The sequence below is a fragment of the Pongo pygmaeus genome, chromosome 11, assembly GCF_028885625.2.
Source record: "Pongo pygmaeus isolate AG05252 chromosome 11, NHGRI_mPonPyg2-v2.0_pri, whole genome shotgun sequence".
NCBI lineage: Eukaryota > Metazoa > Chordata > Mammalia > Primates > Hominidae > Pongo > Pongo pygmaeus.
Genome location: NC_072384.2, coordinates 135,368,260 through 135,512,438, shown reverse-complemented (window position 1 = coordinate 135,512,438; position 144,179 = coordinate 135,368,260).

Here is a 144,179-nt window from a genome sequence, read left to right as displayed (position 1 = left end):
TTGTTTGAGTCAATGCAATATATAAATTATGTAAAAAATTGAAAATAATGTAGTGATTTTTACTGAAGTGAAGGCAAGAAAATAATTTTTTTTTTGAAACAGAGTCTTGCTCTGTTGTCCAGGCTGGAGTGCAATGTCGCCATCTCGGCTCACTGCAACCTCCACCTCCCAGGTTCAAACGATTCTCCTGCCTCAGCCTCCCGAGTAGCCGGGACTACAGGTTAGTGCCACCACACCCAGCTAATTTTTTGTATTTTTAGTAGAGGCGGGATTTCACCATGTTAGCCAGGATGGTCTCCATCTCCTGACCTCGTGGTCCATCTACCTCAGCCTCCCAAAGTGCTGGGATTACAGGCATGAGCCACCGCACCCAGAAAAGTAATTTTTATGAATGAAATATAATATTTTATTCATTATTTATACTTGTTTTATGACTTGCCCACATATTGATGGCTCAGCAACAGAATACCCAAACACAACACAATCATTATGACATGCAGTCTTTGATATTTTGCTAACTTCTAATCTTAAAAAGCATAGCTTTCTATGAATTTCATGTTTTTGTTTTATGACAGTATAGAGAAGGATAAAACATCTTTAATTTAACAATCTGTTAGCTTGATTTATAATTTCAGATCCTTACACACGTGTTATATGAGCTACCGTTTCCACCCTACGTTGCTGGCCTTGTCCATGTCTGGCTGCCCCGGTTGAAACCATCCTGTTGACATGCGTGTCTTTTGTGTTGTACTTAGAAGTCCCTATTTGGCCTTGATTTAATATAAATCTTTCTGTTGTTTTTTTTCCTATTATTTTTATGACTTTGTTTTATATATTAAAATCATTAATCCATCTGGAACCCATTTTCATTCAAGATTTAAAAAAACAAACTTAACTCTGTGTCTGAAACTCAGCCAATTATGCAAACATGATTTGCTGGAAAATCTCTCATTTTCTAACTAGTTTGTAATCTTGCCTTTATAACATGTTACATTTATTTATCACATTGTGTGTGTTTCTGTGTAGTTTTAATTTTGTTTGTTTCAGGGCCAATTATACTGTTTTTATTGCTGTTGTTTTTTCAGTCGTTGTTTTGTTTTGCTTTATAATAACCCTTAGGGTATGTCTCACCTCATTATCTTTATTTTTAAAAAATTGATTAGGTATTCTTGAGAATATACTGCCCAGATATACTTTAGAATGTCTGGCAAGGTAAATAAAATTTTCTTCTTTGTTAAATGAGCACAAAATGTCTATGAAACTTTGGAGAAAAAAGAGAATGTCATGGAACAACTCACCTGCCTAGTGTACCATCATTTTCAAAAAATGTCTTCTTTCGGGCTTTGGAGATTATGAAAATACTTTCTTTGCATATTCACGAGTTCCGTTCGGCTTTGCTTTCTAAGGAGAACCTGCTCAGGCATGCTGGGAATCCATGTCCAGGATCTGGCCCTGCCCACGAGGCTGAGGGACTCTAATCAGGCAGTGGGGCTGGCCCTAGCAATGCGGCTGGGCTTCGAAGTCCCGAGGTTCAGTGGGGAGAAATCCAGGCAAGAAGGGTGCTGGGAAGTGTGCCAGGCCCAGCTGAGCAAGGAGAGATTCTTTGAGGAAACCACTAATGGGAATGTGATGATGCCGTGTTTCCGAGGATGGCTGCTGCTAGGGAGGGAAGCAGGCTCCTACCTGTAGGGTCAAGGTGGGCCTCAGTCCTGGGAGGGAGATCGGGTGGGAAGGAAGTCAGAGTGAACTGTAGACTGGTGATTGAGGCCAAGATGGGGTCTATGGGTGGAGCTGGGGGGAAAACACTGCAGAACTGGGGTACACAGGGAGCTCGAGCCTGCTGCAGGTGCTGGGATCCCAAGTTCGGGGCTTACTAAGGCCTGTAGACCTTTCTTTCTTCTTCCTTTCTCTTCCTTCCTTTGTTTATTTTTCTTTCTTTCTCTCTCACTCCCTCCCTCCATTCCTCCCTTCTTCCTTTCTCTTTTCCTTTTCCCTCCCTCCCTCCCTTCCTTTTCTCTTTTCTTTCCTTCTTTCCTTCCTTCCTTCCTTCCTTCCTTCCTTCCTTCCTTCCTTCCTTCCTCCCTCCCTTCCTTCCTTCCTTCCTCCTCCCTCCTTCTCTCCCTTCTTTCTCTTCTTTTCTCCCTTCCTTCCTTCCTTCCCTCCCTCCCTCCCTTCCTTCCCCACTTCCTTTCTCTCTCTCTTCCTCTTCCTTCCTTTCTTCCTTTCTTTTTTCTTTTTTTCTTTCTTTTGAGAGGGTCTCACTCTGTCACCCAGGCTGGAGTGCAATGGTGTAATCATAGCCCACTGTAGCCTCAACCTCCTGGTCTCAAGTGATCCTCCCACCTCAGCCTCCCTGGTAGCTAGTACAACAGGCATGCTCTGCCACACCTGGCTAATTTTTTATTTTTTGTGGAGATGGGGTTTCACTATGTTGCCCAGCTGGCCTTGAACTCCTGACCTCAAGTGATTCTCTTGCCTCAGCCTCCCAAAGTGCTGAGATTACAGGTGTGAGCCACTATGTCCAGCCCTTATTGGATCTTTCTGAGTCCCCAGTGAGAGCTGAAATGTCATCCAGCAACCATAAACCTATCACAGAATTATTTTCTTTTTCCAACCCTCTCTTTTAGGTATTGGAGATTATAAAAGTACATTTTTGCAAATTGATGCATTCCAGCCCTACTAGAAACATACTACTTTTGAGGTAGGCTGGCTAGAAAGGCTTTCAAGAGCCTGGCTGCAGAGCCTCTCCTCAGCTTCTGTCCATGGAGACTGGCTGGAGTTCGGGGACATCCTGCCTGAGCCTTGCACAATGGTCCTTTCTTGGTGGACTTGCTCACGTAGAGCGCAAAGTTTGTGCGACTTCTCAGCATCTGGTGGTTAAAGACATGAGAGGAGGGATTTTTCAAAATGCTGAACAGAACCAGTTACGTAATTTGCAGGGCCTAATGCAGAAGCTGTTAAGGAGTTTGAGACGGTGAGAGCAGAACATTAAACCTGACCCAGGCTGTCTGAGCCAATGCTCATGAGGCAGCTCAGTGACCCAATGGTGTATGATGTACAAAATAGATGTTCCAATAGTCAAATGTTTAACCCATACCTGAGGAATCATAATGGTCTTCGGAGAAACTATTTGGCTTGGCAGTCTCAAGATAAACACGTGGAGGATTTTTAGAGATCAGCATTGAGGGAGACAGGAGATTCACTGGAGGAAATTGGAGGTGGAGAGAAAGGAAAAAGAGACCGAATACTCTGGGTGCTTGTGGGGTGCACACTGCGAAGGCCTCACTTCTTTTTTTATTTTTCTTTTTATTTTTTGAGACAGAGTCTTGCTTTGTTGACCAGGCTGGAGTGCAGTGGCACGATCTCGGCTCACTGCAACTTTTGCCTCCTGGGTTCAAGCAATTCTCCTGCCTTCGCCTCCTGAGTAGCTGGGATTACAGACGTGCACCACCACGCCCGGCTAATTTTTGTATTTTTAGTAGAGATGGCATTTCACCATGTTGGCCAGGCTGGTCTTGAACTCCTGACCTCATGATCCGCCTGCCTCAGCTTCCCAAAGTGCTGGGATTACAGGCGTGAGCCACCGTGCCTGGCCCACTTCTTCCCTGTAACCCAAGCCCCAGCAAGAGGAGAGGCGATGATATTGACAAACACAACCTGGTAAACTATTGAGAGGACCAGAGGCAAAATATGCTACATGGTACAAAGAATAAAATAAAATCAAGGGAGCAAGAGAAATAAAGTTTGAAAATAATGAAAGAAAAGATTCAAATATTCACAGAGATAAAAGTAGACTTTAAAAAATAGAAATGAAGTAGGAATGACAAAACTGAAATATAAGGAGCAAAAGAAAGTAAAAAGTGAAAGAACAACATAAGTGATTTTTAAATGATTGTGTCAGTTTTCTAGGGCACCCTTGATAAAGAACCACAAGCTGGGGGCTTCAACACAGAAACTTATTCTCTCACAGTTCTGGAAGCTGGAAGTCCAAGATCAATGTGTCAGGGGGCTCCTTTCTTCCCAGGGTTCTGAGGGCTCCCTCCCAGCGTCTGGTGGATTGCCTGCAATGTTCGGGGTTCTCTGACTTGTAGAAGCGTCACCCCAACCTCGGCCTTCATGTTCACATGGCATTCTACTTGTGTGTCTCTGAGTCAAAATGTTCCCTTTTACAAGGACACCAGTCATATTGAATCAGATGCCCACCCTACTCCAGGAGGACTTCATGTTAACGAATTGTGTTGGCAACGACCCTGTTTTCAAACCAGGCCACATTCTGAGATATTGAGGATAAGGACTTTAATAGATAAACTTGGCTGGGAGGGCACAATTCAATCTATAGCAATGATGAACAAGAGAAAGGTAAAACCAGGACAGTAAAGAGATAATTTAAAAGAAAACATTGAGAGCTATATTCCATAAATATCACTACGCCATAACAGGCAATTACAAAATTTAAAAAATTAGGTACTCGGGAGGCTGAAGCAGGAAAATGGCATGAGCCTGGGAGGTGGAGCTTGCAGGGAGCTGAGATTGCGCCACTACACTTCTGCCTGGGCGACAGAGCGAGACTCCCTCTCAAAAAAAAAAAAAAAAAAAAAAAAAAAGGATATTAAACAGAAATCTTTTACGTGAACAAAATAACAAGAACCAAAATCTTATGGAAAATGTAACCAGAGCAATACAAACAAATGATTAAGACAGTGGGTGTCTTTGACACGGTGTGGCAGCTTCTTTGGGCTGAGACCCCAGGGAGTTTCATCCTCAGGGCAGAAAATCAGGAGGGGGTGGGTCAACCTAGACACCTGGGGCCTCCTCCCTCCTCCCTCTCCAGGTCAGAGGCTGACTTCTCAAGACTGACTGGCACATACCTGACAGTCCAGCATCACCTGCCAGGCATGGGGCCCTCTCCTTGTTTCTTTTTAGATTGTGTGCCAGAGACAAAATAACATAATCGAGCCCCATGATGGCATACCGTCCACAATCTGTCCCCCGTCATTCTGCCTGGGAAATTCTTGCCAACTCTGCTGGTTCTCTCTTTCCAACTTGGCTAGTGTGTGTGTGTGTGAGTGCGTGTGTGTGTGCATGTGTCTGTGTTCCTGTGTGCATGCATGCCTGGTGCGTATGTGTGTTTTCACAAACTGGCACAAATACAAAGTAGTCAAGATACACCCTGAAAGAGAATGCCTGCTTGCCTCTGCAGGAGAGGATTTACGAGATCTGCTAGACTTGCAGGGAGGAGAAGAGAAGGCCAGGAGTTTTTCTGGGGAATTTTCTTTTCTTTTCTTTTCTTTTCTTTCTTTTCTTTTCCTTTCCTTTCCTTACCTTTCGTTTCTTTTCTTTCTTTCTTCTTTCTTTCTTTCCTTCCTTCCTCCTTCCTTCCTTTCTTTATTTCTTTCTCTCTTTCTTTCTTTCTTTCTTTTTCTTTTTCTTTCTTTCTTTCTTTCTTTCTTTTTCCTTCCTTCCTTCCTTCTTTCCTCCTTCCTTCCTTCCTTTTTTCTTTCTTTCTTTTTTTTTTTTTTGATGTAGTCTTCCTCTGTCACCCAGGCTAGAGTGCAATGGGGCCATCTTAGCTCACTGCAACCTCTGCCTCCCGGGTTCAAGTGATTCTCCCGCCTCAGCCTCCCGAGTAGCTGGGACTACAGGCGCCCACCACCACGCCTGGCTAGTTTTTGTATTTTTAGTTGAGACAGGGTTTCACCATGTTGTCCAGGATGGTCTCAAACTCCCAAGCTCAGGTGACCTGCCCAGCTCAGCCTCCCTAAATGCTGGGATTACAGGTGTGAGCCACTGCCCCTGGCCTGATGAGGTTTCTTTTTAAGGGGCTTATATGGAGGGGAGAATGGTGCTGTGAGAAGCAGTGGTTGGTTTTAGAGAGATACTAAGAAAGAGAAGGGAAAAGAGGTTATTAAAGCTTGCTTCTCTGTGCTTGTCTATTTTCTCTGTGGCATTTTTTGAGACACTGAAGTAAAGATCTGAATTCCTTTCACCTTTTAGTTTCCTTGGGAGTGACTCAAGCACTTGGACCAAGTTAGGTGCTTAAAAAAAATACCGATTGCAATTTTCTCAGTATTATCGATTAATGTAAGTAGTGAACACCCACCAGGCGCAGAGGCTGGTTGAGGCAGTGAATGTGCGGGGAGAGGCTGAGTCCACATTCCAGCTGCTGCTCTTCCGGCCTCTGAACCATTTCCTACAACACTTTTGACACCAAATGTTGAGGGGCGTTTTCCCACACCAACCACTTCTCCAACACCGGCCGGTGCCCTTCAATTCAGTTCAATTCACTTCAGTTCTAGCACGCAGCTCGCACAAGTTAACAGACCCTCTTCACTTCAGACGCCAATCAGTCGCAGATCTCAGCCTCTTGCGCTTCTGCAGCTCGCACAAGTTAACAGACCCTCTTCACTTCAGACGCCAATCAGTCGCAGATCTCAGCCTGTTGCGCTTCTGCAGCTCGCACAAGTTAACAGACCCTCTTCACTTCAGACGCCAATTAGTCGCAGATCTCAGCCTCTTGCACTTCTGGCCCGTCAGCTCTAAATCAGGGATTCCCAAGGCCCCCTCCTTAGTTTGATAATTTGTTAGAAGCGCTTATAGAACTCTGGAAAGTGCTTTCCTTACCATTACTGGTTCATTATAAAGGATACAGCTCATAAATGGTCAACGGAAGAGCTGCCCAGGGCAAGAATGCGGAGGGGCGTGGAGCTTCTATTCTCTCTCCAGGTGCCGTGTGCTGTCTTCCCAGCCCTGAAGCAATTCAACAACCCAGAAGCTCTCAGAACCCCAGGGTTTAGGGTTTCTATGGAGGTTCCATTATGTACTCATGAGTGATTAAATCATTGGCCACTGGCGATTAGCTCAATCCCCAGCCTCTCTTCCCTCCCTGGAGGGTGGGGAGTGGAACCCCAGGTACCTAGCTTCTAATTGCATGGGTGGTTCCTCTGGTCTTGAAGCTATCTAGGGGGCATCAGTGTAACTTCAGTAGCGTAAACCCAGGTAAGGTTGAAAGAGCTCATTTTTTTTTTTTTTCCTTTGTGATAGAGTCTTGCTCTGTCACCCAGGCTGGAGTGCAATGGCCTGATCCCAGCTCACTGAAACCTCTGCGTCCTGGGTTCAAGTGATCCTCGTGTCTCAGCCCCGTGAGTAGCCGGGATTACAGGCTCCCACCACAATGCCTGGCTAATTTTTGTATTTTTAGTAGAGATGGAGTTTCGCCATGCTGGCCAGGCTGGTCTCGAAGTGATCCGCCTGCCTTGGCCTCCCAAAGTGCTGGGATTACAGGCATGAGCCACCGCACCCAGCGGAAAGGGCTGATTCTGATAACAAAAGATACTCCTGTAACCCCCAGCACTTAGGAAATTCCCGACGGTTTTAGGAGCTCCATACCAGAAACTGGGGACAAAGACCAAAATATATGTTTCTTAGTATATCATAATATCACATACCTAAGTGACTTCTTTCCAGGAAGTTCCCAAACCTTCTCACTTCTTTTTCTCATTTGTGCTATGGGGACAATTAATAATAATATAATGTTATTAATATAATATTGATATTATTATATTATTATTTTAGTAATATTCCTTATTAAAAATAATCTTTTTTTTTTTTTTGAGACAGAGTCTTCCTCTGTCACCAGACTGGAGTGCAGTGGTGAGATCTTGGCTCACTGCAACCTCCACCTCCCAGGTTCAAGCAGTTCTCCTGCCTCAGCCTCCCGAGTAGCTGGGACTACAGGTGCCCGCCACCACAACCAGCTAATTTTTGTATGTTTAGTAGAGAGTAGGTTTCACCATGTTGGCCAGGATGGTCTCCATCTCTTGACCTTGTGATCCACCCGCCTCGGCCTCCAAAGTGTTGGGATTACAGGTGTAAGCCACGCGCCTGGCCAATAATTACTTTCTAATGGACTTCTCACCAACACATCACAGGTTCTCAACTGAAACATCGGTCGTTTCTAGGAGCAGTTAAAATGATGTCAAATGCACCGATTATTTATAGCAGCCCCAGTCTATTCCTGACCTCACCTGGTGTGAATGACAGCTCTTCCCTGCACAGCAGGGGCCGTTTCCTTGTGACCACTGTGATACGTTCCACCTGAGTGGCTTCAACTAGGGAACCTCCAAACATTTAGTCTTGGTTAATTATTCTTCATCTCACCATCTCAAACTTCCAAATATTAGAGATGCTGTACCAAAGGTGGCTCAAGGACAAGTGTGGTGCAGGACAGAGGGTGGGACCTCGTGTTACAAAGGCCCTGTGGGTGGCTGGAGACCCAGCATACTGGTGCAACAGTACTTGCAGAGAAGTACATTGGCTTGTGGTTGAGACTGAAGGAACTCTTGTTAATGGCAGAGAAGACGTTGGCTTGTGGTTGAGACTGAAGGAACTCTTGTTAACGCAGACATGGGAAGGCAATTAGAGGGAGCTATGGTTTTGAGAGAAGAGAGAGGGAGGACAGAGTGGGAACAGGGTGAGAAATGATGGATTTCTGACATTTCTGGGCCATGGAACCTGGTGAATCCATAGCCCTTCTAGACCTCTTTGATCTCTCTGGTCCCTTCTCCTCTACACCGTCTCCAATTTCAGGCTCTCACTGGGTCCTTTCAGAAGGAGAAGTAAGGAGTGAGCTAGCACAGAAGAAGTAAGAAATTCATTATCAAACAAAAGGACTAGAATACATTTGAATGAATAAAGAGGAAAGCGTATCCCTTTTTGTCCTGCTAGAATATTTGAAATTCAAAATAACTGGTGTTTATACAAATTTACAGCATCTATTGTACGTCTTAGTCACCTATACCATTTGGAAATCTGTGTGTTCTCTAACTAGAGGCAGGTCCGGAAGTAATTTATGATGAATCTGGCGTGCACTTCTCCCTCCATTCCCACACCCCCTGCTGAAATTGGGGAGAGAGTGACTGCACCTGCCTTCGAATCCTTCCCTCACCCTGCCCATCTGCCCGCTGGAAACCGCTCTTGGGCTTGACCACACTTTTACAGGGTGGCCAGGGAAAGTCCTCGGGGATAACAGGCTGCAAAGACCCCTAGGTGACGTCAGTTGGGGGTGGGCTGGGTGTGGATCTGTGAAAGTTGTCAGAATCAATATAGAGTCACTTATGTCAAATCCTAATAAAATGAAGTCAGGAGGCCGTGAAGGGAAAGCCCTCATGCATATTTGCCTTATAAGAAGAACTATCACAAGAGACTCTCCCAAGCCACAACCCTGAAGTTAAGCCCACTTCTATGAGGACAGCTTTCCAATAACAGCCAGTCCTAACTGCAACCTTGCAAGTAGCCTTACGAAACCGCAAGCTTGCAGTCAGGGCCACTTCTGTGAAGATCCTCTCCTAGTGCTGGCCAGTGCACACTTTGCCACCTGTGATAAGCCCTGTAACCAATAAACTTTTGTTTCAAAACCTGCACATACTTCTCCTTTTTGCCTTTAAAGGTTTCCCTTTGCCTCAGCCTCCCCAGATATGCCTATGAGTAGTCATAGCATGCACATCTGGATTATAACCCTTCTGTCTGATCCTGAATAAACTCATTTCTTTGGAGGGCCACTCTCTGTTATTTTAGATTGACATATCTGTTAAGCAATCAGGATTTTCCTTCTAACTCATATTTTTTATCCTTAAAAGCAAATTTATTTCTGTTATGATGGTGCCAAAATTTTTTGTGGCTTCTTGTGGCAGCCACTGAAAGAAAATTTATTTTGAGTGTACTTGTCCTGGTTGGGAAATATATAAAAGTAAGATAATTTTCCCCTAGTGAATTTATCTAATTTTCTCCAATACCCAAATGTTTCCAACTCATAGATGATTTCCAAAGATACCTGATGGTGTCCATCTTATTGCACACTGGAGACAGGAAGAAGATATTCAGAAAATAATTATATTCGAAATAACGTTTCCTCAGTCAATAACTGTCTAGTCGTTGTCATCTCTTTTCCATATCACCTCTGGCCCCATCAGCTCCCCTCTCCTTTCCATCTCATTGCTGGGGCTGCCTGCAGAGCCTGTCAATGCCCATGCTGTGTGGATGCCCAAAGAATGCCCACGTGGGGCTGCCCCCAAGAGTCAAGTCCACAAATGGCATTCGGAGTCATAGGGATAAGAAATGGTTTGAAAACTTTGGCATAAGAACAGTTAAGAGATATGGCATTTCCCTAAGAACGCTTTTAGTTATAAAAGATTAGAAATGTTTCTAGGTAAATGATTAGTTGAAATCACCTTGAAAAGAAGCAATCAGGTGTGAAAGTCAAAGTCACGTGCTCTGGAGATAGACAGGACTTGGTCAAAGCCTGGCATTCCCATTGCTCAGCTGAGTGACCCTTAGCAGGTCACACTCCTGCACCATACCTGTTTTTCATCTTCAGAAACAAAGGTAACGATTATCAACCTATTGCATATTGGCTGATGTGAGGATGAAATGAGAATACATCGGGCTTCTGTGCCTGATACACAGGAAGCACTCCATAGAAGGGAGGTGCAATTGTTGTTTCTTGGCTTTAAGGAAATTCAAGCATGTTCTTTATTCCCCTGGTGAGACACGTGTCACCGAGATTCTCCTCCCATCCATTTGTGGTCTGGTGGAGGTGGACAACAGAAAGGCCAATATCATACATACACCCTGCAAGAGCCTCCTCAGCCACCACCTCCTGATCAGATGGAACCTGTGGGCAACTTGCTCCTCAGCCCCTCATAGGTCAGGCCTGGATGTCCAAGGCTGAGCAAGCGAAGCTGCCTTCGGGCTAATGTGTCTACCACCATAAAGATGCTCTCATGGGTTAAAGTGTTGTGAACCCCTGTCCAGGTGATCTTGGCCTGGACAGGGGATGGGCAATTCCTAACTCTCTTCAGGTTGCCATTATGCATATAAATATATGCATATTTAGTTCAAAATTAAATGCATTCCTAGCTAATATACATATGTTGTCTTAGTTCAGGCTGTTACAACAATCAGGCTGGGCAATTTATAAATAATAGAAATTTATTTCTCACAGTTCTGGAGGCTGGGAAGTCCAAAGATCAAGGCACTGGCAGATTCCACCCTTCCAGGTGGCAGGCTGGGCATCTCACCTGGACTTTCAGACCCACTCCTTTGGCTTCCAGGTGCATCTGCTTGTCTCTGGTGACCATGTCTCCAAGATGTCCCAGGGAGAGGTCCTTCTAGCACCCACCTAGTCATGTCCTCCTGCCATCCCACTTTCTACAACCTTGCTGGCTCCCCATTAAGCTTAGGGTGAGACATACCTGACATTCATGACTCAGCTCTGCCATTTCTTTCCATCTTCACTGCTGGCCTCTCCCACCATGGGCCACCTTGTGCTGCCACAGAATGCCGTGACCACATGTTAACCCTGGGGAGCCTCAGGCCTCTCTGCCTCTCTCCCAGGTCTGCTCTGCCTGGGTTGGACTGTCCTTCTCTTGCTGAGGCAGCTGGGGTTAGACACCTTTCTCTGTGAAACCTTCCTCAGCCTGCCCCACTCACCTTCTTGTATCTACACGGCTCTGTTCAAGTTGCCATTATGCATACAAATACATGCACATTTAGTTCAAAACTAAATGCCTTCCTTGCTAAAATACCCACGTTGACTCAGGTCAGGCTGTTACAACAATTAGGTTGGGCAACTTATAAATAATGGAAATTTATTTCTCACAGTTCTGGAATCTGGGAAATCCAAGATCAGGGCACTGGCAGATTCCATGTCTGGTGAGGGCTGCTCTCTACTTTAAAGATGGTGCCTCGTTGCTGCTTCCTCACATGGTGGAAAGTGGAAAGGCAAAAAGGATGAACTTACTCCTTGAGCCCTTTTAGAAGGCCCTAATCTCATCCATGAAGGCAGTGACTAATTGGTATGGTTTGGCTGTGTCCCCACCCAAATATCATCTTGAATTGTAGTTCCCATAATCCTCATGTATTGTGGGAGAAACCCAGTGCGAGGTCATTGAGTCATGGGGACAGGTCTTTCCAGTGCTGTTCTCGTGATAGTGAATAGGTCTCATGAGATTTGATGGTTTTATAAAGGGCAGTTCCCTGCACAAGGTCTCTTGCCTGCTGCCATGTAAGATGTGCCTTTGCTCCTCCTTCACCTTCTGCCATGATTTCGAGGCCTCCCCAGCCATGTGGAACTGTGAGTCCATTAAATCTCTTTCCTTTATAAATTACCTAGTCTCAGGTATGTCTTTATAGCAGCATGAGAATGGACTAATACACTAATCATCTTCCAATTGTCCCACTTCTTAATACCATCATCCTGGGCTTTAAGATCCAACATATGAATTTTGGAGGGACACATACATCTAAATCATGGCACACATCTATACAAAATGTGTATTTACATACATATCTAAGCAAATATATACACATACGCATGCATGTATATATGACTACATTTATATATACGTACTGTGAGCTCCAGGCAGGTGAAAATGTTGTTTTGTTCACCTTATTTAGTCTGGTAGGATTTATCTATATGGAATATATAAACAAATATTAATTACATATTTTTCAAGTAAAAATGTATGAAAATATAAGCATATTAAGATAAACATGTAATTTTGCCTAATGATATAAACATGGAAGTAGGATACAAACATAGATATATTGGTAAATAAGCATATTGACATATAAATACATATATGTAAGTATATTTTTTCCACATAGAAAACTGAACTTGTCCCAAATCAGAAAGGGAAAGGTTTGAAATGCTAGCTCTCTCTATATAGTATATATAATCCAGATTTTCATATATACATCTATCTACCTCTGAAATCTCTATTTAATTCTATTAATACATGTCCTTTCTTGTTCCAATTTTATAGTATTTCAATTATTACTTTATACTATGTTTTGATACTTGATAAGGTAATTTCCTTCTCATTATTTTTGTTTTTAAAATTTCATTGCTATTTTTGCATATTTTCTTTTCCGTATGAACTTGAGAATCAACTAATCAGTTACAATAAATTATTTTTAACTTATTTTTATTATTTTAAATTATTTTTAATTTATTTATTTTTGTTATTTATGTATTTATTTACTTTTTCATAGAACCACCAAGTCCAATACAATACATTTTGGCAGGAGTTTTCATTGGGATTACATTGAGTTTATAGATTAAGGTAAAATCAATGTTTTCCTGGTTAAAAAAAACTCCTATCCCAAAATATCCTGTTTTTCTCTTTAGGTTTTTAGCTTTGGGCTAGGTGTTACAGAAGATTTCTTTATATATGCATAGCGCATTACTTGGTAGATATAATTTAATGTGTTTTATAATTCTTGTTAATGTGAATGGGATAGTTTTTCGAAAATAAAACTTCTTATAGTGGAAAGTTTCAAAAGCAAATGCAACTTGTGGGAGGGGAATGAGGAATCCTTGTGTTCCCCAAACCAAGCTGAGTCATGCCCACTCTTCCTTTCTCCCTACTCCACATAATCCTTTCTACCTCCCCAGTTATTTTGAAGCAAATCCTGGGTTTAACATTATTTCCACCATTGGCTCTTTCATGTTAATTTTGGGCCTGAAAACTTACTTAGCTTTCTTATTCGTTTTAATAACATATTGTTAATTTACTTTGCTTTTTCAGGTAGAGACACTTTTGACTTGATCTCTGCAGTCCTCAACATGGTATGTAACACAAGGTAGGTCCTTAATATTTGCATTTGGTTGGTTCGAAACTAAACGTGTGACCGTCACGATGACATCTCTCAGCTTGCTGTCATGTGGCACCACTGGGTCATCCTTCCCATCCCACAAGTTCAGGTTTAGTTAGTCTATGCTAGCCCCCTGTGTTGTTTACCATTCCACAGACAATGCATTTCTTGGCTACTGGGGAAAAACATCCTGTAGTGTGAACCAATCTCCCCCTCTCCCTGCCTAACCCTGGGTCTCAGTTTGCAGAGGCTCTGCCTTGGGCTCATTCTCACAGAGCAGCAGCAGCCGCAGATGAAAGTGGGGCAAGGTTCACCTGAGCACAAAGCAGAGCCCGGCCTGGCTAATAAATTATGTAGAGTTTCTATTGCTCAGAACCTGAATCCATTATTCAGCTTTAAAACAGTAATAAAATATGCAAATGCGGCAGGCAGAAGTGCACACACAGCACACACCGTGCTTCAGCCTTGGCAATGGCTGGGCTCACTGGAGTTTCAGAGACAGACACTTCATTTCCTCTGCCTGTGAGTGTGTAGAAAGAGACAGAAACCTCAGCCATGGCAAAAAAGCACCGGGCCACTGTTTATCTTTAGACCTGGCCTTGGGAGACATCTTTAGTGGCCCCTCGCAGCACAGAAGTCAAGACCAGCCTCTGGGGAGAGGCTTGGGTCAACCTATCCTTGTCTTTCCCCTGAAAGAGGGAAACTCTTCGATGGCAGTTTCAATGCAAAGTTGTGCCTTAACCAATCCCATTCTCCTGTAAAATAACCTATTATTGGTGGCATCCATATATTAACATAAATCCCCTTTGACAATTTTTGTTTGATATTTTGGGTTAGCACATTCTGCTACTTATTGGGTAAAGTAGCCATGTTTTCTTTACTCTGATGTTGACCTCTTTCTATCAAGTAAGTTGCTGAGACAAGGCTGGGCGCGGTGGGTCATACCTGTAATCCCAGCACTTCTGGAGGCCAAAGTGGGCCTATCACTTGAGGTCAGGAGTTCGAGACCAGCCTGGCCAACATAGTGAAACCCCATCTCTACTAAAAATACAAAAATTAGCCAGGTGTGGTGGCGGGTGCCTATACTCCCAACTACTCAGGAGGCTGAGGCAGGAGAATCTCTTGAACCTGGTAGGCAGAGGTGGCAGTGAGCCAAGATCTCACCACTGCACTCCAGCCTGGGCGAATGAGTGAGACACCATCTAAAAAAAAAAAAGAGGTCTACATTCAGCTTGTCTACTCCTCAGTCACAATTTTAAGGTTCTCATCCACAAGAGAGGCTTGAGGCTTCTCAGTTTTAAAAATGTATCCTCATGGCAACTCCCATGCCATCCTTGACTCTGATCCTCCCTGCTTCTTCTCTGGCTTTGGTATGGCTTTCTTTGGTTCTCTCATCCAAAATGGAACTGGCTTGGTTGTATGCCTAGGCTGGAAAGATTTAATCTCATTTAAAAAGTAGCTGCTATTTAATGAAAAGAGGGCTGGATTTGAAATCTGAAAATATGGGCTCAGGGCCTGCAAGTACAACTTACTGCTGGGGCCACCCTGGTGGAGTCATTTCGCGTCCTGGAGCCTTCAGTGTCATGGATAACACTGAACCCAGTGAACTCAGACCTTTGGTACAAGAGTCAGACAGGATGATGGGTGTAAAAGTGTTGGGTAGAATGTGTTGTTTATAATCATATCACTAGAAGTGTATCTGGCTGACATGGACCAGAACACATTAATGGTTGTTAAAATGTTGAAGTGTTTCTGTGCCAAGTAAAAAATAGCTGTTTTTCCAAGAAGCCCCACACCCCCAATGTCCCAGGTCTCCTCAGTGCTCTGACCACCTCGACCTCTCATTTACTGCCCCTGCATTCCCACTGTCCTACAACGAAAGAGTTAACGCCTGGTACTATTCCCGAGACTCACAATTTTCCGCCTTTGGCTCCAGGCAACACACATTTATTTTCAGCATTGACTGGAGCTTAACCCCAATGTTAAAAATTAGAATCTGCAGAAGTTAAAATTGGCCACTTAAGGCAAATTCTCTCTCCCTCTCTCTGAAAGTATGAATTACTGCTTCTACTGTCTGGGTAAGATGAACTTGATATAATAGCCCCAATCTTGTTTGTTCCAATAGAATATTTCATACGGTAGAAGAAGGCTAAATTATGTGTTTTGAAATTCCCTGAAGCTGCAATTCAAGAAGCGTATAATTAAGCCCTGGCATTATTAAGGAGTAGAAAATATTTTTCTTCCAACTTTCCTATGGTTTAAAAACTATTCAGGCTTTGGATTTTTGTGATAGCAGACTAGGTGACACATTCTAAGAACTACTGTTGAATGGTGAACGAAAGTCAATGAATGCGGCCCTCCTTCTGGGAATAAAAAGACTTTCTCTCAGCTTCGCATTGGCAGCAGGCATAGGTATTCCCTTCTTGGAGGCGGCCCTTAGAATCTGTGACAGGTGCAACACTTTTCAGCCACAGTGTCTGGAAAAGATATGGTTCAGCCTTCAGATCCCTTCCTGGCAGGGGTGATGAGAGTGGGACGTGGCAATCATTAAGTTCATTGTTTCAGTGAGATCCATACCTCCTTGAGAACGGCTTATGTTTCTCTAAAGAGATAACTTCACTAAAAGGTGAAGCCTTTTAAGGATAAAATCACACAAAAAAGCATATATTCTTGCATTGCTTAGATGTTGTTTTCCGTCCCTGGGGCTGTTATAACAAATTGCCAAAAACACAATGGCTTAAAGACAACAGAGTTTTATTCTTTCACAATTCTGTAGGTTGAAGTCTGAAATCAAGTGTGAGCAGGGCCACGTGGGCCCCTTCTGAAGGCCCGAAGGAGAGTCCCCCTTTCCCTCTTCCAGCGTCTGGCAGTCCTAGGCCTTCTTTGGTTTATGGCAGCCTCACTTCCATCTGTGCTGGTGACTCACATAGCCCTCTTCTCTGTGTGTCTGACTTTCTCTTCTCTTAAAAGAACACCTCGGCTGGGTGTGGTGGCACACGCCTGTAATTCCAGCACTTTGGGAGCCCCAGGCAGGTGGATCACCTGAGGTCAGGAGTTCGAGACCAGCCTGACTAACATGGTGAAACCCCGTTTCTACTAAATACAAAAAAATTAGCTAGGCATGGTGGCACATGCCTGTAATCCAAGCTACTTGGGAGGCCAGGACAGGAGAATTGCTTGTGCCTGGGAAGGCAGAGGTTGCAGTGAGCCGAGATTGTGCCATTGCACTCCAGCCTGGTCAACAAGAGTGAAACTCCATCTCAAAAAAAAAAAAAAAACAAAACACAAAAGAATCCCCAAAAAAACCCACACCTGCTGTTGGGTTTAGGGCCTCTCCTCAATGCAGAGTGCTCTCATCTTGAGATAACTTAATGATATCTGCTGATAAAGATCCTTTTTCCCATAAGGTCACATTCATCAATACTGAAGATTAGGACATGAATATATTTTGGAGTCACAATTTAACAGACTTTAGATGTATATTTTAAAAATTCAGAAGATAACTAAGGGATTGATAACAATAGTTATCCATCTGGGGAGAGGGCGGAAAGAGAGGATAAGGCAGCAGAGAAGGAAGGGAGAATTTTGCTTCTATTTCATTCTTAAACAATTTAAAGTTTTGAGTCTGGTAAATCTGTCAATTAGTAAATAATTAAACAAGTAAATCTAATTTAAAATGATACATTTTTGTTTTGTTTTGTTTTGTTTTTTTTGGGGACAGAGTCTTGCTCTGTTGCCCAGGCTGGGGTGCAGTGGCGCAATCTCGGTTCACTGCAAACTCAGCCTCCCCAGTTCAAGCGATTCTCCTGCCTCAGCCTCCCGAGTAGCTGGGATTACAGGCGTGCACCACCACGCCTGGCTAATTTCTGTATTTTTAGTAGAGATGGGGTTTCACTCTTGGCCAGGCTGGTCTCGAACTCCTGACCTCAAGTGATCCGCCCGTCTTGGTCTCCCAAAGTGCTGGGATTACACGGGTGAGCCACCATGCCTGGCAGTCAGTTTCAATCTTTTTTTATTTTTGGAGACGAAATTTTGCTCTCATTGGCCAGGCTGGAATGCAATGGTGCGATCTTGGCTCACTGCAACCTCTACCTCCTGGGTTCAATCAATTCTTCTGCCTCAGCCTCCCGAGTAGCTGGGATTACAGGCGCCCACCACCAGGCCCGGCTAATTTTTTTGTATTTTTAGTAGAGACGGGGTTTCACCATGTTGGCCAGGCTGGTCTTGAACTCCTGACCTCAGGTGATCCGCCTGCCTTGGCCTCCCAAAGTGCTAGGATTATAGGCATGAGCCACGGCACGGGGCCCAGTTTCAATCTTTAACCAATGAAAATCTAAACACAAAACAATAATTCTTAAAGAATCACGATGAAACGCAGTAACTTTTTTTTTTTAATAAAAGGAAGGAGAAAGTGTTGGAAATTGACATCTATGTTTACATATCACAGCAACACAAAGTGCCAGCAAAAAAAAAAAAGTGGAAAAATGAAAGTATTTTGGCCCCATGAGTTTTGCTCTGCTTGCCACTGTCATTTATTCAGTACGTATGTCACTAGGTCCAGGACTTGCTCTAGAAGTTGGAGGAAGTCAATGGCACTGTGAGAAACATGAATTACCAAGGGACTCTGTCAAGTCCTTTGTTACTCATGTGACTTCCTTACGTGAAAGGAAAATAAATCCTGGGGCCTCCAGATCACTCAGCTAAAGGGAAAAGTCAAGCTGGATCTGCTTAGGGCAAACCTGCCTCCCACTGTATTCAAAGTCATCCCACTCTTCACTGAGATAAATGCATATCTGATGGCCTCCTTTGGAAAGGCTCATCAGAAACTCAGAAGAATGCAACTATTTGTCTCTTATCCACCTATGACCTGGAATTTCAGTATTAAACCAATGTTTATCTTGCATATATTGATTGATGTCTCATGTCTCTGTAGAGACTACATGGAAATTTTGTTGTTGAAATAATTCGTTGTACTGAGCTTCACTTGAAATGCTTAAATACCTTGAAAACATTTCCATTTTTGCCTTTACTCAAATTAGGTGGTGGTTACTTTCTAATGAATGCAAATCCCTGTATGTGAAAAGTGTGGGTTAGGACAATAAAAGGGGAGGTGACACCATTTTAATGGTTTCTCAGAAGCTGTGCTTCGATGACCTTGGGCACATGTCATCAGTACCTCCTGAGGTTACGTCACAGATGCATGTCCTTAACTTTGGCAAAATAAACTTCCTGAATTAACTGAGATCTGTCTCAGATATTCAGGCTTCACAGCTATGCCAGCTAAACCCTTATGCTGAAAATGAGGACTTAGAAGGAAAGGGCAAGAGAGCCAAACTTGCTTTTTCCTTTTTTTTTTTTTTTTAAAGTCTTCCCTTATTCATCAATAAGCCAAAAGTAGAGGTTGTTAGTAGAAAATGTGTGCACCAAGAAGTGAAATAAAAACAGTTGAGTTCATGTGTTGTAGTGTTTCCAATGTTCTGCTAAGAATGAAATATATTTGCATGTACAAGCCACAAAATACAAATTGTGTAATTTTGGTGATGCTGCATATGAGTTAAATGTACTTATGTTTGTATTTAAAAGTGAAATTGCACAATATGAAGAGTAATGGTAAAATTCATGCTAATGATTTAAAATTGTATTCTGTCTTTACTCAAAACGACTTCAAGTAGCAAAGTAAAAACACCATGACAAATTGAGAGACTGCAGAAAAAGGGAAAAGCCTTATCTTTTACTACATTCCACGGCACGTTTCTCATGCTTTTTGAATGAGAGCACTTACAGTTTCATTTTGCATTTGGCTGCAAATACAGCGCAGCGCCCCCTGCAGGGAGCTGTATCACGGTGTTCTGATCAGCCTCTGGGGAAGTGGCCTCCTCTGGTCCAATCAGCTTGTGGGCTGAGGATCACGTGATACAAAATATGGCCACCCCTGCATGAACCTGGGGCAACTGCCCTGGGTAGGTACCCGTACAAGGAAAGGCAATCCTTCAAGCAATAATCTTTTGTCAGTCTTCCTCACCTCTTTTCACCCCTGGGTATTTTTGGCATTGCTGAGTTTTAAATGATGGGGTGTGATGTTTCCTCAGCCTATTAAACTTCATTGTGTCATTTTTTAACTGCTTCTGAGAAACTACTAAAATACTGTTACCTCCCTTTTTATTGGCCTAAGCCATACTTTTCACATACTGGGCTTTTCATTCATTAGAAAGTAATCACTTATTTTGAGTAAAGGCAAAAATGGAAATGGTTTCAAGGTATTTAAGCATTTCAAGTGAAGCTCAGCACAGTGAATTATTTCAACAACAAAATTTCCATGCAGTCTCTTGGAAGAAAAATGTATCTTAACTAAATTTTAGGACTTCACATTTTGTTTTGTTTTGTCTTGGCTTATTTGTTATTTAAATGTACGGATCTGTGAAATAACATCATTTCTTTTTAAAAGACAGCAGACTCTAACTTTAGTACTTCCTGAGCAAAAAGAACTAAGGTTGCAGAAGGCTTCGAATCTTTCTGGCTGTCTTTCTGGCATTGCTGCAGGCAGTGCTGCCGTTGCTGGGAGATCTCCACCATCCACATTAGCCTGCATGTCTCTGTCCCTTTGCTTCTTTTCCCACCTCTACCCACCTGCCCACCACACTCTCACACTTCCCCTGCCCAACCAGAATTGCCATCAGGGGCTATTGGTCCAATCCCAAATGCTAGTAACAGAACCGAAAAGCCCAAGTTTGAAGGGAATTTCTCCTTCCGTGAAGTCCCCTGGGAGCAAATTTTCTGGAAGACTCACCATCCCAGAGGCTACACAACTCAGGACAACCCCTATTCTTTTAAAGGAAAAGTGAAAGCCTGGACTTGTAGGTTTTCCCCACCAGTTTTCACATGGAGCTGATATCGGCATCTCTGCAAGGCCAGGAGGAGATTGAGTGACCTCTCTGGAACTCCGAAGTTTACTTTCCCTGCGTTTTCGTAACTTGTTCTGCATCCAACTTTGAACTGCATCCAAGTGCCTAGTTCATGATGCCATAATTGCTCACCGGGGTCAAGGGCAGAGCTCTGGTTTCATATTGCAAAATTCAGTGCACCTGGGTACCACATAATAGCTCTACTAAGACATGTGTGCATTACGTCAGCTATGATTCATTCCTGTGATCTGATTTAGACCACAATCTGATAGCACAAACCAATTACTTAAACTGTTAGAAGATGCTTAACTGGAAAAAACATATCTTTAGTTTTCCTTCCAACTTTAGTTTAAACCATATATATATGTTTATATATATATGGTTTATATATATATGTTCATATTCCATATGTATATATTCCAAATACTCTACATGACTTTTAAACAACAACAAAACTCGGGGGAATAGGATCTAAAATGTATTTCCTAGGCCTAGCTTGGATGAACTTCAGGGTCATTAACAAGCTGTACCAAGCAGCATATGAAATCGGTGAGACAAGCTTTGATGCATATTAGCTATGGGACCTTAAGCAAATGACTCATACTGTCTGAGCTAAAGTTTTCTTATCCGTGAAATAAGGATAGCAAGGCCTCCCCCTAAGGACTGTTGGGGTTAAATTAAATGGTAAAAGCTCCTTAGTCAGTACACAATATAGGTTCAGTACATATTGGTCTTTTTTCCTTTCCAGTCATGGAAAATACCTACCTGTTGGGCAAAGTAGGTTTCTCCTGGCCATGCCAGGGGACTTCTCACTGTGCTGCAGCCAAGGCTTGATTGAGATTGGCTCCTCTGGGTCTTTAGGGGCATATCTTGATTGATATCAACCAATCACAGTTATCCTGTGTTAGGGCAACAAACTGCTACAGAAATCTGCAGCCTGGTGGCAGGGATTGAGTTAGGGGTGACCCAGGCAGTGCAAAGCTCAGCCATTTTTTTTTCTCCATTTGGATGTGAGCAAAGAAGCTGTGGCTCTGGTTACTGCGGAGGCCCGCTGGAGGACAGAGCCAGGGACAGAAAAGGGTGAAACAAAGAATCTCCAACAGACAGGCGGGGGCTCTGTTTGAGCAAAGTCTCAACGGGACTCTTCTTTTATAGCACTATCTGCCATCCTCAAATACACCAGCTACCACTCTGGGCACCCATAAGAACAGAATGTCACTCATCTCTGGGTTTTCGATCCAGAGCTGCAAGCGGACAAGAATGGAGCTGAATCACATAGGACCCATTCTAGCACTTCTACCAGTTGAGCCTTTTTGAATGGATTTTAAGATCACATCCTTCACACTAGCTGCATGAGTGGAGCTTCCACTGTTAGACACAACACAGTGGAGTATGGCTGATACAGTTTAGCTCTGTGTCCCCACTCAAATCTCATCTCGAATTGTAACCCCCGAGTATTGAGGGAGGGACTTGTAATCCCCACGAGTGGAGAGAGGGAAGTGATTGGATTATAGGGGTGGTTTCCCCCATGCTGTTCTCCTGATAGTGAGTGAATTCTCATGAGATCTGATGTTTTTATAAATGACAGTTTTTCCTGCTCTCTTTCCCTGTCTCTCTCTCCACCCTTCTCCTGTCTCCTCTCTCCTCTACCCTCCTCTCGCTCTTGCTCTCACCTCCTGCCATGTAAGATGCGTCTGCTTCCCCTTCTGCCATGATTGTAAGTTTCCTGAGGCCTCGTCAGTGGAACTGGCTGAAGAGGCCGAGGCAATTAAACCTCTTTTCTTTATCAGTTACCCAGTCTTGGCAGTTTTTTTGTTTTGTTTTGTTTTGTTTTTTTGAGACAGGGTCTCGCCTTGTCGCCCAGGCTGGAGTGCAATGCCGCAGTCTCGGCTCACCGCAACCTCTGCCTCCTGGGTTCAAATGATTCTCCTGCCTCAGCTTCCTGAGTAGCTGAGATTACAGGTGCCCGCCACTATGCCCAGCTAATTTTTGTAGTTTTAGTAAAGGCGGGGTTTCACCATGTTGGCCAGGCTGGTCTCTAACTCCTGATCTCATGATCCGCCCTGGCAGTTCTTTATAGCAGTGTGATAACAGACTAATGCAATGGCTATCTCTATTTTTACCTGCTGGTAGGAACCACAGGCAGAATGTTAAACCTCTGAGATCTCTCCAGACCATGAGAGTGGGTATAACACTTTCAGGATTGTGCCATTTAACCCAGTAATCTAACTTTTAGATACATCTCCTGAGACACAGGCCTGAAAAAGAAAAAGGCTGTCTTTGTAAAAATGTTATTATAGCATTATCTATGTATATATCTTGCTTAAAATTAGAAAAGCATTACACGTAGTTGTAAAAACTGACAGTAGCAAAGGATTGAAAGTGAAATATATTAGCTCATTCCTTCCACATTGACCCCTCCATGGCCTCACATCCCAGAGGTAGTATTATTCTAAAAAAATTTATTTACATAAATGAAAATATTGGAGACATTTGTGTAAAAGCCTTAATTTGTGTTTAAAAATATTTAAGGGAGGCTGGGTGCAATGGCTCATGCCTGTAATCCCAGCACTTTGGGAGGCCAAGGTGGGCAAATCGTTTGAGGTCAGGAGTTTGAGACAGCCTTGCCAACATGGTGAAATCCCGTCTCTACTAAAAATATGAAAATTAGTTGGGTGTGGTGGCAAGTGCCTATAATCTCAGCTGCTTGGGAGGCTGAGGCACGAGAGACAGAGGTTGCAGTGAGCCGAGATTGCGCCACTGCACTCAAGCCTGGGCAGCAGAGTGAGACTCCACCTCAAAGAAAAAAAAAATTGTAAGAGAATATCGAAATAATGAGGGATCCACTAAATTATATTGCAAGCAAAACAAAATAAAACCAACAAACCAAGTAGCCCTAAAGCAACCTAAGTGCCATCAGTCTGGAACAGGTTGATGAATTTGGTATCATCTAATGGAATGCTATACATCCATGACAAGGAATGAAGAAGACCTACATGTATTTTAATAGAAATGTGTCTAAGATACACCCTATATGCCAGTAAGTGAAAAAAAACAAGTTACAAAATAATATGTACAGTACCATTCCTTTGCAGTACAATGGTACGGTGTGTACTATTCTATAGTTTTCATAAATCAAGTCATTTTTTGATAAATGGAGATATTTTGGATATTATATACTGGTATTAATTGCTGATGTCAGAAGAAGCATGGAAAAAGGTTCTCTGGACTAAGCAATGTTCCGTGTTGCCGCAGCTGCTGGCTCAGTGATATGGCTGGGCTCTGTGTCCCCACCCAAATCTCATCTTCAATTGTAATCCCCACGTGTTGGAGGAGGGGCTTGATGGGAGGTAATTGGATTATGGGAGTGGATTTCCCCCTTGCTGTTCTTGTGATAGTGAGGGAGTTCTCATGAGATCTGATGGTTTAAAACTGTTTGGCACATCTCCCACCATGTAAGACAGGGCTTGCTTCATCTTTGCCTTCTGCCATGATTTTAAGTTTCCTCCCTCATAGCCATGCGGAACTGTGAGTCAACTAATCCTCTTTCTTTATAAATTATCCAGTCTCAGGTAGTTCTTTATAGCAGTGTGAGAATGAACTCGTACAATCAGTTTCCTTCCTTAGTCTCGGCAACATGCTGCATACCTGATCTGGCTATCGAAATCTCTATAAATGTCTTCAAATTTTATTGAGTCTAAAAGATGCTGGAAGGGATCCAGATAATATGTGTCAGAATCCATCTTGATTCCTGATAATAAACAATCAGTGACTACTGTTTACAAGAAGTAATAAAGAGAGAGCTAATTAATAGCTTGGCAAAGCAATATTATAGAGAAAATCACTAGTCAATTTTATTAGTCCGTTTTCATGCTGCTGATAAAGACATACCCGAGACTGTGTAATTTATAAAGAAAAGGAAGTTTAATGGACTCGCTGTTCCACATGGCTGGGAGGCCTCACAATCATGGCAGAAGGGGAAGGAAGAGCAAAGGCACATCTTACATGGCAGCAGGCAAGAGAGAGAATGAGACCAAGTGAAAGGGGAAACCCTTTAAAAAAACCATCAGATCTGTGGAACTTATTCACTAATGTGAGAACAGTATGGGGGAAACCGTCCCCATGATTCAAGTATCTCCCACCAGGTCCCTTCCACAACATGTGGGGATTATGGGAGCTACAATTCAAGATGAGATTTGGGTGGGGACACAGACAAACCATGTCATCAATGAAATAAGGGACTTCAAAAGAAACCAGAGCAAATGTCTTCCGATGAAGTACAGTTATGTAAGAAAAAGGAGATGTTACAAATTTTCTACCATGTGTTCCTTAAAAGATGCAGAAAGATATTGCACCTATGAAAGGCAAACAGGCAGAGAAAGAACAGTAAGATCAGGCAATAATGTGAGAAGATGAAAAAAGCACAATAGCAGAATTTAAAATCCCAGATGGAAGCAGCAACAACAGATTCAAGGCTGCAGAAAACCCAATCAGTGAAGTAGATGATGCATGTGACAAATTCTTGTGCCTAAAAATAAAAGTCAAGGGTATGAAAAAGGTGAGGAAGTGAAAATGATGGGAGGAAAAAAGACCCATAGTTTAAGGATGTGGCATGTACATGTAAGAAAGTACAGAACACATGGAAAGGAAACACTGAACAAATAGAAACTCTCTTGAGCTAAAGAAAGAGTTGGCCTTTAGGTTAAAAAGGTTCATTAAAACAAAGTCCAATTATTTAGAAGAGCGGGACACCGAGACTTAGCTTTGTGACACTTGGATGTTTTAGGTACAAAGAAGGGGCCCAGAGTAAATAGGAGCAGTAAATAAATAAGAGCAACAACTGCAATAAAAACAAAAAGTCAGGTAACCCCAAACAACCAGTCAAGCCTGGCTTCAGACTTCCACAGAATAAAAATCCAGCAGGCAGTAGAGTTGTGTCCTCAGAATTCTGAGAGGAGGGATTTTTTGAAAATGCTGAACAGAACTGACTACATAATTTACAGAGCCTAGGCAGGCAGAGGCTTGGCGGGCAAATCACCTGAGGTCAGGAGTTAAAGACCAGCCTGGCCAACATGGTGAAACCCTGTCTCTACTAAAAATACAAAAATTAGGCGAGGTGCATGGCTTATGCCTGTAATCCCAGCACTTTGGGAGGCCTACGCAGGCAGATCACGAGGTCAGGAGATTGAGACCATCATGGCTAACACGGTGAAACCCTGTCTGTATTAAAAATACAAAAAAATTAGCCGGGCGTGGTGACGGGCGCCTGTAGTCCCAGCTACTCGGGAGGCTGAGGCAGGAGAATGGGCGTGAACCCAGGAGGTGGAGCTTGCAGTGAGCTGAGATTGTGCCACTGCACTCCAGCCTGGGTGACAGAGCGAGGCTCCATCTCAAAAAACAAAAAACAAAAAACAAAAAAACAAAAAAAAAAATACAAAAATTAGCCAGGTGGTGTGGGGGCACACTCCTGTAGTCCCAGCTACTCAAGAGGCTGAGGCAGGAGAATCGCTTGAACCCAGGAGATGGAGGTTGCAGTGAGCCGAGATCACACTACTGCACTTCAGCCTGGGCAACAGAGTGAGACTTGGTAAAGAAAGAGAGAGAGAGAGAGAGAGGGAAAGAAAGGAAAGAAAGGAAAGAAAGGAAGAGAAAGAAAGAAAGAAAGAGAAAGAGAAACCATCTAGAGAATTTAAAAGTCAAAATACCTGGACAAGAAAGGTAAGAGAGCAGCTGAATATTAGAAATGTAGAGGAAAAATCTCTTTATTTCTTCATGTGTGCAAATTCCAAAGCACCTCTTACCAATACAAATATTAGTCAAAAAAAAAGACAAACATCAGAAAAGAGGACTATGTAGCAAAATGGAGAAAACAGTGTTTCAGTGTCAGACAGCAGAGAAAGAGAGGGCTATAATTTTCCTTTAAAGCAATTCAGAGAAGTTCTCTTATTTTCTCAATATCCCAGAAGCATGCTTGCCTGTATGTTGTAAGCAATGACAGATATTGACGAGCCGAATTTTCTCATCCTGTCCAGAAATTGTCTGAGGAAGCGCTCCAAGGCATCTCCCCCTGTCAAACGTTCTGGGACACATAGGTATTGCAGGGGCAGCATCTGCAATTTTGCTTGGAGGGACGCTCAGACCTCATGATTCAGCAGATGCAGTGCTTAATGGGGAAGCCACCGTCTTCTTTTCAGAGAGCAGTGAAAGAAGCCCATTTGCCCCACCTAGCTATCGACTGTGTTCCATCATGGGGCAAGCCCAACAGTCATGCGCAGCCTGCAGCGAGTATGTGATGGCTGAGAAGCGTGTTTTCAGAACCCACCCCAGTGCTGCTCACAAGCCCTCTTTGTGCATCTCCTTCCCCAATTCCAGAGGTGCAGCCTGCACCCGAAAAACTGTTTTGCTCAATGTTATCTGTGCATTCATTGTGTTTTCCAACCTCTCACCTCCATACTTTTATTTCCACGTCTGTAATCCACTTCATCCTCTCAATTTAATGCACCAATTTTTTTTCATTTTTTTGGTTAATTTTTGGGGATGGGGTCTCACTCTGTCACCCAGGCTGGAGTGCAGTGGTGTGATCATAGCTTGCTGCAGCCTCAAACTCTTGGGCTCAAGTGATCTTTCTACCTTGTAGCTGGAACAAGAGGTGCACATCAACACATCCAGCTAATTTTTAAATTTTGTGTAGAGACGAGATCCGGCTATGTTGCTCCGGCTGGTCTTGAATTCCTGACTTGAAGCAGTCCTCCCACTTTGGCCTCCCAAAGAGATGGGATTACAGGCATGAGTCACCGCATTAGGCCTGATGCACCAAAATTCTCCCCAAGCTTGAAACAGCGGCTGTGCTTTGTAACCACGCTGGGTGGGGCCAGCCCTGGAAACATCCCCTTCCCCGCCAGCCTGCCTCTTTAATGGCCAGTCATGGAAAAAAGTCAGTGCTGGGACATCTTTTCCAAAGGAAAAAGCCTCAACTTTCAGTTTCAGGCTTTTATTTGTTTTTGGTTACAGGAAATTTCTACTTCTTTTCTAATTTCCCATCTGTTTGTCAACTGGTGCATTTTTTGCTAGCTTAGTGCGTTCCCACACGGGTCCTGAGGACTCTGGTCAGGCCCTACCTTCTTAGAGCCACACAGTGCAGCAGGCCAGGCACCGCACTGGAGGGCTTGGTCCTGCTCAGGTTCTGAGATAATACTGACCATGCTGGGGGACGGGGCTGGGAAAAGAAAATCCCAGCACTGACCCCTTGCTCACCCTTCCTTCTTAGCCCAGCAGCTGGGCACCTGCTTGATATGGTTTAGCTGTGTCCCCACTCAAATGTCATCTTGAATTCCTACATGTTGTGGGAGGGACCCAGTGGGAGGTAATTGAATCATAGGGGCGGATCTTTCCCATGCTGTTCTTGTGATAGTGAATAAGTCTCATGAGATCTCACAGTTTTAAAAATGGGAGTTTCCCTGCATGAGTTCTCTCTTTGCCTGCTGCCATCCATGTAAGATGTGACCGACTCCTCCTTGCCTTCCAATGTGAGTGTGAGGCCTCCTCAGCAGTGTGGAACTGTAAGTCCATTAAACATCATTGTTTTGTAAACTGCCCAGTCTCAGGTATGTCTTTATCAGCAGCGTGAAAACGGACTAATACACTGCTATTCCCACAGGGTTCGTCCAGACCACCTCTCCCCTGAGCTTGTACTCTGACTTTCTGAACACCATTGTTTTGCCCCTGAATCTTGACCTCTGCTCTGACCCCAAACCCTCTTCTTTGGACTCCCCCATAAAGCCCTTCCACCATCTTCTGTCCATGGATCCACTGTGACCTTAACACATCCTAGGACACCGCTCAAGCCAGCTTCCAAGGGTTCAAGTCCCTTACTCCAGTTTGGACTGGACATGGCTCTATTTATTTTCCTGCCTTGCTGTATTCTGAAGTCCCAGTGCCTTCTGGCCACACCTCCTCAGGTGTTCTCTGTGTCCTACCAGTGACACTGAGGAACAACCAGATGCCCTTTGAGAACCAAGGTTGGGTCATTCTGAAGATGGTCCATTGCCACTTCTTTCATGGATGTTTCTCTTTTTCTCTGACTTGCTTAATTCTCCAATTTCTAGGCCACATGCTAGAATTTTCAGCAGGAAGTTAGGCTACTGCTCAAGGTGACAGGTCCCAAGGGACTTTTCTTTATCTCTCACATGGGACACCCCTTGCAGGGAGCCAGATGGGTTCAAACCTTGCCTCTGCTAGCAGGAATGACCTTGGGCAAGGTACAGAACCTCTTTGAGCCTCAGTTACCTCCTCTGTAATAGGAAAATTATAACTTCCGGGTTATTGTGAGAATTAAATGGGGTTAAACATGTAAGAACACACGAGAGACTCAGTAAACGTTGCTTCTCTTTCCTTCCCTGCCATGCCCCAGGAGACTGCATCTGGCTATTCAGACAGGGACCCAGAGATATCAACCTCAATTTTTTAAACACAGTGTGAGTGACTTTGATGTGAAGGTGTTTTATATTTGTCAAGTATTGTTATTTATAAGGCAGGAATAATTACCTTAGTGAGTTTGGCAAATATTATTATTTTTGCCTTTTCTGAGACATACCATTCATGCTGCCGTGGGTAGTTTAAAGTAAAAAGTTACATAGTTGAGAATTTTATGTAATCAGACTCAAGAAGAAAGCAAGCTTCTCTCTCGCCTTTTTGCCATTTTAAATGAGATGTGAAGTTTATCTAGACAATTGATTGTGAACTATTTTGAAGTTCAAAAAGATACAGAAATTGGTTACATTTAATGGGAGGACTCATGGATGGTCACGAAGGGTGGAGACCCCAGGGAAAACAGTGTTTCTGAAATATCTTGGAGATGAAATCTGTGACCATCTAAACGCGAAACAAGGAGGGCAAATGAAGACGGATTTGTGTCTCTGGGCTCTCAGCAGAATCAATCTAGACTCTAGCCGACAGTTCTTCACATGCTACAATTAGAAAACAACTTGCAAACTGCACAAATCATATTCTTGGAATGAAATCAGGCCCCTGGATACTGACATTTATGGAGATGCTACTGCCCTTGGACTAAAAGCTTCAAAGTGGTTTAAACACCAATTAGTCTTCCCTGCCCCACAGCTCTGAAGCTTTGCTCTGATTATATTCTGTAAGTTAAAAAAATAATTTTTTTAAAGAAGCCTAGGTAAAGCTTGCAAAGGCAAAGTTACTGACATAAAATGGGGCAAATAAATCCCTGCAGATTTGAAACAACCTGAAAAGGGCAGCAGCGTTCACTGAGGCTCTAATCCCTAATTCATGCAACTCAAAGATAGAGGTGAACGTCACAGGGCATTATGCACAGACACATTTTGGGATAGAGAAAACAGAGTGTTGTCTGCATGGTCAAAGGTCAGTGAGAAAATCATTAGAACTGCAAACAGTCTTTTGTTGTTCTGGGAGCATTCTCTAAAAGGTGATGAAATGTAGAGCAGGAGTCAATATGAAAGGACTGTGCCTGAGTCTGCTCTTGAGATGATAGTCCTGAGAAGGTGGAAATGCCATCTTCGTACATGAAAACTGGAGGACACTGAGACCTTCAGGTGAACGATTTAGCCTAAGTTTTTTTTTTTTTTTTGAGACAGAGTCTCGCTCTGTCACCCAGGCTGGACAGCTCGCTGCAACCTCCACCTCCCGGCTTCAAGTGATTCTCCTGCCGCAGCCTCCCAGGTAGCTGGGATTACAGGTGCATGCCAACATGCCCGGCTAATTTTTGTATTTTTAGTAGAAATGGGGTTTCACCATGTTGGTCAGGCTGGTCTTGAACTCCTGACCTCAGGTGATCCACCCGCCTCAGCCTCCCAAAGTGCTGGGATTATAGACGTGAGCCACTGTGCCCGGCCCTAACCTAAGCTTTTTAGTGAACCATAAGAGGAATTGCACGAAGGCTTGGGATTGTTAAGGTTTAGAATCTCTGAATGGGGTTCATTAAGCTGTGGGAAGTGCTAGTCAGGATCTATGGGGCATTCAAACCCAGAGCAGCAAAGTCCCTAAACCAGCCTCCTCCCATAAAGGTTTATTCATCAGAGATCGTGAAAAGTGTAAAGTGAGATCAGAATTTCATAGAATCCTGAATGATTTCTTGAAATTGTTGTTTTGACTTCACTTCTGTAAAATATCTAGTTTATCTCCTCTCTACCAAATCTTCTCCACCCAAGTGGATGTTAGAAGGAGAAGTCCTGTGTTTACTAGGTTACAGAATAGATAAAGTTGGTTTGAACTGATCAGCAATACATCAGTAGGATGTGGACAGGGAGACCTTTCTTTTCTGGTACCTGAAAAATAGTAAAATAGTAAGAGGTCACCAAAAAGAAGTTTCAACGCTTCTAATTTCACTAGTTAAGTCAGGAGTGCAAGCAGATATTGAGCAGCTATGCAAAGGCTTAAATTAATAGAACATGAGTGCTGTATATCTGGCGTATCTAAATAGCCCAAGGATGGAAGAAGCCACAGGAACCAACTGCAATGTGATCTGGGGTCTGGGCTACATGGAAGGTGTATGACCACGGGCTTCTGTTTACAGAGTCTGGTGAGAAAGTTTCCATTAGGTGGACGTGTCTCTCCATGGAATAAAGCCCAAGGCACAGCTGGCCTCTCAACTCAGATGTGTGTTTTAACCTTTCCCAATATCTCAGGTGATCCCCTGAGACACACAAACACATAATGTGCTGCAGGTGATTTTAAGGGAATAATAATAGTAGTGGTAGTGTCATTTCCACTTTACAAATGGCACAAAAGGATTTTGGCTATGTCTGCATGCAAAGAATGAATGACAAAACCTGTGAAATAAATGAAGACCATTACTCTAGTATATACAATGCAAGATGGACTGACTTTTTCTTGGCATTTGATTGACTTGGCTTTGGAGGTGAAAGTCTAAGAATGAAGGGAGGAGTAACTGCTGCTACTGCTTTAATACCTTTGGGAAGAGCTGTTATGCCTTGAATGGGGAGATACTAAAACGTAGTCTATTTTCCTGAAAATCCTCTAACACAAAAACAAATTTTTTTAAAAAAAGAGAAAGTGAATTTCAGATTAAGAAAAGAATCAAGTGCAATACACTTAAAGAAACTACAGTGAGAGTGACTTTTGAAATGCTTCATCACATTTCTCAAGGCAATTGTTAATCACTAGTTTTTACAAAAGGGAGGTGTTTTGGTGGATAGATGGCTTAAATAGTTTGCAGGGCTCGTGGACCAATTAAGGTCTGTTGAATATGGTTTTAGAAAAGAGAGTTCAACCTGTGTCCCCTGAAAGTAATTTGTATAATAATTGGAAAGATACAATGCATTACAACCAAGCCAGTCTTATAAACATCCTGAGGTTTATATTGATTATGAATACTGCCACAGGTGGGACAGGTGCAATGCCCAGTTTGTCTTGGCAGACTTGGCTTATGCCTGTTGTCCTAGCATGATTAAGAGTGTCCCGTTTCACTCTAAAAGGTGTCCTAAGTGGATGATGAATGATTTGGTCCTTTCATTAATGAAGTAAGAGAGAAGGATTATTCCTAACTGGGTAGACTGTAGATTTGTGTAACTAAAAGGGAAAGAGTTGGTGATGGACTTATTTTCTAAATATATTCTTGCTGATAATTTCTTAAGGGACCAATACAGAATAGTAAATTTCAAGGACTGCCACCTTTACTGCATTTTTGACCCAATTATGATGCAATTATATTTTTTGTGTCATGTTCTTCATGCTCTAAACATAGCACAATTAGAAAGGATTTGAGAAAAGGCATATTTTAGATGGCATCAAGGTCTTTTTTTGGTAACCTTTTTCTTTTCTTTCTTTCTTTCTTTTTTCTTTTTTTTTTTAAAATATGGAGTCTCGCTCTATCACCAGGCTGGAGTGCAGTGGCACGATCTTGGCTCACTGCAACCTCAGCCTCCCAGGTTCAAGCAATTCTCCTGCCTCAGCCACCTGAGTAGCTGGGACTACAGGCACACACCACCACGCCCAGCTAATTTTTGTATTTTTAGTAGAGACGACGTTTCACCATGTTGGCCAGGATGGTCTCGATCTCTTGATCTCATGATCTGCCCGCCTCGGCCTCCCAAAGTGCTGGGATTACAGGGGTGATCCACTGCGCTGAGCCACTGCGCCCAGCCTGGTAAGCTTTTTCTACTAAAGAAACCATAGAATTCTGGTCCCTAAAATGTTTGAATAATGAACACAAAGTAACATAGTTTATTTAGTTACAGACTTTGCTTCAAGACCGACAGACAGACAGACAGACAGACAGACAGACACACACACACACACACACACACACACGACTTTTGTATGAGGAAAATCAAGAAAAACAATAAGAAGTCCAAGTGCCCTGTGACACGGTGGAGGGCCACACATGGACCTCTCCCCATTGGACAGTCCCAGCTGAGCGCACTCTTCCACCGATTCTTGAAAAAGTACCAAATGCCAGTGACCCTCATTATTTGCAGATTCTGTATTTGCAAATTTATCTGCTCACTAAAATTTATTCAAAACCCCCAAATCAATACTTGCAGCACTGTTGTAGTTATTCATGGATGTGTGTGGGGCAGCAAAAGGTTTATTTTATTTTATTTTTTTATTTTTTATTTTATTATTATTATACTTTAAGTTTTAGGGTACATGTGCACAATGTGCAAGTTAGTTACATATGTATACATGTGCCATGCTGGTGTGCTGCACCCATTAACTCATCATTTAGCATTAGGTATATCTCCTAAAGCTATCCCTCCTCCCTCCCCCCACCCCACAACAGTCCCCAGAGTGTGATGTTCCCCTTCCTGTGTCCATGTGTTCTCATTGTTCAATTCCCACCTATGAGTGAGAATATGCGGTGTTTGGTTTTTTGTTCTTGTGATAGTTTACTGAGAATGATAATTTCCAATTTCATCCATGTCCCTACAAAGGACATGAACTCATCATTTTTTATGGCTGCATAGTATTCCATGGTGTATATGTGCCACATTTTATGTGCATGTTCCCAGCTGAGGTCACAGAAGAAGATGCTTTGCCTTCTTGTTATAGCTCTCAATACTGCAATCAACGGTCATTTTCACTGTCTACCTAGTGCCATGTGTTTTGTGCTTTTTGCTGTTGATTTCACTGTTTAAAGTGACCCCCAAACATAGGGCTGAAGTGCAGACCAGTGTTCCTAAGTACAAAAAGGCTTTGATGTGCCTTGCGGAGGAAATATGTGTGTCCAATATGCTTTGTTCAGGCAGGAGTTCTAGTGCTGTTGGCCCTGAGTTCAAGGTTATGAATCAACAACATGGTACACTGGGAAAAGAGAAGAGGAAATTTGCCAATCTGTAAGTGAGGCCATCCTGGAAAGTGCTTAAAGTAAATCTTTGATGTGTGATGGAGCTATGGAAAGATGGGAAAATGGCTAAATCTGTAGATTTTTGAGATTATGACCTATAGAAAAAAGAGTAGTGACAGCATTTTTTTGTGAGGCTGAGAGCCAAAGAAATTCATGGACACACTACCCAGGCTCAGGGAAACGATAAACTCTTCCATGCTAGTGTTTTCTTATAAAGAAAATACTTCATATAACTGATTATTTTTTAAGAAATAGATATTCAATAAGGTATCTTTAAACAAAAACACATAAAAACCAAAGTTGCATATTGATCAGTCAACAGAAATGTTGTGAGCTGAAGCTCGCGGGAATCGAATCTTGAATTTCCTTAGGAGCAGTGGCTCCATTTGAGTTAATTCAGTGCTTGTGGCAGCTACTGTGAACAAGAACTGCCTGGACAGCACGTGAGTGATGCCGCCTCACACCCTCCAGGCCAGTCCACCTCCAGCTGAGTTCCACTGAGCAATATCCATGGGCACATGAGGCACAGAGGAGTCCCCTGACCAAGCTCTGCCTAGATTCCTGACTTGCAGAATCTGTGAGATATGATTGGTTGCTGTTGAATCCATTAAGCTTTGGATCACTTGAGGTGCAGCAATAGGTAATTAGAATGTGGTACCAGAAGTGGTAGCTTTGAATAGATATTCTCTCTTTTGTTTTGAGCCATAATACTGCAAAGTATTGAACTGCAAAGCCATAGATATTCTCTTTTGTTTTGAGCCATAACACTGCAAAGTTACTTTGAATGCTTTACGAAGGAAGAAACAGATTCAGAGAGTTCAGAAGTGGTGGGGTGTCGATTCAAACCCCAGCATTGAGGAATCAACAAACTCAGCCAGGCTTCTGCCTTCCTCACTGTACCACAGTTCCCACTGGCATCATTAAAGACAGCTGTTTCATGGGATAATGAATAGGCCTCTTTTGACCTTCAGGGTCAGTCAAGCTGTGTGGCTGTGATTGTGAAGAATACAACAGAGTTTATCCATTTCCAGAGATCCTTTAACGGAGATTTCCAGCAGCACCTGTAGTCACATGGTGATATGGGTTGGCTGTGCCTTCACCCAAATCTCATCTTGAATTCTAGTTCCCATAATCCCCACACGTTGTGGGAGGGACCTGGTGTGAGGTAATTGAATCTTGGGGGCAGTTACCCCCATGCTGCTGTTCTCATGACAGTGAGTGAGTTCTCACAAGATCTGATGGTTTTGTAAGGGGCTTTTCCCCCTTTTGCTTGGCACTTTTCCTTGCTGCTGCCATGTGAAGAAGGACATGTTTGCTTCCTCTTCTGTGATGATTGTAAATTTCCTGCGGCCTCTCCAGCCATGCTGAACTGTGAGTCAGTTAAACCTCTTTCCTTTATAAAGTACCCAGTCTTGGGTATGTCTTTATTAGCAGCGTGAGAACAGACGAATACACATGAGGACTACACAGACTCCTGAGCATGGTATTTGGTGCATAGATTAAGCAGAAAAGATTTGGAAATTAGGGTCTGGAATTGTTTAAGCTTTGAAGGGCAAAGATGGCTTGAGGAATAGCTCCTGAGGCCTGTGGGAACAACTATCATGAGGAAAGACTCAGAGAAAATGGAGAAAATGAGAACTGGACATTGTCATACAACCTGGTCAGCTCTTGTCCACCGAGGGGATTCCTGTGTAAGCTCTGTGTCAGGGAACAGACTGGCCACTCAGTTGTCTCTTGAGAGCAAGGCTGAGTTACCCCAAGTTGCATAGAAGGGTGTCTGCTCCTGGAGGAGCCTTGAGACTGGGCTCCCAGATGTCCGTAGGGGACATTCCTGGATGTGTGGTCCAGTGCATCCCGGAGTTGCAGTGGAGATGCTGCCTAGTGCCTGTGGTTCAAGTGGAAAGTGGCAGGGTGGGTTTGGGCATATAGTCTGTTATTTAGATTCTATGCAAACAAAGGCAAAAGGAAGGTTGGCCTAAGATGACAGATGATTGCTTTCTCCCAAGGTTAGCAGGCTAGGTGGACAAAGTTGGATAGTAGTCTTTACTGGCACTTGCAGGTCCTATGGGACAATGCAAGACAGGACATGTCTTCCAGCTTCCTGGTGTTGGCATGGCTTAGTGTGTCCGGCTTCTGAAGACAGCCACTCAGTTACATGCAGGCCATGGGCCTGCTTGCTCTCACATTACCCCTTCCCCCCACGTACTAGGAGAAGAGTATTGTGGTTGGCAGAATAATAACCCATCAAAGATGTCTGTATCCTAATTCCTGGAACTTGTGAATATGTTACCATACATGGCAAAGGGGAATTAAGGTTGCAGATTGAATTAAGGTTGCTAATCAATGACCTTAAAATAGCAAGATCATCCTAGATTCCCTTCATGGGCCCAATGTGATCACAAGATTCCTTATAAGTGGAAGCAGCAGGAAGAAGTCAGAGGGATGCAGCGTGGGAGGACACAGCTGACCAGTGCTGGCTCTGATGATGGAGGAAGGGGCCATGAGCCAAGGAAAGCGGTGGCCTCTGGAGGGAATGCAGCCCTCCTGAAACCTTGATCGAGCCTAGTAAGATCCATATCAGATCTCTGACCTCCAGAACAATGAAATAATGAGTTTGGGTTGTTTTAAGTTCCTATGTTTGTGGTCTTTTGTTACAGCAGCAATAGGAAACTGATACGGGTATGATTACCCACACTTTAGAGATGCTCAACAAAGACTTACAGAAACCAAATAAGTTGCCCAAATCAGCAACATTCACAAGCAAAAATGACAGAGCTGCCATTTGGTCCCAGGCCCTGCAACTCTAGAATCTATGCAGTTCGATCCCCTAGTGCTGGCTGTTTGTCAGGCACTAGTGTTATTTTCTGACTCTGGAATTAGATTTGGCAAAAGTTAGAAACGCCCGTATGAATGGGACCCCAGTGGCTTGGGATGTGTCCTGACAGGGACATTGTGTCATTGTCGCTAGACATAGCCAGGAGTAACTCAATATAAATGCAAAACTTGAGTTTTCTGGGGAAGGAGAAAATCATAATAGAATTAAACTCACCATTTGATAAAACTGCCAGGGCTGCGTCTCGATTCCACCTGGATTCCTGTCCTGGGAAGTGTCAAGGCAGAGTTCAAACTTAGGAATATTCAGAAACTGCTGAGCCAATGGCCATGAATATTTATGAGGTGTCAGAGCTCGCCGGGTGCTGTCATGTTGGCTGGAGGAGCATGATGTGCCAGGTTTGGGTTGCTCTGCCCTCCATCCCTGCATAATGAACTGAAGGGTGCCCTGACTTTAGCCTCTCCATCCGTCCATATGCTAAGCTAGCATTAATCCTTTCCCTGGGGCTTCATCTCATATCACTGAGTTTTTTTCCAAATGCCACCAGGGGGAAAGGTTGCACGGGCATCTCTGTCAGCTTCCTTTTTAACAAAATGACCATATTTGTGTTTTTAGCTGTCTTCTTTGTGGCCTAAGGAATTGCCTGAAGCATTCTCAGGGCCAGCCATGAGGCATGGGGCTGGGCTGGGCTGCGTTGGACAGAGATCCCTCATTCCATCTCCTCTTCTATCAGAGGAACTCCACATTTATCTGTTTTGCTTTTTGAGCTTCCCCATGAGGTTTTATTTCAAGAAGACCATCTGCTGCAACAAAAAGCTTGAGAACAATTGATTAAAAAAAAAAAAAAAACCCCTATGATGGTGAAACACTATGGGAAATTTATCAGACAATAAGTATTGACTTTACTATACACCAGGCACTTTTCTGTCACCGGAGTGGAGCATTGAATAAAAGAGACAAAGATTCCTGCTTTCAAGGAACTTACAATTTTAGTAAAGTAAAACATGATATCCTAAAAGGTAATCATGGGGGGACATGTGGATGTGCCTGTCTTCTGGTCTTTCTTGGGCCCCCTAGATTGGATGTTAGCTTGGTGTCACTTTCACTCTTGGAGCATGTGTTTTCTTGCCCCTTCCTGTTATTTGATGACCTTAGGCTGCCCCACCCCCAGAAGTCCTGGAAGTCCTGGGAGCTGTCCCATGTGGACTTTGGCCCTCCTCCCCGGGCACCCAGCTGCTTCTCTGACCCCTGTGGGCCCTTCCTGGGGTGAGGTGGTGGGGGTGGGTCACATATGGGAGCACAGCTGAGGGCTGCTTTGGGAAGAAGTGGGGATGAAGCCCCTCTCCCCGTCTGGCACCCCCAGGGTCTGACTGACTTGTGATGAGCATGCCTCTTTTCATCTTGGCTCCAAGTCCTTTCTCCCAGGATTTCAGCCAGATTCCATGGGCTGGATCAGGGTCACGTGGGCTGGACTCGGAGTGTGTCGTCCTACGATGACTAAGGCTTTGTTCCGGCCTGACCTTGCCTGCCTGGCTCTCTTCCCTTGGGAAAATTCTCTTCCAAGAGGCTTGTCTAATTCCCCCTCAGAATGGGCTTCTGCTGGGCGATCTCACCAGTTTATTAGACAAGCCCTGTCTTGCCCCCATGTCACAGGTGCAGCTTTTCCTCATGATGTGACCTCTCCCTACACAAGTTTTCTGCCCTTAACCTGAGGGGGAGTTTCCCTCCTCCCCATGTAGGCCACGAAGGGGAGCAGCTGCCCTCTCTTCACTTCACCTCCATGCTCCCAAACGACATTGTCGTTTTTAAGACAGTCACCACTGAGAACCCTGGGCAAGTCCCAGAGGCTTACGAAATTTTACAGAGCGCATCCTTAGACCTGCAGACTATGGGGGGAATAAAGCCTCTCCTTCAGTTTGCAGATGGAACTGAAATAATTTCTACACAGTAAACAGATTCACCCCAACTGGCCAAGTCTCAGCAAGGTCTTATTGAATTCTAACACACAGTGTAACAGTCAAAAGTAATTCCACTTTTACTTCGGCCTCTTGAAGGACAGTAAAGATGATCTAATCTTAGTCCCTGGCAGCTTCCCTTAAACCCACTGCACTCACCCTCCAGTGTTCTCAGACCGCACCCTCCCCTCCCCTGGTCCCCCAGCCTCAGCCCCGGTCTGCACATAGTGTTCCTCAAGCTTTCTTCCCCTCTTGGATTGGAGGATGGAAGGTTGGAAATGCTCACATTAATACATTATGTTCTGGCTCATTCCTTTTTTATTTTTATTATTTTTTGAGAGTCTGGCTCTGTTGCCCAGGCTGGAGTGCAGTGGCGTGATCTGGGCTCATTGCAACTCTGGCTCAAGTGATCCTCTCACCTCAGCCTCCTAAGTAGCTGGGACCACAGACATGTGCCAGCATGCTCAGCTAATTTTTGTATTTTTTTAGAGACGGGGTTTCGCCATGTTGCCCAGGCTGGTCTCGAACTCCTGGACTCAAGTGATCCACCTGCCTCGGCCTCCCAAAGTGCTGGGATTATAGGTGTGAGCCACTGTGCCCTGGTCCCTTTTAAAAATTCTTGGTGGAGCCAATTCAAACTCCCAGTGTCCCTCAATCTGGTTTCTCTCTCCTGGGAAGTTGCTTTCCTCTGCCACTCCAGCTCCAGAGGCCTGAGGACAAATGTCGAGGTCGAGGGTGGCAGAGCTGCTCTCTCGTGGCCCAGACTGACCTGCTGGCTTTCCCGTGGTCCTTGCCTTTCTTTCTGAAGGACAGTGGCTTTCGGGGGAGGTGGACTGGTAGGAACAAGTCAGACGTTGTTGGCACTTGTGTCTTGTTTGGTGCATGTTATGTCTTAAACAACTTTATTACATTCAAAGCAGTACATTTTACATGAAAACCCAGGTTTCTGGCATGTCTTGAGAAGCTGGGACATTTGGTGACTCCATGTCCCCAGGGAGCAGTCAGCTGAGAAGGTTCCCTTAGACCCAGTTTGTTTCTTCAGTTCACACAGTCCTGCTTGGCCCACGCGCTCCTTTTCCTGTCCAGCCCCTGCAGGCATTTGAGTTTTCAAGCTTGCCTTCGTTGTAATGGCTTTGGAATAGCTTGCATTATTTATAGCGCTCCCATTTAGTTTCTGCAGGCCACACACATTTTGACCCAAGTAAGAACTGTGTACCCAGATATTAAGAGGGGCAGGGAGGGGATGAAGGTCTCCAATTGCCTACCCTCACCTTCTAATTCCTTACTGCTGGTTCAAGTCAGGGAGATTCTTCCAACAGTGCCCCTTCCTCAAAATGCAGGTGGCTGGGGAAGATGATGGCATGGCTTCTCTTGGACCAGGTCCTGGCTGCGCTGGACATCATTTCTGTTGCTTGGGTTGAGTTGTGGGTTCATGTGGGGTCTCAAACACCATCAGGCAATGGTGGTGAACCCCACCACCCCCAAACGCGGTGCAGCCTTCTTGGAGTGCTTTGCTCAATCTCCCTCGACCTGAGCAAGGCAGCTCTCCACAGGCCTCTGCCCTGGCACTGGCACGCAAGAAGCAAAAAGAAAGCCTTCACAGTGTTATTTCTTTCTAAGATTCAAGTGAAAGTAGGCACCTAATGACTTTTGGCACAGTTGTTTCTTCTTTAGGGAAACACATATTGTACAGTGGAATTCAAAACATTTCTATGGTTAGCTTGTGCTAAACAGTATAAAATTCTTCCACATTTTAAAAGAAGGCATAGTCCTTAGCTAAACCATGAATACTTCAATAGAATGTTTTAAAACTTTTTGTTTTTAAAAAAACTATAGATTCATAGGAATTGCAAGAACAGTGTAGAGCAGATTTGTGTGTGCTTTACCCAGTCTCCCCCAATACTAATATCTTATAGATTTGTAATATGTGGTGGAAACTCATGTTAAAACTTAATCCCCCTGTAAAAGTATTGAGGGATGGGAAATCTGACTATGGTATTTGAGAGGTGGGACCTTTGGGAAGTGAGGATGGAGCATTAGTGGCTCTTTTATAAGAGGAGAAAGACTTAAGCCAGCATGCTGAGTCCCCTCACCATGTGATGCCCTGCACCACCTCGGAACTCTGCAGAGAGTCCCCACCAGCAAGAAGGCCCTCACCAGATGCAGCCCCTAGACTTTGGAATTCCCAGCCTCTAGAACTCTAAGGAATAAATTTCTTTTCTTTATTAATTACTCAGTTTCAGGTATTCCAGTTATAGCAACAGAAAATGCACTAAGACAGTACAATATCAAAACCAGGAAATTGACCTAGGTACAATACACAGATCTTATTCAGATTTCATGCGCTCATGTGTGTGTGTTTCTAAGCAATTTTGCCACGTGTAGATTTCTATAACCACCACCTCAATCAAAATACAGAACTGCTCCATCCCTCCCAATATCTCTCATGCTGCCCTCTTATTGTCACATCTGTTCTCCTCCACCAACCCCGTGCAACCACTAGTCTGTAAATAAAATTATATCATATTCACCCTTTTAGAGACTGGCTCTTTTTGGCTGGCATGGTGGCTCGTGCCTATAATCCCAGCACTTTGGGAGGCCGAGGTGGGCGGATCACCCGAGGTCAGGAGTTCGAGACCAGCCTGGCCAACATGGTAAAACCCTGTCTCTAGTAAAAATACATAAATTAGCAGAGCAATTTTTTTTTAACTGCTGATTAGTATTCCTTGGTGTGGACATACCACTGTGTGTTTAACTCTTCTTCCATTGATGGACATCTGGGCTGTTTCTGTTTTTGGCCATTATGAATAAGTCTGATATGAACATTTAAGTACAGATTATGGTGTGACATTCCAATATGACATTTTGTTTATCATTTTCAAGAGAAAAAATACATTGTTTTTTGTAGAGAAATTCTCATAAAAAGACTGACCCCTGATTTACCTTTTACAACCCACCCCACATCTCCTTCTCCCCTCCCTGTTAGAGTCATTCACGTAAAACACTTTTATTGAGCATCTGTTGTAAGTGAGGTTGTTTCACAGGCTGCAACAAATCCTGCTTCCTGAAGCTGTATTCCAAACACACAAACGAGATCGTATCAGGTAAGTGCTCTGGAGAAGATAAAACCAAGCAACAAAGTCGAGAGTAGGTTTAACGAGCAGTAGGATGGAGAAGAATCACTGGCAGAACTTCCAGAAAAGTCTGTGCAGCTGTGTTTCTTAGGCAGGGATGTTCACACCCCTCACAGCACATGGCAGAGCAACACCTCTCAGATTTTGATGTGCAAATGAGTCACTCCAGGATCTGGTTAAAATATAGATTCTGGCCGGGCGCAATGACTCACGCCTGTAATCCCAGCAATTTGGGAAGCTGAGGTGGGCGGGTCACAAGGTCAGGAGTTCGAGACCAACCTGGCCAATACGGTGAAACCCCGTCTCTACTAAAAATACAAAAATAACCCGGGTGTGGTGGCGGGTGCCTGTAGTCCCAGCTACTCAGAAGGCTGAGGCAGGAGAACCGCTTGAACCTGGGAGGCAGAGGTTGCAGTGAGCCAAGATCATACCACTACATTCCAGCCTGGGTGACAGAGCGAGAGTCCATCTCAAAAAAAAAAAAAAAAAAAAAATAGCAGATTCTGGTTCTCTGGGTTGGGATGGGGCCAAGATCCTGCATTTCTTAGAGCTCCCAGGGCATGCTGAGGCTGCAGGTCAGGGATCAACACTTGGGAGTAGCAGGTGCTAAATTAAGTTATGAGATGAAGCCCCAAGGAGCACACAGCACCTTAATGGTACTTGATGGTAATTTTTTGGATGTTGTTAAACAAGCATCTGTGTGTGTGTGTTTATGGAATTGGATTCAGGGTTCTTGTGAATTTTAAATATAAATAAATAGACCTACTTTGTGCCAACTCTTTAGGACTATGGCTCCACCCCTGAAATATGTGTCCACCTTTCTGTCTGGAATGCTTTGGTGGAAATTTTTGAGAGGCATTGCCTGTGGGCCTTTGCTAGCACGCTTACTTGGGAAGAAAGCCCAGCCCTGGTTGCTGGACCCATGGCTTCTCAGGACCCCGTCTCCTCCTCTGAGCCTGGCCCCTTCAGAAAAGCCCTCTGCCATTCCAATGGGCATGGAGCTCAGCGCACCTCTGGAGGCCACTTGCTTTGGGATTTGCCTTTGGAGCCTGAGGCACGTTTACTGAATCTCCTCTGTAGGGCAAACTCATGTCCTCTGAGGACCCAATTAAACTTTAAAGAGAGACTCCACTTCAAAACCCTTTCTTTTCAGTAGCAAACTCCCCAACCTCCCCCTAGTCAGATTTAAACAATGCCTGCATTTTAGTTTGATATGCAGTTCTTGCCTAGGAGCTCATCATAGGCTCAGAATTAATTTGCCCCATTAATTTACCCCAGAATTAATTCTCGCACCTTCTCTTCCAACTTTTTCCTCCGGGATCTTGCTTGGGCGAGGCCGTGTTTGGGAAGGCTCTGTACATTTCATTCTATAACCAGACGACATGGCCTGAAACAGTTGAGCTTAACGGGGGTGGGGTGGGGGTGTGAGTGGCGGGGGGGAGGGCAGGACAAGGGCTTCAGGAGTGGGAGAGGCTTATCACTTCCCCAAAGGCCTGCACCTCCGGCAATGATAAAAGCTAACTCTCAGTCATCAGCTTCCTTGCTATTCATAGGCCGGTCCAAATCCTCCTTTGCCTTCCAGCAAATGGAAATTCCTTCAGAGGAGAGACCCTGTTTGCCGCAGAGGAGCCCTGGCAGCCGGAAGCCTGATGAGGATTTGGGTCCACACTGCTGGGGCTCACAGACCTCAAGTAGACAAGGCTGGTGGATGGCGGATTCTGCGCAGCCTCCAGCAGGGAGGGGGTGGGAGGTGGTGGTGGCCCCCTTGTTCCCTTTCCTGGGGTGGGAGGTGGTGGTGGCCCCCTTGTTGCCTTTCCTGGGGTGGGAGGTGGTGGTGGCCCCCTTGTTCCCTTTCCTGGGGTGGGAGGTGGTGGTGGCCCCCTTCTTCCCTTTCCTGGGGTGGGAGGTGGTGGTGGCCCCCTTCTTCCCTTTCCTGGGGTAGGAGGTGGTGGTGGCCCCCTTGTTCCCTTTCCCAGGGTGGGAAGTGGTGGTGGCCCTCTTGTTCCCCTTCCCAACCACAGGACTCCGCAGGCCCCGTGTAAGCTTGGAGGAGGTGCCATTTTTGAGGGTTGTTAGGCCCCGCATGCTGGCACTCAGGAAAAGCCATGCCTCTCCTCTTCTTTTGGGCACCCGGCTGGACTACACTTCCCAGGCCCTCGCAGGCAGTGGGAACCGAGTAACTGAGATGGGCGGAGGAATGAAGGCAGAAGCGTGGAACCCCATGGCCAGGCAGGATTCATCCTCTTTCTCTCTCTCTTTCTCCCTGTCTCTTTCTCGGTCTCTTTCTCCCTGTCTCTTTCTCGGTCTCTTTCTCCCTCCCCTTGCTCCCTGAGAACCTTGTAAGCCACGTGCTGAGGATGGCAGCACCCCCAAAGAGCAGCAAGCTGGGTCCCTGAAGGAAGGCGTGGAGTAGAGTCCCCTCAACCTCTCCTCCCCTCTTCCCTACAGATTGAGCTGGAAACAGAAACCTCTGCAGTGTTAGACCAGCGAGATTCCCGCGCTGCTCCTCCCACCAGCCAGCCTTCTCTGACAGGTACAGCCGCTGAAGTCACAGGACAGGAAAGACAGACCCTTTGTGGGGAGTCCATCGACACCTGGGATTCATGCTCCCCTGGGTCCTGACTGCCTGTCATGGCGGCATAACTGGGCGCAGGGCGGGGAGAGTCTAAGGTCTAATAAGGGTCTTAGCTGCTATTTTCAGATTATTTTCTGTATAGGGCTTCCTGTTCTTCATTTACGAACATGATAATTCTTAGCTGGATATAAAAGTATCCATATTCAATGTAGAAAATGAGGGCCATATGTAAAATTAGAAAGAAAAAAATAAAAAATCATCCATTATTTCCTTATTCAGAGATCATTGCTGGCAACTTTTTGCTGTTCCTTTTCCAGTCTTTGCAGGCATGTACATGCAGGTATATTTGTGCACATATGTGTGTGTGTGTTAGAGAACAAATACATTTATATATAGTATCTCGCTCTCGCTATATTATATTGTATTTTCTTTCTTTTTTCTTTTTTTTTTTTTTTGAGACAGACTCTTACTCTGTTGCCCAGGCAGGAGTGCAGTGACGCAATCTCGGCTTGCTGCAACCTCTGCCCCACTCCCGGTTCAAGCCATTCTCCTGCCTCAGCCTCCCCAGTAGCTGGGAGTATAGGTGCATGCCACCATGCCCAGCTAATTTTTGTATTTTTAGTAGAGACAGGGTTTCGCCATGTTGGCCAGACTGTTCTCATACTCCTGACCTCAGGCCATCCGCCAGCCCCGGCCTTTCAAAGTGCTGGGATTACTGGTGTGAGCCAGTGTGCCAGGCTGAGCATTTTCTTATGTCATTAAAATCTTGAAAGATAGTTTCACTGGTTGAATAACATTCACTTAATGGCTATATTCTAATTTGTTTAAACCTTTTTGCATTGTGGGCCTCTAGAGTTGCTTATAATCCACTATGTGCAAACTGCTGAGCATCTTTGTACGTGGATCTTTATTCAAATCTCTGCTGGAGCCCCAAGATACACCTTCAGGCTAGGTTCTTAGGAGTGAAATTAGTAGATAACAGCCTATGATAATTCTTTTTGAACCTCAGGCTAAACTACTTTCTGGAAAGAATATATGATTTATACTCTCACCACCTGAGCATGAGGGGAACGATCTTCACTCTCTTTAGAACTGAGAATACTTTTGCATAATTTTTTTATATATTACCTTATTGAAAGAGTCAATAGAAGTAGAAATCTCATTTGAACCACTGGTTCTTAATCTATTTGAGGGAAGGGGGTTTAGATTCATTAAAAGTCCTGGAAAAATAAATGGATCCTCAGTTTTCCTTTATTCTCCCCAACCCCGTGCACACATTCAGCGTTTAGAGTGGATTAATGGGAGAAGAGGAGAAAACAGTGAGACCAATGAGGACACTAGTGAGGGAGAATGGAGGCTGGGAGGGAGTGGGGGCAGTGAGGATGGAGGGGAGAAGACCCGTCTGTGTGAGAGCAAGGGGTCCTGCTGACCACTTGGACCAAATGATGGGAGAAGGGGAGAGAGGAGTTGACATTTGGGCTTTGGACTTTTCAAATTGTTATGTTATTTGTTAACACTGCACCAAAACCCTCACTGCCCCAGAATAATTTTCCTTCCTCCCACCCCCTCTGTTCATTGTCCTTGAGCCAGGCCTTGTGTTAAGTGGTGTGAATACAACACTGAGTTCACCAACTCCCCCTTCCCCCATAGGAGGAGGAGAAGATAAACAACAAATAAAAAATTAAAAACTCAATAAAGTGTTCAGCTTGTGATAAAGTGGAATAAGAACAGAGAATGGGCACTATGCTAGAGAATGCTGAGGGGCGTGTCAGTTATCTATTGCAGTGTAACAAATAATCCCAAACTTAATAACTTTAAACAACAAACATCTGTGATCTCAGTTTCTGTGACCCAGAATCTGGGACAGGCTTAACTGGGTGGTTCTGACTCAAGGGCTTTTTTGAAGCTTCAGTCCAGCTGTTGCCCCTGGCTGAGATCTCATCTAAGGCTCAACCGGGGCTGAAGGATCTGCTTGTAAACTCACCCACGTGGTTGTTGACAAGCCTTAGATTCTCATGGGTTGTTGGATTAAGGGGCTCAGCTCTTTGCTAGGTGTTGGTGAAGGTCTCCTTCAGTTCCTCAACATTGGAGCCTCTTCACTGAGTAGCTCATAACATAGCAGCTGCCTTATCCTAGAGCAGGTGATCCAAGGGAAAGAGCAAGAGGGCAAGAGAGAGAGTGCGTCCAAGAAGGAAGCTGCAGTCTTTTTATAATCTAATCTTGAAAATGGCATACTATCACTTTTGCTGTCTTCTGTTCATTAGAAGTGAGTCTCCAAGTTCAGTTCATATACAAAGGGAAGGGAACTAATCTCCACCTTTTGCAGGAAGAAATAGCAAAGAACTTGTGGACATATTTTTTTAAACCAATATAAGGGGAGAGTGGGGATTGGCATTACTTTACATAGGGTGTTCCTATAGATTTTAAAAGATATATTTAAAATATTATTGAAAGTTTATTGCAATAAACTTGTACCAATCCATTAGCTCTTAGTTAAAAATCTTAAGGCAGGTATTTCAGATTTCAGAATTTTTGAGATTTTAAAAAAGCAATACACTGCACACAACATATGTTATATAAAACTCCCTAGTGAGGTCTGAGGCCACAGCCTGTAATTAAATACATTAATATTTCTACAGTGAAACCTATGAATATTCACACCACGCAGGATAAATATAGACTTTGAATAACCTCATGTCAGTTAAGGTCAGATTTGCATACAAACAAATTTATGTCAAATGTAGAAAAGAACACTTTTTTTTTTTTTCCAGAGCATTTGGATTTTGCCATTGCAGATAAGGAGCTGTGGACCCATAATAAATCTTTAATAATATACTCATCTAAAGTAAGGAATACTTTGTTGTAAAGTAAGGAATATTACTTGTTATAGTCTGAATATTTGTATTCCTCGAGAATTCATATGTTGGAACCTAATCTCCAATATGATGATATTAGGAAGTGAGGCCTTTGGGAGGTGATTAGGTCATGAGAAAGAAGCCCTCATGAATGTCATTCCTACTCTTTTTAAAGAGGCCCCAGAAAGCTGCTGTGCTCCCTCTACCACGTGAGCATACAGTATGAAGTCACCATCTATCAACCCAGGAGTGCATTCTCATCAGACACTGAATCTGCTAGGAACTTAATCTTGGACTTCCCACCCTGCAGAACTGTGATAAATACACTGTTATGGATAAGCCATTCAGTCTATGGCATTTACTATGGCATACAACAAGATATTGCCTAAGTTATTTCTTTATCAAATATCATAAAAAATTAATAAAATCATTTAAAAAAATCCTAAAACCCCTCAGGGGATTGTGAAAGGAGTTTTTAATTACAAAGATTGGAATCTCCAGAGGCAGGAATAGAGAGCGATAACCTAAGAGAGGGAGATTGCAGCCATACCTTGAAGGTCTTTGAATGGGGGCCTGAGATCTCTAGCTTTGATCTTGGAAGTTATGGAGAGCCCCTAAAGTGTATCAACCACTGAGTGCAGAATTATGCCTTCTGAGCCAGCCTGGGATGTGCAGGGGAATGGGAGTCAATAAGTCATCTTACATCTGGATTCAGCAAATGCTCTTTCCATGTGTTCCTTGCACTCGGTGGGACCAGCACTGCAGACCTGCAGCAGGGCAACCTGGTACTCCTCCTCTCCCAGCTCTCTCCGTGGTGAACAAATTGTTGAAATGGAGGCTTCCTCACACAAGTTCCTCATCTTAGATCCTTTAAATCTCAAAAGTCTCCCCAGAGCAGACACTTCTCCACAGGCACTGGAGCAGAGAGGGATGGAAGCTGAGACCAGGCAGACCTGTGAGGAATCAGGGTGTGAGGAGAGGTATGGGGTTGTGGTGGTGGGCATGCAAAAGAAGGGTGAGCCAAGGCAGTGAGGCATCACAGGGACTCTGGGCTTGGTGAGAGAGGGAGGAAGGGCAGATGGGCCCTGAGGTCTCATGCCAGTGAGAAAGAAGGTCCTGTTGTCAGACCCCTAAGGGGAGCTGGTTTCAGAGTAAAAGACTCTTGGATTAGATGCATTGAGTTTGAGGAGCTGAAGGGGCCTTCAGGGTAGAGAAATGGTCCCAGTCACTCAGAAGTTATCATGAAGACAGCCCTGATCGGGGTGATGATGGCTTCACCATGGGATATCCCTTACAAGGCTCACCCACAGGACTTCGGTGAGGCTCAAGAAAGAACCTGCTTTATACAAGGAAGCACAAGCTAAATAAAAGCTAGTTTTGCTGTGAGCTAAGCTGATTTTAATTCTTTCTTTATATTGGAAAAGAAAGAAAGTATGTGCTGGGTTGTGCCTTGGTGAAGCCGGGAAGGGGACACCAGTGTTCCCATTAGAGACCCTTCCAAAGTCTTTCAGTGAGGAAAGGGCAGGGCAGATGGTGAGGAAACAGACCAGCTTGCCTCTTGCTAGCTGCCCTCATGACAGGTTTAGAGAGAAGTTGAAAAGGGACAGAATCATTTATTGAAATATTAATTTATGTTTTATTTTGCCTCTGTGAAAGGGTCAGGAAAAAAGAGAAACATTTTTCTTCTCCCTCTTTAACTCCATTACCGTTTTCTTCTTTAAGTTCCAGAAAATCTGGACTCCGTTGGCAACCAGGATGGAGTTTAGAGGTTTTAGAAAAGAGCTGAGCTGCGTGGCCCAAAGGTCATGTGGGGCTTTGGGAGCCACGGGACATGGGTGGAATGTGGCCAGGAGCTTTGCCCATGTTGGGAAAGGGGGCAGAGGTTTTTGTGTCTCAGGAGTTGTGGGCACCTTGCCTTGCTCTTCCCAGCATGAGGGAGCTGGCAGGTGCAGGGTGGGGTGATGCTTCCAGGGATGGCTGGACCCTAAGCTCAGAATACTCCAGCCTGCATGGATATCCCCATGTCCGTGCTTGCACATGGAGCCTGTCAGAGGTGACTGGTGGTCATGGACACAAGAAGAAACAGATATCAGCTTCTGGACAATGGCAGCTCCATGGGTAGAGGAAGGAGACTCAGAAAAGGCTGCCACTGGATTTACCATCAGTTCAGTACTGGTGGCATACAGAGAGCATGTGACACTTGTTTTACAGAAATACCAAAAAAAGGCGTTTCTCACATTTTGTGTATTGGAAAAAGCCACGCTGTGTACCAAACTCTACTATAGTACTCTGTCTTAGTCCATTTGTGTTGCTATAAAGGAATAACTGAGGCTGGGTGATTTATAAAGAAAAGAGGTTTCGTTGGCTCATGGGTTCTGCAGGCTGTACACAAAGCATGCTGCCAGAATCTGCTTCTGCTTGAGGGCTTCAGGAAGCTTCCAATTATGGCAGAAGGCAAAGGGGGCATCGGTGTCACATGATGAGAGAAGAAGGAAATGAGAGAGAGGGGAGGAGGTGCCAGGCTCTTTTCAACAACCAGCTCTTGGGAACTCATAGAGCAAGAACTCATGACAGCAAGGATGGCACTAAGCCGTTCCTGAGGGATCTGTCCCTGTGACCCAAACACACCTCCTATTAAGCCTCACCTTCAACACTGGGGATCACATTTCAACGTGAGATTTGAAACGGACAAACATCCAAACCATATTACACTCCTTTCAAGTTACCTTTTCTATCCCACTGCTCTGAGAGTGGTCGAAGTGTGGTTGCCTTTGTCCCTTATTCTGTTTGCTTTCTCCTTATCAACCTTGAAGGATATGATTGCTCTTTTCCAGGTAGCTGAGCCCTGTAAGTGGTTTGCACAGTGTCTATATGCTTCCCTCTCCTTCTTCAAGCTCTCAGGTCTCGCATTTGCCTCCTAGTTACCATGTTTCAGCAGAAAGTTTGAGTAGTGGTTGAAGTGACAATATTCAGACACCAGATGTGGAAGTCCTGTGACACTGGTTGCAAAAATGACTGCAGCTCTCCGCTGCTTCCTGTATGCACGCCCTTTCCAATGTGACCTTGGAGCCTGTCCTGTCGGGGGGTGTGTAGGGGGTGGAGTCTGGTTCTCATTCCTGGCACCTGGACTATCTTTGTCCCTTGCTCTAGGCAGTAGAGTGTGGCAGAAATGAAGGCAAGCTAGCTCTGAGTTAGGCCTTAGGAGGCAGTGGGCACTTCTAATTATCTTTGAAATCTCCCACTGCCACAAGCTCAAGAATAATCCATTCTAGCCGGCTAGAGGGTGAGATACCACATGGAGGAGAGCTGTGGGGTTCCAGCCACAGCCGTCAGAGACCAGTCAGCCTGTAGCTGACCCATCAATGGAGCAAGCCTAGCTGAGATCAGCCTGGCTGGGCCCAAGCACCTTATAGACCCATGAAAAACAATAAACAGTTGTTGTTGAACATCAATAAGTCTTGGGGTGGCTTGCTATGTAGCAACAGTTGACTGCTAAAGCTTGCATACCTGGTGACAGAGTTTGGATGTTTGTCCCTCTAAATCTCATGTTGAAATGTAATCCTGAGTGTTGGAGATGGGGCCTGGTGGAAGGTGTCGAAGTCATGGGGGTGGGTCCTTCTTGAATATCTGGGTTCTGTCCTTGCAATAGTGAGTTCCCTTGAGATCTGGCTGTTTAAAGGTGTACGGCACCTTCCTCCTCTGTCTTGCTCCTGCTCTCACCGTGTGACATGCCTGCTTCTGCTTCGCCTTCTGTCATGAGTAAAAGCTCCCTGAGGCCTCACCAGGAGCCAAGCAATGCAGGTACCATGCTTGTTCAGCCTGCAGAACTGTGAGCCAATTAAATCTCTTTTCTTTATAAATTGCCTGGCCTCAGATATTTCTTTACGGCAGCACGAGAACAGACCAACACACCTGGATTCTCTAGGCACATCACAAACAAAACCAGTTAGACACTCATTCAATCCCAAAGTGACTTCTTTTCTCATTTTTTTAAAATAAATTTTTAATAATCTCAAGCCTTCCTAGCTCTCCATAGAATTCTTCCTAGCATAACATTTCTATTTTAATCATATAACCTCCAGGATTCAGATGCACCAAATGCATCTGAATGGTGAACGTTCAACTGGTGAACGTTTGAATCTCCACTGGTTTCACTTTCCAGATCCAGGTTGATCTACGATTCTTCCACAGAATTATAATCTCCATATATTTATCCCAAAGAGAGCTTAAATCAGGTGCTTCATTGTCTGGAGTTCTCAGGGAAGTAGACCGTCAGCCAGATGCTGCTTAGATTTATGCTTCTCTGGCATCTGGTGCAACCAGCAGAATTTCTAAATTAACATCTAAGATGTGCTCCAAGTAGTCTTAATTTGCTTTCTTTTCTTCTTCTATTTTTTTTTTTTTTTCACAAAAATAGTGCTGAGATGCAGGCATCCATGCCCGGTTCCTGCCTCTGTGAGGCTCAGGACCAGGCTGTCTGGCTAGCGTTTGATTTCTCACACATCGGAAGTTCTTCAGTTATCAGCAGAGGCAAGAGGCATATTTTTATGCTGGGGTCTTTGAGTGTCACAGCAAATTAAATGGTGCTCCTTCTGGTAAAGGAAGAGGCTAAGTGGGAAAATATATGAAAATTAAAGCAATCCACTAGATTTTTTTTTTTTTTGGCAGTAGAAAGAGCATGCCGAAGTGAACACTACTGACTTCCTTTAAAATTTTTCACAATGCCTTCTATTTTATCTAGAAATTGAGCTTTAAGGGAAAATAGAATGACAGAGACAAAAGGAAAACTGTAATCCCTTTGGCTTCTTCCAGTAAGCTTTAGAACTCAGCACCCAACCCTTCTGTAAGACAGCAGATAGGAAAAGATGCCATGGTCTGAAAGGAGAAGAGAAGAAAGGAGAAACTAATATTCTTGAATATCACTATGTAGTGATATTCAATGATAAGATGCTGGGTTACAGATATTCTTCCATCAGGGTGTCACTGAGTCCAAACCTGATGACTCTATGGATTTTAAAATGAGGGCACAGTTGAGATGCCAGCAGTTATGGTTTTGATATCTGGGTCTCTGTGGAAAAGGGAAGCACTGGGTCATGTTTAAAAGCCAGAGGCCTCCCACTAGGATGAAGAGCAATATTTGATTAAAAAAGTAAAGTGAAATTGAGAAATTTAGATAGTGAGTAGTAGTTCTGAGGTCTCCAAAGAATGCAAATTAAAATTTCTGATGCTTGTGAAAATATCTGCCCTTGAGATTTGTTCTATATTTATACCCCCCAGCCTGACCTGGGAGAGTGGGTCAGATTGTATTTCAAAGTACTTCCTTTCCAAAACATTCCTAGCAAAGGATGAAAGAAACGGGGCAGCCCATTGTGTAGAAGCAGGCAAGGAGAATGAATTAGGACTCCAAGATTTTGGGTGTACTGAGAGAGGCCACCATGATCTGAGTGGGCAGAAGGAATCTTTCAGGGCTACAACAGAGTTCATTTTCAACTGCTGTCTGGAACTGGAGCCTCCTGGGGTGACAACGGCAGGCAGCCCTCCCCTCCTGCAGCTGCTGAGAAGGGAAGAGAAATGACTGATTGAAGATGGGCTTCGGGCTAGAAACTCTGCTAAGCACCTTCACATTTACAATCCTGTTTAACCCTAAAAAGAAACCCTATCACACAAGACTAGTTACCCCAAATTTGAAGAGGAGATGAAGAAACTGAGCATCAAAAACATTTGGTAATATGCCTACCTGAGTGAAGAAGCAGCATTAGGATTTGAACTCGGATTTCTGTTGCTACAAAGCCTGTGGCCGTATCATAAGACATGGACAAGAGGTATTAGAAAACCCAGAGTCCACAGGCCCAGGAGGAATAAAGCCCCTCCTCCTTTTCCCCAACCTGAGAAAGTGTGTGTGTGTCTGTGTGTTTGTGTGTGTGTGTGTGTGTGTGTGTGTGTGTGTGTGTGTGTGTGTATTTCGAGAGGGGAAGGAAGAGCTCCCAGGCAGGAGAAATGTGAGCGTCTCTGGAGCCCAGTTGATGTTTGGCATCATCAGCTTTGAAAGGTGTAGATAAGGCCAGCTGGGGGTGAGGACATGGGGAGAAGTCTGTGGACAGAGCCTGGGGCACACTCACACCTACGGCTGGAGAGGACTGCACATCAGGGGCCCGGAGTAACTCAGCATGACAGTCCTTGGGTGAGTTTTGTTTCAGTTTTCCCAGCTGTACAATGGGAAGGTGGCCAAGGAGGTGAACGCAAGTAGGGCTTATGGGATGGGACTGAGAGCATGTGGGGGAGATATGGATGCTGTGAGGTTAGTGGGGGCTGAGAAGCAGAAAAGCAAGAGGAGGAGTCGGGGTCCTGTAGCTGATGCTGGTGGTGGCAGGGGTCACACAGGCATCCTCACCACAGCCAGCGGCAGGGGCATGCTTAGAGTTCAGTCAGTGAGTATTTCTTCAAACTCAGTAATTATCTGGTTTTTGTCCGTTGGCCAATGCCTATTGGGCATCTGCTCTGGCCCTGGCATTCCACAAGGAGTTGGGCTGCACAATGACAAGATTGGGCCGCACAATGACAAGATTGGGCCCTGTCAAAAAGGACAGGCATTTCAGTGGGACGACAGGAACGCAGACCAGTCCTGCAAGAGGAGGCCCTCTCCTCATTGCCTGATGTCCTTTGCTTTCTTTTCTCTTGCCTGAGCAGGAAGTTGCTTAATTGCTTGGCCACCTGTCCCCTACCCCCTGCCCCAAGGAGGTCATGAGACGAAGCACAGGGCTGTGTTTTGGGTGCCTCTCTCTCCACTCTTCTGCCAAACAGGCCTGAACTCATGATGCAATCCGCCACCTGGGGCAGGACTAGTCAGGCGTCTCTTTTTCCACATCTTCTGGAACACACCTAGGAGGAGTTTCAGAAGGACCCAGACCTTCTGTGCTGACCCAGGGCCCTTCCTTCTCCTCTCTCCATCCCCTGTGGAATTTGACTATGCTGGTCCAAGGGTTTTGTTTTAAGCCTAACCCAGGGATTTTATTTCAACTCTTACCTGAGAGCCCTGCAGTGGGGGTATCTGGTGCTTCCTCATGAATACGATGGGGTCATATCTGTGCCCACCTCACAGGGCAGCTACAAGGGTCCCAGGAGAAGGTTGCATAAAGCCCTTAGAACAGGCTCTGCACAGAGGAAGTGCTAGTGACTGTAATCAGGCTGTAATTACGCAGACTGGCTATGAGTAAAGAGACTCTGTTGCCTCTTTGGCCATTGCTTGTGAGTTTAGCCTTATTAGGAGGGAATCCCATGGTGAGGAGATGAATAGCAGCCCAGATGCTGGCTTTCCTCTGGGCCCCTGACCACAGCAACAGACCCAAGAAACCTCCCGAGCAAGGAAAAGCCAGTGCCGAAAACAGAGATTATGTGCGGGGAGGGAGGAATGGAGTCTACATTGAGAGTGCCCTGGCCTTGGGACTCCCATCAACAAAAGGAGGTTTAATTTCAGAAGGAAGGTGATCCTGGGGGCCTGCATTTATAGTGTTCCCAACTCATGTAATTCTCAAAGTAAGCTCAGGAGGCTCACAATTACGAATGCAGGGGCTCAGACAGGTCCCTCCACCTCATTCATTGTCACCCGCCATTGTCTCTTCTGTACCCCAGGCTCCTGCCCAGGGTATGGGGGCGACCAACTCTTCTGTCTCCAAAATGCTATTCTATTCTCTTTCTGCCTCAACAGATAATACATTTTTCTTTGGGGATGGAATGAAATTAAAACTTTCTGCATTTTGGCACTGTGTCTCTTTATCCTTTTGAAATGCCAGGCTCTTTGCTATTTTTGCTTTTAGCTGAGATATTGTATAAAGGTCCCCAAATGTGACAGGGCTCTGGTTGTCCGAGAAGGTTTGTGGGTTGATAATATAAATAGAAGCTGGTCCTTTCATCCAGCCCAATCTTTAGAGCTTTTTGCCAGGGCTCCTGGTTGGCTCGTGTTTATGTTTGCTGAACTCCCCATTTATTTTGGACTTTGGTTTTTAGACCAGGTGACTCTGAATATCAATGGCTTAGCAACGTGTTATTTTTCATGAACACATCCCCAAAGTTTACTCTTTTGACTGATACTTCTGTTCTTAAAACAAAGACATTTAAAAAATAACACTATGTGCAAAAAGATGCTTATCTGTATTTACGTACAGATGGTTCTCAACTATCTTGGTTGGATTGAACAATTTTTTGACTTTACCATGGCGTGAAAGCAATACAGTGGAAACTGTACTTTGGGTACCTGTACAACTATTCTGTTTTTCACTTTCAGTACAATATTTGATAAATTACATGAGCAATTTAGCACTTTATTATAAAATGGCTTTGCATTAGAGGATTTTGCCCAATTGTAGGCTAATGTAAGTGTTCTGTACACATTTAAGGTAGACTGTGCTAAGCTATGATGTTTGATAGATGAGATATAAAATGCATTTTTGACTTACGATATTGTCAACTTATGATGGGTTTATTGGGATGGAATCCCATTGTGAGTTGAGGAGCATCTGTATATATCTCTCTCTGAAAATTTCAAAGCAGACTAAATGTGCAGATAAGTCAATGACAGTTCCCCATGAGTGGAATATTATAAAGCCACTGCAAAACAACAAAGCACTACAGGGAATGCTTGTGACAGGTGAAATGGGCAGAATACCAAAAGAGTGTGAAGGCTTTACCTCCAAGTAGCTAATGTTTTGCATTATTCACATTCAACAGAGCCACCATTTATTGAACATCTGTTGTGTGCCAGGCACAGAGCAGGGTGTTTTCATTTGCCTTTCTCATGAATGCTCATGGAAAACATGAAACGGGCATCATGACTTCTGTAGACGGAAGTGTTCAGGCCAATGGTCAGGGTCAGGGTATATGGAAGGAATTCATGCGTCTGGCAGGGATTGGTTAACAGGACATGAGGGTCTGTTCCAAGCTGAGATTCCATGATCTAGCCATAACTCATGCATAAATTCCACTCATCCCTCTCTGGAAGTAGGATTCCAGTCATGTCTCTCTGGACCCCTCTTTGCTTTCATCATAGTCCTGGTAGCAAAGCAACTCCAAGTACACTGAAACTAAAGGTGTGTCTGGGAAAGTTGGCCAAAGTGGACTGGCCAAAACTTTATTTATTTATTTATTTATTTATTTATTTAGAGACAGAGTCTCACTCTGTCACCAGGCTGGAGTGTAGTAGCATGATTCCGGCTCACTGCAACCTCCACTGCCTGGTACAAGCAATTCTCCTGTCTCAGCCTCCCAAGTAGCTGGGATTACAGGCATATGCCACCATGCCTGGATAGTTTTTGTGTTTCAGTACAGATGGGGTTTCACCATGTTGGTCAAGCTGGTCCTGAACTCCTGACCTCAGATGATTCACCCTCCTCGGCCTCCCAAAATGCTGAGATTACAGGCATGAGCCACCATGCTCGACCTATTTTTAAAATGTAAACAGACCATAAACAATCTCAGAAGAGATGAAGGGGTAGAAAGTAAATGCTTGTTCCTTTTCTGTTGGCCCCAGACCCCCATGTCCCTGGCTCCCTTTTTTAGTAGCAGTCACTGCTGCCACTTCTTGCATCACCTTCTAGAGAGTCCAAGCATATAAAATATTCTAAATATGACTGTCTTTATCCCTTGCTTTTTACGCCCAAAAGCAACACATTTCTTTTTCAAGCAGTTTTCTCCTTTCTCCAATGCAACATCTAGGAGCTCATTCCACATGGGGGCATATCAATCTGCTTCCTTCTTTTTAAAAGGCTGCATAGATTCGATTTATTAATTTATTTAAATATTTCTTATCAAAGGATCTTTAGATTGTTTCCAATTTTTGCTAATGCAAACAATAGTAGAATGAATAGCACAGACACGTATCATTTCGATACATGGGTACGTTTGTACGATAAATTCCTGGAAGAGACATGCTTTGTTAAAGGACATGAGAATTTTTAATTTTCCAAATTACTTCCATAAATATTGAGATAGTTTAATCCCCCTCAGTGGTATTTGAATTAGTCTCCAGACTGTTCACTTTCTGGTTCAATATATGCTAGTGGGCTGGGAAGAACACAGGTTAGTTCCAGTGGAATTGACCTGGCCAATTCACTTCTCCTCCGTGAATCTCAACTTCCATCACCGCAAAAATGAAATACCACCTGTCCAAGCAACATCACAACTTCTATAAAGACTAAGTCAGAAAGCGTTCAGTGCCATAACTTGTCAACTCCGGGAGTGTTTGGGAGTGCATTTTGTCAACTGCAAAGCTTAATGTGTGTGCTTCTCCAGGCCAGCGTGGAGGCTTTGTGCTCTCCTCTCATGCTAGGTTCTGTTCAGTGGGAGTCACAGCACCCTTGAGCATCCTCAGAACCAGATAAGGAGGCCAAGTGAGTGCACGGCGCCACCGTGGAAGGGCTTTGTAGAAGTCATAGGTTGGTCTGATTTCCCTCTTAAGGCTGCAGGCTGGGAGAAGGCCAAACAAAGCTCAGAGCGGCTGGATGTGTCATCCCAGCAACCTGGACATGCCTGGTGAAATATGGCAATGCCACCCTCACTAAGTAAAGAGTACGGTGACCGTTGAACCCTACCCATGGCATCTGTGAAAAACTGCTTGGCTGCCGAACACCACTGTAGGAGCTAGGAAGCATAAATTTCAAATGTTCATGTCCTTTGGGGAGAAAGTGTGAGTTGAATTCTAACTTGATCATTACATTCAGAATAAAGTTATTAGCTGAGTGCTTGTTTTCTTGCAGATTCTGCTGTAGTGTTACAAAACAGAGCACCTAAATAGCTATTTTTTTGGAAAAAAAATCATTGTTTTTTCTGGTGGGGGAGGAGGGGGTGGGGGCAGGAATGGAGTTTCACTCCGTTGCCAAGGCTGGAGTGCAATGGCGCCATCTCAGCTCATTGCAACCTCCGCCTCCCAGGTTCCAGCGATTCTCCCACTTCAGCGTCCTGAGTAGCTGGGATTACAGGCGTTCACCACCACTAATTTTTGCATTTTTAGTAGAGAAGGGGTTTCACCATGTTGGCTAAGCTGGTCTTGAACTCCTGACCTCAAGTGATCTGCCCACTTGGCCTGCCAAAGTGCTGGGGTTACAAGCATGAGCCACTGCGCCCGGCCCATTGCATGCCTTTTAAAAGTTAATATTTCATATCTTAATCTTAAAATAATAAAGTAACAACATATTATACAAACTTCAGTCAATATAGAAGTGTGTGAAGTGTGAGATTCCTCAATTCCTTGTCCCCACCTGCAGCCTCAACACCTACATGCACTAGCAGGGGAAAGTTAGATCTTTACCTTTTTGAAAGCTTTTTTGCAGTGCATATTAAAAACTATGAATATATGCACGTATATGACTATATAACTCTTTTACAAAAATGGAACCCTACCAACACAGCGATGTGTAGGTTGGTTTTTTCTCTAGATGATATTTTGATAAAGGGTGGCGATCTTTAGCTCCTAGAACCAAAGATACATCATTTGCATTTTCCTTTGTGTTAATCCTGCACATACGGAGTGTGGTGTTGAATTTTTCAGGCATACTCACCATGGTGGGGGGAGGGGTCAGAGAGTCCAGGCAATACCCTAAGAGAAGCAAGTGACCAAGGTTATGTATCCTAGAGAACATAACAGAATTCAAGAGGCATAATAGTCATCTTCAAATACCTGAGAGATTGTTAGAGGGAAGAACTGTTGCTCCGTTCTGGGGGCTCCTGGAGGGGTGTCTGTGACCAGCTGATGGAAGCTTCAGGATAGCAGAGATCAGTAGACCCAAAGTGACATCCTAAGAATGTTGGTTTTGAGTCCTACTGGCTGAGGTCTAATCTTGGCTCTTCTACCTAGTAGCTGAATAAAGTCCCTGTGCCTCAGTTTCCTCATCTATAAAATGGGGTAAGCAAATACTTCTTCTGTGCTGTTTCTATGAAAAATAAAAGATATTCCATGTAAATCTCTCAGACTAGTACCTGGTACAGAGTGAGCTCCCCCCATAACCATAATGGTCCTCCCAGTGCTTTTGGTTGGTCAGCGGTTTATCTATGAGCTCTCTGGTCATCGATGGCCATATTACCTTTCAATGCTCAAAAGACTAACAGTCTATGTCCCTATGCAGCACGGCTTCAGAAAATCCCAACTTTTACCAGGTTTCCATCTTTGTGAAACTCCCCAATTCCTCCCCGTTTCTGAGAATACCCTGACTCCAGATGTACCTGATCCTCAAATCTGTCCTTGTTCTTTCCTGTTGCTCAGCTGGTGGCTGACTCCTCCCCTGCTCTCTCAGATGAATGCCATTTACTGAACCAAAGTTGGCTTCCTCCAGGCTGGGTGGATCTTCCCTGCCCTGCTTCACCCAAGCATGATCCCAGGCTTCTCTTAATTCCCCACAGCACAGCAAAAATCATACCGGATTGTTTAACAAAGCTTGCTCCATGTAGGGAATGCCTTGGTTCCTGTACCCAGCCCTGAGGTTACCTGTACTATGGTCATAGCTGCTGTCTACCCAAGGGGACACATCTGCAGATGTGGCGATGCCATGGAATCAAGGCTGGGTTGCTTATGTCCTTTAAACTGTGGTCACTTGGCTCAAAGTCCAGCCCCTTGGGGCCCTTGGCCAGATCCATTTCCTTATTCTTCATTCTACTCCAGCCTGGGCAATGGTAGGCTGGTAAATTCTGTCTCAATAAACAAAACAAAAAGTCAGAAAGCCATGATTGTAGTGTTTGCCTTTTTTTTTTTTTTTTTTTTTTTGGCATGTAAATACTGTCACCACAGTCTATTTCAAGCTACCAACAGTTTAACAGCTTGTTTGGAAAATTTGTGCCTGTTTGGTTATTGGCCTTACAGGATGCATTGCTAGGCAGAGGCATGTGTGGTGTTCCTCGTGGCTACGTTGGTTCTGGGTATGATATGGGTACTGACAAGCAAGAAAATTGGAAGCAAGGAGCTCATTTCACCCTGCACGGAGTTTCTGTGGCAATTTCTCTTGTCTTGGGTTTCCAAACTAGAGGTCTGGGATTGAATGAAGTGAATGGGTTAACTATCCTTTTTTTTTTTTTTAACTTTAATGTCCTGTATCATTGTCACAATGTAGCCTTCTTTTCGTGTATCTGTGAGACTCCTCCCTTGAATGAACCTCAAAGCTCTAGTTTGGGGATGGCAGATAAGGCACCAGGGCCAGTTTTCTGGAACCATCTATGCTATTTTTATGTGCCGGATATAAAAGAGAGACTCTTGCTTTTTGACCTTTGCAGGTACTTGTGACCATCACAAATGCTTCTTCCATAAAGTCTTATCCATAAACTATTATCCACCAATTGAAATTTTGTTTAAGAAATAAAAAAGGAGTAAAAGTCCTTGGGACTCAATACTGAGGACTATTTTCTGTTCACATGCCTTTCCCTCCAAGAATCCTATCAGCCAGATTTCTGGGTTAAACTTTATTTTCACCCAGTATTTTCAGTCTCTAACAGAATAAACAGCAACCCCAGGAAATAGATACATCTGCAGCTCTGCAAAGAATAACATTCCCTTCCCCTCCCAGGCGGGGAGAGAGCACCGCAGTCCCCACTCCCCCGAGAAGGAGGCCAGATGCAAGGGAGTTTCCTTTCTTTGGCTGGTCTTCTAAGCAAAGTGAAGAATTCTTGGAGCATGAGTCATCTGTCCTGATTCCATGCAGCACTGCACGGCCAGGACCTCCTGGGGAAGAGGAAAAGTGAGAAAGAGGCAGTATTAGTCAGGGTTCTCTAGAGGGATGGAACTGATAGGATAGATGTATATATGAAGGGGAGTTTATTAAGGAGTATTGACTTACATGATCACAAGGTGAGGTCCCACAATAGGCCGTCTGCAAGCTGAGGAGCAAGGAAGCCAGTCTGAATCCCAAAGCTGAAGAACCTGGAGTCTGACATCCTTCAATCCAATCAAGTTGACACTCAACATTAACCATTACAGAGGCGACTCACCACTCATGGTTCTGTGTCCCTGAGTAGGGCTCCCAGTCGCTGCCCATCTTCTCCAGAGCTCTGCCCAGTTGTCACTTGGGGATTGTAGTTTTCAAAGTGAGACTTAAGGACATGGGAATATATATATATATATATATCCAGCAGTGTAGAGCTCAGGGCTGTCAAGAGGCCCAGAGAAGAGGGGAGTAATCTGTGCCTCTTTCTGCCTTGGATCTGGGCCAAGGGCCATGTGCAATAATGAACGGGTCATGGCCCTGATGGGCGCATCTTAAACTGCAGTGAAGAACTCACCCTCCTCTTCTGCGCAGAGTCACCAGGGCCAACCCAGAGGCTTCAGGAAGCATACCTTTCAAAAGAGATGAGAAAGTTCTGGCCCAGATTCTCTGAATGCGAATATTCTCTATTGGTAAAAAGAACTCATTCCGGGACAAATCTTCATTCAGAGTTGTAGGCAAATTACTTTTGTGGTCACCAGACAGTAGCTCTGCCAGTTTGTTTTACAGCAAGTATGTAATTTAAGAGGTGGACATGCCCGTTCCCAAAGGATTCTTTACTTTGTCACGAGATTCTTGACACAGGAATGCATAAGGTTTTCCAGGGTTTGCTGCAAGTTCATTCACTACTTGGATGGCCAGAAAAGCCTGCAATGTCAAAGTCACTGTCAATTAAGGTCAATCAGGAATGCAGGAAAAGGCTCTTTGGAATTGCCACCCAAGTCTTCCATCTGGGGAGGTTTTGCTAACAAACAAGTTCTGCAGGACCCGAAGCCTTAGGACATTAGTGCAGTCTTCCTTGTCATTTAACTTTGGAATTGCTTAAGTGGGTTTCTTCACCATGACTCTTCTCAGGACTCTGCATATGAAAATTTGTGCGTGTCCTAGAGGCAGTCATGTTACAATTTCCACAAACTTATGTGACTATGTCACCCTATGGATTTGCATCTATTTTTACTGACCCTGTTCTGAGGAATCTGATTAAGTAGCTCAACTACCAATCATGCTCCACAAATCAGCTGGTGTTTAGTGCAGGAAAAGCTCTTCTGAAAAGTGTGCTTGTTTGTTTTTATGCAGATTGTTGATAGGGTAAATAACTCTTACATATATGCTAGAGACTTCCTGAGACCCTACCTGGCAGAGCCCAATAACCCCAGAGAAGGATTTGCTTACCATGCTGGTCTCATTTCTCCCTTGGAATCCTGCTGCATCTGAGGAGCTGGTCAGGACGCAGCGGGGACCTGGCATCTGTGCAAATGTCACACTCACCATCATGTCATCCACCCCACGACCCCTTCCTGAAGAAGACACAACCTCAGTTTTTTCAAACGCCTGATGTGTTAGCTTGGATTCTATCAAACAAGGACAGTGGCAGAGTTTTGGTTTTGTTGTAAGAAGAAACGCTGCATTGCGCGAGTGGTCCCAGTGTGCACGTCTGTGGTGTACTTCAGGAAAACGTTAGGCCAATGATCAATTCCCAGGTGTCTTGACCCAATCAGTTTATTAGAAACAAGCTTTGCTGTCCTTTCTTACAAATACCTTCTCCACCACTCGAAGTCCTGGACCTGCCTGGTTTCAGTATTGTAGTGGGGTTCTCTTCCTGTAGGTGCTAAGTGGGAAAGGGAATTTGACAGCCAACCAGGCTGTTTATTTTAAAACAGTCATCCAGGTTAGGGGTGTTGAACATAAAATATGTTCCAGAAAGGTTGTAAAATGATCCTTCCCTTGGTCATCTCCGGGAAACCATCTTCTGAAGGTCATTTTTAGAAACAGTATTCTAAAATGAATTAAAGCAGCTCACCAAATAGCCCCTAGAGTCAGAATCCACTTGCCCTTGTAATCGTAATGAATTCTTAGACACAAGAATAAAGTCAAATACTAGAAAACGGTTTTAAGGTGCTTAATTTAGCTCTTTCTGTGTTGTGCATTGTTTATTGGCAGAATTCTCAATTCTTCTTTTCTGCCATTAATATTGAATGAGCATGTGTGTGTTAATCAAAGAATAGCACTTTTGGGGGATACATTTTAAGGGGTTAAGTGTAATTATTTAGTTTAGAATTGGCTGGAATATAAGCTCCTCGGCTGAATATGTGGGAAATTATACAATGTGTATTATTGATTCACCATTGCAATACAAAGATAAACCCCTTTTTTGTGTAAAAATCAGTGTAACTGCTACAATATGAGATATGTGGTAGTCCCTCTGCTGTTGCTGGGGAGACAGTCAGCTCTGTGTATCCGAGGGGGCATTGGTTCCAGAATCCCTATGGATACCAAAATTCATCGATGCTCAAGTCCCTTCTATAAAATGGCACAGTGTTTGCATATAATCTATCCTCACCCTCCCATAAACCTTCAATCATCTCTAGATTACTTATTATACCTAATACATGTAAATGGTTGTTGTATTGTTTTTAAAATTCATATTATTATTATTATTTTTCCCCTGACTGTTTTTGGACCACAATGGGTTGAATCCTTGGATTTGGGTCCTGTGTTTACTGTACTGAAAATGCCAATAGCAAGGATCATGCTAGGATGGAGGGGTGTTAGGGGTTGGGCCCTGGAGTCATAAAAATTGCACTGTGTCCTGGCCTCTCTGTTTACCAGCTGTTGGATCTTGTGCCTGTTACTTAATTTCTGTGAGTCCCACTTCTCTCATCTGTAAAATGCAGAGGGCACTAGTAACTTACCTCATGGTCCGTCTGAGAATTCTTTCACTCGCTCGTTCAATAATTGATTATGCACCAACCAGGGACTGTCACCAGCTCAGGGAAATAGGACAGAGGCAGCATCTTGTGAATATTCAATACATATTGACTTTTTTTTTTTTTTTTTTTTTTTGAGACGGAGTCTTGCTCTGTTGCCCAGGCTGGAGTGCAGTGATGCAATCTTGGCTCACTGCAAGCTCCGCCTCCTGGGTTCACGCCATTCTCCTGCCTCAGCCACCCGAGTAGCTGGGACTACAGGCGCCCGCCACCATGCCTGGCTAATTTTTTGTATTTTTAGTAGAGATGGGGTTTCACCTACATATTGACTCTTACTCTTCTAAATTAGTAGGAACAAGAGGAGAGGTGCTCTTGCCTTATAAATATCCCCTCCCAGGTGGGCGTGGTGGCTCACACCTGTAATCCCAGCACTTTGGGAAGCTGAGGTGGGCGGATCACCTGAGGTCGGGAGTTTGAGACCAGCCTGGTCAACATGGAGAAACCCCGTCTCTACTAAAAATACAAAATTAGCCAGGTGTGGTGGCGCATGCCTGTAATCCCAGCTATTTGGAAGGCTGAGGCAGGAGAATCACTTGAACCCAGGAGGCAGAGGTTGCCGTGAGCCGAGATTGCACCATTGCACTCCAGCCTGGGCAACAACAGTGAAACTCCATTTCAAAAATAAATAAATAAATATCCCTTCTCTCTCCCTCTGGGGTTTTCTTGTGTCACTATAACTTCTGTAATAAAAAATTTCCAATGTGAGGAGGAGAAAGGTTGCAAGATGCTCTCCAGTGAGTTATAGCCTGATGAAGTGCTTGCAAATGACGTCCTGTAAAAGCAGTGTGCGAGGAGCAGTTACAGAGATGTTTCTCTGAGGATTTGTGTGACTCATGGCCCTCTGAGCACACACTTGCTGGTGCCCCTCTCCAAGGTCCCTCTCTGAGGCCACACCAGTTTGTAGCACTTACTGCCAGTCCTGTGGCTCCAGGGCTCACTACACACCCTGCAACTGCCCTTCCTTCCCAAGACTCACTCTGTGGCTCGTGACCTCAGATAACCTTGGATGCCAGATAGATAGGGAAGCCCTGGGATTTGTGCCTGTCAGGGAAAGAGAGAACATACCCTCTACTTTGCTCATAATCAAGAAATCTGATTTCACAATTGGCTACAGCTAAAGCCCTTTGATGAAATGTTTCCAAAACACTCATTAAGGTGTTTTGGAAAATGCAAAGATGGGCCTGTAGCGCAGATTGAGGTGTGTGCATGTGTGTGTGGAGTTGAGACTCAACTGTGCTACTGGGAATTTAAGATGTTAGAGGCTGGCTGGGGGTGGAAGCAAAGGGAGAACAAGAGGAAAGAGGGTGGTATATGGAGGTACCTGGCAGAGGCCAGGATCTAACAGGAAACAGCAGCCATAAACAACGCCCTGTGTAAAAGCAGGCACCACATGTTTGGGTCGAGGAGGCCTGGCATTGAGTATGAAGTTGGCTGCCTCATGATAGGCCACTAATAACCTTGCATCCGGGAAATTTGGGGGACAACCGGGGAGGAGTGTGTAGAGCAGGGCAAGCTGACTGCAGAGGGAGGCTGACAGGGGCTGCAGCTGAGCGCCACGCTGGGCTGCTATCTTTATCTCTATGCTCACAGGTAATTTTAAATTTGATTGTCAGGGGAAAAGCTATATACATGGAAATGCTCCTCATGTCACTTACAATGACAAAAAATTAGAAGCTCTGGATTTCTATCCATATTGGAATGGTTAATTAAATGTCAGTATTTAATAGTCACGGACTATTGTGCGGTCATTAAAGCAGATCATTATGAAGACTGGGGAGCAACGTGGGAGACAATTATGGTACATGAATGAAGGGAGGATATAGCAACTTACACCCAGTACGATGGCAACTAATAACACTCAGCACCGTGTCACCGAGCACCTACCTACCGTGTGCCAGGGAGGAATGGACTCTGCACCATCAGAGAAGGTCTTTGAGAATGGGGCGTGCTAGGGAGTAACAGAGCAAATGAATATGCAATTAGAAACAATGAAAAATTCTAAATAAATGGCCAAAAAGGTAATATGTAATGAAAACATATGAAAGTTCTATGGATATAAATAGGGCACAGTGGATTCAGAATAAGAGAGAATAGCCTACTTGAGAATAGCTGGCTGGGAACCAACCCTGCAAATCAACAAAAGGCTGGAAGGAACACACGCAAGTCAGAGCAGGGAAACAGAGGTTCTGTATGGAGGTCATGTGGGTGCCTCCTTGGGTTCAAGTCCTGGCTTCTCTACTTACCTGTGTGGGACCCTGGGCACATTCCTTAACTTCTGCCTCAGTTTTCTCATTTGTAAAGTGGGGTTAACAGTATCATCTACCCCTTAGGGATGAAGGGATTAATGCAGGAAATCACCAACAGCTAGTATATAGGGTACATGTTCAATAATTGTTAGCTATTATCATTGTTGTATTATTTTTTTCAGCCTTGACTTTCAAAAACAATGTATTAATATTGCACAGATAATTCTAATGTCTAAATATAAATAAAATAATTTTTAATGTATTAGTCTGGATCTTCCAATTCCTGGACAGTTGTGAGTGTGTGTGTTTGTGTTGGAGGAGCATATCCTTTGGATATGAACAGAGAAGTTGGGGCCTTGGTTGTCGCTAGCAGCTGATTCATGAGGGTAACCATTTTATCTTGTGAGGGTAGCCATCTTCTATCTCGAGGGCAGCCATCTTCTATCCTGAGGGAAGCTGGCCTGAGGATGAAGCCAGAATATGGAGAAGAGGAGGAGGAGATAGCTGAGAAGCAGAACAGAAACCTGAACTGCATTTTTCTTAGAGCAAGAATTGCATCAATTCTTCAAACCAAGTTGAGCACTGTTGGTTTCCGTTACTTGGAACTTAATAAAATCTGACAGATACTGTACAAGGAACAGTACTTGGGGAGCTCCACTTTATCTGAGGCATTCGTGAGTGGCTTGTGTCACATTCCTGGCTGTTCAGGCATCAGTCCTGGTTTCCTGATGAGCTCTCGGCTGACTCCACCCAGAGCTCTCTTGCTTCCTTCTCTGCAGTAGCTACCTCCGTTCTCACACATGGCTTCTTCTGAGTTTTCTTATTTCAGCCAGTACCATGGAACTCTCCTGACCTTGTGGGCTTTGGGCAGAAATAACTCCACTCCCCGCTTCTCTCCTAAAGTACTGGCATTGGTGATACTGAGCATGCAGGGAGAAACCTGAGCTGTTAATGCTAGGAGCGTCAAGCTGTTGGTAGTGAAGCCATCATCCTCTCCAAGTTCCCAGGTAGGAAACACTCCTCTCTTCTTGCTCTCCACCCAGTCATAAGGTCTTGTCAATATTTTTCTTTGCACTGTGTTTTTGCACTATGTCTTTCAGATACTTCTTTGTGAAAATGATGCACCAGACTCTCATCTGTCATCACTGGGATTACTGTGATTTTGTCTTGAATTTCTACGAGTTTCACATCCACGGTGGTAACTTAACCTGTCACTGTCTTGTTGCCTACACCTGCATTACCCAGAACTACAGCCCAGGCACAGGCCCCTTCCGGGATTCAGGTGGTTTCCAGTGAGTGAATCAAATATTTTTTGTGTGAATCTGTTCCCCCAACCTCATGGCTCTCAGCTGTTGACCTTCTTTCATGTTTGGCAGGTAAAGCTGTGGGACCAGAGGTGGCTTCATAGTGATGCTATTGAAACTGAGCTTTGCTTGCCTGGATCCCCTCCTAAGATCCCGAAGGGGCCCTAGCTTTGCATTCACATGGTCATACAAATTTGAAAATGTGCTAAACTAGACCGGGTGTGGTGGCTCATGCTTGTAATCCTAGTGCTTTGGGAGGCTGACATGGGAGGATCATTTGAGGCCAGGAATTCAAGACCAGCCTGAGAAACATATTGAAACCTCGGCTCTACAAAATATTAAACAAACAAACAAAAATTAGCTAGCATGGTGGCACATACCTGTAGTCCCAGCTACTTGGGAGTATAAGGTGGGAAGACGGCTTGAGGCCAGGATTTCATGGCTGCAGGGAGCCAGGATCATGCCACTGCACTCCACCCTGGGTGACAGAGTGAGACTCTATCTCTAAAAAATAAAATAAAATGAATTTTTTTTTTGAAACAGAGTCTCACTCTGTCACCCAGGCTGCAGTGCAGTGGCGCGATCTCGCTTCACTGCAACCTCTGCAGTGTAGGTTCAAGCGATTCTCTTGCCTCAGCCTCCCTAATAACTGGGATTACAGGCACCTGCCGCCGTGCCCGGCTAATTTTTGTATTTTTAGTGGAGACAGGGTTTCACCATATTGGTCAGGCTGGTCTTGAACTCCTGAACTCGTGATCCACCCGCCTCGGCCTTCCAAAGTGCTGAGATTACAGGCGTGAGCCACCACGCCCGGCAATAAAGGGAAAATTTAAAAAAAAAAGAAAATTTGCTAAACTAAGATATGGCAATGGGAACAGTTAATACCATTGACTCTTTCCACATAGATGCCTCCTACGTCAACACTCACCTCACATCAGGTGGTGTTGGAGAGTGTGGGAATGTTAGGGATCCTCTAAAGAGAAAAAAAGAGAAGTTGGGTTGTGGATTCGTTTAGTTTGTATTTAGTGATATATATATATATGTAGTTTGCAGTCACTTTCATGTAGAGCCAAATTATTCTTAGCAAGGTTCACAAGCTCATTAGTGGCAGTTAGGGCTGGAAATCTGGTCAGTCTGATTTCAGTGATAATGACCTTAGCAGTGGCTTTCATGTGTTTAGGTCCAGAAATAGGCCTTTGATTTCTTAACTAAAAGGATAATGGTCTTTGTTAGCCATGTGCCAGTATTTAGCACAACTTCCTACCTCCTTACTTGATCCCAACAGTTTCTTGTTTGCTCATCCACTGTTGCTTTGCTTAAACCGTATTCTATCAAACTGAATGCCTTGCTTTTGCCAAACTCTGTCTCAGCAAAAAGCATGTTCCTTATGCTCTTCCCTTGGCTTGAAATGGCCTTGCCCAGACATATCTGTATGGGAACTTATTTCTTTCTGATTTGATACAAAATACCAATACCGATGAAGACAACATGAACTCACAGTGTATTATTATAATGCAGACATTGGTGATAAGCTGGTTAACAAGTGTCATCAATTCAAAAGGTATTTAGCATAAGTTAATAGACTAGAAACCCTGAAATGCCCCAATTCTTTCTTACAACTCATGTATGAAATACATTTTATAGAGATTCCCCCAAACCTAATAACACTTAAAAAATTTACATGATATTACCAATAAAGTTTTGTAAAGTAGAAACTTTCTTAAACGATCAATATTAAAAAACTAATTTCTTTCAACCATGCTAGAACTAAGGCTAAAAATATCTTTCTTGTTTTTTATAGAAAATAATATTATAAAGCTGTTGACATTAAAAGGCAGTGAGAGTATACAGCTAAAAATATCTGGAAAAAACAGATCATTATACAACTGTGTCAGCTGGTTAATTAAAATATTGTTATTCTTGGTTATGTGATGTTTGTGTTATTTTTTGCTTATTTATTTAACAATTATAATTTATTATAATTTCTCCTCTTATTCAAAACAAGAATTTATTTTTATATCTAAAATATTAAATTTTGTGTTCTTTTTCTGAAAGCCTATCCCCATTGTACAAATGTCAGCCTGCATATGACCTAGTATTTCTTCTGGTGCAGTGCAGCGGGAGGAGGACTCACTTCCCTATGCATGTTTCACTGCTTTTCCGGCAACGTAGCTGACAGCTGGAGCCAGCCCAGATCCTCACAAAGGCCCCCACAGCCCTTCTAGGTTCTGTCTGCAGCTCCAGATCCTTGATTCTTGGGGTTGGCCTGGAGAAGTCAGACCTTGTCCCCTCTTGGGTTCCCTTTTCCATCTCCAGGGGCATGAACACAAAGTCTTCCCTGGAAGGATTCCTATCTCTTTCACAAACCAAGTCATGTCCATAGAGCCCAAGGGTCCCTGCCTCAGAGGCCTTGCCATAGCTGCTCCTGGTGACTCTGCTGCGCCATTCTGATGAGTTCTGAGTCCCTCATGATTTCTTGTCCGCCTGTCATCTAGTGCACACTGCAGCCAGGTTTATCTCCCTGAAACATCATTTTTCATGCATCAGACCAGGACCTAAAATCTCCAGTGACACCTCCCACCCACTTCTCCAAAAGGAATAAAGTCCACACTTCTTAGCTTGGTGTTCCAGGTCATTCACAAACTTTCCTTGTCCTGCCTTTGATGTGGAATCACAAATCCCTCTGCTGGCTCCTCCTCTCACATTTCCTTCAGCTGGACAGTCTTAGTCATTGTCCCCTAATTGGTGACATGAAAAGTTGTTTGTCCAAGTCTTGCCTCCCAGCTGACCTTGTGCTCACTGTCCTCTCCAGAGATCCACCATGGTGAGTTCCCATGGAATGGTGTGTCCACTCCCTTCTCTCAGATGTTTACCATCTTTCATTATCTCCATGACTACTTTGATGATGAATTTTTATTATTTTTATTTTTGATTAAACAAATTTTTGGAGACAGAGTCTCTAGCCCATTGCCCAGGCTGGAGTGTGGTGGCACGATCAGGGCTCAGTGCAGCCTCTACTTGCCAGGCTCAGGTGATCCTCCCACCTCAGCCTCCCAAGTAGCTGGGACTACAGGCATGTGCTACCATGCCCAACTAATTTTTGTATTTTTTTGTAGAGATGAGATTTCACCATGGTGCCCAGGCTGTCTCAATCTCCTGGCCTTAAGCGATCTTCCCACCTTGGCCTCCCAAAGTACTGGGATTACAGGTGTGAACCACTGCACCCAGCCTGATGATGAATATTTAAATTCCAAGACTGTGTGGTCTGAAATGTTGTGTTTAAACAACTTTGCTATTTTTTTAGAAAGTCTAGTACATATCTAAAGAGGAAAGAATTTTCACTGATCTCTGAGCATGTCCACTTTTGCTAGATATCATTAAATAAGAAAACTTGCTAATTTGGCTCTTCAAACTTTCATTGTAAGCATTTAGTATTTATTTCTACTTCCCCAATAATCTTTGTATCTGTATATCTTTACACTGCATCTACTGAAGCAAGCAACTGTATATTTAATCTACTGAAAAATCTTGAAGATACAAAAAACTATAAGAGGCCGGCCGCAGTGGCTCATGCTTGTAATCCCAGCACTTTGGGAGGCCGAGGAGGGTGGATCACTAAAGGCCAAGAGTTCGAGACCAGCCTGGCCAACATGGCGAAATCCCGTCTTTACCAAAAACACAAAAAAATGTTAGCCAGGTGCAGTAGTGCACGCCTGTAGTTCCAGCTACTTAGGAGGCTGAGAATTGCTTGAGCCTGGGAGGCAGAGTTTGCAGTGAGCCTAGATCACTCCACTGCACTCCAGCCTAGGTGGAAGGCATGAGACTCTGTGGAAAGAAAGAAAGGAGAGAGAGAGAGAGAGACAGAAATGAAGGAAGGAAGGAGGAAAGAGAGGAAAGAAAGAAAAAAAAATTACAAAAGAAGCTTGGGATATATACATTGTTTCTACTTACACTCATACTGAATCAGATACCTCTGCCCAGCATGTTTTCAGCAAATACACAAGTCCTTACCATTAGCCTAGGTGTATACTGGTTGAGGAAAACCTACATCCTTACAGTCATTGTGCTGCTACAACCTTAAGACCCTTGAGCATGTACTGTCACTGGCTGATGTTCTCTCTGATAAAGTGAGGCAGTAGAGATTTTATTCACCCAGAGGAAATAAACAAGCTAGTTTCCACATTGTAATAAGGTGAATTCAGAATCCCAGGTCTGAAGCCAGATGTTCTAAGTGATCCCTTTGGGAAAAAATTAGGTAATCGTAGGCATAGTCTGCAGTGGCAGGCCTGGCCTGGGGACTCTTGGGAAGGAAAGAGAATGTTGATGAAGGTGAGAATACAGGAGGCAGGAAGAAAAGAAAATGAAGAAGGCAAGAAAGACAAAAGAGAAGAATACTGAATGAATGAGTGGATCTTGGCTTTATTAGTCTAGACTCTCTTAATTACAACTGACCGAAATACATTCAGACTACCTCAAGCAAAACAAAACAAACAAATGTTCCTCCCCTCAAGCATAACTGGCTCATTATGGAAAAGTCTAGGTTGCCAGATTTCAGACATAGCCGAATCCAGGCACTGAAGTACCATCCTCAGGGCTCTGTGTCTACCCCTGTCCTTTGGCTCTGTTCTCAGCAGTGATTTGATTCTCCAGCCATGGCAGCAAGAATGGCCATTGGCAGCTGCCGGTTTATGAGGTCTTTCTAGCTTGAGAACCCTGCAGGGTGGGAGGCTACCCACTCCCCGTCGTGCGCATATGTCAGTTTTCATGCAGGATACTTGTTGGTTCTGCTGACGCATGTGCCTACTCACTGGAGAGGGTTTAAGGAGTCACGACCGGCCAGACCTGGACACATGACATCCTGGAAGCCAGGGGTAGATGAGACTGAAGCTGCCTTTGCAAAAATTATGACTGAGAGAGATCTGACCTAACCGACTCCATCTTGCTTCTAACCTCCCAGCTGCCCTTGTTCATTCCTGGGCATAGGCCAAAGTAACTTTGGGAGGAATTTAGTTTATAGTTTAACTTTGAAACAAAGATGATAACAGCCCCTCCCCAAAACAAGGTCTGGTGACCTTGCCTGGTCATCAGATAGCCTTTGTAAAACTATCAAATTAGCCACAAGATTAGAAATTATGGCTCAGGAGTTACACAGCCACAACCCACAAGATTCCTAACCTTCCTAGTTGCTCCTGTAGATAACGTTACTATTGTGAAAGCTGAGATTGGTGTTTAAGGTATTTTTCAGATCCTGCATTCCAGTGGACCAGCTGGCACCACCCAGACCAGTAAACTCATCTGGCCTTTTGGACCCCACCCAGGAATGGACTCAGTGCAGGAGGACAGCTTTAACCCCTGTGATTCCATCTCTGACCCAACAATCAGCATTCCCCTTTCCCTAGGCCTTGCCTGCCAAACGATCTTTAAAAAATTCAGCCTCCAGATTTTCGGGGAGGCTGATTTGGGTAATAATACAACTCTGGTCTCCCATTTAGCTGGCTGTATGTGTATTAAACTCTTTCTCTATTGCAATTCCCCTGTCTTGATAAATCAGCTCTATCTGTGCAGTGGGCAAGAAGAACTTGTGGGGTGGTTACCACACAGCAAATGACACCAGAACCATGCAGAATGGAATAGAGACTGTTCCCCCAAAGGAAGTGAGTTCATTGCCTGGTATAAAGTATAGGTGAATTCAGTTTTTGTGATTATGGAGGGGGTGCAGGAAGGCATTTCAATATTTCTCCAATGGCCCCAGCAGGAGAGGCACACTCTTAAGGAATGGCCTGAGGATCCTATCTGCTTCTTGAATGTTTATTACAGGGAAAACGGAATGTGTGTGCCGTTGAGCATACTCTGTTCCTATGGCCTCCAGGTGAATTTTGCTCAATGGAATAGAATTAAATTTGGAGTCTTGAAAAGAAAAGTGAAACTTATTGGGCATAATTGTTACTTGTTAAATGTTAGCTGGAAAAACTATTATGATAAAGTTAATGAAGAAATAAAAATGATTAATTGAGCACAAACACACACCCTGTTGGTCTAGTGTCTGATTTTACCACCTCTGGGTTACCTGGTGTCAGCAGGGCAGGGACCAGGTGAGTCAAGCGAGGCACTCTGGGCACAACATTTAAGGAGGCACTCACTCTTAGCCTCTCACAAATGCAAGATCTGCTCCTGAGAGTGAGTGCCTCTTTAAATTTTTCCAACCTGAAAGCCTCTCTTAAGGAAGCATTCACTCTGAGAGCTGAGCCTACATTTGTAAGGGCCTGGGAGTGAGCACCTCCTTAAATGCTGTGCCCTGAGCACCTGTCTGGGCTTGCCCTAACCTGGTTGTGGGTGGGACAGGGATGCTTCCTAGAGACGATGATGGGATGCAGCATGGCTCTTATAGAAAGCTGATGTTTAAGTTGGTTGCACAAGTCAAAAAAATGGTCCAGAACAGAAATCAAATCCAAATATTCATAGATTTCAAGACCAAGTATTTCAGTGCAGAAGTCATTGCCGAAGCCAAGAGTGGGATCCAATGACAGAAGAAGTGGTAATAGAAGCTGAGTCCAAAAGATGAATGGGTAAGTGTAGAAGCCAGGTGTTAAATAGGAAAGGCAAGACCCAAACACGCAGATCAAAGCACAGACTGCCAAGAGGGGGGAGCTAGACAGGATCGTCACAATTCCACACTTTATTTGTTGTGTAATATTTCATCATGAGAATATAGCATAAGTATTTTTGGTAACAGCCTTATTGAGGTATAATGTTATTTTGAGACAAGGCCTGCCTCTGTGACCCGGGTTGGAGCACAGTGATGTGATCCCGGCTCACTGCAACTGTTGAGGTATAATTGACATGCCACATAATTCACCCATTTAAAGTACGCACTTCAGTGGTTTTTAGGATAATCACAGAGTTGTGCAACTATCACCACAATATCAGAACATTTTCATCACTCCAAGAGAAGCCATACTCCTTAGTTATCACCTCCAGCTGTCCTACTCCCCTTAGCCCTAGGCATCCACTAGCATAATTCCTTTTTAAATATTTGCATTGTTGATTGTTTGGCTTGTTTGCAATATTTCACAATTACAAGCAGTGGTCCATAGGATAGCCGTAAAGGAAGCAGAAAGCATACGTTTCCCCACTGCTGCTTTCAGGTGGGTCCCATCAATGGAAGTGCCTTGCGCCTCGATAAGCCCCATGCCGGGATGGGGGTGTAGAGGAGGACCAGGAGCAGAATGTGGCTGCCAGGGTTGTGAGTCCTGGAGTAATGTGAGAAGTGTTTCCAGAGTGGGAGTAGGTGGAAAGGGTTGAGGAAGCAAGATAGGAAAGGACAAAAAAAAAAGAAGAAAAAAGTAACCCAACAACAAAAGGATTCAGTGGAAATTCTTCAGTGTTCTGGTGAGTGGTCAAAGGATATTTTTAAAAAGCAAAGATGCCCAATGACCAGTGCAGAGTTGGTCATGTTGCTGTGATGCAGATCCCTCTTCACGTTGCCTCCTTTCACCCACGCCAGTCTTCTGTGATGGCTGCGGCACTCATGAATGCTTGGAAAATTGTGTGTGTGTGTGTGTGAGAGCACAGGCATGTGTGTGTGTGCACAGGTGTGTGTGTGAGCACAGGTGTGTGTGTGTGAGCACAGTTGTGTTTGTGAGCTTGGAAAGGTGTGTGTGAGCATAGGTGCATGTGCACAGGTGTGTAGGTGTATGTGTCAACGAAGACACTGAGTTTCCTTTCATAGTGGACATGATGGCAGTGAAGTCAATGTGTGCAGAAGCAAGAGCCTGAGGGCTGAGGTGACCACGAGAAGCTGAGTCTCCTCAAAATCCACAAAGTCCTGGCAAGGCTGTGGTGGAATTGAAGAGCTCACTGAATGCTAATTAGATCTCCTCAAGCAGCAGCAATGCCTTGGCTGGTGTCTGGATTACATATCTTTGTGACAATATTGCTTCCAACACTAAAGATGCTGTTTCCAAAGGAATTTTCCCAGGACTGAGATTACTGATCCAACATGAAGTAAGACTTTTGTGACTTGTGAAATGTGAATGGTTTTCCCAAAGGATTGCACCAATGTCCAGGACCACCAGCAATGTACATGTGCACCAGTTCTGGCACATCTGCTCCAGACATGTGACAATTCAGGAGTTAAAAATCTCTTCGCGTTGCTGTTTTCAGTCATGTTTCGGTGACTGACACCCCGATAGCCTTCATTTCTAAGGTAGGGGATATTTTCTCTGAGAAATTGTCACCTTCATACAAAGTCTCAAGAGAGTAAGTTACCAGAATTAAGATGACAAATTTGGATCTTAGATTCACAGTGATTTGTGAGTTTTTCACCTATACTTCTCAGACAAAATTCAGCCCAGATCATCTGGAAAGACATGTTTGGAAAGAGGAAAATAGCTGGGATAAAATCTTTATTTTGACAGGCAAAATAAAATGGTGCTAATGTCCAAACACATCCGGACTGTTAATGCTTCTAAAAATGGTCTCCACTTTAGGAAATGATACATATTTTTACACTAAAGGAAATAAATATTTTCTCATAGTCAAACTTAATGTCATTAACTAGACAAGTGAAGAAGGTCATAGATCTTTCTGTACTTTATACTGTAGCTTTGCTTAATAAGACTTAGAGATAGCAACTTGAACTTAATCACATATTATAGTTTTTTTTTTTTTTTGCAGGAAGTTTCTTTTAGAATGTAATAAATGCTTAAAGAAGAATTATATTGTGAGTAGAACAGCACGCAGCCTGGCACTTAGCAAGTGATCGAGAAATAATTCATGAGTGAATGAATGAACAGATGACAGATGTAACCAAAAATCAAAACTAAAATCACTTCTGAAGTCGAGGATGCACTTCTCAGTAAGTAACTTTCGTTATGATATCTCTGGTCCTTAAGGAAGAATTCTGGCTGGGCACGGTGGCTCATGCCTGTAATCCCAGCACTTTGAGAGGCCGAGGAGAATGGACCACTTGAGACCAGGAGTTTGAGACCAGCCTGGCCAACATGGTGAAACCCTGTCTCTACTAAAAATACAAAAATTAGCCAGGTGTGGTAGTGGGTGCCTGTAATCCCAGTTGCTTTGGAGGCTGAGGCAGGAGAATCTCTTGAATCCAGGAGGTGGAGGTTGCAGTGAGCTGAGATCATGCCACTGCACTCCAGCCCAGGTGACACAGTGAGACCTGTTTCAAAAATAATAATAATAATAATAATAATAATAATAATAATAATAATTTCTGAGTGTATACTGTCTCTTCTCCTTAGTTACAACACTGTGCTCTTTGTGGAGCTTAGTTTGATGGTCTTAATTTAAATTATGCCAATAACAAGCATTTTTGAGGAAGTCAGTTGATAACACAAATGCTTCTATGTGTGCAACGAGATCGCATTCTTAAAAAAACATATAACTTATTCTGTATCTGGGAGCAGATTCCATGTTATGAGGCTATTTTTCAGGCCAGTGATCCTGCCGTGTGGGCCCCTTTGGCACAATTCCTCTGTGGGATTGCAGATGTGTCATAATTTCTATGCACAAACTAATGTCAATCTGCATGCACTTAAGTCCTCAGTTGTTAAACTAAATCATTTCCTCCTTTTCAGGCATTTTTCTCATCTGGATTTAACATAGATCTGTTCTCACACAAGCATCTGTGGAATGAGCCTGGACATTGCTACGGAGGGCTGGTTAGAGGAGGAGGAAAGAAAGAATAATGGCTAATCATTAAGTTGCAGTGTGGGTGTTTGGTTGGGAAGAACCAGCTGGCGGAGGAATGGATACTACCTCTGACTCAGAGACATGGGCAGTGACCCCTATGGTCTGGCCAAGAAGGAGTCACATGTCTTTGGTGACTTCTTTGTTTACACTCAAGAGTTTAACTATGAGGCAGAAATGGTTTCTTTGCCAAAGTCTAGATTTGATGAAACATGGCTAATTCTAATTTTAGAGCTGAGCTTGGACCTTTCGTCTAGTCATTGCTCCAAAGTGGTGCTTACGGGAGAGGAGAGTATTCTTCATGATCAGCTCTGTCTTACATTCAAGTGCAGTCAGGCACGGAGGGACTGGAGCATCGGCCCTAGGCCACAGCTGGAAAGTCCTCTGCATTACACAACAGGGGTCACAAAGCAAAGTGAGATCATACGTGGGCAAAGGAAAAAAGAGAAGGCAAAACATTCAAAATCTCAAACATTTAAAACCAGATTTCAGTTGAAATATGTAAGTTAATCAGTATCAAGCAAAAATGTCAGTCCCCAGAAAGCCAGTCTCTCCTTCACATTTATGTAAATACAGTTTGGGCTCTGATACCATTGGCTGCTGAATTTAATATTGAGACAAAGTTTAGTAGAGTAAAAGGCCTCCCAAAGCCACTTCTTCCACTCATTCAGTCAAAAGAAATTTACTAAATGCTTTCCTTGTGAGCAAGGCACTAAGCCAAGTTATGGCACTTCACTCTGTCAGCTTTCAAACGCACCATCCCAACACCATCACCATAAACAACATCATAACCAGAAGCATCACCATCACCATCATTATCACCACTGTCACAATAACCAATACCATTCCCATTACCCAACACCCCCCATCACCATCACCATCACCATTCCCATCCCAGCACCTTCATTATCACCATCTCCATCTTATCACCATCATTGTCACCATCATCATCTCCAACATAATCCTCATCACCAACACTATCATAATCACCATAACCATCCCCATTCCAACACTATCATCACCATCACTACCATCACCAACACTGTCCTCATCTTAACACTATCACTATCCTAACCCCATCACTATTCCAACTCGATCACTATCACCACCACCAACACCATCCCCATTCCAACACCATCCTCATCACCAACACCATCATCACCATCACTATCATCAACACCATCATCATTACCATCACCATTACCATCACAATCATCAACACCATCTCTGTCCCAACACCATCATCATCACCAACACCATTCTCCTTTGGAACTCCAGGCTTTCTTCATACATTAGCTCATTGATTTTGGCCCTATGTGGTAGATATTATGGTCCTCATTTGTTTTTGATAGAAATGGAGCCTCAGAACAGTGACATTACTTGCCTGAGCCACATGCTAATAAATGGCAAAACCATATCAGTTTTCTACTTCCTCAGATTCTCAGTTTTCTGTGGGATGTATCAGGAGACCACACCACATTAATCATGAGGATAAAAATGACCTTCATAGTGATGTATTATGTTCATATCAGTGCTTAAATGTTTTGAAGCACCTTTACATTTATTACATCATTTAAGCTTATAGTAATCCCTGCAGAATGACAAGAATGTGTTATTATGGTCAAATTTAAAGCATATTTTGTTAAATATCTCATTTCCAAAATGAACTTGCAGTAAATTAAGTATCTGGTAACACATTTCCAAAATTAATCATTGAAGTGTGATGACACAGAAGTTATTCCAGGGCTGTTGGTCAATTCTGGGTCAGTTTCCTCATGGAAACTGCATCTGAAAACCTAAACTGGAAGGTACCTGTATTCAAAATGGCTAAAGGACTGATTAGGATTAGGATTGATTCCTAAATTAGCAATGACATCTTTTCCCACAAAGGATTATGCTTGGGGTTCCTGAATAACTGATTCCATCAATCATTGATTGACCTCCTCCTATGTGCCTGGTGTTGGGCTGAACTCTGCGGATACAAGAGGAGTAAGACACAAGTCCCGGCCTTGAGAGCTTACCATCCTGTGGGAGAGCATAAGAGCTCTCACATAAGAGCTGTGTGCATAACAGCACACAGGTGAGCATCAACAACCTTCCCAGGGTGCCGCTTTCCATTGCTCTTTTAGGTCTCATTTGCCAGGAGCTGAAAAGATGTGGGATTCCAGCTGAACTGCATTTCTGGAGAACTCACAGTGAGCCAGGCATGAGGTTTAGATGCAGGGGATACAATGCTGAAAAGACCAAGTTTTAAATAGGGTAGAAAACTTCCCAGATTGGAAAAAATAATTACTAGCATTGAAATCTAATCTTTAAAGCAGTGTTTTCTCCAGCTCACAGCTCATGGAATCCATTTCCTTTTGTGAAGCGCAGATGCTTAGCATGGGCAAGAATTGTACCACTGGGCAGAGTTGGGCTCTGGGAGGCATGTGGAGGGATGTGCTTTGGCATGGCTGGAGAAGGCTTGTGGCTGGTTCTCGAGAGAACTCAGCTTGTTCTCTCCAGCTCCTTTCTGCTCATGTGGATGTCCCCAACCCACATCAGTCCTAGTACCTCGTTCTTTCCACGACAGCACCCTTCACACTTACAAATTGTCTATTTATTTGTATATTTAAATAATTAAACTATCTGGCTGCCCTACCAGACTGTATACTCAAGAAGGGCATGAAGCATCTATTTTACTCACCATTGTAGCTGGCATACAGTACGCATTTCTTGAAACAATGTATCTCAAGCTTGGTTGCACATTGGAATCAGCTTGAACATTTAAAAAATTCTGATGCCTGAGTGCTTCCCCTGAAAGTTTTTGATTCAGTTGATCTGGGGTGTGGTTCAGACACTGTTTTGTTGCTGTTGTTGTTGTTTTGTTTTTTTGTTTTGTTTTTGTTTTTTGAGATGGAGTCTCACTCTGTCGTCCAGGCTGGAATGCAATGGTGCAATCATGGCTCACCGCACCCTCCACCTCCTGGGTTCAAGTGATTATCTTGCCTCAGCCTCCTGAGTAGCTTGGATTACAGGCATGCGCCACCACACCCAGCTAATTTTTGTATTCTTAATAGTGACTGGGTTTCACCATGTTGGCCAGGCTGGTCTTGAACTTCTGACCTCAGGTGATCTGCCCGCCTCGGCCTTCCAAAGTGCTGGGATTACAGGTGTGAGCCACCAAGCCCAGCCCAGACACTGGTTTTCTGTGTTTGTTTTTCTTTAAGTTCCCCAGGTAATTCCACTGTGCAACACATTTTAAGATTGTTCAAACTCATATTGTGACTTACCAGATTTATAGAATCAGGGTCTTTGTAGGTAGGGCCTAGGGAATTTGCAGTTTTACAAATGTCCCAGGAAATTGTTACGCAACCTTGAATTTGAAGCCCATGGGTGCAGAGAGCTGTCATCAGTGTGGCTGTGGAAAAGACCTCTGTGGGCAGCACGTGGGAAGGGAGGAGGGTGAACGTCAGGGAGGCTCTGGGGTTGGTGCGGGTTCTTTTACTCCCATTGTACTATTATCATGCTCACTACTCAGCCGCTGCCCCCGAATGGTCTTTTTAAGTTGGTCTTTGGTGAAATCCCGGCCTCAGTATTGTTTTAAAACTTTCTGTAATTCTGATGTGCAGCCAGGGCCAAGAACTGCTGGTAGGAGGAGCCAATCAGAACTGCTGGTAGGAGGAGCCAATCAGAAGAAGTGCAGCCAGGGTCAAGAACTGCTGGTAGGAGGAGCCAATCAGAAGACGTGCAGCCAGGGTCAAGACCTGCTGGTAGGAGGAGCCAATCAGAAGACGTGCAGCCAGGGTCAAGACCTGCTGGTAGGAGGAGCCAATCAGAAGAGGTGCAGCCAGGGTCAAGACCTGCTGGTAGGAGGAGCCAATCAGAAGACGTGCAGCCAGGGTCAAGACCTGCTGGTAGGAGGAGCCAATCAGAAGACGTGCAGCCAGGGTCAAGACCGGCTGGTAGGAGGAGCCAATCAGAAGACGTGCAGCCAGGGTCAAGACCTGCTGGTAGGAGGAGCCAATCAGAAGAGGTGCAGCCAGGGTCAAGACCTGCTGGTAGGAGGAGCCAATCAGAAGAGGTGCAGCCAGGGTCAAGACCTGCTGGTAGGAGGAGCCAATCAGAAGAGGTGCAGCCAGGGTCAAGACCTGCTGGTAGGAGGAGCCAATCAGAAGAGCTGCAGCCAGGGTCAAGACCTGCTGGTAGGAGGAGCCAATCAGAAGACGTGCAGCCAGGGTCAAGACCTGCTGGTAGGAGGAGCCAATCAGAAGAGGTGCAGCCAGGGTCAACACCTGCTGGTAGGAGGAGCCAGTCAGAAGAGGTGCAGCCAGGGTCAAGACCTGCTGGTAGGAGGAGCCAGTCAGAAGAGGTGCAGCCAGGGTCAAGACCTGCTGGTAGGAGGAGCCAGTCAGAAGACGTGCAGCCAGGGTCAAGACCTGCTGGTAGGAGGAGCCAGTCAGAAGACGTGCAGCCAGGGTCAAGACCTGCTGGTAGGAGGAGCCAGTCAGAAGAGGTGCAGCCAGGGTCAAGAACTGCTGGTAGGAGGAGCCAGTCAGAAGACGTGCAGCCCGGGTCAAGAACTGCTGGTAGGAGGAGCCAATCAGAACTGCTGGTAGGAGGAGCCAATCAGAAGAGGTGTAGACAGTTGGGGGCCAGGGTGAGGAGGTGGGTTGTAGGTGGAGTTGGCAGCTAAAAGAAAGTGGAATAACCCAGAGTTTGGGGATTTGGGCTGAACCACTAGGTCCTAGATCAGGATCCTGTTAATTTCCTAGAGCTGCCATAAGCAGTTACAGTCCTGCATTGCTGAAAAACAGGGGCATGGTTTGAGAAATGTGATGAATGTTAAATGATATGATGAATGTTAAATGATTTCACTGTTGTGTGAACATCATAGAATATCTAGATGGCATAGCCTTCTATACACCTAGGCTATGTGCCATAGCCTGTTGCTCCTAGACGACAAACCCTTATAGCCTGTGGCTCTACTGGGTGCTGCAGGCAACTGTAACATGACGGAAGTGTCTGTGTATCTAAACATATCTAAACATGGAAAAGGTACAGTAAAAACCTGCTATTATAATCTTATATTACCACCATCATGTATGTGGTCTGTCATCGATGGTATCACAAACACGATGGCTTAAAACAACAGAAATTTATTATCTCACGGTTCTGGAGGCCACAAATCCCAAATCAAGGCTCATGCAGGGCTGGTTCCTTCTGAAGGACCCGAGGGAGAGTCTGTTCCAGGCCTCTCCTGGCTTCTGGTGGCTGCAGCCAGTGCTCGGCTTGTAGATATGTCGCTCCAATCCCTGCCTCTGTCTTCACATTCGCTTCTCCCTCATGTTTCTCCTCTGTCTCTGTGTCTCAAATCTCCCTGTCATTTTTCTGATAAGGACACCAGTCACTGGATTTAGGACCCACCCTAAATTCAGGTTGAGCTCATCTTGGGATCCTTCATGACAGCTGCAGACACTTTTTCCAAATAAGGTCAGGTTCACAGATTCTGGGAACTAGGACCTGGACGGATCTTTTTGGGGAACAAAATTCAACCCACTACCAAAGGTAACGGACTTCACAGTTCCCACCCAACAGTATGGCTGAGACAGGTGAGAAAGCTCCCGACAGAAACAGCCCACTTGGCCGTGCCTGGGGTGGGAACAGCATCTCCTTCTCCTTCAGAAACAGAGTCCATGAAGACACAGCACGTGGGGAGAGTTAATGGTGGAAGGTGGGGCAGTGAGACTTTTAGGTTTGAAATCAACAACTAAAAAAAGTTTTACACACACACACAGACACACACACACACAGAGTTAATTAAGGTTATTCTAGGTGGATAGCTGGGATTGCATGGTTCCCTGCTGCCACTATCCTGGGAGGAGATGACAGAGGAAGCCCACTCTTGCTGCCCATCTTAGATTTAACCTTTGTCTTCACCCTCATCCTTTGGTTAGTTTTTTTCTATATGAAAAGTGCTTTCTTCACATGGAATAAACGGGTGTCTTTGGACATCAATGAACGTGTACACATTTTAAAGTTTTAAAGGAAACCTAAAATACTTGGCAGACATAAAGAGACTTTTTCTTTCCTAAAGTGAAGAGCGGAGGCAGAGTTGGGGGGAGTTTTTACTGCAAGGTGTGGCCGACGTTTTTATTTACAGTAAATTTTAGAAGGGATTCTCTCGCAAAGCAAATGCTAACACACACTTCTCCAGGTATGAAATCATCCTGTGGCTCTGCTCTTCTACTTTGTGGCTGAAAATGGACCTTTTCACACCCAGAATTGCTGTGATGTTATTTATCAAAGGAAATACCTTGAATTTCAGGTACTTGGATCCAAATTAAAGGGCATATTCCCCGTTCTCCACCCAATAGATTTATGGTTTTATTTCAACATCAAAATCCAAATCATGAGTTTCCTTGGATTACATTCAATGGGCTGAAAACTGTCAGTTTAGAGAAAGCGAATGTTTACAACCATTTCAATAGAGGCTTTAGGCAGTGAGCTACTGTCGGAGCTTCTAAGATGAACCAATTCCTATCTTGAGACTGACATCACTACTGGGAACGTGCCCCAGAGAAACACACCCACAGTATAGACTGGACATTTTTAAACCTGCTAAAAAAAAGGTAAAAATACATGAGAAGATGTAAAAGAACTTGCCCTTGTTACCCAAATACCCTTAGAAACTTATTTTCATATTGCCTTGTAGATGGTGTGAACTTTAAAAGGTCAAAAAGTAAGTATGTCCTTATTTGGAAAATAAGATATGTTTCTTGTGAGGAATAGTGGCCGATCCAGAAAAAAAATGTAAAGAAGAAAAGAAAATAGCCAGAAATCTCAGCACCTGGTAAAAATGTGTGTTTCGTGGGGCATCTGGTCTCTCATCATTGTCTGGGTGAAGGAGTCTGTCCCCAACCTGTCGTGGGTAGACTTGTGGGCTGGGGTGGGACCCCTTTTTGCTCTCAGCGTTTCCTCCCAGCCGGGCATCACTTTTCTTTTCCCACTCGCTGGGATTTAGCATTCACCCAGAGCCATTTCCTGTGAATTCTTGTGGGACCAGATCTTTTTCCTTCCTCTTGTAAAAAAAATTCTGACCATACGCCATGGCTTAACTTTGATTTCCAAATTTAAATGTATAAAACTAATGTTATTTGGGATGAGTGAATACCAGGATGGTTGAAGAGGTGGAAGCAAGATGCAGGCAGCCGAGCAGCAACCCCTGGAAGCTGAGAAATCCTGGAGTGAATCCTCCTCGGGTCTGTGCCCCACCTTGGGAGCAAATCAACCGCACTGAACTCTTTCGGGCCATAAGGGGGCCATTCACTCCATGATTTCTGCAGGATGTATTTATACCCTTGAAGAAGCTAAAAAACAAAAAAAAAAAACAAAAAAAAAAACAGTCCGGAGACTGCAGGGAAAAAGAAACCAACCCCCAAACCAAATACAACAGGGTCTTTGTGCTCCTATATCCTGTGCTCCTGCCATTCATCTGTAACAAAATTAGTGTAATCATATCTGCAACGGAGGAGGAATCAAATTTGCTCTTCGGTTCTGCTGTTTGGGTAGAGGTTTCCTCAAGGGGACAGGAAAGATGGATCTTGCCCTTTGGGAATTCAATGGAATTTTTTCTTGGCAAACCATATTTTCTAAGATCAGCAGTTAGTTGAAAAGGAAATCGTATAGTGGTCTGAAAGGAGGTAATCATTACTCCAGGGAGTTTTGCCTCTACATGGCGCATTTCAAATCTTCCATAACAAAAAATCCAGAGGTCAGATGTTCCAGAATTGAGTGGTTGCAGGCTCAGGACAGATATCAAGTTCCTGCCTCTCCCTGCCTCGGGGCTCTGCCTCCCTCGGCTGCTGGCTTGGAGCTCAGGCCTGTCCCCTAGGGTCATACAACAGCCATAATGGCTGCCCTGGCATGACCTTCTCCTACCGTCCTGCAGAGCAGCAGAAAAGCTACTGCTCCTTCCTGGTCCTCTCTCTCTCACTCACCATTGTGATATAATACACATGATACAAAATCCCCGATTTTAACCATTTTAAATATACTATTCAATAGCATGTAACACATTTACAACATTGTGCAACCATCACTACTCTCTAGTTCCAGGAAATTTTCATGACCCCAAGGGGACGTCTTTACTCATTAAGCAGTCTCTCCCATTCTCCCAGCTCCAAGCCCCCAGAAACCACGAGTTTGCCTTCTGTCTCTCTAGATTTGCCATTTCTGGACATTGCATAGAAATGGAATCATACAGCACGTGGCTTTCATGTCTGCCTTCTTTCACTCAGCATCGTGTCTCCGAGTTCACCCATGGTATAGCACATACCATTCCATTTTATGGAAGACCATATTTCATTGCATCGATGTACCACATTTTGTTTATCCTGGTTGTCTCTTTTTTAAGAGCAAGAAAGATCTTTCCCAGAGCCCCTGGCAGACATCTCTCCCTGTCTCACCAGCCAGACCCGAATCTGGAGGTAATGCCTAATCCAAAAACCGGTGGGAGGACGGGATGATTAGGGGTGCTCTCTGACTCTCCTGTGCAGGAAAATGTCTCTTCCCTGGGCTCACAGTAGTCTGGAGGAAGCTTCCTGAATGACATGGGACTCCGCCATCAAGTGTGGCGTGGCGAGTGGATTTGGGGCGGCCATCCACAGTGCTGCTGCAGCACCTCGCTCCTAAGTTCATGACCCTCTAGATCTACAGTAACTACAATGAAACGGGTTGTTAAAATGGAAATTTTACAAGGGTTCCAATATGAGAGATGTCATTTACTAAACAACCTATGGATTAGGCCGTTCTTACATTTGCTATAAAGAAATACCTGAGACGAAGGAATTTGTAAAGAAAAGAGGTTTAATTGGCTCACGGTTCTGCAGGCTGTACAAGGATGGTGCTGACATAGCTTAGCTATAGGGACTTTTACTCACAGCAGAAGGTGAAACGGGAGCTTGGTGTCACCTGGCAAAAGCAGGAGCAAGAGAGAGTGTGGTGTAGGGGGAATGTGTGTGTGTTGGGGGATACACCTTTTTACACAGATCTCATGTGAACTCAGAGCAAGAGCTCACTCATCACCAAGGAGATGGCTAAACCCATTTATAAGGGGTCCGCTGATGATCCAAACACCTTCTACCAGGCCCCACCTCTAACCCCAGGGATCATGTCTCAACATGAGATTTGGAGGGGACAGACATCCAAACCACATCAACCTATGTGGCCAACTCTTCATAGGTGGAAATTACAAAAGGAAGCCTTCTAAAAGAAGTTTCACCACTCCTAAGCACTCAAACAGGAAATGGAAAAAAAAGATGTGAAGAGATTTCTTTGAAGATAAAGGCTGATTGTCCCCACCCCTGTCCCACCCAACTGTTCTCCTCCCTTAAGCCAGGAAGGGACCACTCAAGCGCGGTGACAGGATGTGCTCACGAGGCTGCCCTGCAAGGTGAAATGTGTCTCTGCAGCTGGAGAGGCTGACGCCTGCACCTGTAGGTGTGAGAGACCCCCTGGAGCCTGTGGCTGCCAGAGAGCAGCGGGCTGGGACTGACTGGCACTCCCAAATGTGGTCAGGATGAGGAGCCCCGTATTAATCATGTTTTTTAGCTTCTGTATTTTATGATGCTTTGACATGTTGAGGACTTGCTGATGTGGGAGAGGCCACCCCATTCAAGCTAGCTGATTCCTAGAGAGAGTAACTCCTCCTGCCTCCCACAAGCCTGCCTGCCATATGCAAACTAGCCCATCCAAAGCCTGTATCCCCCAGTTGCCTTCTTTATCAATCTCTCCCACTCCAGGCCAGCATTCCCCAGTCCTAATCACTCCAAGGCCAGGTACCAGACAATGAGGGACAAGTCCTACACCCCAGATCCTGCTGACCTTATTCAAACTCGCCGCCCTAGCCCTGCCTACCCTGTTTTACCCATTTCTCCCCACAAAAACCACAATAAAGACTCTTGCTACACTCTCCCTCACTCCTGCCTCCTGGCCACCCCAGTGCTTCCTCGTGTGACCCTGCATGGGATGGTGGCCTCCTCTTCTTGGCAACTGTAACAAACTTTTCAACGATGGCTGTCTTCTGGTCTGTTTGCCTCACCATACCTGAATAATAATAAAGCCTACATTTTAAAACAAGCATGTAAATGCTTCCTGGGGACCTGATGCAGCCCACACAGAAGAGACAACTGGTGTGAGTCATCTTGGATCCTGTCCATAAAGCCCCCGAGAGGGTCAAGGGGCCTCACCCCAGCAGTACTGTGAATGCCAGAGATCTGGGGATAGGAGGAAGGAACGTTGTCAGCCTGCGTGCATCAGCTTGGGTCATGGAAGCCACAAAAGGGAGAAGCCCAGGACAGAGTCAGCCCAACAATCGGCGGCCCCAGCAAAGGCAGCATCACCCTTACTGCTCCGAGGAATTCTTCTTTTTTTCTAAGATGGAGTCTCACTCTGTGGTATAGGCTGGAGTGCAGTGGTGCAATCTCGGCTCACTGCAGCCTCCGCCTCCTGGATTCAAGTGATTCTCCTGCCTCAGCCTCCCGAGTAGCTGGGATTACAGACACCCACCACCAGGCTGCCTAATTTTTTTTTTTTTTTTTTTTTTTTTTTTTTTTTTTTTTTTTTTTTTTTTTTTTTTTTTTTTTTTTCTTTTATTGTAATTATTATTATTATTATTATTATTATACTTTAGGTTTTATGGTACATGTGCCATAAAACCTAAAGTATAATAATAATAATAATAATAATAATTACTGCACATCAGGCTGCCTAATTTTTGTATTTTTAGTAGAGACGAGGTTTCACCATGTTGGCCAGGCTGGTCTTGAACTCCTGACCTCAAGTGATCTGCCTATCTCAGCCTCCCAAAGTGCTGGGATTACAGGTGTAAGCCACCAGCCCTGCTCCAAAGAATTCTGCACAAGCTGGTCTTTTCATGGCATTCTTTCTCTTTGAAACATTCTGACCAGCAGAAGATACTGTGTCTTGTAAGTGGCTTTGGCTGGGAACTACTGGTCAACCCTCCCTGCAATAGTAATATTTCACTAATATGTCTGGATATTGAGCATCTAATAGAATTTTGGTATTTTTCCCCACCAAATGTCTCTTTTTGCTGTTGTAACTTAGGTTGGAGCATGAATGAACAAGTTGAGTGAGATCTTGGAAGTCACTTCTGTAATTCTTTCTTGTTTCCAATGAGAAGTAGAGGCCGAGACAGGCGTCCTGGTTTTTCCTTGCTCAGCGGATAGCTAATCGGTGACTGAGCTCAAGCCAGATCCCAGTCCTGAATGTAATTGTGTAAGGGAAGAAAATATAATTAGGTGGTCAAATAAAAATGAGGCCAATATGCATAACTGAGCTTCATTGCCTGGTGCCTCTAAAACATTAGATGGATTTTGTTACAGGGATGGAAAAGAATGATCAGCCAATCCTTTCCTCTCTAATGTAAACTCCAAACTGGCAGTCACCTTCTCTCTCCTGGGTATTGTTACGTCCCTAGCAATGTGCCTGGCATATTGAAGGTACTACAGGAAATGCCTGTTCAGAGATTAAATGAAGAGTAACAGGTTTAAAGCTATTTTATCTTACCTATAAAGTTATTGGGTGTCTGCAAAGAAATTTTGTCAATGGAAATTTTGTTTTACAGTTAATTAGAATTTCATAACATCATATGTGTTATCCCTTCAAGAATGTACTAAGCATATTCTTGAGCATTTTTATCTCTCTTTCTTGACATTTTAAAGGTTCAGATACCAATAAAGGCATTTGCTGTGATTAAATGTTGCTTTAGGTACAAGAAGAAGGGGACGCAGGCTGAGGCATGGCGGTCAATGAGCTTGTGCTCACCATGTCTGGCTGCCCAATTCGTCCTGGAGCTTGGAGCTTGGGTGGATATGTGTGTGTGTGTGTGTGTGTGTGTGTGTGTGTGTGTATCTGCTGGGAACAGGGTGCCTTTGCAGTTAATTTGATTAATGTAGTAGGCAGAATAAAGGCCCCCCAAAAGATGTCTTAAGCCCTGACCTGTTACCTTACATGGCAAAAGGGAAGTAAAGTTGCAGATGGAACTAAGATTGCTAATCGTCTGACCTTAAAATTGGAAGATTATTCTACATTACCTGGGCAGTCCCAATGTAATCGCAAGGACCCCTAAATGTGGAAGAGAGGGCAGGAGATGAGTCAGAGTTGGAGAAGGAGAGGTGACAGTGGAAGCAGCTCAGGGTGAAGTGCTGTGAGAAGGACTCAGCCCAACCTCGCCAGCTTTAAAGATCCAAGGGGGCCATGTGCAAAGGAGTGCAGGGGTCCCCAGAAGCTGAAAACAAGAAGAAAGCATGTTCTCCTCTAGAGGCTCCAGAAAGGAACCTGGCACTGCTGACACCTTGGTTTCAGCCCAGCGAGACCCAAGACCCATGCGGGACTTCAGCCTCCAGAATTCTAACATGATGGACACATTTGTATTGTTTTAAGCCCCTGACTTTGTGCTAATTTGTTACAGCAGCCATGGGAAATTAATAAAGTCAACTTGGATGGACAGTGAGACATGCACGTCAAGCCTACAAACATGAATGATGATTGATTTGTCAAAGCCAAAGCATTGAAGGTTACTCTGTACCACTGAATGTAATTGTGCTCATCCAGGCACTAGGACTATCTGGAGGGGACTCTGTATTATGGAGAGTCATTACCTGTCATCCCTCTGTAGGCTGTAGGGAAGGTAAACCAGCCAGCATGTTTTTATTAGGTTAATCAGATCTTTACCATCAAATAAGAAAAACCAGAAGAAGAGTGGGTTAGAAATCTGAGGCCCACATCAATCACAACTTTTGTGTAAGCGGCATATTTTATTGCCTTTTATCATTTGTAAAAGATGGAACTGCCAGCATCTGATGACTGTCAGATGTACAAATTATACTCTACCTGCTTTAAGAAGAGTGTGGTTGCAAGTCCTTAACGGTGTGGAGGCACACAGCAACTCTGATGGGGTTTCCCAATTTTACTCTCCATCACCTGCAATGACTGTGAAATGAGATGAAAAGTTCAACCCAAGTTACATGAGGATGTTCCCAGGCTAAGGCAGGGAATCTTCAGTGAGAATGAAACTCTTGTTTTTTTCCTGAATCTGATATACCTTGGGTCTTTGAAGTTTGTAAGATTTGAATCATACGTGCAAAATGACGTATTATCAATTCAAGTTTCAGAAACTTTAATACTTTTGCCTTTTAGCTGAAGTTTTAAAAACATAATGTTTTTGATTTTCATTTTTAATTCAATACCATGTTTTAAAGAAGCTTTGTTGGCTCTAAAGCTTTCAGTCGAGCTTTTCCTGCAAATACTCTGTGATGCCAGTTTCTGAACCTGAGCTTTATTAATACGGACAGCGAGGCCACCTTTCAGCTAAAGGTTTTGCCCTGGGCAGATAGGGGAGTACTTTATCAGCCTGCTCTCCTCTTGCTTAGGCACTTGGAGTATTTAGTCAAATCAACACTGGCTTCTCTCCTGACCTTCCATTCATTATTCCTGACACCAGAACCTGGCTGGAGAAGGGCACATAGAGGCTGCCTCCAAGTCACGAAATTGTCCAAATAGGATTTCTCAGAAGTCACAAGAGCTGGAGAGAAAAATCAAATTGTGTGATGTAATAAATACTTTTTTCCTTCTCACAAATTGCAGATGACGAAATGTGACCCTCTCCCAGGCTGTGGTAGTTTGTTGAGGTCTCACCTGATGTGCTGGCTAATGGTACTCATTTCCTTAGACACACCACACGTCACAAAAACCCGATGACTTCTTCAAACTCAAGGGAGGCTGAGCAGTGCTACTGTTAGCATGGCCTACTGAGTCACTTCTGTTGGGGACTTGAGTGGAAGGAGAAAGCTTGAATCCATGAGTGGGGTTTCATCCATTTGCCGTATTTGTTCACGTGCACAGTCTTTTGGAGACACGTTTAATGATGATGGCTGCTGATGGAAGGCATTGTTCACTAGCTGAGGGTAAGATCTGAAGAGAGCAAGCCCAAGCTCTGAGCTCATGGAGTTTCATGCAAGCCAGGAAACAGATTGGAAGCAAGTCAACAAGGTGCTGTGTTAGATGAGGTAGTCAGGAAAGGTTTCGGTGGAGGGGGCAGACATCTGAAGAGAAGGGTAAGAGAAGGTTTAAGTGACACATACACCTGCGCAGAGGACAGCATATGCAGAGACGCTGAGGTGTGTGCATAGGGCTGGAGGCAAAACCAGGAGCAAGGCTAGAGCACAGCAGAGCAAGCGGGAGGGGTGTGAAACTTCACTGGAGGGGGTTTGGGAGGCTGTGATGAGGATTTCAGACTGTGATGGAGACTCGTTGGAACCTCTGAGCAGGGTGGTGTCTGGACTAGATTGCTGTTTTAAAGGAATCACTATGGTTGCCATTTGGAGAAAATATCAGAGGATCAAAAGTAGAAACAGAGAATGCAGTAAGGAGGAAACTACAGTGATTTGGGCAAGAGGTGATGGGAACTTGACTTAAGGGGAGAGCAGAGGAGGTGGTCAGAAACAGATGAGTCCTGGTTCTGTTGCATAGGTTGAACCTGTAGGACTTGCTGAAGGATTGGATAGGAGAGACAGAGAGAGAGAATGTGAAAAAGACAAAGGTGGGGGCAGAAAGAAACAAGAAGGAGAGGAAGGAGGAGAGGAAAGGAAGGAGGGAGGGAGGGAAATCTCCAAGGTTTTTGGTCTAGAACCTTGGAAATCTTGATGTTTATTTTCTGAAATGGACAGACTGACAGTAGGGAGGGCAGTCATGTGGAGGGAGGGAGGGATTGGGAGCCTGCTTTGGCCATGTTAAATGTGACTGCCCTTTCGATGTCCAAGCAGCATCAACAATGCCCAGTGTGGAAGGACGTTTTCTAGCCCTGGCTGAAATGCGTAAAGGTCTATGGTTGGTTAAAGGAGGAGCTGGTATCCTCATTTGCGTCTGCCCTTCTTTGCTCCTGCCACCCATTATGGGTGAGCCTGGGGCCATTGGCTGCCTTTCTAATGGCTTTTGCTGCTGCCTGGCTCACCTCTCTCCACCAGTTCATCCTTCACTCCACTGCCCAAATGATCTCTCTGCAACATGAATCTAATTGTGTTACTGCCACTGCATGATTTTCTAAGGCTCAGTATAACCTTTGGAATACAATTCAAATCCCGGGCCTCTCCTGGCCTGGCTTATCCACTCACTCTTCTCTGCAAGTCATGCTCCAGCAACACTCAGGAATTACGATCATAACAATGAAAATAACAGACTTTCTTGAATGTCCCCATGTGCTCAGCTCCATGCTGAGTGCTTTTCATGCATTATCTCACTTAATGCTCACCTAAACTATACAAGGTAGTTAGTATCATTACTTGTACTTTACAGATGGGAAAATTGACATTTAGAGAATTAAGAATCACATTAAGTAACATTCTCAAGCTCTCGTGGCTTGTAAAAGACTATTAGAACTTGATCCCAAGTTCTTTTTGTAAGGTCCAGACCCCATGCTCTTGACCACTGTACCTGTGATTCCCAGATCAGCAGCAGCAGCACCATGCAGCCACTTGTTAGAAATGTAGCTTCTTGGCCTGGCATAGTGGCTCACACCTGTAATCCTACCACTTTGGGAGGCTGAGGTGAGAGAATCACTTGAGCCCAAGAAATCAAAACCAGCCTGGGGAACATGGTGAGACTCCCTCTCTACAAAAATTAAAAGACTAGCTGGATGTGGTGGCACATGCCTGTCATCCCAGTTATTCAGGAGGCTGAGGGAGGAGGATCGCTTGAGCCCAGGAGGTAGAGGCTGCAATGAGCTGCGTTTGTGCCACTGCATTCTAGCTTGGGTGACAGAGAGAAACCCTGTCTCAAAAAAAAGAAAATGGACAAAATGACAACAACAAAACAAAAAGAAATGCAACTTCGTGGTGCCCCACCCCAGATCTCCTGAATGAGAAACTCTTGGGTGGAGCCCAGCAACTTGAGTTTTCTCAGGCCGGCAGGTGACTCCATGAGACCACTGTGCTGCACTATATTGCAGTTACACTGGCATGCTGTGCTGTTTATGCTGTATTAAGCCTTAGGTCTTTGCAGATGCTGCTCATCTGACAGCAAATCCTCTCCCTGTGACAGCCTGGTGGACTCTGAATCTTCCTTCAAGACTCATTTCCCAGGCCCTGACAAGTCTCCTTTGGTCTCCTGACCCATGAAGGCATCTCCTTTCCATGCTGCCAGAGGATGCTGCATCCTAAGGGTTTCTTGCTGTCATTAGATACAGAGTTTGTTCTGGTGACTTAATTTCTCTGAACTTTCTCTACTAAGGGGCAACAATGATATTTACCCACAGGAAGTTTGGCCCAGGTGATCTTCTGAATTTCTTTTTTGTTTTAAAAGCAATAATTAATGTTTGCATTTAAAGGCTAAATTAGCAACAAATAGCCTCCTCGTTCCCAACCAATCTCTTAACACGCCTGTAATCCCAGCACTTTGGGAGGCCAAGGCAGGCAGATCACTTAAGTTCTGGAGTTCGAGACCAGCCTGGCCAACATGGTGAAACCCCATCTCTACCAAAAATATAAAAAATTAGACTTTTCTGACTAGGCTTAACTGAGTTACTGACAACATTTGCAGGAACACGAACAATGTAGGGTGTCCCATAGAGTAGAGGGGAACCCCTGAGCAGGGTGGTGTCTGGACTAGATTCCTGTTTTAAAGGAATTATTGTGGTTGGGTGGGTAGAGGGGTGCTTGGAGGACCCAGATGATGAGGTGAAGATCTGAGATACTCCCAAAAGTGTTTGGGAGATGATACTTACAACACTGATTGCCATTTACAGCATTGTGCACCTATAATCCCAGCAAATCTGGAGGCTGAGACAGAAGAATCGTTTGAAGCCAGGAAGCAGAGGTTACAGTGAGCCAAGATTGCATCAGTGCACTCCAGCCTGGGTGACAGAGTGAGACTCTGTCTCAAAAACAAAAAACAAAAAACAAAAAACAAATTGGAAGGAAGCGAAACAAAACAAAACAAAAAACCATTGAAAAGAACCATTTCTAGCATAACATCAAGGCTAAAATTATTCATATATAACTGCACACAACTTAAAAAACTTGTTTTAGTTCATTTTCTGCTGCTATAACAAAATATCACAGACTAGGTAATTTATAAAGAAAAGTGATCTATTTATCTTATGGTTCTGGAGGCTGGGAAGTCCAAGACCTTGGTGCTGGCCTTTGCTTAGCTTCTGGTGAGGGCCTTCTTACTCTGCCATCCCATGGCAGAATGTGGAAGGGCAAGGAAGCATGAGGGACAGAGAGAACACGGGAGCTGAACTTCAACCTTTTTATCAGAAGGCAACTTCCACAATAACTAACCCACTTCTACAATAAATTAAGTGAACCTCTAGCAGTGGTCAGCTTACTGGATTCTGAGGGTGACACGCTCCAAAGCACAGTATCTCTGCTCAAAGCTCACGAGAGTGAGCCGGCATTGCTTAGGTGCCCAGGCTTGAAGAGTGTCCACAAACACACAGCCAATGCTCTGTGTTCTCCAGAGTGCAGGGCACTGAGGGTGATAGGCAAGGTCCTAGGGAAGCCCTTGTCCTCCCTCTCATCTTCCCCCAGCACAGAACACCAGAGCCAGTCATGAAAGAATGTGGCAGGCTGTGGGTGCCCTGATGTGTAGACTCGTAATCTAATTACCTCTTAAAGGTCTCACCTCTTCATATTGATATAAAAAAAAAGGCAATTAAATTTCCATGAGTTTTGGAGGGACATTTAAATCATAGCAAAACAAAACTAAAATAATACAATAACAACACAAAACTTAGAAATGGTAAAAGATGCTAAAAATACATAAGATGCATAAAAACTGGAGAAAACATTTGAAACATGTCTGACCAGAAAATCCATAAAAAAAAGAGGCTAACTAAAAACTGGTAAGAAAAAATTCATAAAAGAAATCCAAATGGACAATAAACTTATGAAAAAAATGTCCAGGGTTACTGTTAATCAAATAAATAAACCACTTGAGAAATGAGGCCCTTTTCACTTATATTGGCAGAGAGAAAACAAGTGATGTTGGTGTAGATGAGGGATGGGGACTCTGCTGTATGGCCCACAGTGGGCTGCCTGGGCTCTTGGCTCAACCTTCTTGGAAAGTGATTGTGCATATTCAGTGGTGTGCTCAGGAAGAAGAATGTTTCTGCCTCCATCCTTCAAGTGCCAGAATCAGAAACGCTGATGGCCCATGGGCAGACAGCTTCTGTGGTCATCAGTGTGGCTTTCTCCTCTAGCTGGTCCTTTGCTTCCCACACCCCTCACTGTGTTGACAGCCCTCTTCAATATGCTTTGTCATTCTCATTCTTGGCAACAAAATCTATTTCATGTCAATTCCACTGTTCTCTCAGTTCCTGGATGTGCCTGTTTATTCTTCTACCTTTACTTTTCTGACTAGGCTTAACTGAATTAGGGACACCATTTGCAGGAACACGAGCAATGTAGGGTGTCCCATAGAGTAGAGGGGAACCTCTGAGCAAGTTGGTGTCTGGACTAGATTCCTGTTTTAAAGGAATTATTGTGGTTGCGTAGGTAGAGGGGTGCTTGGGGGACCCAGATGATGAGGTGAAGATCTGAGGTACTCGCAAAAGTGTTTGGGAGATGATACTTACAACACTGATTGCCATTTACAGCAATGAAACGAAGCTCTGTTATTCATTTTCTCTCTCACAACTCCTGTGTCCCTTCAACCTTAAATGGAGAATGCTTGAGTGACTTAGCTTCAGGAGGGGAGAAGGCTAGAGAGGTCCCAGGGGATGGGGAATGAAGATTATAGACCAAACAGCCAGGGCTGTGAGGCCAGGCTAGGATGGAGGTGCACCTCCCTTGATTTAAACTATGCAGGTTGAAAATTTAGCACAGCCCAGGCCTCTGAAGAAAGAGAGAGACTGGACATTGAATACTGAAAGTCTTGTTTGTCAGCTCTAGACAAGAAACCGTGTCCAGAACAGGCCTGCCACCTACTAGGTCCTCAGTGAATGTGTTGGGAAATGAATGAGTGGTTGTAGCTGAGATGAATTCACACAGGTGTTAAAGCAGATGGTTGTCCCTCACCCTCCCTGCCTCATCCTTCTAGCTCCTACATTCTTTTGGCTCCTACATTTCTGTGTAGTCTGTGGACTTTCAAATGCCACCATCTATACCTCTCTGTCCACTCTGCCCACATGCTAGATAGGCTGGAAATGCCAGGGAAACCTTCACTCCACCCCAGCAGCCCTGAATGAGAGAAGCTAGTGGATAAATGTTCTGAGCCTTCACCCCTTCATGGGACAATCCCTTGGTGTGATCCCAGCTGGCTCTCAGAGTTCCCCAGAACATCAAGACACAGTGGCCACTGTGGAAACTTACTTGGTAACAAACCCTTTATTGGCTTCTTGCTCAACCCTGTTTCACTTCTCCCTCCTGCACTTCTGTTTCCTGGTATCACCTTCTAAATACAGTACTTGCTCTTAAACATTTCTGATTCTATGTCTAGGGGAACCCATGTAAGAAGCATTAGAGTCTTTAGATGCTCCAGGGCTGGAAGTGTATCCTCAAAGTCAGCAGCATAGCCAAGCAGTGAGGCACATGAGCTGGAATGCACTGACCTGGAAGTCATTGGCTTATTTTCTCTGTCTGAGAATCTTCCTATGGATTGTTATAACTTGCTGATAATGAGACAATATTTGCCACATGGCACAAGGACTTCACATGGAAAGGGCTTCTTGAATACATGTATAATTTCTTTAGAACCTCACTTAGGCAGAATATGCCATCACCAGTGATGTGAGAAGAGGGTCTTTGCCCTTTTATCCCTTGTTATCTATCCAATGCCTAGAACAGTACTAGGAATGAGGTAGGTGCAGAATTCATATCAAATGAATGAAACTGATTCACCACAAGGGACTGGATTCTGTTTTGCAAAAAGCATTTTCATATTTTTCATTTTGCCATGTGCTCTATCTGAATTAACTGTCCTATAACATCACTTACAATCACAACTCTCTCTTTGTGGCTCTGACTGAATTTTTGACCAGCTTTTATATTGAAGAACAAATTCTATGATTTGTAAAAAATGTTTATTTCAACCAATTTTATTAAAATTATATTTCTAGTCTTTTGTACAATTTAAGTTTGTTCATTCCCCATGAAGGTGTCACTTTATAATAAGAAGTGTGTACTTGCAGAGATGAATTCTGAGGAACTGAGGTCTCCTGCCAACAGCCAGCATCAACTTGCTGGTCTTGTGAGTGAACCATCCTGGAAATGGATTCTTCGGCCCCAGTCAAGCCTTCAGATGATGGTAGCCCTGGCTGAGAGCTTGACTGCAACTGTGTGAGTGATCCTAAGCCAGAACCACCAGCCAAGCCACTCACAACTTCCTGACCCGCAGACACTGTAATAGATGTTTATTGTTGTTTTAAGCTGTTAAGTTTAGAGTCATTTGTTTCACAGCAATAGATAATGGATACATATTCTAATTACTAAATAGGTAGAGATGAGACAAATGATCTGTAGGAAAGGAATACAGTTGTACAACAGCAAATAAACAATGAAACTGAGTCTGAAATATGTCCTTATAAGGACAGAATTCTCTTTCTTTCTTTCTTCTTTCTTTCTCTCTTTCTTTCTCTCTTCTTTATTTTATTTTATTTTATTTTATTTTTCAGAGTCTTACTCTATCACCCAGGCTGGAGTGTAGTGGCATGATCTCTGCTCACTGCAACCTCTGCCTCCTGAGTTCCCATGTCTCAGCCTCCCGAGTAGCTGGGATTACAGGCATGCACCACCATGCCCAGCTAATTTTGTTGTATTTTTAGTACAGACAAGGTTTCACTGTGTTGGCCAGGCTGGTTTCCAACTCCTGGCCTCAAGTGATCCACCTGCCTTGGCCTCCCAAAATGCTGGGATTATAGATGTGAGCCACAGTGCCTGGCCTAGGAAAGAATTCTTTAAGGGAATTAATTTGCTGGTCTCTGGGGGCTAGTCTTGAATGATTGTCACTTAAGATCTTCTGCATCCAGGGAACCAAATATGTCAATATTTGCTGAGCATTCTTAATGGAGGTGGCATGAAAGTGAAAAAGGATTGTGTTGATAACACACTGTCCTGGGTTAAGAACCACACTCTGGTCATGTGAGTACAATCACGTGCAACAACCAGGAAGACTACTACTGTTCACTGGGTGACATTTCTTCTGCACAGGGAGGTGGTGATAGTTCTTGTCCCATGTGGCAAAGAGAATCATCCGAGTGCTGAGCCATCTGGTTTTCACTTCTCCCAATTTCTATTGATTTTCTCCCTGTGCCTCCTATGGTTCTTATCCCATAGATATTTTGCTAAAAATATAGCACTTTAAAAAGTTTTAAAAATAGCTATTTGAGAGTAATTCTTAGCCTTGGCTAATGCAATAGCTGAAAGTTCACTTTCAGTGGAAATCAATAGATTATGTCGAGGCTTTGGCTCCCTCCGGTCTGCCCTGCAAAGATGCGGGCTGCCTGCTTGACTTGTTTTCACCAAAGTAACTCCTCTTATCATCTGAGTAGTCTTTGTTAGGGTGTCTGTGTTTCCTGCACAATCAATGCACATTCCTGGTTGGTGGTGGTGAAGGGGGTTGTTTGACTTGTTTACTCCCTTTGGGAAGAAGAGTTTCTCTGTTGGAGGTCCCAACTGAAAATGAATCCTTCTTCGACATGGACCATCATGCATCCTATGGAATGCCAGCCAGCACTGCCCATGAGCTGCAGCATTGGGTCTGTTAGGGTGCCCCAGCACCTAGCATAGTCTAGGCATATAAAGGGGCCCAATGTTTGTTGTATGAATGGTTGATGTTCAAGCATTTCATGCCCAGTATTGTGTAGTTCACCTATATCTTGTCTCAAAATCTGCAATCAATGCAAAAAGTAAGTACACCTTGCAAATAATGTTTGAATATTCAACAAGCACTTAATGATCTCCTAATGTATTCCAGGCACCATTAGGTGGTTAGGCTCCAGGCCTGTTCATCTACCAAAGGAAGACAATAATATCAGCCTTTCAAGGGTGATAGGAAGATCTGAGGGTGGGTTCACTGCAGTGCCTGGCACAGTAGGTGACTATCTTACATGACAGTCATCGGTCTGACTTGTATGACCTGTTTGGTTTTCTGGCCACATGGGTCTCCTGGTACTAGATAATTCCAAGCAGCAGACATCTTTGTACCACCAGTGATTGAAAGTAATGAAATGGGGTGTCAGCCTCACATGTGCTATCTACAAGAGATATGGCAGAAATCCTGGGAGACCCAGGTACATGTTTACAGGACTGGCTACATAATTGGCATGTCCTAGTGCACACTGAAGATGCAGAGTCTTTTGTTAAAAAATTATTAAAAATTTTAAAATGACAACAGTGGAGAATTAAACCAAGCACAAGCCCTATGAACATGGGTTCCTGAGAGCTGGCACAGGCTGCCCGCTGGTGAAGCTGGCTCTGGTGTGCTACAGCCTTCACTCCTCTGGGCCCAGCAGGGAGCTCAGAGGATGCCCTGGGCTGCCTCCTCAGAGTGGATCTCAGTCACTGGTCTCGAGTTTTGAACATCGGAGTTTGAGTGGCTGGACTAGTTCAGGATGATTCTGCCCTACACAAGCAATTTTTTCATGATCTAGCTTGGCCCCTCCAAAAGAACTGAGTCAAACCTTACAACAGGCATCCTGGCCTGGCAGGTGAGTCAGTTTAACAGTTTGAGGAGAAGAGAACAGGAGGCGGTGTGTGCCTCATACTTTCCCTGTGGTCATTAATCATTCCAGACCCATACTCCCTGCTCTGCTGTTATCTTCAGCAGCCCCTCTAATCCCATCCACCCACCCGGCTGCTGGTTCCCCAGGACGGCAGGGCTCTTTGATTCCAGTCATGCCACAGAGTGCTTTGCTGAAGCTCCAAGAGACATACCAGCCTTCTCATAGCAGGTACCAATGAGGGCCAGCTCTACCCATTCCCATCATTGGATTTGTCCCCAGATTTTTCTGGTGGAACCGTGGGAAGCCAGGCCCTTGTTTGATGTCTGTGCAACATTCACATCCAAGGATTCAGGTCACTTTCCTATCTGGACCTGGGCCCAGCAGATAACTATACTGACCGGCAGGTGTAGAACATTCATTCTCTCATTTAACAAGTATTTATTGGACACCTACCGTGCCAGGCGCTGTTTTAAGCCTTGCAGATACAGCAGAGAATGGGAGAGAGGAAAGCATTTGTCCTGATGGAGCTTGATGGGGAGACAGGTAATAAATGAAACAATAAGTGCATTGGGGTGATCCAGCCAAGCTCCTCCACCACAGCTGGGCTAATCTCCAAAGCAGGCAGCATACAGGATGTCAGACAGGAATGGAGGCAGAAACAAAAATAAAGTAAGGGAGGTGGATGGGAGATGCTGGTGTGGGAGGTAGAATTTGAAAGTAGAGAGGCTGGGGAAGGGCTCCCAGGGGTCATGGGTGAGTAGATCTGGAGGAATTCCAAGTGGCCACAACCTGGGGGCATGGTCTTTGGTCCTATGTGCATGAGAGCCTACACTTGACACAGAGGTGATGTCCTTTGTAGTCTTCATCTCCCACTCTATCCCAGCACCGGCACTTGCTCATTGGGGTCCATGATCCTACAACACTTGGAATACTTGGGCTGCTGCATCATTCTGTCCTGTTGCTGGTCCCTGCAGAAGGGGATATTCCTGGCTTATTGGGCAGCCTTGGCAGGAAAGCTGTCCCTGTACTAGGCATGGGTTGAGCCTTTGGAATTGGTGGCCAGTGTCCCAGTGCTGCTGCTGCTAGTGAGGATTGCGAAGGTCCATGTATTGTCAAAGATGAACCTTCAATAACACTTATTGACACACACTTATTGGCCATGTGTTTCAATAAAAAGGGAGAATGAAAGGCATATTCCAAATCCATCGGGTCCATTCCATGCTCTGACAATGGCCTGATATTCATATCTGATTTCTTTCTGGCCCGTAATGGTCCCAGCCCCATCCTCCTTGCTCTGCTGTTATCTTCAGCAGCCCATATAATCCCACCTGGCTGCTGGTTCCCCAGGACAGCAGGGCTTTTTGATTCCAGCTGCCCCACACTGAGTGCTTCATAGAAGCTCCAAGAAACATACCAGCTGCCATGTAACAATGCCATGTAACACTTCTTTTCTCATCTTGCAGGCCAGAATTTAGTCGTGAGGCCACATCTGATTTCAAGGGAGCCTTGGAAAGATAGTCTTTATGTGCACAGTGGAGAACCCGGGCCTTATCCCAAGGAAGAAGGGAGAGAAGGCATTGGGGGTGGGTAACAAGCAGTTATACCCCACACCTGGTGAGAACACTGGCACCATTTGTCCTTTGGTGGAGAAATGAGGAATCCCTTTCCTGGGATAACACCTGGCCTTGTAGAGACCAGCATGGATAGTCTTGGACCTAGACAGCCTCCCCAGCCTGATGACCCAGAGAGGCTGGTGGTGAACAATGCAGGACACATCAGATTTCTGGGGACATAGAGATCTGCCCTCGTGCCTGGTGAAAGACCATTCTGGAAAGGCGACATAGTCCACAGTGCTCTCCTGGTCTTTTTTTCTTGTGTGTGTGTGTGAATTGTCCCCCCCAAAAGGTTGGCCTTTATATTAGGTAATATTAAATTTGGCTATCTATAACACAGAAACCCAAATAGGAGAGGTCTGAAACAAGAGAGAAATTTATTACTCTCTCTTGTAAAGGAAGTTCAGAGGTAGGAAGTCCAGCCCTGGCACGGAGGCTCCCTGAGGTTTTGAGGGATGCAGACATCTTTCAACACTTTGCTCTGCTACCTCTGGGATGGAGGCTTCATCTTCATGGTTGAAAATGAAGGTTAGGCTGGGCGCGGCGACTCATGCCTGTAATCCCAGCACTTTGGGCTGCTGACATGGGAGGATCACTTGAGCCCAGGAGTTCAAGATCAGCCTGGACAATATGGCAAGATCCTGTCTCTACTAAAAACGTAGCTGAGCAGGGTGGCACATGCCTGTAGTCCCAGGTACTTGGGAAGCTGATGGGGAAGGATCCCTTGAGCCCAGAAGGTGGAGGCTGCAGTGAGCTATGATCACACCATTGCGCTCCAGCCTGGGTAATAGAGCAAGACCCCATCTCTAATTACAAAAAAACAGAAAGTGGTGGCTAGACTTTCAACACATCTATATTTTATGCTGCATCGCAGGACAAGGGGTAAGGGTAAGCAAAAGTCATGTTACTGCTGTCTTTTAAGAATATTTTTGGAAGCTGCCATGTAACACCTCTGTTCTCATCTTACTAGCTGGAATTTAGTTGTGAGGCCACATCTGACTTCAAGGGAGGCTTGGAAAGAGTCTTTATGTGCACAGTGGAGAACCAGAGCCTTATCCCAAGGAAGAAGGGAGAGCAGGCATTGGGGGTAGGTAACTAGCAATTATGCCCCACACCTGGTGAGAATACCAACACCATCTGTCCTGACTCTGGGTCACAACTCAATGGATTGGGGGTGGACCCTGATCCAAGCCGGGCAAGCAGTTTCTCTCCCCCAGAAACTTTAAACTGGGATTCAGAGGCATGAATCAGTCTCTGCAAGAAGCTCGAACTGTGGGTAGTTGGGCTTCAGAGAAGGGTGTTGGCTTTCTTCCTGGGGAAGATAGAGAAAGCTGGACTGCATAGAAGGAAGAATGAAAAAGGGGGGAAATAAAGAGGAAAGGAGGAGGGGATGAGAGAAGAAAGTGGTTGCAGGGGGGTTGTTAATGTGCTCAGCAGTTTTTTTTTTAAAGTCTGACACTTCTGCAGGGCTTCCCAGTAAGCACAAAGTGCACAGTGAGCTTTCTACGTGTTATGGGTTGAATGGGAGTGAGCAAAAAGATGCATCTATGTCCTATCCCAGGTACCTGTGAATGAAACCTTATTTAGATAAAGGCTCTTTGCAGGTGTAATTAAGTTAAAGATCTCAAGATGAGGTCATCCTGATGGGCCCTAAATCCAAAGACAGGTGTCCTTATACGGAGAAGGGAACACAGAGGGGAAGGCTGGGTGAGGATTAGAGTGATGCAGTGATTAATCCCATCTGTGTCCCTAGATGCAGCGCATTGCTATGCAGTGTCTTGTACAGACGGCTCAAACATGTCCAAGTCTTCAGATAGTTGACCGAGGCCTTGCAAACAAAGGCAAACTCATACCTAGAATATATGTCAATTTCAGTCAAGACGAATCCCCTGTGCTGTCCAGAGTATCAGGGTTTTATGTAATCACCTTGCCCCCAGATGGCCGGTTGGACTGAAATTGGGTACCACATCCGGGCTCAGCATTGGTTTCTGTGGCTGGCAGACATGACATCTGGCAATAGCAGCAGCTAGATTGGTCTTAGTGAATGAAAGTTCCTTGCTGTCGAGCCATGCATAGTCTCCATTGCTGCCACGGTAGCTATTCCTTCCACAAACCCCTGGGGCCAGCAGTGGGTGGATAATGACAGAGACTGACGTTTACTGCCTGAGTCCTTCGCTCTGCTTGTCGCTTTAGTCCCTTCCCTGCAGCGGGTGCTCTCTGGTGGGCATTAACTTGTGATATAAAGGTCTTCACTCTTGATGTCCACTTCCACAGGCCCATCCACACACCTCTCTCCCTGACCTCCTGTCTCCAGTCTTCCAGTCTTTCTACATGAACCTTCAGTCTCTCAACCTTGCACCTTCCAGGCCACTAACTATTCAGTTCAGCCATTTGCCACTGCCCATGAGTCAATGTATACTCTCAACTTGGGGTACATTTCTTTTCCACACAAAATGGATGACCAGGAAGGCGTTTATACCTTTAGGGTCTCCCCATCACTGTAGTTTTACTTTTAGGAATGGATCTCTTAGAACAGTATTGCCCAAGAAACTTGTTTCCCAAAATATTCTTTCAAAAAAGGGGTTCGTGGTCAAAGACATTTGGAAAATTCTACCCACTCTAGGTGTCCCTTGGAGAAATATGATTCATATCAGCACGTTCATGATTCTGAGAAGTCCTAACAAAGATATTTTAAACCCATCATTGTCCCCAACTTTTATTCATAGAAATCTTTTTCTAAGAGAGCAAACATATGTTGAAAATTACTAATTTTAATTAACCCCTAAACTCTGGATTTGAAAATGCACATACCCCTGGGCAGGTTACTGAACTATGTCTTTTTTTTTTTTTTTTTGAGATAGGGTCTCACTCTGTTGCCCAGACTAGAGTGCAGTGGTGAGATCTTGGCTCCCTGCAGCCTCAACCTCCTAGGCTCTGGTGATCCTCCCATCTCAGCCTCCCAAGTAGCTGGGACTACTGGCATGTACCACCAAACCTGGCTAATTTTGTTTTTTATTTTTTGTAGAGATGAGAGGTCTCACTATGTTCCCCAAGCTGGTGTCAAACTCCTGGCCACAAACTATCCCCTGCCTTGGCCCCCCAAAGTGCTGGGATTACAGGCATGAGCCACCACACCCAGCCTACATCTCACATTTTTGTATAGATGTATTTAATATTTTCTTTATGGATAGAGTGAGTTAATGCAACCTAAAAATTCTGGTTAGTGTAGTAGGAGTTAGGAAGAGCATTCAGATAGAGGAGGGAGACACATCCAAGATGAATTTTGCCCTGTAGACCATTTATCTTCTTTGGTCCTCTGCCAGTCACTCTTTATTTATTAAAAGCAGGCTCCATTGACATTTGTGCAGTGGTGGCAAGTTGTAAAAAGACTTTTCTGAGCCTAAGATTAGTGGTGGAATTTATAGCAGGTCTAGAAATGGCAGCATAGAAAACAGGGCTGTAAATTACAGCCAGGGCTGTTAATAAGGAAGAAGATTCTTGCTGTCTAGGATTACCTTGGAGACTCATGGAGGCTGCAGCCTGGTGATCGTATGCAAAACCAGTGAGCTGGAGGGACCATTCGAGCAGGCGCCTCTCAGGCCAGTATCAACAGCGGCACAGTGCGGCTGGCATTCTGATTATGGGGCAAATCCAAGCCCTTGGTCTGTCTTTTGTTTTGAGCTGAGTCTCTGCAGTAGCAGCTGGCTTTAGAACCTTCACTGAAATTGCCAGTTATAAACACAAGCTTTTTGCATTGGTTATCATCTCCCCTTTAACAGAGGGAGACTATTCTAGACCTGAGGTTTTGCTGGATAGTTTGCATTAATATTGATAATAGGTAAATAAATCTGTGTCTGCAGACACAGGTAACCTTCACATATGGTGACTATATCTAGATTTTAGTTTTGTATTTAAAAAGAAGAGATATTTTGGAAAGCCTGTAGAGACAGAATACAATGTCTTAGAAATGCACACTGTACAGCATGGATTGGGGTCTAGAAGTGCAGAGCAGAGAACTGTGCAAATAGTAAGTCAATGTGTAAACAGCAATCACCAAAGCACGGGGACTTATGGATTTAGCCCAAATTCCACTTAATACTGAAATCTATTTGTTTTTTTAATCCTTGTCTGGTCAGCAGCGCAACACAATTTTAAAATACATGTTAACTCTTCTTTTAAAAGAAAAACCTCAGGCTGCTGTTACCATGGGGAAGAGTGGGGAGTGCTTGGTCAAAAGACACAGGAAGTAACTGGGACCTCTGCATAGTTAAGAAACCCATCATCTTACTTGGAAATTATCTTCCCACTAAAACAAACATACAAACAAACAAACACACAGAATGGGCAGTCCATCTCAGTACTTCTGTTCCACCCCAGAGTTACGGGAGCAGGGAGGGCGGAGAGCTGCTCTGAAAGCTCACCTCCTGCTAAATCCTCATGAGAGAAGACTGAGTTTCCTTAGTTCCCATACTGCATAGATCTACGTAGCAGCCTTTAGGGGCTAAGGAATCCAAAGCTATAGGAATGTATGTGATGAAGACTTAGGGGCTATACTTAAATTGTGAACTTTACGCAGCGAAAAAAGAGAGTGAGAGAGAGAGCAACTGACTGAAGGCGTGAGAGCAAGCAAGGCAGGGTCACAGAAGAATATCACGACTTAAGTACAACCAAGTGGGAGAGCTAGAAAAAGAAGCAGGGCAGGGGGATTTCTCATTTGGCCGGGCGCGGTGGTGCACGCCTGTAATCACAGCACTTTGGGAGGCTGAGGCAGGTGGATCACTTGAGCTCAGGTGTTTGAGACCAGCCTGGGCACCATAGTGAGACCCTGTCTCTACAAAAAATACAAAAATTAGCCAGGCATGCTAGTGCACCTGTAGTCTTAGCTACTCAGGAAGCTGAGGTGGTAGGATTGCTTGAGTCCCGGAGGTAGAGGTTGCCGTGAGCTGAGATTGCGACACTGCACTCCAGCCTGGGTGACAGAGGGAGACCCTGTCTCAAAAAAAGAAAAAAAAGAGTATTATTTGTCACGGATATTGTCATAATTAAGGGAGATGTTTAATGTATACCCTTCATGCCACACCAATCCTTTCTGCTATCTTGGCAAAATTTTGTGTTAAAAGGACTCCTTTGGGGAGCATTAATCAATGAGGATATCTATCTTTTATTGAGCATTTACCAAGCGCCGTTGGGCTAAGCACAGTGTCACAATGAATTCCCTTAGCAACCTTGAAAGTAGGCTCCATAATCTCTAGTTTAGTTGAGAAAATGAACACTTAGGAAAATTAATTGACCCACAGGGCTAGGTAGGGGCTAAGCTGGGATTTGAACCCAGGTCTTCAGAGAATGGTGAAAGGTTGAAACCAGGTGGCCCTAATGGCAAGAAGCATCACGATTCAAGTTCCCTGAGAGGGCAGACTAGGAGGGAAATGTCCTTCCAGAGTGAAGCCTAAATGAGTCTTCCTTTCCCTGTTTGGGGTTTTCACCTGTTACACAAAGTATAGGAACCCATGTAATTTTTCATAACAGTTGGTGGTTTTGCTTTTAGAATTGTGTTGCTTCCAAAAACATCAGGCAGTCAAGTCAACAGGGATGGTACAGTCTACTGGTTTCAGTCAGATGAGAACTATCGTTCTGCAACGATGCATTCTTAGTAAAATAATTGTGTATCAAACACAATGCCTGACTTTTAAAAGCTATTGGAGGTGAATTAACCCACAACCAATTTATATGACTCTCTTAATCTTACAAAATGAAAATTTCAGTGCATAAATTCTAAAACACAGGACCTTGGTGTCAACTGTTTAAAGATCACCATTTGCCGACCGCTTTTTAAGACAAGTTTAATAGTAATTTCTGCCTGTTTCTTTGAGTCATGACCGGTTATATTGCCCGTGAATCTCTAGGATAAATTGTGTCCTTGGGTGACCAACTATTTAAATTGGTAATGACCACATTATGCTTGGAATATGTTTTTCCTTATCACTGATCCAGTTATTTTAAATTATAACTCTGTTTTTCAGTTTATTTTCAACAAACTCATCAAATCTTTGGTCAACTCAGAGATACATGCATATTTGAAGTATTCAGGGAAGAGAAATAAAAAGATAACTAATGAAACCGAGCAGTGTCATCAATCTCACCCTCTTTTAAGTTCCCAGAGCCTGCAGTGCCTGGCCTCATGTTGGCACAATTTCACTGTGTTGTCACCCACATTTATGCGGCTGTTTTCTCCAAGGCTGAGCCACTCCAGCTGAGAGCTGCATCTGACTTGTGGCCTACCAGGTGGTGGAGGCTCAATCAGTCTTTGCTGAGCAAATCAATGGATCCAACAAGTAGAACTGAATTATGAAGAAAGAAGAAAGAGGTGAAGCGCGGACCGGGTAAGGCTCACCTGAATCAAATCAAAGGGTTTGGAAGACAAAGAAGATGAGTGGATGCATGCATAAAAATGAGGCAGTATCACAAGAGGCGCTGACTTTACAAGAGAATCATGATCTCCCCAGAGAGAGACAATCTATCTAGAAAACTTTGCTCTCAGCTCCTGGGTAATTCTGGGTTAAATTACAACCACCATTAGCTCATCAAAACAAAAAGACATTAATAATAAAGAACTGTGTGTTTTATAGCACTCTGCTTTTAGCAGCTTTCTCCGTGACATTATTTCATTTGAGCTTCTCAAAAAAAAAAAAAAAAAAAAAAAGGTTTTCTTCACTTTTGGTGAGGAGGAGGAGACTAAGGGGTTAAGTGGGAAACCCAAAGCCACCATTTAGTGGATCGGGGGTGCAGCTGGGACTAGAACACACAAGTCTAATATTGTTTTCACTGCTTGAGAAAATTGGACATCCCTAAGGGCTGGCCTGCCTACCCGGACTTGCATGAAAATTGCAAAGAAGCATTTTTATTGAAAAGCTGTACTGCTCTTTTTGGGAAAACCGCTTTCGAAGGGCTGTGTAAAAGGAAAATTGATGGCGGTAATTATGTTCCTTTCAATTCCCCCAGACATCTGCTGGGCTTGCCATTGTCCCGCACCCTGGGGCCTGCACTGCGGTGTCTGCGGGCTGCGCTCTGCCGGTGGGAGCGTCTGAGTCATTTTCCAGGCAGCTTGCTTTGCGTGTCAGCATCCTGTGGTTCCATATTTGTGGGCCAGAGTTTCCCCGCGAGACATGGAACACGCGCTAAAGGAGGTCAGGAAAGACGCCTTGGACTGTCAGTTTTTAATTTCTGTTTTCATGTGCAACTTGATGTAGTTCTGCCTGGAAAAGCAACCCCTGTTTTCTTTCTATACTAGACACTACCAAAAAGACATTTTGGTAGGCCATCTCATTTTAGTTTCTGATTTTTAAAATGAATGCTCCCGCTTTTTTAATCTCTAGTTTTCCTTTTTTTTTTTTTTTTTTTTTTTTTGAGCCTGAGTCTTGCTCTATGGTCTAGGCTGGAGTGCAATGGCACGATCTCAGCTCACTGCAGCCTCGGCCTACTGGGTTCAAGAGATTCTCCTGCCTCAGCTCCTGAGTAGCTGGGATTACAGGCGCCCGCCACCACGCTTGGCTAGCTTTTGTTATTTTGTTAAAGACAAGGTTTCACCATGTTGGCCAGGCTCATCTCGAACTCCTGGCCTCAGGTGATCTGTCTGCCTTGGCCTCCCAGAGAGCTGGGATTACAGGCGTGAGCCACTGTGCCCAGCTATCTCTGGTATTTCTTCTTCATAATCTAGCAGCTGAACCATGTGTGAATTTTCTTCCCTTTCTTCCATCCTTTCCTGCTCATTTCCAGGTTGTAACAGAGCAATTAAAACAAAGTAAAACTGTAATATGTGAACGTGGTAAAATACTAAGATGTCCAGGAGGGTATTTGGGAAAAGTAAGGTGGTTCTAAGTTGTGCAGGTCCAGAAGTTTATACCATGCAAGGCCTTCTCTTTAACAACACAACAAATGTCTTTGGCAAATCTGACAAAAACAGATGTTTGTATGAGCACATGGCCTGAACACCAATCCCCCAACCCAGGGCCTCAAAAGGGGCTGTGCTGTGAGGGAACTCTAAGCTTAAGTCCTCACAGGAAATCCACCCCTGGGGAACAGAAGACCCTCCCACTTGCCCCCTGTTTCCTAGTTTCTCTCCCAACAATCACTGTGGCTCTTTTCTAATGCAGCCCTCCAGAGAAAGTGTATGCATGCACTAAGTAAATACAGATACCAGCTTTGACCAGTTTCCAGTGTGGCCAAGGGGTCTTTCACTGCAGGGGCTGTTTCCCGAAGCCTCAGGTTGTGCTGGCAGGAAAGGAGTGGCAGAGCGTGCTTGAGGCCACCAGGACCCTGTCACCTACCCACTCCTTTGAGGAACCTGCGAGTCCTGGCAGTGTGACCCCGAAGAGAACACATCGTGCAGGAATCTTGAGTGCACTGGGTGCCCAGGAGGCAGGACGCTGGCCAGGTGTCAGCGTTCTCACACAGGAGACCAGCAGCAAGAAGAGAGAGTGGGGCCAGATGCCTGCAGGAGGACTCCTGGAATGGAAGCGTCATGCTGGGCACACACGAAACCTCCTGGGGGCTCCAGAAATGAGTGGAGGAAGTTTGGAGGAGGGTTTCAGATCCTGGGCCAGAGGGCTGCCATGAGAGGGGAGGCCCTTGTCACCATGGCGCCATGGCTTGACTTGTTAGAATTTCTGCCACCAGGCTGGCAAGGTCTTGGGGATTCAGGTTATGGCATCAACCAGACCCTCTATGCTCTGTGACAGTAAGACAAACAATCAGAATAAGGCTACTTCTTATCAGCTGAGAGCAGACATCTGAAAATCATACACAAACTCCCTTCTCGGGGCAATCTTGGAAAAAAGGGCCAGCCATCGGCATGAAGAAAGAGATTCTGCAAGGTTGGAACTCGGCTTCTCGGAATCACATCCCCCCATGTGGGGTCAGGCCAGATGGGGAGAGAGATGGGGTGCCTCTCATGCAGTGTCTGACCTTGTTGGAAACTTGGACTCCTCTCTAGCTCAACTCCTATAGGATTACCCCACCCTAAGATTACGTTAATATTCTATACTCTCTTCTTTGTTATGGGATATTATCTGAATAAACAGAAGGATCAGAAAGGAGACGATCTTCAAAGGAAGCAGGCAGGCCGCATGCCTCCCTCTGCAGACCTGTCGGATGAGTAATTAGCATTTTGAGTCTCTGGTGGATCTTTCCTTCTTATTACAGTCCAACTTTATGTCCCGTTTCTTCATTTAATCTTCTTCACGCCTCAGTAGGCTTATTCTCAGTCATATTAAGGCCGGGGCCGAATAGAATATGAAGCTGTGCCTTGAGTTAATTGAAACACAGACACTGGCTGGATTAGGGAATGGCTGCAGTGGGTTGGGGAACCCACAGGAGAATTAAAAAGCGAATCAACACGCGGATGAGCTACGCAAAGGATGTATTATTTTACAAATATGCAAAAGGATGTGCTGGATTTCCTTTTATTTCGTCTTTTCTCCCCTTCCTCCTTCCTCCCTCTCCTCACCTTCCAGCCCCCTCCTCTCATTTCTTTCTCCTTGGCCTGGTGGCGATGGCACCCACACCTGGGCGCCTGTACCCTGGTCTCCACACCTCCGCACCCACAGCCCGCCACACTCTTTCATGACTGGCTCTGATGTTCTGTGCTAGGGGAAGATGAGAGGGAGGACAAGGGCTTCCCTAGGACCTTGCCTATCACCCTCAGTGCCCTGCACTCTGGAGAACACAGAGCATTGGCTGTGTGTTGGTGGACTCTCTTCAAGCCTGGGCACCTGAGCAATGCTGGCTCACTCTCATGAGCTTTGAGTAGGGACGCTGTGCTTTGAAGCATGTCACCCACAGAATCCAGTAATCTGGCCACTGCCAGAGGTTCACTTAAGATGCTGAAATGACAACAGGCTGGGTGAACTGCAAAGCACAGGTGTCTGCATTGCTCACCTGCCTGCATGCTGCACCTGCCTTTCTGGGCATCCCTGATGGGGGTGACCCCAGTAGAGCCCCGCACGTTCCTGCATCACTCACACACAGAATGGCTGCTTCCATGGCTGTCAGAATGGGTAGCTGAGCTTTGGTGATAGCTAATGAGGCACTTTATAAGCAACAAGGATCAATTGGAAAGCTGACTTGCCCATAAAAGAGCGATATCATGAAATAATTAGTCTACACAAAAATGTCTGTGGGCAGGAGAGAATGTGATGGGGCTGACACCTTGAATCAGGTCACTTAAAAAGACAAAAGCTGGGGGCTTGGGAGTCACGGAACCCCCCTCCCATCTGACTCCAGCTGGCCCTGAGACCACATCGGGAGCAGGACAAGTATACTGTAAGATTTTTAAAAGTCTGTGAGACGTGAGCCTGAGGAGTAATACACGGAGCTAGGTCATGTCTGCCGCAGGAGTCCTGAGCATGGCCCAATTGCTGGCCCATGACTTATCCTGGGGAAGGGGTCTGGGATATCAGAGTAGATTGTTGGGGTCCTGCACAAAGCAGCTGGGGGCAGATGGAGTCCAGGGGGTGACTGTCTTTGCAGTCCAAAGGGGGAGCCCCATCAGACCCTGGATATGACCTCAAACATGGGTTTCAGATGGCACAAAAGGACAGGGGTCTGGGGGAGTGGCGACCAGGGCAGGCAGGGGAGGGGTGTAGAAGGTGAACTAAGGCAAAAAAGGGTCCAGAGAGTGAGTTGTGAGCAAAGCAAGGGTTCTGGAACTTCTCTTACAAAGTGCTGGCCAAATCCCAGGACTGGTTGGCTGGTCAGAATTCACTGGAATGGAGCTTTAATGGGATTGGAAACTCGAATCCCTGCAGGGAAGTGGTGGGGAGCTAAGAGCACCAACAGGTACATGTGAGGACAGATGGCAGGCACCGGCCCCAGCCTCAGCATCAGGGAGGCAGTAGGGATGGGCAGTGGGTGTAATGAATGGTGGGGGTAGGGTGGGGGTGGGCACCCATGCTACTCAGCTCTCGCCCATTGTTGCCTGGTGGGGTTGTGGGTTCGTTATTGCCAGATCTTCCAACCGAGATTTCCACGTTAAGTGGAATAATGTTTAAATGTTGAAAACTAATGCAAATGTCATTTTCATTTTAAAAAATTGTTGCAATATAATGTACCTGCAGAAGAGTACTCCTATGATGATGGTACTGCTCAATGAATTTTTACCGATGGAATGATTTCATGCTGTCAAGACTGAGATCAAGAAATTAAACATTTCCAGCCACCGGAAAGCCTTCCTCAGGATCGAATCTAGTCACTCCTGTATCCCTGCCAAGTATAATCACCGTCCTAGCTGCCAACAGCACAAATTAGTTTTGCCTGTTTTTGAGCTTTCTGTAAATGGAATCATAACGTTTGCAGTCATCTCTCTGTCTCCTCTCGTTTATCATCATGTTTGAGAAATTCATCCATATTGTTGCATGTAGTTTTGTGTTCAAATTTTAAAAATAATCTTACAGGAGTCGAGACGGGGTGAGCAGAGGGATAAAAAGGGCTTCCTGCAGTGTGCAAACAGGAGCATTCAGACATCATAGAACGGCGAAAAGAGCATTTGGCCCCCGTAGAGACTCAGGAATGTCAGAGTCTCATGCCTGTGACATTTTCCCAAAACTTAAGGGTTGACATTATCGAGGACAAAGAAGCCAGGGGCCCTGTGTTGTAACTTCTGCAAATCAGACAAGAGGTGTGATGAGTCTTTTGCCACATGAGGCAGCAACAACAATCATAGTAGTAGTCATATTGATAGCTAACATTTGTATGGTACTTACCACGACAGGTCCTGCCGTGTTTTATATATATTATTTAATCCTCATAACTGTATCAGTAACCTAGTTTTACAAATGAGGAAGCTGAGATGCAAAGGGCTTAAGTAACTCCATCTTAAGTAACTTACCAAAGGTTACAGAGCTAGTAAAATGCAGACCCATACAGTTTTGAGCTCTGAACCAGTTTGCAATGAAAACAGTAAGTCCACGTACAGACCTACTCTTCAGGCTGGGCCAGCAGGAGAAGGTGAGCCTCATGGGAGCCCAGCTTCATTTCTTGTGGGTAGAAGCTTCATTGGATTATCAGAAAAATTCAGTAAGACCTAGGAAAATAAGACCTAGGAAAATGTGTTCTTTGGGTCTGCAGTGGAGGGTGTGCTGATGATCTTGTTGAAAAGCCCGATACCTGCATGGGTGACACGTCACTGGCTGGTGGCCCCTGCTTTGGTAAAGGATCCCTGGCTTTGTGCACAGAGCTTACAGAGGGTTGCAGGGGCTCAGAGGCAGAAGCCACAGTGTGCCCTGTGATGGTTGAGGGGCAAGGCAAGGTAGGCTTCACCTTTGAATGGGCTTCATCCATCCCAGAAAACAAGCGCTTGGGGGTTTACAAACCCCAGCCACGGGCTGTGGCCTTCTGGTCTAAAATCTCCCTAGACATCTTCATCTGCCCACTAGCTGTGGACTGAATGTTTGTGTCCCACTTCCCGCTCCTGCATGGATATGCAGAAACCTAACCACAGTGTGTGGGTATTGGCAGGTGGGGCCTTTGGGAGGTGATTAGGTCATAAGGGTGGAGGCCTCTTGAATGGGATTAGTGCCCTTATAAAAGAGCCCCAGGCCAGGTAAGGTGGCTCATGCCTGTAATCCCAGCACTTTGGGAGGCTGGGGTGGGCAGATTGCCTGAGCTCAGGAGTTGGAGACCAGCCTGGGCGACATGGTGAAACTACACCTCTACTAAAATACAAAAAATTAGCCAGGTGTGGTGGCATGCACCTGTAGTGCCAGCTACTTGGGAGGCTGAGGTAGGAGAATTGCTTGAACCCAGGAGACAGGGATTGCAGTGAGCCGAGATCGAGTCACTGCACTCCAGCCTGGGTGACAGAGCAAGACTCCATCTCGAAAAAATAGATAAATAAATAAAAAATAAAATAAAGGAGGCCCAATGGAGACCCCTTGCCCCTTCCACTACGTGAGGACACAGTGAGAAGTTGCCATCCATGAGCAGGAATGGGCCCTCAGCAGACACCGAATCTGCCAGCGCCTTGATCTTGGAATCCTAGCCTCCAGAGCTGTGAGAAATACATTTCTGTTGTTTGTAAGCTGCCCAGTCTATGGTATTTAGTTATAGCAGCCCAAACTAAGACACCATCCTAATGCTCCACTGCTTACACTTCCCTTCCTTGGTTCTTTCCTCCTTGTTGAGCTTCCTGCTTCAGCTCCTCCTCCTCCCCCCACATCCCTTCCCTGCACAATTACCTTAGGACGGGCATCTCCGGCTCCCCTTTGGTCTCATTGCTTGGACATGGCACCGCCAGTTGCTCTATGAAGACACCTCTGCTTCCAGCCCTAGCCAAGGCTTCTTGCAGCCCTTTAACTTTGACTCCAAGCTGGACCTTTTCTCTTTGTCACCCTGGACATCCTTTCACTATGTGGTGGGTAGCATCTGCCTTTGCTTCCTCAGTTTTCCTCACTTGTGTCTGCTGCAGAACATCCTCAAGAAATTTACTCCAAAAAGGTGCACTGGAGGAAATGTCTTTCTTTGGCTCAGCCTTGCAGAAGCAGAAAGTTGGAATGCAACTGATGCAAAGAAACACTTTTCACTCTGGGAAAAGTAGAGGGCAGGCCACTCTGAGCCTCCCTCCTGTCGACAATAAGCTCTTATCAGAAGCCAACATTGTAAGGATTAAAACCATGACACCTGTGAGATGGCTCGGGGGCCTCAGGGGCAGTGGATGCCATGTGGGCCAAGAGCAGAGTGTAGGGGAAATGTGATGGGGGGTGGGGGAGAGGGAGAGGGGCACATGGAGAGAGTGACTGTAAGGAATCAAGAAGAGAGGAATTTCCTGAGGAAACAGGTGGTCAGTATTGAGGATGATTGTTGGCATCATTGCCGTGCTTTCCTGGGCTGCTTGCTTTTCTGGGGAGGGAGAAGAGTGTTGGTCCAATCTAGTTCACCTGTGACTCTTGCACGCATGAGACGTTCTTACTAGCCTTTGTCACTTTCTCTTTGTTGATATATTAAACAGGATGCCGATCTTCTCCATCCAGGAATACTTTGGCTTCAGTTTCTCCTGGCTGACAGGTAAGAGGTACAGACATTTGATCTTGTTTCATCACAGGCAAGCAGCCTCCTCTTCTCATCCCTAGGTCTCCCAGCATCTGTCCCAGCCCTGCTCTTAATGCTGTCTGAGTTGCCCAGGGCTGCCATAATAAACTATCACAAATTGGGTGGCTTTTAATGACAGAAATGTGTCTTCTCAGGGTTCCAGAGGCTGGAAGCCCAAAATCGTCCTGTAGGCAGGGCTGTGCTATCTCGGCAGGGCTGTGCTTTCTTGGAGGGCTGTGCTATCTCGGCAGGGCTGTGCTTTCTTGGAGGGCATTGGGAGAGTGCTTCTGCTATTGCTGGCATCCCTGACACCCTTGGTTTGTAGACGCAGTAAACCGGCCTTTGCCTCTGCCATCACGAGGCCTTCTCCTCCTTGGGTCTCTGTGTCTTCACAGGGCCTTGTAGAAACACCTGTCATCTTGGATTAAGGCCCACCCTAACTGAGTATGATATCTTAATATATCTGCAAAGGCCCTGTTTCCAAATAAGCTCACATTCACAGGTACTGGGATTTGAGACGTCAATACATCTGTATAGGAGAAACATTTGGCCCCCACAGCTACCTCTCTTGTGCAAGTGCATGATGTGTCCGTGCTCCTGCCTGCAGCCAACCTCTCGCTCCAGTGCATCCCTCAGTCTTCACTTTTTGGGAAATTCCTTCCTGCCATTATCCCTGTCTATTGGATTATTCTCATCAAAATGAAAACATGCTATATTGCCTATCTTAAAAAGAAGATATAAAACGTATTTGTTTTTATTTATTTATTTTATTTTTATGGAGACAGGGTCTTGTTCTGTTGCCCAGGCTGGAGTGCAGGGGTGCATCTCGGCTCACTGCAAACTCCACCTCCTGGTTAAAGCGATTCTCCTGCCTCAGCCTCCTGAGTAGCTGGGATTACATGTGCATGCCATCACGTCCAACTAATTTTTGTATTTTTGTAGAGATGGGGTTTCACCACATTGGCCAGGCTGGTCTCAAACTCCTGACCTCAGGTGATCTGCCAGCTGCGCCTCCCAAAGTGCTGGGATTACAGGCGTGAGCCACCACGCCCGGCCAGAAGATATAAAACTTTTAAATCTTACATTCCTCCCTCAGGTTCTGTCCCACTTCTCTGCTCCTTTTTATTCTCTAACTCCTCAAAAGTGTTGTCTCTTTTCTTACTTTGCATTCTCCCCTTGATCCACACAAGCTCACCACTTCACTGAAACCATCTTGGAAAGGTGTGTTTCACAGAAAATGGAAGACTACATGTTTCAGCTTGCCTGTCACAATCTTGGCTTGTGGTCTGTGGCTCTGGTTTAATTAATTGTGATTTCTTTGTCTCTCAAAATGATCCCAGTTTGTATGATGACTTTTATAGCTACCCCACTGTTGACTCCCACATTGCCAAACAAAATGGCCATTTTTAGCTCTCATCTTACTCCACCTCTCACTAGGTAATGAGTCGGGTAATGTGACCTGACTCATTACCTCCTCCCCCTCCTTGAAATATTCTTCTCACTTGCCTGTTTAACACCATGTCTCTGCATCTGCTGCTATGTATCAAAGGATGTGGTTGCTATGGTGATTAGATGGTGAAATTGGGAAAGGATTGTGGTGTTCATAATCTACCTCAGTCAGAATTCTTGGTTAGAAGCAAATAAATGGACTCTGGCTATTTTTAACAAAAATAACAATTCTTAGGAGGCTATAGGTATTTATGGAAGCAAACAAAGTCCAGAGGTCCTGGCTTGGGAAAGTAGAAGGAAACCAAAGGAACACTGTGTGGTTTAGAAATAAGTGGGGAGGAAGAAAGGGGAGGAAGCAAGTGTAAACTATTCCTCTGAGAAGCTTAAGAAGCAGGAGCTAGGCATGGTGGCTGATAGCTGGTGAATGTAATTCCAGCTACTTGGGAAGGTGGGGCGAAAGGATCACTTGAACACAAGAGTTCAAGGCCTCAGGGAGCTATGATCATGCCACTCCACTCCAGCCTGGGTGACAATGAGACTCTTGAAGACAAAAGAAGAAGGACAGGAGGAAATTAGAGAACAGTAGTTATGGTAAAATAGGATCAAAGAATGGGTGTCCTTTTAAGAATGGGTGAAACATGAGCACGCTTATTGGCAGAGAGACAAAAAAAAAAAAAAAAACAGTATGGAAAGGAAGAGTTTCTCTTACCACCATAGAATTAAACCAGAAATTAGTAACAGAAAATACCTGGAAAAACCTGAAATATTTGATATTAAACAAGAAACATTTAAATAACCATGGTCAAAAAGGAAATCACAGGGAGTCTTAAAAAATATTTTGAATTAAATGAAAACACAACATATCACATTTTGTGGGATACAGCTAAAGCAGTGCTTAGAGGAAAATTAATAGCACTGAAGTGCTTATATTAGAAAAGAAGAAAGGTCTCAAACCAATCATCTATGTTTCCACTTTAAGAAATCTCAGAAATTAAAAAAAGGAAATTAATTCTAAAGCAAAAAGATGAAAAGAGTTGGTAAAGAGCAGAATCAATAAAATCAAAAACAGAAACTATAGAGAAAAATCAATAAAACCAAATGGTGGTTCTTTATGAAAGTCAAGGTAAGGAACAGATGCATTTGTGTGCGTAAGTGGCAAAGGTAGGGGCTGGATCTGTGACAAACTGATGAAGGAATATCTGGTTTATTTTTGTGTGTGTGTGTGAAATAGTAGGTGGGATCCACTAAGAAGTGCATGAGGTGCTGGAACTGGTGAGGAGAGAAGCAATATGTTAGTGTGTTTCCTGGGGAAATGGGACAAGTAACTGTATTGATTTCAACTGCTACTATGACAAATTACAAGAATTTAGCAGCTTGCTTAACACAAATTTATTCCAGAGACGAGAAGTCCAAAATGGGTCTGTCTTGGCTAAAATCAAAGTGTCGGCTGGGCTGTGTTCCTTCTGGAAGCTTTAGGGGAGAATCTGTTTTCTAGCCTTTCCCAGCTTACAGAGGCCTCTCACATTCCTTGGCTCATGGCCCCATCCTTCATCTTCTAAGCCAGTAGTGTAGCATCTCCCAGTGTCTCTGTCTTTGGCCCCTGCTTCCACCATTGCCTCTCCTCCTGCCTCCCTCTTAGAAGAATACTTGCAAATACACTGGTCTATGGAATAACCCAGGATAATCTTCCAAGGTTTTTAACTTAATCACAGCTGCAAAATCTCTTTTGCCATGTAAGCTACTATGTTCACAGATTTCAAGGATTAGGATGTGGACATCTTTGGGGGGATAATATTCTACCAACACTGTAGCTAGCCAAGAATAAGTAAAAGAATTGAAAAAAGCACTCAGGTGTGGCAGAGGCTGGAGACCATGAACTTATTGTGGCTGAAATCTGCAATTTAGGACTTTTAGGAATTGGAATCCAGGAACTAAGTTGGCAGACTGTAGGTCTAGGCCAGGGTGTGGAAATTTTCTTTGAATATAGCAGGACAGGGATACAGGGAGTAGGGGCTTTGAGAAAAGTGTAACTTATTTGCTAAATAGCAGGATTCAGGCTTCCCTAAATAGAGGGGAGGACATAAAAGTATCAAACGATGGTAAAATGTATAATCCAAGGTTTCAGATATGAGACAGTATGACAAATGGCTAACAACTTTGAAGAAAAATTCTTATTATAGGAGATCCTCTCCTCTTTCATTCCAGCACATGTCAATTCATTAATTAGATTCAAGGCAGAATTTTCTTAGTTTTTTCTGTTTATTTTATTTTATTATTATTATTTTTTTGAGACGGAGTCTAACTGTCACCCAGGCTGGAGTGTAGTGGCACAATCTCTGCTTGCTTCAACCTCCACCTCCTGGGTTCAAGCAATTCTCCTTCCTCAGTCTCCCAAGTAGCTGGGATTACAGGCACCCACCACCACACCAGGCTAATTTTTTTGTATTTTTAGTAGAGATAGGGTTTCACCATGTTGGCCAGGCTGGTTTCGAACTCCTGGCCTCAACTAATCCACCCACCTCAGCCTCCCAAAGGGCTAGGATTACAGGAGTGTGCCACCACCCCCAGCCTCAAGGCAGAATTTTCCGACACCTTATCTTTCGTCTAAAGGAAAGCATTTCATTTACTCTTGATACTGGTCAGAGGTCTCAGAATAAAAATGAAGTCTGTCTTCTAATGCAGTAATTTATTGCAGTCTTTTGTTGCATCTAATTTTTTGTTTATTATACTTTAAGTTCTAGGGTACATGTGTGTTGCATGCAGGTTTGTTACATATGTATACATATGCCATGTTGGTGTGCTGCACCCATTAACTTGTCATTTACATTAGGTATATCTCCTAATGCTATCCCTCCCCCCTTACCCCCACCCCACAACAGGCCCTGGACACTGGATGTTCCCCATCCTGTGTCCAAGTGTTCTCATTGTTCAATTCCCACCTATGAGTGAGAACATGCAGTGTTTGGTTTTCTGTCCTTGTGACAGTTTGCTCAGAATGATGGTTTCTAGCTTCATCCATGTCCCTACAAAGGACATGAACTCATCCTTTTTTATGGCTGCATAGTATTCCATGGTGTATATGTGCCACATTTTCTTAATCCATTCTATCATTGTTGGACATTTGGGTTGGTTCCAAGTCTTTGCTATTGTGAATAGTGCCACAATAAACATACGTGTGCATGTGTCTTTATAGCAGCATGATTTATAATCCTTTGTGTATATACCCAGTAATGGGATGCCTGGGTCAAATGATATATCTAGTTCTAGATCCTTGACGAATGGCCACACTGTCTTTCACAATGGTTGAACCAGTTTACAGTCCCACCAACAGTGTAAAAGTGTTCCTATTTCTCCACATCCTCTCCAGCACCTGTTGTTTCCTGACTTTTTAATGATCGCCATTCTATCTGGTATGAGATGGTATCTCATTGTGGTTTTGATTTGCATTTCTTGGATGGCCAGTGATGATGAGCATTTTTTCATATGTCTGTGGGCTGCATAAATGTCTTCTTTTGAGAAGTGCCTATTCATATCCTTCACCTACTTTTTGATGGGGTTGTTTGATTTTTTCGTGTAAATTTGTTTAAGTTCTTTGTAGATTCTGTACATTAGCCCTTTGTCAGATGGGTAGATTGCAAAAATTTTCTCCCATTCTGTAGGTTGCCTGTTCACTCTGATGGTAGTTTATTTTGCTGTGCAGAAGCTCTTTAGTTTAATTAGATCCCATTTGTCAATTTTTGCTTTTGTTGCCATTGCTTTTGGTGTTTTAGACATGAAGTTCTTGTCCATGCCTATGTCCTGAATGGTATTGCCTAGGTTTTCTTCTAGGGTTTTTATGGTTTTAGGTCTAACATTTAAGTCTTTAATCCATCTTGAATTAATTTTTGTATAAGGTGTAAGGAAGGGATCCAGTTTTAGCTTTCTACATATGGCTAGCCAGTTTTCCCAGCACCATTTATTAAATAGGGAATCCTTTCCCCATTTCTTGTTTTTGTCAGGTTTGTCAAAGATCAGATGGTTGTAGATGTGTGACACTGTTTCTGAGGGCTCTGTTCTGTTCCATTGGTCTATATCTCTGTTTTGATACCAGTACCATGCTGTTTTGGTTACTGCAGCCTTGTAGTATAGTTTGAAGTCAGGTAGCGTGATGCCTCCAGCTTTGTTCTTTTTATTTATTTATTTATTTATTTTCTATTTTTTATTTTTTTATTTTTTTAAAGTATTTATTGATCATTCTTGGGTGTTTCTCGGAGAGGGGGATGTGGCAGGGTCATAGGATAATAGTAGGGAGAAGGTCAGCAGATAAACACGTGAACAAAGGTCTCTGGTTTTCCTAGGAAGAGGTCCCTGTGGCCTTCGGCAGTGTTTGTGTCCCTGGGTACTTGAGATTATGAGTGGTGATAACTCTTAACGAGCATGCTGCCTTCAAGCATCTGTTTAACAAAGCACATCTTGCACCGCCCTTAATCCATTTAACCCTGAGTTGACACAGCACATGTTTCAGAGAGCACGGGGTTGGGGGTAAGGTTATAGATTAACAGCATCCCAAGGGAGGAGAATTTTTCTTAATACAGAACAAAATGGCGTCTCCTATGTCTACTTCTTTCTGCACAGACACAGTAACAATCTGTTCTCTCTTTTCCCCACATTTCCCCCTTTTCTTTTCGACAAAACCATCATCGTCATCATGGCCCGTTCTCAATGGTCGCTGTCTCTTTGGAGCTGTTGGGTACACCTGCAGAAAGGCTGTCACTTCACACTTGGAAGATTGCACAGCGGCCGGGCAGAGGCACTCCTCACTTCCCAGACGGGGTGGCGGCCGGGCAGAGGCGCTCCTCACTTCTCAGACTGGGCGGCCAGGCAGAGGCGCTCCTCACATCCCAGATGGGGTGGCTGGGCAGAGGCGCTCCTCACTTCCCAGAAAGGGTGGCTGGGCAGAGGCGCTCTTCACTTCCCAGATGGGGCAGCCGGGCAGAAGAGCTCCTCAGTTCCCAGACAGGGCAGCTGCCGGGCAGAGGCGCTCCTCACTTCCCAGACGATGGGCGGCCGGGCAGACACGCTCCTCATCTCCCAGACGGGGCGGCCGGGCAGAGGTGCTCCTCTCTTCCCAGACGGGGCAGCCAGGCAGAGGCGCTCCTCACTTCCTAGACAGGGTGGCCAGGCAGAGACATTCCTCACCTCCCAGATGGGGTGGCGGCCGGGCAGAGGCGCTCCTCACCTCCCAGAAGGGGCGGCCGGGCAGAGGCGCTCCTCACTTCCTAGACGGGGTGGCGGCTGGGCAAAGGCTGTAATCTTAGCACTTTGGGAAGCCAAGGCAGGCGGCTGGGAGGTGGAGGTTGTAGCGAGCCGAGATCACGCCACTGCACTCTAGCCTGGGCAACATTGAGCATTGAGTGAGCGAGACTCCGTCTGCAATCCCAGCACCTCGGGAGGCCGAGGCGGGCAGATCACTCCAAGTCAGGAGCTGGAGACCAGCCCGGTCAACGGGGCGAAACCCCGTCTCCACCAAAAATACAAAAACCAGTCAGGCATGGAGGCGCGTGCCTGCAAACCTAGGCACTGGGCAGGCCGAGGCAGGAGAATCACAGGAGCCCGAGGCAGGGAGGTTGCAGCGAGCTGAGATCACGGCAGTACAGTCCAGTCTTGGCAACAGAGGGAGACTGAAGAAAGAAGGAGAGGGAGAGGGAGAGGGAGGGCGGGGGAGGGGGAGGGGAAGGGCCGGCTTTGTTCTTTTGGCTTAGGATTGTCTTGGCAATGCAGGCTCTTTTTTGGTTCCATATGAACTTTAAAGTAGTTTTTTCCAATTCTGTGAAGAAAGTCATTGGTAGCTTGATGGGGATGGCATTGAATCTATAAATTACCTTGGGCAGTATGGCCATTTTCACGATATTGATTCTTCCTACCCATGAGCATGGAATGTTCTTCCATTTGTTTGTGTCCTCTTTTATTTTGTTGAGCAGTGGTTTGTAATTCTCCTTGCAGAGGTCCTTCATATCCTTTGTAAGTTGGATTCCTAGGTATTTTATTCTCTTTGAAGTAATTGTGAATGGGAGTTCACTTATGGTTTGGCTCTCTGTTTGTCTGTTATTGGTGTATAAGAATGCTTGTGGTTTTTGCACATTGATTTTGTATCCTAAGACTTTGCACATTGATTTTGTATCCTGAGAGTTGCTTATCAGCTTAAGGAGATTTTGGGCTGAGACTGGGGTTTTCTAAATATACAATCATGTCATCTGCAAACAGGGACAATTTGACTTCCTCTTTTCCTAGTTGAATACCCTTTATTTCCTTCTCCTGCCTGATTGCCCTGGCCAGAACTTCCAACACTATGTTGAATAGGAGTGGTGAGAGAGGGCATCCCTGTCTTGTGCCAGTTTTCAAAGGGAATGCTTCCAGCTTTTGCCCATTCAGTATGATATTGGCTGTGGGTTTGTCATAAATTGCTCTTATTGTTTTGAGTTACGTCCCATCAATACCTAATTGATTGAGAGTTTTTAGCATGAAGGACTTGAATTTTGTCAAAGTCCTTTTCTGCATCTATTGAGATAATCATGTGGTTTCTGTCTTTGGTTCTGTTTATATGATGGATTACATCGATTGATTTGCGTGTGTTGAATCAGCCTTGCATCTCGGGGATGAAGCCCACTTGATCATGGTGGATAAGCTTTTGGATGTGCTGCTGGATTCGGTTTGCCAGTATTTTATTGAGGATCTTTGCATCGATGTTCATCAGGGATATTGGTCTAAAATTCTCTTTTTTGGTTGTGTCTCTGCCCGGCTTTGGTATCAGGATGATGCTGGCCTCATAAAATGAGTTAGGGAGGATTCCCTCTTTTTCTATTGATTGGAATAGTTTCAGAAGGAATAGTACCAGCTCCTCTTTGTACCTCTGGAAGAATTCGGCTGTGAATCTGTCTGGTCCTGGACTTTTTTTTGGTTGGTAGGCTATTAATTATTGCCTCAATTTCAGAGCCTGTTATTGGTCTATTCAGGGATTCAACTTCTTCCTGGTTTAGTCTTGGGAGGGTGTATGTGTCCAGGAATTTATCAATTTCTTCTAGATTTTCTAGTTTATTTGCATAGAGGAGTTTATAGTATTCTCTGATTGTAGTTTGTATCTCTGTGGGATCAGTGGTGATATCCCCTTTATCATTTTTTATTGCATCTATTTGATTCTTCTCTCTTTTCTTCTTTATTAGTCTTGCTAGTGGTCTATCAATTTTGTTGATGTTTTCAAAAAACCAGCTCCTGGATTCATTGATTTTTTTGAAGGGTTTTTTGTGTTTCTATCTCCTTCAGTTCTGCTCTGATCTTAGTTATTTCTTGCCTTCTGCTGGCTTCTGAATATGTTTGCTCTTGCTTCTCTAGTTCTTTTAATTGTGATGTAAGTGTGTCAATTTTTGATCTTTCCTGCTTTCTCTTGTGCGCATTTAGTGCTATAAATTTCCCTCTACACACTGCTTTAAATGTGTCCAAGAGATTCTGGTAGGTTGTGTCTTTCTTCTCATTGGTTTCAAAGAACATCTTTATTTCTGCCTTCATTTCATTATGTACCCGGTAGTCATTCAGGAGCAGGTTGTTCAGTTTCCATGTAGTTGAGCGGTTTTGAGTGAGTTTCTTAATCCTGAGTTCTAGTTTGATTGCACTGTGGTCTGAGAAACAGTTTGTTATAATTTCTGTTCTTTTACATTTGCTGAGGAGTGCTTTACTTCCAACTGTGTGGTCAATTTTGGAATAAGCGTGATGTGGTGCTGAGAAGCATGTATATTCTGTTGATTTGGGGTGGCAAGTTCTGTAGATGTCTATTAGGTCTGCTTGGTGCAGAGCTGAGTTCAATGCCTGGATATCCTTATCTTTCTGTCTCTTGGATCTGTCTAATGTTGACAGTGGGGTGTTAAAGTCTCCCATTATTATGGTGTGGGAGTCTAAGTCTCTTTGTAGGTCTCTAAGGACTTGCTTTATGAATCTGGGTGCTCCTGTATTGAGTGCATATATATTTAGGATAGTTAGCTCTTCTTGTTGAATTGATCCCTTTACCATAATGTAATGGCCTTCCTTGTCTCTTCTGATCTTTGTTGGTTTAAAGTCTGTTTTATCAGAGACTAGGATTGCAACTCCTGACTTTTTTTTTGTTTTCCATTTACTTGGTAGATCTTCATCCTTTTATTTTGAGCCTATATGTGTCTCTGCACATGTATTCAGTGTCCTGAATACAGCACACTGATGGGTCTTGACTCTTTATCCAATTTGCCAGTCTGTGTCTTTTAATTGGAGCATTTAGCCAATTTACATTTAAAGTTAATATTGTTATGTGTGAATTTGATCCTGTCATTATGATGTTAGCTGGTTATTTTGCTCGTTAGTTGATGTAGTTTCTTTCTAGCATCAATGGTCTTTACAATTTGGCATGTTTTTGCAGTGGCTGGTACCGGTTGTTCCTTTCCATGTTTAGTGCTTCCTTCAGGAGCTCTCGTAAGGCAGGCCTGGTGGTGACAAAATCTCTCAGCATTTGCTTGTCTGTAAAGGATTTTATTTCTCCTTCAGTTATGAAGCTTAGTTTGGCTGGATATGAAATTCTGGGTTGAAAATTCTTTTCTCTAAGAATGTTTAATGTTGGCCCCCACTCTCTTCTGGCTTGTAGAGTTTCTGCTGAGAGATCCGCTGTTAGTCTGATGGGCTTCCCTTTGAGGGTAACCCGACCTTTCTCTCTGGCTGCCCTTAACATTTTTTCCTTCATTTCAACTTTGGTGAATCTGACAATTATGTGTCTTGGAGTTGCTCTTCTTGAGGAGTATCTTTGTGGCATTCTCCATATTTTCTGGATTTGAATGTTGGCCTGCCTTGCTAGGTTGGGGAAGTTCTCCTGGATAATATCCTGAAGAGTGTTTTCCAATTTGGTTCCATTCTCCCCGTCACTTTCAGGTACACCAATCAGACGTAGATTTGGTCTTTTCACATAGTCCCATATTTCTTGAAGGCTTGGTTCATTTCTTTTTACTGTTTTTTCTCTAAACTTCTCTTCTTGCTTCATTTCATTCATTTGATCTTCAATCACTGATACCCTTTCTTCCAGTTGATCGAATCAGCTACTGAAGCTTGTGCATGCGTCATGTAGTTCTTGTGCCACGGTTTTCAGCTCCATCAGGTCATTTAAGGTCTTCTCTATGCTGTTTATTCTAGTTAGCCATTCATCTAATCTTTTTTCAAGGTTTTTAGCTTCTTTGCGATGGATTCGAACATCCTCCTTTAGCTCAGAGAAGTTTGTTATTACCGATCGTCTGAAGCCTTCTTCTCTCAACTCGTTAAAATCATTCTCCATCCAGCTTTGTTCCATTGCTGGCAAGGAGCTGTGTTCCTTTTGAGGAGAAGAGGCACTGTGATTTTTAGAATCTTCAGCTTTTCTGCTCTGGTTTCTCCCCATTTTTGTGGTTTTATCTAACTTTGATCTTTGATGATGGTGACCTACAGATGGGGTTTTGGTGTGGATGCCCTTTCTGTTTGTTAGTTTTCCTTCTAACAGTCAGGACCCTCAGCTGCAGGTCTGTTGGAGTTTGCTGGAGGTCCACTCCAGACCCTGTGTGCCTGGGTATTACCAGTGGAGGCTGCAGAACAGCAAATATTGCAGAACGGCAAATGTTGCTGTCTGATCGTTCCTCTGGAAGCTTCGTCTCAGAGGGGCACCTGGCCATATGAGGTGTCAGTCAGCCCCTACTGGGAGGTGTCTCCCAGTTAGGCTACTTGGGGGTCAGGGATCCACTTGAGTAGGCAGTCTGTCCATTCTCAGATCTCAAACTCCGTGCTGGGAGAATGACTACTCTCTTCAAAGCTGTCAGACAGGGATGTTTAAGTCTGCAGAAGTTTCTGCTGCCTTGTGTTCAGCCATGCCCTGCCCTCAGAGGTGGAGTCTATAGAGGCAGGCAGGCCTCCTTGAGCTGTGGTGGGCTCCACCCAGTTCAAGCTTCCAGGCCGCTTTGTTTACCTACTCAAGCCTCAGCAATGGCGGGCACCCCTCTCTCAGCCTCGCTGCTGCCTTGCAGTTTGATCTCAGACTGCTGTGCTAGCAATGAGGGAGGCTCCGCGGGCATGGGACCCTCTGAGCCAGGCTCGGGATATAATCTCCTGGTGTGCCGTTTGCTAAGATCATTGGAAAAGCACAGTATTAGGGTGGGAGTGACCCGATTTTCCAGGTGCCATCTGTCATGGCTTCCCTTGGCTAGGAAAGGGAATTCCCTGACCCCTTGCACTTCCTGGGTGAGGTGATGCCTCACCCTGCTTTGGCTCACGGTCCGTGGGCTGCACCCACTGTCCTGTACCCACTGTCTGACAAGCCCCAGTGAGATGAACCCTGTACCTCAGTTGGAAATGCGAAAATCACCCGTCTTCTGCGTCGCTCACACTGGGAGCTGTAGACCGGAGCTGTTCCTCCATTGCATCTAATTGTTTTCATCTATCAGGTATGATCTTGTCACTTGAACATCTTAAGAAAGGTACTATTTGCCAAACCTCAAACAGTTCTATTTGTTCTGTGTGCCTTGAGTAATAATTTAATCCAAAAATGGAGACATGTTTATTAATAGGCTATAGAATATTTTTCAGAGCCAAAGCAGAAGACGTAGTGACTGTTAGCCCTGAAGGCAGAGTTTTTCTGCTTAAGGAGTGAAGTACTGCAGAGACAGGATGGAAGGAGAAAAAAAGAAAAATGAATAAGATTTATTATAAGGGGAAAATAATGAAGAACTCTGCAGAATCATTCCTCGCAATTTACTTAAGAAATAGAGACTTCTGCTCTTTCTCCCCCTCCTCCTCCCCCTTCTCTTCCTCTCTTTCTTTCCCCCTCCCCTTCTCCCTCCTTATTTTATTTTATTTTATTGTTTATTTTTTGAGATGGAGTCTCACTCTGTCACCCAGGCTGGAGAGCAGTGGCTTGATCTTGGTTCACTGCAACCTCTACCTCCCAGGTTGAAGTGATTCACCTGCCTCAGCCTCCCAAGTAGCTGGGACTACGGGCGTATACCATCACGCCCGGCTAATTTTTTATATTTTTGGTAGAGACGGGGTTTCACCATATTGGCCAGGCTGGTCTCGAACTCCTGATCTCAAATGATCCGCCCACTTAGGCCTCCCAAATTGCTGGGATTACAGGAGTGAGCCACCGCGCCTGGCCTTCTTTCATTTTAGAGGCAGCAGAGTGGAGCTTGTTTTGGGCCCTGATGAACTTGGATGATTTTCTGTCCCTGTTTCCTTATTGTACCTTACTGTACCTACCTTTTAGCTTTATTATGAGGCCTACTGAGTTAATATTTGTAAATCACTTAGAACAGTATCTGGGAATATGTATTTGTTACATAAAAGAAAGACTTAGCTCACAATGAGATTCACTGAGAAAACTGCAAGTATGTCAGAGAAAATTTTGCATTGGCTCAGAACCAAGAGTGACTTACAAACACTTCTAAGCTGTACCTGGAAGACATAGATCAGTGGCCTACATTTCAGTCACATATGCCAGACAGTTTTCTCTACCTTGTCTATGATAGTACATTTATTTCTCCTCTATTTGCCTTCAGATTACATTACAAAGTTGGCGAGTTTAAACAATAATCTGTGTTGTTGACCATCCTCTACTCTGCTGAAAAGGCAACCTCACCAACCAAAGGCAAACAGCAAGGTTAGTTAGGTTATGTAAGTCTCTGTAGGGCCTGCAATCTAGACATTGCCAAAGCAGGATGAGGGGCATAGCAGCCCGGTCCCAGCAGAGCAGCAGGTGGGGATGATGTCACAAAGACATGGCAGCCCCAACACAAATCCTAACACTACGATCACCCTGGCAGAGAGCGGGCAGCCATGTAGTGGCACATCCATGACTATCATGTGACTATTAAATTGTGTGACAAAAAAGAGGCCTCAGTTGTTCACCAGCCACAGCTTTCAAAACAGGACTTTGCTGGCAGGTGAGGCCAGGGTCACATGTCTTTAGAACTATCCAGGCAGTAGTCGCATGGCCCTAGGCATTTAAGATGACCTCAGAGTTGGGTTCCCCTCCCCACCACTTATCTTTAGGTTACTTGAGAAAGTTATTCAGCTTTCTGAATTTCAGTTCTCAATAGCTCAGTTGATGCCCTTATGGAAGGATTACTGTGAAGCTTCAGTGAAGGATACACTTCTCTGAGCACAGTGCTTTGTGCATAGTGGATAGTCAGAAAATGTTCACTTTCTCTCCTGCTTCCATTTCTGCTCCTTGGCTGCTTGCATTTGAAGCAGGAATAAAACCTAGCTATTTCCCTGAAGAGTTCAAGAAGTGTTGTATTACAGAGACAAGGCTGAGCCATTTCTTTCTTAAAAGGTCACTAACTATACGAAATTAGTCCCCATGATGAGAGAGTTTGCCTCTCGAGTCCAGAAAGTCACATGAGGGGGCAGGCAATCTGGCATATTGTGGGGACTTCAATGCAGTGGAAGGGATGGTGGTACCGAAGGGACCTGGTCACTGTTATTGACAGATGTGACTGCAAGGTCAGGGGAGCTGCTTCTCCAAGACAGGCCAGGTGCATTTCCAGGCACATTTGCAAATTTCCAGAAACTGCAAGTCACCGTGCTCCCTTGTCTCCCAAGGCCCTGGAGGGCAGTCTGTTCTCCTCTGGGGAGAAGTCCATTTAAACTGCAGAGTGGGCGTGACGCAGTCTCAGCGTGGGCATTTGTCCCTGTCCTTCCCATTACTCTGCCCCCCTCCAGCCTCTTCTCAATATTCCTGCTCTCCAGTTCATTACTGGACAGCAGAGCCCAGGACTGGGCTTTTCTAGAGCAGCGTCTTTTTGGCACCAGGGACTGTGGAAGACAATTTTTCCGTGTTTCCATGTTGGCTGGGGGAGGCGGGGTGAGTTGAGGGGGGGCTGTGGGCATTAGATTCTCATAAGGAACGTGCAACCTAGATCCTTCCTATGTGCAGTTCACAATAGGATTGAAGCTCCTGTAAGAATCGAATGCTGCTGATCTGACAGGAGGTGGAGCGCAGGCAGGAATGCTCTCTAGCCTGCTGCCCTCCTCCTGCTGTGCGGCCAGTTCCTAACAGGCCGTGGTCCAGTACTGGTCTGTGGCTCAGGGGTTGGGGACCCTGGTTCTAGAGGACAGTTCTAGAGGACAGGAGGAGAGAAGAAAAAGAAGTCGGCTGCTACTTTCAGGAAGATCTCAGTGGTATGCATGCCAATCTTCAGGTTGACCTGGCCTGCTTTGTAGCAGCAATTTCACCCTTCACCCCACCAGTGGCCCGGTTAGTGGTGAAAACATCCAAGTGGGAAGGAGGATCCATTAGAATAAATCATGAGGAACTCCTCAGTCCATCTCTCCAGCCTTGTCCTTGGATCTCCAGTTCATTGACTAAATCCAGCTGCCTGCTGACAGCTGTGTGGGGGGTGGGAGCAGAGGAGATGTCAAGGGTGCACTGAAATGGAATTGGCCCCAACCCACTGCTTCATTTCCAAGGCTTCCCTTATCTCCCACCTGGACCCGTTTCTCTTCCAGTTCTCCTTTGCTGAAGCCAAATACAGGGCTTACCTAGTTTCTGTCTTGCCTTCACTCCTCTCTAAGTGAGTCCTGTTTCTCAAACACATCATAGCTCCGCTATTCTCTGTCCCCCACTGTGCCATATTGTCCAAGCCATCATCCCTTCCCACCTGGATTACCCTGGTAACCACCTACATGGTTGTGGCTGCTCCAGTTCTGGCTCATTGTGTTAGTTTGTCAGGGCTGCTGTAACAAATTACCACCAACTGGGTGGAGTAAACAACAGGCATTTACTGTCTCGGTGCTGGAACCTGGAAGTTCGAGGTCAGGGCATCAGCAGAGCTGATTCCTTCTGACGCTGTGAGGGAGAATCTGTTCCAGGACCTTCTCCTGGCCTCGGGGGTTTGCTGGCAATATTTGGAGTTTTTTGGCTTAGAGGAGCATCACCTTGGCTTCTGCCATTATCTTCACATCATTTTCCCTCTATGTGTGTCTCTCTGTCCCAATTTCCCCTCTTCATAAGGATGCCAGTTGTATTGGATAAGGGCTCACCTGAATTACTGCATTATAACTTGATCATCTCTGTAAAGACCCTATTTCCAAACAAGGCTACATTCTGAAGTACTGCGGGGGCTAGAACTTCAATCTGTCTTTTTTGGGAAGACACATTTCAACCCTTAAAGCCATCTAATTCATTCTCCCTACAGCAGTGAGCATTCTTTGAAAACGCAAACCAGAGCCCATCATTCTCCTGTCCCAACCCTCTAGCTGATTCCCTTGCACTGAATTGAAATTCTGAGCCCCTTACCCCTGGCTGGTGTACAGAAGCCCCACTTATCTTGTCCCATCCACCTCCCTACCTTCCTCCTGTCCTAGTTCGGCCTTTTGTCTGTTCCTTAGATACAGCAAGCTCCTCCCCATCTTAAAGATTTGGCAGTAACCCTCTCTTCTTCCTAGGAAACCCTGTCTCCTGTTTGGTCTGTGACTGGCTACTTCCTATGGTTCAGATCTCAGCTTAAATGTCACCTCTGCAGGGGGCCACTTAGACCCCCAGGTCAAAATCAGACATCTCATCCCCACCCCTTACACCACCCCATTGCAATGCTCTGAATGGCCCTTATCAGTGTCTTTTTATTCATTTTATTTCTGCCTTCCGCTCTAACCCCTCTTAGAACATCAGCCCCATTTGGGGGGTTGGGGGCATGGACTTGTCTGTCTGGTTCATTATTAAACCCCCAGCAGTAAGAGGAGCACCTGGGTCCTAGCTGGCACTCAGTAAATACAGGTCAAATGAATAAATAAATAGAATTGTCTCTGCTCTCTTTTAGCCATGTTTTTGGCTAATTTTGGATGCTGGTAGGCACTTTGTTCTGGCAGGATTTTGTAGGGCAGGGTTTCTCAACCTCACCAAGATGGAAACATTGTAGCTGAATAATTGTTTAAGAGGTGTCCTGTGCATTGTAGGATTTTTACCAACAGCCCTGACATTTACCCACTAGATTCCAGGAGCAACTCCCCACTCCTAGGTTGGGACAACCCAAATTGTCTCTAGGTATTACCAAATTTCTCCTGTGGGGCAAAATCCACCCCCTGCCCCCTACCACTCAGTCATCTCCATTGCTGGGCCAGCCACAGCTTTTACAGGACAGCTGTAAGAACAAGAGTTCTGGGAGGCTTACAATTACACCCATCTCCAAGTGGAACTCTCCAGGCTAAGAGGATGATGACCACCAGCAGGTAACGCAGTGGCCTGTGCCGGGAGAAAGCAGAGTGCAGGCTGTGGGGCAGAGAGACCTGATCTTGATCTCAGCTCCATCTCGCACTAGCTGGGGTAAGGTAGACAAGCCACTTAGCTTATATTCAGAATGGAGATGGGTGGGATTGCTAGGTGGGGTTAGTAGGAGACAGCGGATACAAACACAAGGCCTGGTGCAGGATCACGCGCTATAGGAGCTGGGCTAATGTGGCACTCACAGCAGGGAGCTCCGGGCTCCTGGTAAGGATGGCACGGAGGGTGCAGGGAGAAAGGGGACTTGGCAGCCCTCCACTGAGGCCAATACTCATATCCAATTAACATACTTGCTCTAATTCTCTGGTCCTTTGACTCACTAATTTTCTGGTTCCACAAAGCCTGACTGTGCTGTGAGCATCTGCAGCTGGTCAGGGCCTTAGGGAGGCTGTGGGAAGGTGGAGTGAGAGGCAGCCCAGCCGGCAGCTGGGCGAAGAGCCTCCCAGCACAGATCTCTTTTTATCAGCGCTGAATTCCCCCAGCCAGTAAGTACCCCCTGCAAAGGGGTGCGGGTCCTCCCTCCCCACTCCTGCACATTTTCCTTTTGTGACTTCATTCTGCTTCCCAGGCTCTTCTTGGCGTGAGCTGAGGGGCAGAGGTTATTGGGAGGAAAAGAGAGCAAAAGCTAAAACATAAGAAACCGCATCTGATCTCTTAAAAGAGCCTTTCAAACAGCTACACGGAACGTCCACTGTGAGGCCTAAAATATTTATATCCAGCAAAGGATCTATGGGAAATGCCTCCCTGATTTGAGGACAGCTCTAAGAACAAGAGTTCTGGGAGGCTTTCAAAGTGGAAGAACAGAATAAGCCACATTTGAACTTCTCTTAACTTAAAAAAAAAATAGCCTACCCAATTAACTAACTGAATTCTAAGGAGATAAGCAAAATTTTTGTTAATTTATTTTATTTATTAGAGACAGGATCTCACTCTGACACTCAGGCTGGAGTGCAGTGGTGTGATCTCAGCTCACTGCAGCCTCGGCCTCCTGGGCTCAAGCAATCCTCTAGCCTCAGCCTCCCGAGTAGCTGGTACTACAGGCACGCACCACCATGCCCAGCTAATTTTTTTGCTTTTTGGTGGAGGTGAGGTCTCACTGTGTTTCACAGGCTGGTTTCAAACTCCTGGGCTCAAGCAGTCCTCCCGCCTTGGCCTCGAAAAGTGCTGGATGACAGGCATGAGCACAGTGCCTAGCCTTAATTAATGTTAAATTAGTTTAAAATGTATTACACCTAAAGTATTTGTGGGGCAGGTGATGGAGGGAGGTGGGAGAGGCTGGAGCGGAGACTGTCTTTGGCAGATGGCGTCCACTTCTAGGGGCAGCTCTATGGGCAAGTCTCAACAGGAGTGACACTGGAGGTTGTATCAGAACCAAGGTACAAATAGGTTGAAAGCCTCAGGAGTAGAAACAGAGCCCCATGGGAGCTATGGAGAGCCAGCAGGGCTGCAGAACCAGGCTCAGGGGCCAGGGCCTCAGTGAGACCAGGGCAAACCTTCTTCTCAGGGGAGGAAGAGGGTGAATTGAGTCCTAGCATCACAGCCTCCCAACTTGAAACTGCAGGAGACAGCAGCTGTTGCTACCAGCACACATGCATTGGTCCTGGGAAAGGTGACGGCTCGGGGGTCATGGCCAGCCCTGGACTGAACCCTGTGATTGCTGCTGTGATGGCTGCGATGGGCTCGCAGGCTGTCTCTGTACCCGGCTGTACCAACAGGGGCTGGGGTTATTTTAGAAAGGAAAGGGAGGGGTAGAACTGTGTCTGGCAGTCACCACCCCATGACTAACTCTCAAACGGTGGGTCATGTTCCAAAGCTCACTTCATTCAGAGAGGAACGAGTTGGCCAGACTCTTGAATTGGCTTTGCATAAACCTAAGAGGAACAAGAGGACTCCACTGATTTTGTAGATCTGAGCGTGTTGTCTTGTCTCAGGCGGACCTGCACTTGGAGCCCCAGAGGCAAAGGTGGGCGTAACCCTTCTGTGGTGGCTGCTGGGTTTCTTCTGGGAGCCCCGTCTGAGGACTTCCATGACCCCAATCTCATCCTTTCCCCTGATGTTCCAGGGCATGGCTTGAAGCAGGGAGCGGTGTGCTCTGGTGCCTGACCAGGGTGACATTTGCTGCAGTGGTGACTTTACCACTATACTTTTTGTCACTAAGAAGTTTGGAAAATGAGTGCACCATCACAGTGGGTTTATTGTGTCCCCAAAAGGTGTGTCTGAGTCCAAACCCTGGTTCCTCAGAATGTGACCTTGTTTGGGGACAGAGCTGCTACAAATGTAATTGGTTAAGATGAGGTCATCCTGGATTGGAGTGGGCCTACTCCAATGTGACGGTGTCTTTATAAGAAGAGAAGACAGAGAGAGAGAGAATGAACACACAAATACCCCGTAAAGACACAGACACAGAGGGCAGAAGGCTGTGTGAAGACAGAGGCAGAGGTTGGAGAGATGCTGCCATAAATCAAGGAGCACCTGGAGCCACCAGGTGCTATTTCTTGCCTAAGATCCTACAAGCAAGGATTCCTCACTAGGACCTTAAGGCAGAGCTTGGCCATATGACACCTTGATTTTGGACTTCCCATCTCAAGGACCGTGAGAGAACAAATTTCTGTTGTTTTAAGTCACCCAGTTTTACAGTCCTTTGTCATAGTCATTCTAGGACATGCATACACCATCTCAAGGGGTTGTCTGCTTACGTTGGTTTTATGTGTGCACACATGAGCTTTGCAATCCATCCAATCACATCCCTCATTCTAGTACAACAGGATCCCAAGTAACCTCAACTTTCATAATTATGATTAGAAAAATAAGTAAACATCTGACACATTTCCTATTTCTCTGGGTTATAAAGTCTTATCTGCTCTTCATAGGATCCATGGGGAAGGTAATGTGTGCACAGTTCACATGCATTCAACTCACTCTCCACCGTAAGTGTTAAGATTTCAAGGGAGGTGTGGCCATTCCCAGTTCACACTGAGGCCCAGAAGACTGAATGGCTCCTGTCGTTTAGAACTAATTAGAGTGACTCTTTGGTTTCTGCCAATGAAGACCCAACCCAAGTAGCTCCAGCAAAGGGGCAGTTGTCTCCTATGACCCCCCACAGGGAGGAAAGCCCAGCTGGCCTTGGCAATGGTGGAATTCGGGCTCTGTCCTTCTTCCTAGTCAGTGCCCCTCGGAGTGGGCTGCTGTCTCTCCTCCCAGCCCCACAGGGCAGGAGACCTGGCTGCTCACATCAGCCCATCTTGGCCACTCGAGAAGAACTGACTGGCTTCCCTTGATTCCTGGTAGAAAATCCTGGGAAAAGATGGCTTTAATCATGGTGTGTAGGTTCTTACATTTGGATCAGTCACCTGTGAGCAGAGATTGGGGCCCTGTGATCAGCCAGATGGGCATTTCAGCCCTAGACCACCACTGTGGCCAGGGAGTCAGGTTCTGGAGAAAGACGGCAGCTCCCAGTGGAACCACGTGATTGGAAGGAGTTTCCCAAAGGGGCAGACAAATGGATGGCGCCTGCTAGGAGCAGAGCTGGAAGTGGTAGCTAATAGAGCCAAGATCCTCCCCTCACCTAGGGGCGCATGTGGGTGTTTAGAGGCCCAGTACTGTACTCTGAAGTCCTCAGCAATCCTTTAAGAATGTGATCCTGGTTCATGCCTGGTGGTCATTTAGAGGAATTTGATGAGATTTGCTCACAGGTGACCTAGAAGCCAGTGCTGTGTCTACAGGGAGTAGACAGTCAACAGAAGCGGGTTAGATAAGACTGGTGTGATCTCAAGCTGTGTCAGGGCCCGCCATGCTGATGCGGATCTTTCCCGTTGTTACTCATCTCATAGGAATCACCCCCAAATTAAGGTTTAATCATTTATACTTTTGAAAAAAAACTCATTTAGAATTTTACAAAAGATATTATATTAGAGTTCTCCAGGGAAACAGAACCAATAAGATCACATAAAATTCACCATTGCAGAGACTAAAAGTGCATTTCTGTAAAATGGAACATTGCTACACCATTTAAGTCTTAAAGATAATGCTTTCCTTGCCTTGTTTGGATTAGTTTGATGGTAATTCAGATGGTTTTGTCCATCATGTGAAACTGCGTTTGCTGTATTTTGCACACATGCATCAAGCCTTATTATTAAAAGACAGAGCTGAGATGTAAAGATTGCAGTTTGCACAATACAAAATACTGGTTTTTTTAAAAAAAAGTTATGTTCCTTTATATAAATAATTTTTAAAAGTTTTTTCTTAAGAACACTATTATTGAAGAAAGAAAGATAGCATCCTCTATAACTAAGAGTGAAAACATTTCCTCAGGGTCAATATTTACTATCATGTCTACTATTAACTTTCAGAAACTTCCCCTTTATAACAGAAACATGAACTGAGAAAAAAAGGGAAAAAAAGGAAAAACTAACTAAATCAAAACTTTCTCTTTTAGTTTTCTAAGATTTATCGGTGGTTAATTTTAGGACAAAACTACATTTGAGCATTTACCACTAAAGTAATATGACAAAAAGTCTTAATGTTTCATGTTGGGATGTAACATGATTATAACACTGGAATGGTGTTGGATTTAGTTACCATTCAGCCATCCACCTTTCTATGAATCCATTCTTCCACACATCTCTCCTTCAAATATTCACTGAGGACCTAGTAGATTCCAGGCACTATCCTAACTTCTGGGCATGAGACATGAATAAGAGATTCCCTACCTTCAGAAGGCTTCTCTTCTATTAAGTGATGAAAAGACACAAAATAATTATTCTGTGAATGGTAAGTACTGCAATGGACATGAGGAGATGTTACTTTGGGAGCACATTGGGAAGGACGTAATCATAGCTACCTTCACCTGAGAGAGCGCTCATTAGGTGAAGGGGTTTACATAGATTATCTCATTTCATCCTCTCAATAGCCCAGTGATGCAGGCACTGTTATCCTCCTCTTCATTTTACAGGGGAGGCAACTGGGACACAGAGGGTTGGAATATCTTACCCAAGATCTGACTGTTAGGAAGTGCAGGGGCCTCCTCTCGGGTCCTACATTCCATCTGAGGACTGGATCCTGCTGGAAGAAGGAAGGAGGCTTATCCAGGGAGGGTGTGCAAGTAGGAGGCTGTCGTGATTCATCACGGGAAGTCGATAAAGGGTGAATAAGGGCAGTGGGAGGGGCCAAGGACAGCAGTGGGGATGGTCAGAGGGGCCAGCACATCAGACGAGATGACCGACTGGCTGTAGGGCGTGAGGGGAGGAGGGAGGCCAGTAGCGCGCCCTTGTTTCCAGCTGGGGGGTGCCAACAAAGCGGGCACTGTTCACTCAATCAGGAAGGAGTGCAGCAGGTGGAGGAGGCTGGGTGGGAAGCAGGTGAGTTCAGCTATAAAATAAACCTTACTCGGTTGATGACCATGCATTCTGAAGTCCCTGCACACTTTGAAATCTCTGAGAAGAGGTCCTGCAGAGTCCTTCTGCAGCTGCTCTCAAGCTAGGAACGGCGGGGCTGCTCCTGATTGCTGCTTCTCCCCCAGCCCTGGGCAGGGGGCTGCAAAGACCCTTCAGGTCCTCCTCAGGCTTCTCAGGAGCAGGGCAGGAAGGCCAGCACAACTATGGATGCCCTGGAAAAGCCAGCCCACAGCCAGGGCCCCTATGAGACAGCAGGAATCTGTCAGGGTCCCTGAGGAATTGGGGATCCCAGAGTGGGGACGGGGAGGCCCAGGAGGAGGGGCTGGGGAAGGGACAGCTTCCTGTAGTCACATCCACCAGGAGCCAAACCCCAGGCCCTGAATTTCATCCAGATAGACACTCAGGAGATTGGGAATTTGTCTTTGTGTCAAAGGTGCTTACCGGATTCACCTGCCAAATGTTGACTTTATGCCGATTTACATATCCTATGTTAATTAGCTTTCTTAATACTGATGTTTCCTAGAGTGTTTGCAAGATATTGTGTCAGGGGAAAAATATTTTTTTGTTGCATAAAAGGTACTCCTAAACTCAGCACCTGGTGAACCAAGGGGGATCATCATAAACATGTTAACAGGAGGCCTTCTGAGCAGGAACCACAGCAGGGTAATGCAATCATGCAAATCCTGTAAATACATTCAATTCAACCAAACCTCCTTAAATGGCTTCCAGCCCACATTTCCTAAAGGTTGTAACTTACTCTTCAGATTACAAAGATCTGGCTGGGCGTGGTGGCTCATACCTATAATCCCAGCACTTCGGGAGGCTGAGGCAGGCGGATCACTTGAGGTCAGGAGTTGGAGACTAGCCTGGCCAACATGGTAAAACCCAATCTCTACTAAAAATACAAAAATTAGCTGGGTGTGGTGGCACGTGCCTGCAATCCCAGCTACTCAGGAGGCTGAGGCAGGAGAATCACTTGAACCTGGGAGGTGGAGGTTGCAGTGAGCCAAGATCGTGCCACTGCACTCCAGCCTGGGCAACAGAGCGAGACTTTGTCTCAAAAAAACAAACAAACAAAAATTACAAAGATCTTTTCAATCAAATGAGTTGTTATGGTTTGAATTGGGTGCCTCGAAAGGTGTCAAAGCCTAGCCCCCAGTGCCCAAGAATGTGGCCTTATTTGGAAATAAGGTCTTTGCAGATAATCAAGTTAAGATGAAGTCATTAGAGTTAGTTCTAATCCAACAGGACTGTCCTTATGGAAAGATGAAATTTGAACATAGAGACAGGGAGGCATAGAAGACTCTGAAGACACAAGGAGGAGAGGACCTTCTGCAAGCCGAGAGAGGCCTCGAAAGACCCTCCCTCCCAGCCCTCAGAATGAATGAATCACCCTGTTGACACCTTGATCATGGACTTCCGGCTCCTAAAACTGTGAGAAAACAAATGCCTGTTGCTTAAGCTGAGCAATCTGTGGTGCTTTGATATAGCAACGCTGGCAAACTCATACATGAGTTATCTCGAAGTTTGCATATCTAAACTGCATCATTCCCACATCTGTGCTGGAAAACTATAGTGGCTGCTGAACTGGGACTATGTATACATGAGAGAGCATGCTGGAGTTTACAGTCGGGCCAAGAGAAGATATCTCTGCTGCACAAAACTGAAAGGCATGGTGAGAGATGAGAAAAGTGGCACCCTGGTCACACTCCTCTGTGCTATGGCCATGCAACCTGGCACACTTGCTTCCTGGAGCCTGAGGTCTTGTGGGGCTCCCTCCAGGCTGAGCCTGCTAACGACTTCCTTCGAGGGCTGAGCATCAGAGTCACTGCAGTGCTTGTGGAAAATGTGGTTTCTATGGCCCCACCAGCCCAACACAATCAGACCCGGAGGGTGGGGCTGCAGATGTGCATTTCCACAAACACTCTTCAGGGATTGGACGTGCTCCATGGGAGCTGGACGAGCAAGGCTTAACTTTGCTCCTGTCAAACTACAACACAAAGAGAGTGAGCTCTAAGGAGGGCTACTACGTGCTTCAGGCCACTTCCAGAACCCTAAGACTCTCTTAATTTATTTAATCATTAGTCTGGTATTTTTAAAAAAGTAATGATTTCTTTTCTCGCCAATAAAAACATTGCTATTCTCTATGCATGCCTAAATTCTTTTCAGAGCCAATTAACATAATTTATTTAATATGAATCAAGATGACAATGAAGTAAATCAAATCTTGATTTGGTAACAGAGGTGCATTTCTCTGGGCAAGAGTAAGCTGAAGTAATTAACCAGTACCTTAAAGCTGATGATCATATTGCAAGAAGCAAAGAGAAATTGTTAATTTTTTTTTTTGAGATGGAGTCTTGCTCTGTCACCCAGACTAGAGTGCAGTGATGCAATCTTAGCTCACTGCAGCCTCTGCCTCCTGGCTTCAAGTTATTCTCCTGCCTCAGTCTCTTGAACAGCTGGGACTACAGGTGTCCGCCATAATGCCTGGCTAGTTTTTTTGTATTTTTACTAGAGACGGGGTTTCACCATGTTGGTCAGGCGGCTCTCGAACTCCTGACCCCAAATGATCTGCCTGCCTCAGCCTCCCAAAGTGTTAGGATTACATCTGTGAGCCACCGTGCCTGGCCAGAAATTGTTAAAAATTTAATAATGATTATATATGTTGGATAAAAATAGAGAAAAGATTGGGTAAAGATGATAAAGACCAAAATAGAAATTGTATACTCCCAAGCACAGTGTAGGATGAAGGAGACAGGAATTTGGAGTCAAAAATTCAGGTTTGCATCACAATTCCAGCCTATGTGCAAATCAATCTGAGTCTATTTTATCATTTATAAAAATGATAATAGGAATAAGAAGGGAATGTTTGTGATAATGTGCAGCAGAATACCGCTCTCAGAGAAGTCTGTATTGGATTTCAGTTTCTTTTATTATTAAAAAGAAGAACCAGCTCTTACAAGGGTACTACATGTTTTGGGAAACTACTAAGAGTGGTCGTTCATTAAAAGCAGGTATGGTATGTATTGACAATCTTTCAAAAGTGAGTAATCACTTGCTGACACCTCGACCTTTATTGCTGGAGATGAGGTCTGTGGACCATCCCACTGACAGCACCCAGGAGCTGGTGGAGATGCAGAATCTCTGGCCTCACGCCAGACCCACTGGCCTGGAACCTGAATTTAACAAGATTCCCAGGCATATCACATGCACATTAAAGCTGGAAAATACTGCCCTGGCCTGCTGGATTGGGGAGAGATTCAGGAGAGGTTTTTGGCTTACAGAAACATGAAAGCGTCCCTGCTAATGTTTATATATACGTGAGATATGATACAATATGATATGATATAATACAATATAATATAGCATAACATAATATAATTTACCAATTCAAGAATTTCAAATTTGGTTAGACACTCCTCTTTTAAAAAGCAAGTAGAGGATTCTTGGAAGCCGGCAGTGCAGTCACCACATAGTTTTTAGATCTTCCTAAATCCCACATGAAAACAGACAGAATATCTGCATAGCCAAACAAAAATAATGAACAACATTTACAAAAGAGCTAGATGACAAGATATTTTCATAACCTCTGAAATTTAGTTGGTGGAGACACATTGCCAGTAGCTACAAGACCTGTGTGTTATCAGCTTCTTGGGAGATAAATTGGAATGAAGAATCAGGGTGTCAGATCTTGGAAAAGAAGAACCCACAAAATAACCAACAGCTATTCACTGGAAAGCATGGTGGGCCAACCAGAGAAGAGAAGATTAGAGTAGGGTATTTTCCCTGCTGTGATTATAGAGAAATGCTCAGAGCCCTTGGTAAGATCTGAAAGGCTGGTGGCGTCTGATCCTTGGGAATACTTGACACTGGCCAGCCAGAACTTTCTAGCTGGATAGGACCCCACTGTGAGGAGCAACTGCTGGAGCAGAATCATGTGGACATGGAGGTGAAGAGAATGATTATTTAGATAAAAACAGGGCAAGAAAACACAGCCAGAAAATATCAGAAAGCTAGCCTCTCTATATATAATTTAACATAAATAATTAACACAATGTATAAAAATATATATTTAACACTATGTGAAAACAATTCTAAAAATTCAGGTTAATTGAATTCACACAAAGATGAGCAACCAAAAAACATCAAGATTAAATTCCATGCTAAGTTACTATAGTAACTTATGAAAAGAAGAGCAGAAATAACATCCTTATATACTAGGAAAAGATGTTTAAAATAAACAGATCAAAACTGTAACATCTTTTCAAAAGGAATTAAAAGACATTAAGAATAATATGCAAGATATAAATGAGAAAAACTCAGAATGTGGTGACAGAACTCAAGATTTATTGACTTAAGAGTTAGAAATAAGAAAGATAATCATTTCATCATAAAGATTAAACAGGCAAAGAGGATCCAAAATATGGGTAATAGGAACCTCTGATAAAGACCATCAAAACCTAGCACTAAAAGCGATACTGCAAAGAAAATTTCTTGAAATTGAAAAATACATACTTGAAATTATGTATTGAAAGAACTCACTGTGCTTCTGAGAGGATCAATGCAGAACAACTAACACCATAACACTCTAATGCCATTATTGGACTTTAAAGAAAAAGAAAGAAACGACGTTTGGGGCCAGCAGGAAAAATGAGCCCTTGACTTATAAAGGAAAGAACATTCCATTATCATTAGACTCTTTCACTGTATTGCTTTGTGCCAGAAGAAAATGGAGTAACATATTTAATATACTCAAGAAAAGAAATAAAAAGACAAGGCTTTAATCCAATAAAACTGTCAAGTGTAAGAGGACACAATAAACTGTTATCAACATGAAAACCTTCTGAGAATACTGTTCTCATGAGATCCTCCTCAGAAAGCTACCAAAAAATGATTTTCAACAACCCAAATGACCAGAGAGTCATAAGGACTGTTGGTGAGCACTAACTACATAAGAACTTGCAGGACTAGGGCTACATGAAGGTTAACAGGGAGAGAGATGACATGTGCTGACTGTGTGGATGGACAATTAATATACATTACAACCACTACAAAATAGGGGGAACATTGTTTGCTTTTATTAGTCTTTATAACTGGTAGTGCTGGTGTTAATATTCTGAGACTGTTGTGTGTGTGATAAGGGATAAAGCAAATGAATAATTGTGGAATACTCTGATTCTATCATCTCTTGCGTTTTTGAGAGTGTGGATTCTTGGTATGGAAGACAGGATATACAGGTGTAATATAAAACAGATTAAGTACAAACCCTTTAGTTCTGAATTTGAATTTAAAATATCAGTATAAACCGAAGGGATATTTTTTATGTGTATGTGCACATACACCCACACCTGCTCATCCACACACACACACACAGTCCACTTGTGGGGTATACTACTGGCCTAAAGGCCTGGATTCTTCATTCGATATATTATAAGGAAGAGAAAGAATGGTAGGGAAATCAGTTGATTAAGAGACTTAAAATTCAGAGCAAGTTTTTAAAAAATGAGTAAGGCAGCTGGGTGTGGTGGCTCACACCTGTAAGCCTAGCACTTTGGGAGGCCAAGACAGGCGGATTGCTTGAGCTCAAGAGTTCGAGACCAGCCCAGGCAAGATGGCAAAACCCTGTCTCTACAAAAAAAAAAAAAATACAAAAATTATCCAGGCATGGTGGCACACACCTGTAGTCTCAGCTACGTGGGGGCAGAAGCAGGAGTATTGCTTCAGCCCAGGAGGTCAAGGCTGCAGTGAGCCTTGATCGTGCCACTGCGATCTAGTCTGGGTGACAGAGATCCTGCCTCAAGAAAAAAAAAAAATGAATAAGACTACAATTGTTGTGTCTAAAGATACACATCTGGATGGTGAAACTATAAAGAAATGCAAGAGAACTTTTACTGAAGAAGCTGGGATAATGGTTACTTTTGATGGGAGAGAGGGGCTGTGTGGGGATGGTATGGGGACCATGGGGGTCTTCTGGGTTGGCTGCAAAGTTTACAAGGCTCATTGTATAATAATTCATGAAATCACACATTTCTTTAGTGTGGATTCCTCTTTCTGTGATTCCTCTATTTATTTTACAGTGAAGGGTAAAAAGACAAGCAGAAAGAAATAAACAACAGCACCAAATGCTCTCTGAGATGGTTAATCCCACTGATACTTACGTCTGTGTTGATTGCTCTGGCAAGGCAGGTGCGTGGTGTTGGTACAAACAGTTCTGAGACCAGCATTTTCCTTCTCCCTGAGCCTTTGCTGGTTGAGTGACCTCGGGCCTCTCTGAGCGTCAGTTTTATCACACGTAAAGTACGCATAACAATACTAATGCATAATTCACAGGGATGCAGAGAGGCTCAAGTAAGAAAATGAATTGCAAGTTCTTTCTAAACTGCAAAACCCTCTACAAACA